This window comes from Acinonyx jubatus, chromosome D2 (assembly GCF_027475565.1).
Source record: "Acinonyx jubatus isolate Ajub_Pintada_27869175 chromosome D2, VMU_Ajub_asm_v1.0, whole genome shotgun sequence".
NCBI lineage: Eukaryota > Metazoa > Chordata > Mammalia > Carnivora > Felidae > Acinonyx > Acinonyx jubatus.
Genome location: NC_069393.1, coordinates 814,961 through 940,471, shown reverse-complemented (window position 1 = coordinate 940,471; position 125,511 = coordinate 814,961). Strand labels below are relative to the sequence as shown.

The 125,511-nt window shown below is 44.8% G+C and overlaps 2 protein-coding genes and 1 long non-coding RNA gene across 11 annotated transcripts; 1 reads left to right on the top strand and 2 right to left on the bottom strand.

Moving 5' to 3' along the window:
* Window positions 1-27,342: 27,342 nt before the first annotated feature.
* LOC128312604 (uncharacterized) lies at window positions 27,343-37,333 on the bottom strand. The gene is made up of 3 exons (XR_008292091.1): window positions 37,162-37,333; window positions 36,882-37,008; window positions 27,343-34,566 (listed from the first exon to the last, which is right to left on the bottom strand). It is a non-coding gene; the product is annotated as an uncharacterized LOC128312604 (long non-coding RNA).
* Window positions 37,334-60,438: 23,105 nt separating this feature from the next.
* URB2 (URB2 ribosome biogenesis homolog) lies at window positions 60,439-88,703 on the bottom strand. 4 transcript variants are annotated; one of them, XM_027047004.2, is made up of 11 exons: window positions 88,476-88,703; window positions 87,751-87,820; window positions 86,600-86,744; window positions 84,448-84,624; window positions 79,963-83,284; window positions 75,576-75,736; window positions 73,607-73,717; window positions 71,873-72,115; window positions 68,402-68,489; window positions 64,887-65,026; window positions 60,439-60,896 (listed from the first exon to the last, which is right to left on the bottom strand). In XM_027047004.2, exons 3-11 carry the CDS (start codon window positions 86,723-86,725, stop codon window positions 60,699-60,701), a joined length of 4,566 nt encoding a protein of 1,521 aa, XP_026902805.1. In that variant the 5' UTR covers window positions 86,726-86,744; window positions 87,751-87,820; window positions 88,476-88,703; the 3' UTR covers window positions 60,439-60,698. The 4 variants fall into 4 exon arrangements, 3 of the variants coding, with proteins under 3 accessions (XP_026902805.1, XP_026902806.1, XP_053063832.1); XM_027047005.2 differs by lacking the exon at window positions 87,751-87,820; XM_053207857.1 differs by lacking the exon at window positions 88,476-88,703 and having other exon boundaries at window positions 87,751-87,859.
* TAF5L (TATA-box binding protein associated factor 5 like) lies at window positions 88,657-121,281 on the top strand. Of its 6 annotated transcripts, none has more exons than XM_053207858.1 (5): window positions 88,657-88,909; window positions 98,527-98,782; window positions 102,896-103,000; window positions 111,022-111,746; window positions 119,196-121,281. In XM_053207858.1, exons 2-5 carry the CDS (start codon window positions 98,641-98,643, stop codon window positions 119,991-119,993), a joined length of 1,770 nt encoding a protein of 589 aa, XP_053063833.1. In that variant the 5' UTR covers window positions 88,657-88,909; window positions 98,527-98,640; the 3' UTR covers window positions 119,994-121,281. The 6 variants fall into 6 exon arrangements, with proteins under 6 accessions (XP_053063833.1, XP_026902808.1, XP_026902810.1 ...); XM_027047007.2 differs by having other exon boundaries at window positions 88,658-88,909; window positions 98,638-98,782; XM_027047008.2 differs by lacking the exon at window positions 88,657-88,909 and adding an exon at window positions 89,099-89,219 and having other exon boundaries at window positions 98,638-98,782.
* The last annotated feature ends 4,230 nt before the right edge of the window (window positions 121,282-125,511 follow it).

Genomic DNA, 125,511 nt, shown 5'->3' with positions numbered 1-125,511 from the left:
GGGAGGAGAGCCGCAGGGGCCTGTGGAGGTAGCCTGCCGCCTGGAAGTTACAGCCACGAAGAGATATCTGAGCCTGTCTAGAGCATCAGGGCCACAGCAGGGAATCAGGCACAACACCAAACTGTAGGCTCTAGGAGGACAGACATCCTCTCTGCCTGTCATCATTTTATCACTAGCCCCTGACGCCTAATAGACATTCAATGGGTATTTGTTGAATGAATGGGTGGATGAATCCATCAACTATACAGTGACATTGCTTTCAAACTACATCATAATGTATGATATCAGAATGTATCTGCAGGTATCAGAATCCCTGGAGGGCTTGTCAAAACACAGATTGCTGGGCCCAGAGCTTCTGATCCCATAGAATGGGGATGGGGCCTGAGAATTCACATTTTTTACCAGTTCCCAGGTTATGCTGATGCTGCTGTTCTGGGACCACAGGCTGAGAACCACTGATTTAGAAGAAACAATTACCATAATTGAAAGCCCAGATCCCTGCTCACATTTCTATGTAAATGTGTTAACTCTTAGCTTATTTTTAAAAACCTAGGGGCGCCTGGGTGGCCCAGGTGGTTACGCATCTGACTCTTGGCTTTGGCTCAGATCATGATCTCACAGTTAGTGGGTTCAAGCCCTGCATCAGGCTCTGTGCTGACGGCATGGAGCCTGCTTGGGATTCTGTCTTCCTCTCTCTCTGCCCCTCCTCTGCTTGCTCTCTCTCTCTCTCCCTCTCAAAAACAAATAAATAAACATTAAAAAAAATTTTTTTAAAGCCTAGGCTGAGAAGCCCAAAACACGATTGAGATTGAATTTCTTGCTACCCTGGGTAGGGCTTGCTGAAAGTCAAATTTAATTAGATTTGAGAAAAAGAAGGGGCACCTGGGTCGCTCATGATCTCGCCATTCCTGAGTTTGAGCCTCACGTCAGGCTCTGTGCTGACAGCTCAGAGCCTAGAGCCTATTTCAGATTCTGTGTCTCCCTGTCCCTCTGCCCCTCCCCTGCTCGCGCTCTGTCTGTCTCTCTCTCTCTCTCTAAAATAAATATTAAAAGAAAAAGAAATATGGCTTTTCTTGTGTGTGATTGCTAAAATTTTACTCAGTAGGGTGCCTGGGTGGGTCAGTCTGTTAAGCGTCCGACCTTGGCTCAGATCATGATCTCACGGTCTGTGGGCTCGAGCCCCACGTAAGGCTCTGTGCTAGTAGCTCAGAGCCTAGAGCCTGCTTCAGATTCTGTGTCTCCCCTTCTCTCTCTGCCCCTCCCCACTTGTGCTCTGTCTCTGTCTCTCAAAAATAAAATAAACATTAAAAAATTTTTTAATTTTACTCAATAAAACAGGTGAAGAAACCAGTTCATGACGCAAGCTAATCCTCAGTGAGACCTGTATAGGCAAATAGAGAAGCGGATTGAATTTTTGAACATGCTGCTCACGAGCTGTGTGACTTTGGTGAAATATCCAACCTCTCTGGATTTCAAATACTGAACCTATCAAGCAGAGATGATTGTAGCAAACTCATGGGCTTATCATAAAGATCACATGAGACAGAGTAAGTTAAATATAGGAGAAACTCTCTTACCCAATTTCTCCTTAAACAACTTGCTGGTTTAACCATCTTTCCTCCTGATCCAAGCCCGTTGGTCAAGGCCAGCAGCAGGCTCACAGCCACCTGCCCTTCCTGTCCTTCCCTGAACTTCTGTTCCCACCATTGGAGTGAAAGACATTCCAAAGTCAGGTGCATCGACTCTCAAACCTTCATACTCTATGTAACTCAACTAAAAATACTTAAATCCTTGAAATATGCATGCAAAAAGAACAAAATAACTTGAATGCTTTGGAAAGTCTCCATAAAGGCAAGTTGTTAAAATAAATTACTATCAGATTACGTGCAAATGAGATGTCTTGTAGAAGAGTAGGCAGGAATAGTAAAAGTCTAGAAAGATTGTGTTCGACTGCTCCCAACATACTTTTCAGTCTTTGCTCCACTTTAAAGAATCCTAACCTGGAAACCTTAGGTAACAGATCGCAGATGTGGTTTATGGAAGAATAATGATCTGGAATGCGGTCAAGTACCGTCCTCAAAGAAGGGATCTCGGCCATAAATCAATAGGTTGGCAAAGAATTGTACAGAGTTATGCTTTAAGTTAAAGTAGAAGTTTAAGGTTGAGTACAACACGTTGTATGATTCCCTGCTTCCACTGACTTTTTAACAGACCAAAATACCCGTCCTAGTCACATCGGATTAGCAGTGCTCAGGGCGCTTGGCACTCATTAAATGTTCCTTCTCCTGCCACCACCTTGAAAGGTTGCACTGGTTTCACACCCAAATGCCATCCCTGTTTTTTAACATTTCATCAGTAGATACACACTACCGAAGTGCTTCGTGTTGCACCAAACCAGCTATTTGCAGAGAGCGTTTGCGGCCCAGGACATTTCTGTTTTACACGTTCCAGAAACCTTACCCCCAGCACTCAGCAGAATCCGGGGAAGGTGAGGGGCAGAGAGAGCTCATGAATAGTCATGCAACTTTTCAGAAAAATAACAACACCTCGCCTTTCCAGGGCACTCTAATGAGGATGAGCCCTTCGGAGATGTAGGTTAATCTCCCGGCACCCCTCCGAGCTGGGTCAGTGTTATTCCTGCCACTTAGAACGTCAGGGGGTAGAATGCTGGCAGGTTAACTGACTTGCTAAGTCAGCACTACAGGTTAATAGGAGGGATAGAGTGGGACCTCGGGCTGCGCAGGTTGTCAGCTGTCTGCCCTTGGCCTCTGGGTCTTTGGTTTGGTTCCTTTCCCAAAAGCTTACATGTGTTTTCTGACCTCAGTAACACCTTTATGTAAAATGTGTGTGTGTGTGTGTGTGTGCGCGCGCGCGTGCGCGCGTATGTGCGTCTGCATATATGTATGTGTGTGTCCTCCTTCAGAAGCGAGCCTGGAAAGGAAACAGCGTGGGCTGTTTCTTCCTGCTTCATTTTCTGCCTGCAGTCCCTCGGCTGACCTGACCGGAAGGAGCTCAGCCCTCCCCCAGCCTTTCTGCATTCACTGATAACTTGCTTCTGAGAGAAAGAAGCAGAAGCCAGGGCCACTGCGAGCACCTTCCCAGGCCACCCGCAGCAATGAGAAAAGCCTGGAGAAACAGCCTAATCCAGGCGAAGGACTACAGCCTACAGACAAACTCCCCAGAAGGTCCCGGCTATCTTGCCCTCGGCAATCCCCGGAGAACAGTCAGGCCCACTTATACTTTTTTTTAAAAATATAATTTATCGTCAAATTGGCTTCCATACAACACCCAGTGCTCATCCCAACAAGTGCCCTCGTCCATGCCCATCACCCACTTTCCCCTCTCCCCCCTCCTCCCCGCCATCAACCTTCAGTGTTTTCTCTGTATTTGAGAGTCTCTTATGGTTTGCCTCCCTCTCTCTCTGTAACTTTTTTTTCCTCCTTCCCTTCCCCCGTGGTCTTCTGTTGAGTTTCTTAAGATCCACATATGAGTGAAAACATACGGCATCTGTCTTTCTCTGCCTGACTTATTTCACTTAGCATAACACCCTCCGGTTCCATCCACGTTGCTACAAATGGCCGGATTTCATTCTTTCTCATTGTCAAGTAGTATTCCATTGTATATATAAACCTATACTTCAAACATCCTATTGTATGAACATAGGATTCCTTGGTGCCTATCAACGTCCCTACCCACTCTTCCCAGGCCACCGTTCTGACAGCTTAGAGAGGCTGGTTGTAACCTGTGACAGTGGCATGTAAGTTATTGGCATGGTATAAGGGCTTTTTTTTGCAGGAAGTTATGCAAACATCAGCTCAGCCTGAGGAGTAACAGGTTGGTCACAGACAGGGTATATAATCAGGGAAGACTGATAAGATCCTACTGTGTCTTCCACAGCCAATCCTGTGAGCCTCCGGGAACAACATTCATTCACCTACAAACGTCTATCGAGCAACTACGGTGCCCTGGGCACCAGTGTATCTTCTGCCACTCAGGAAGAAACCTTATTCGCCAGAAGAAGTAGGAAAGAAGGGGACAGGAATAGACTAATAAAAAAGTTGAGGAGGGGTGCCTGGGTGGCTCAGTTGGTTGAGCGTCCAACTCTTGGTTTCAGCTCAGCTCATGATCTCACGGTTCATGAGTTCAAGCCCCGCAAGGGACTCCATGGTGACCACACAGGGTCTGCTTGGGATTCTCTCTCTCCCTCTCTCTCTCAAAACAAATAAATAAACTTAAAAAAAAAAGGAAGAAAAAAATTAAAAACAAAATGAGGAGGAGATTGAAGGTGACACATGACCTCAGCAGTCTCTGTGGCTGCCTAGCACCGACCGGCCATCACTCAGGCTGGGAAGTCACTGGGTGCCATCCCGGGGCTCTACCCACTGTCCAGTGCAACCTCTCCCCTGCTCCTGGATTTCCTGCTTCCAAACTTTAGAGGTCCTCCAAGGGTGATAGCCTTGCCCCACAAGGACGGCAGGGCTCTGTGTCATACAGAACCAGCAGGAACTTAACAAAATCCCTCATTTTAGTATAGGTCGAGTGGGAAATTGGGAAGGAACTTCAACTACTTTGTTTCTCAATGAAGTCTGATTTTCTAGGCCACACATGGGCCCAGAAACCCATCAGGTGATCATTCTCCACTTGTAGCTTGAGATGGATTTCAAGGAAGTCATATCACTATCAGCAAAAAGACCAGAGGAAAGGGAGCCCTTGTGCACTGTCGGTGGGAATGCAAACCAGAGCAGCTACTGCGGAGGTGCCTCAAAAAATTACAAATAGAACTACCATATGATCCAGGAATTCCTCTTCTGGGTATTTATCCAAAGGAAACGAAACGACCACCTTGAAGAGATAGCTACGCCCCCGTGCACTACAGTGCTATTCGTAACAGCTAAGACCTGCAAACAACCTAAGTGGATAAAGAAAATGTGATTATATATTATGATTATATATATATGATTTTTTTATAAAAACATGGTTTTGTATATGTATATACACATATATATGTATACACATAGGTAGGCACACACACAACCATCATAAAGAATGCAATTCTTGGGGCGCCTGGGTGGCTCAGTCGGTTAAGCGTCCGACTTCAGCTCAGGTCACGATCTCACGGTCTGTGAGTTCGAGCCCTGCGTCAGGCTCTGGGCTGACAGCTCAGAGCCTAGAGCCTGCTTCCGATTCTCTGTCTCCCTCTCTCTCTGCCCCTCCCCCGTTCATGCTCTGTCTCTCTCTGTCCCAAAAATAAATAAACGTTAAAAAAAAAAAAAATTAAAAAAAAAAAGAATGCAATTCTGCCACTTGCAACAACATGGACGGACCTTGAGGGCATTAGGCTAAGTGAAATACATCAGACCAAGAAACGCAGATACTATATGATCCCACTCATATGTGGAATCTAAAAAAAGCTGAACTCACAGAAGCAGAGAGTAGCCTGGGGCTTGCCGGGGACTAGGGGCTGGGGGGGAAAGGGGAGAGTCTGGCCAAGGGCACAGACTTCCACTTTGAAGATAAATAGCCCTGGAGAGCTAATGTATGGCCTGGTGACCACATTAACAATGCTAGATTGTATATCTGAATAGATCTTAAGTGTTCCCACCCCCCCACAACACACACACACACAAAGGTCGTTATGTGAGATGGCTAAAAAAAAAAAATAAATAAGAATAACCATTAGAATCTCTGCTTTACTACATTAACCAGAACCATTTTCTAAACTCTGCTCTACACAGAAAGCTAGCAGTCGGTGAGGTGGTAAATAAACACCCACACTGATCCTGTCTTGTTCACTTAGAGGAGGCAACCGCCCTGTGATGGAGGCCATGGGTCCCCAGGTGCCCCCTCAGCACCCAGGCTGCAGGAGGCTGGCCACGAGCCCCACCTGAGGTCCTCTTTGAGAACTGCCCCTTCTTGAAGACAGTGCCAAGGCACCCAGGTTACACTCTCCCCCTTGGGGACAGCCTCGTTGTGTGGGAGTCCAAGGGCCCAGTCCCCTGGCCTCAACGGAGGACAATTCAGAGGACCGCCCCAGCTGCAGAGTCCCGGTGAGACGTACGAGGCCTTTGGTAGGATTCCGTCACTGTCCAGCTTGCTCCTCTGTTTCCCTTCCTCCCCTCACTGGGGCTGTTCCCCCGGCACGCACCGCCCCCCCCCGTTACCCTCCTCTCGACCCCCCACGTGCTGTCTCCACCTCCCAGTCTGTCTCTCGGCAAAGGACCTTAGACAGCTACCCACCCACACCCACACCCAGCCCTGCCTTAAAGCAAAACTTGGTTCAAACATTTTAGAGTGACAGACAACAGGCACCCTTCAGCCCACAGCTTTCAATGAAAGGATGACTAACCACTTTCTATGTTCAGGTTTGGGTGTGTGTGTGTGTGTGTGTGTGTGTGTGTTTTAATCCATTCCAGAAGAACCAGAACAAACTGGGTGATGTCCTATATGTAATTGACTATGGGATTAGGTCAGCTTGGCTAATTAAGACTCACTCACTGCCATCTCCTGAGATGAAAGCTACCGTGGGGCTGGCATAGAAAACAATTAGCCCCTGCTAGAGTTCAAACAGCTTCTGTGTGCCCAGAAAGCCCACGTTCCCTTCTGGAGCCCTTAATTAGTGAGTCGACTGCTTTCCCCCATCCCTTAGTCTTGTCATAACTTCTTTCACTGGTGGCCTCAATTGTCATTCTGCGCAATTCCCCAACTGACAGCACAAATGCAAATTTGGGGAGAATATCACAGGAAGAGGGCACACTGTGCCCGGGGACGTGAACATCTGTTTCTGTGGAGATGCTCCTTTTGCTCGGGAGCATATCACAGCCTAGCTAATGCGAGGAGCTGTGGTCTTGAAAGACACCAGCAAGAAACCCAGAGGCACTGAAAATCCTCACTAATATAAATGAGTGTGGCTCCCATTCGGCAGGGGTAGGAAAACAGTGTGTTTTTAAATGAGAAGGACTGAAGCACTGTGGGTAAAATGAGAGGCCTCCCCTCACAGGTAGGGATGTGTACCACTCAGATCCTGGTGATGAATGCTAGAGGCTTGTAATTACCCGCCCCAGCAGTTCTTTTGAATTGACCTGGTTATTTGCAATAACCAGGTCAATAGCCAGGTTACACTGGCTGTCGCTTTCATTTGCACTATTGCCAAAAGAGATGCACGGTTTTCTAAGGGTGCCTTTTTTTCCTCTGTGCCTGGGGTCGTGATGTGAGGTTTCTTCAAAGCTGTAATGGAGAACAAAGAGAGAAGTTGGAAGGCTAGTTCAGCTGGAGATTTCTAGGGAGTCTGCAGACATCAGATCAGTCTCGAGGGGAACTAAGTCACGCCAGCCAAGGCCGTGGGAGACCGAGCTGTGAAGCAGACACCTGATGGACAGCTAGGGAGTGAGAGTGAGGTGGGAGGAAGGAGAGACACATGTGTATGGACTGGAGCATTCAGAGGAAGCTGACACGTCCTCACCGAGCAAGTTATCTGGAATAGTAATTGGGAGATTAAGCAGAGAATCAGAGCAAAGGGAGTTTTGTAGGTTATTTTATCCAGTCTAGGGAAGGCTGTGAAGAACGATCTCAATGCTCCCCTAGAGGTGACTGTTGTAACTATAATTTTAATCTCTTCTAAGTTCAGAGTCCCTTTCTCTCCCCTAGTAGACAGAGCTAAACACAAATGCTTTGCTTCTGAGCTCTTCTTTTTTTTTTTTTTATGCTCCATATAAACTACCACCCTAGAGTTGGCATTTACCATAAAAATGTTGCAATTACTAAGATGACTATTTATCATCTACAGTTGACCTTTGAATAACATGGATTTTGAACTGCATGGGTCCACTTATACATAGATTGTTTTCTCAATGACTATAGGGTAGTACTGTAAACATATTTTCTCTTCCTTATGACTTTCTCAATAACCTTTTCTTTTCTCTAGCTTACTTTATAATAAGAATATAATATGTAATATATGTAACATACAAAATAAGTGTTAATCAACTGTTTATGTTATCAGTAAGTTCTCCAGTCAACAGTAGGCTCTTAGTAGTTACGTTTTGGGGGAGTCAAAAGTTACATACGGATTTTCAACGGCACAGAGGATTGGTGCCTTGAACCCCTGCATTGTTCAAGGATCAGCTGGAATAACTAATACACTGACTTTGAATGGTGACAATATCTGTCCTTGTTCTTCAGTTATAAGAGTTTACCTGTGTGACGTCTCTCCATGAAACCAAACACACCCAGATTCTTTTTCTAAATTGTACCATTGGGACCCACGTGGTAGTCTTTAAAATTAGAGAGTACTATTAAAATTATCAGAACGCAAGAAGGGACAGCATAGCAAAAAAGGAGGGTGGAGGAAGGAAGAATGGACAGATCAGTGGATATATGGTTGAGGAAGTGAGCCAAGACTTACACTCGCATGTAAAAGGAGTTTGAAAGACAGAATGAAGAGTGAAGAGTGAGGAAATCCTTGGGGTGGCCAACCTGGTAGCTGTAATTACTAAGCCCAACACCCCTTACCCCCGAATTCCATCTATTATCACAGTAGATTCCCACACGTTTCTTAGAATGGAGTTTAGACCCATGCACACTTTTGCCCCAAATCCCTATCGTATTTCCTATACTAGAGAACTAGGCTGTGAAAACCCCTGTAGCCTCCCTAGATTAAGAGCCAATTACTGGTTCCACATTTCCTTTCTCCAAGGAAGAGTCCTTGTTTCCACATGGCTTTCTAAGATGATGGGAAAAGAGGAAGCACTTCTGGACTGGCAAAGTTAAGGACTTCCAAAATCCTGCCCCTTTATAAAACAACTAGAAGAGTGTCAAAGCAACAATAACAACAACAAAACAAAACAAACAAACCCACACGGATCAATGATTTAAACCTCTGAAAAATAACTACAGACTTGAAACAATCCAATGACTATTTATTCAAGGAAAACACCTGAATATTAGGAGGAAGAATAAGCTTCGTAGCACTTTAACTTATCCTACTTCCACTATCAACTTCTGAGATCCACAATAATGTCCTTGAACACCAACAGCCTAACAATACAGTAGCTGTGATAAATCAGCAGCCTAACAGTCACTGGAGGGGGCAGAGTGGAATTGGAGCGCTGTCAAAGCCCTATCCCCAGAGAATTATCACTATGTAAAGAGACTGATGGCTCAAAAGCCCCATTCTCAGGATTTGTCTTTACTTGACCTGACTCAGAGCTCACTCAGTGCAGGCAGCTTTATTCCCAGGATATTCGTCAAAAACCATGAGCAGCAACTGTTTAATATCTTAGCTGCCTGAGTCAGCATTGCCAGTTGGAACTGACAGTAGGCTGACCAAAACACTTGAAAGGAAAAACGGGAGAATGAAATATTTGTAAGGGGCACTGAAAATTTCTAATATAAGACTGGGAATCTAGAAGGCCACACACATATGCAGGGTTATATGCATGCCCAGGAAATATTGGGAGTGCCCTAATTGCTTCCTTCTGGCTAATTTCAGGCTTAGCACAAGCAAGAAGTGAAGACTAAGGAAGAGTTGTAAACTGCTTCATAGTACCATTGATGGCATACCTCAACACACACACACACACAGCCACACGGCAAAGTCTGGGAGTCATATTAGATCAAAGCTTTTAAAGAAATCTCTGTCCAATCATTAGCTGACCACTAAGCTAACCAAACACAGACCTCAATGGTTTCACATAACAAAGAATACAGATTTGACAGATTTAGTCTAGAAAAATCAATAAACAAATAGCAATAACAACAAACGGAAACAATAAACCCTGGGAAATAGAAAGAATATTATTTCCGGAGTTACCACATTATATTATTTAATGTCCAGTTTCAAAGAAAAAAAATTATAAGACATGTAGAGAAACAGGAGAGTATGGCTTGTATACAGTTAAAATAAACAATATCTATAAATTTGGACTTACTAGAAAAAGCTTAAATATCGGACTTACTAGAAAAAGATCTTAGATGGGATATTATTAATATGTTCAAAGAACAAAAGGAAACTATGCCTTAGAATTTTTAAAAATCATGAGAATACTGTCTCACCAAATAGAGATTATTTATAACCAGATAGAAATTGTTGTTTAAAGGACCGAAAAGTTCTTGAGTTGCAATGTTCAAAAATTGAAATGAAAATTCACTAGAGAGGTTCAACAGAAGATTTGACCTGGCCGAATAAAGAATCAGTGAACTTGAAGTCAGGCCGATCGAGATCATCTAGTCTGTGGATGAGAAAGATAAAAGAATGAAGAAAAATGAATACAGCCTGTTAGACGTCATCAAGCATACTAACATACACATGAGAGAGAAGAGAGAAAAAGAAGAGAAAGAATATTGGAAGAAATAATGGCTAAATACTCACACTTGATTAAAACAACTAATTGGCATATCTAAAATCTCATACTCCAAGTAAGAAATATCAAGAGTTTCACACTGAGACACACTACAGTCAAACTGTGAAAAGACAAGATAAAGAGAGAATCTTAAAAGCAGCAAGAGAACCAAGCAACTCATCACATACAAGGGATCTCCAATAAGATTAACACCTGAATTCTCACCAGGAAACATGGAAGCCAGAAGATAGTAGGATGACATATTGAAAGTGCTGACATAAAAAAGACAATGAAGAATTTCACATCCAGAAAAACTACCCTTTGAAAAACAAAGAAGAAATTCGGCTATTTCCAGAAAAACAAAAACTGGGAGAATTCATCACTAGCAGACTGGCCCTGTAAAAAACTCTAACGGAGATTCTTCAGGATAAAATGAAAGATGCTAGACAATAACTTAAATTCACATGAAAAAATAAAGAGCACTAATAATAATAACTACCCAGGTAAATATGATAATATGAATGTATTTTGTTTGTAACTGTTTTCTTCTCCTATCTGATTTAAAAGGCAGCAGCACAAAGCAGCAATAATAAAACCGTATTGATGGGCTAACAATGAATAAGGACGTAATTTGTATTACAATAACAGTACAAAGGAATGGGGGACACAGACCTATACTGGAACAAAGTTTTTGTATATTATTGTAATTGAGCAAATTTTAATCTGAACCATATTGTTTCAACTTAAGATGTTAATTGTAATCCCCAGGACACCACGAAAAAATAACTAAAAAATAGAAAGAAAGAATAGAAAGAAATAGAAATAACATATTAGAAAATACCTAACTAAAAAGAGGGCAGTAATGAAGGAATATAAAAACAAAAAATACATAAGACATACCAAAAAATATAAAAACAAAAAATACATAAGACATACCAAAAACAAATAACAAAATAGGAGATGTCAATTCTACCTCATCAGTAATTATATTAAAAGCAAATGGACTAAGCACTTCAATCAAAAACAGAGATGATTGTCAGCATGGTTTAACAAGAAGCCAAAACTATGGTCCAACTATATATGCTGTGTGCAAAAGATACACCTTAGATGTAAGACACAATACATTGAAAGGTTGAAACTAAATAGATGGAAAAAGATATACCATACAACTAGTACCCAAAAGAGCACCAGAATGGCTATACAGACGAAATAGTATAAGGCAAAAATTGTTACTAGAAGCAAAGAAGGACATTTTATAACCCTAAGAGGAGCAATGCATCAGGAAAACATAACAATTATGAACTCATATGTACCTAACAAGGAAGCCCAAAATACATAAAGGAAAACTGACAGAACCGGAAGGAGAAATAAACAATTCAACAATAATAGTTGAAGACTTTAATACACTACACGCAGCAATGGGTAGAATAACTTCTAGCAAAAAGTCAACAAAGAAATAGAGGATTAGAGCTACTTCTTCCCTGGTTGGAAGACATTCTAAGTATACCTTATCACCCATGTCTTATGAGAGGGAAGAGAAAAGAGTGGTCCAAAGCAAAAAGGGGATCTGGAGCATCAAAAGGGACATAGTCCCAAAAGAGTACCTTCCTTTGAAGGAACAAAAGCTTTTACCCTTTTTGTTTCTCCTGGAAAAGTCTCTCTACCCCCAGAAATGTACTCAGTTGCTGGTCCTTGATGCATATCAATACTTTTCATTATGGGGAGGAGAAAGCTGGGTTAGAAGTGAGGATCTTGACTTCCTCTTAAAAACTAGAGAGTACCCTGTCCTCATCTTTCTACACAAGATTGGCTAACTATTATTTAGAGAGATTGGGGCACAAAAGAATGATAACAGCCTCCCAGAACTTGTGCAAATGTTAGGCAGAATCATTTACCTAGACAGACAGGAAATACCTGGAAATGGTCATCAGCCTACCAACTTTAATTTAGAACCTTAGTCTGATATACACGTTGGAAAAATATATGAAAGAAGGGAGGGTATGCAAAATGTAATTAGACACCAATAGAAGAAAAAACTTAATTTAAAATTAATTTAAATTATAATAAATATTTTATTTTTATTAATACAAATGAAATAATTTTCCCTCATTTGAAGAGGATTATTTTTCTCTACCCATAAATACCTGAACAAAAGTTACTGCTTTTTTCTCTCCTCAAATATTGCAAACATTTTGCTATGTCACTGGGCAAGGAATGATGGATTGATTTAAGTTCAACACTCCACTGGGGAATGCATTACTGCATAAATTAAAGCTGAGCTTCTGTTACCTTGTAATTTATTGACCAATTCCTTCAATCAAGTCCACTTAAGGGCTTTAATAGATTTCCAATGTAGTTTAATGGCTTTTTGTGCTGCCCTCCTCAAATAGTACTTTTTAGCATTCTTTAAACACCTTTATAATCTTTAATTAGTCAATCTTCATAATATCCAATGAAGTTATGTGAGATTTGTTCCATTTTTACAGAAGACTCAGGAGTGATTCCTGTATAAGAAGAGTGCACATCAAAATCATCAAGGTCACTTGTTAAAAGAGAAGATTTGTGGACTCTACCCCCCAAAAACCTTTTTGTCAATAGGTCTGATGGAGACTTACAACCCTGTACTTTAACCAGTCCTGATGAGGATAGCAGAGAAGCACATCTTGGGAAACAATATCTTAATCCACAAATGTCTAGACAGAGAAATCTTTAGTTTTAAAAAATATAGCAGACTATCTACCTTGACTTCCAAGTAATCTTGCTTTCATGTTACATTGTAAAATATCTTCAGGGCTGGATAATGCATAAGACAACTTTTAAACACAATAAATCTAGAGGCAAATTAAGTGACACCTCAAGAAAGTGACAACTGAAGGGGTAGGTGAGGAATTAGGGCCAACTTTCACCTTGAAAGCATTTGATAGACCAGTGAATTTTAGTGTCAGTTTTTATGCTCTGAAAGGACCACAAAACACAAGAGAAAAAGACCAGGGCCTGCCCAGGTGGTAAATTTATTAGGAGACGTCCCCAGTATGCTGGGATCCCAAAGGGCTATAGTCTCAATGCAAGGGTAAATCAGAAGTAAATCTGTCCTCATTCATAGCAGACTATAAAGAAAACTGCTAACTCACATTGGCTGTTGATGAACAAGAGGGAAGAACTACCCTAAGATTTATACCTTCATAATACTTCTCACATAGATGCAGCTCCAATCCATACTACCTGTACAGTTTGAAAAACCTCAAAGTAAACATTTTTAAAAACCAGGTCCTGGGGTCAATCCAACAAGAGGGTATAACACTTCTAAGTAGTTATACAACGAATATACAAAGCAAATATTAACAGACCTAGGCAAAGAAAGAAATAGGAATACAATAATAGTAGGGGACTTAATACCCCACTTTCAACAATGGGTAAATGTGACAGAAAATCAACAAAAAACATGGGCCTTAAAATACTTCATTTAACATATGACTTAACAGACACAGGCATAACATACCATCCAAAATCAACAGAATACACATTTTTCTCAAGCACACACGGAGCATTCTCCAGGACAAAACGAGCCTTAATAAATTTAAGAAGATTAAAATCATATCAAGTCTCTTTTCTAATCTCAATGGTGTGAAACTAGAAATCAACTACAAGAAGAAAAAATGGGAAACTGTGCAGATATGTAGAGATTAGACACCATGCTACTGAACAAACAATGAGCCAAAGAAAAATTCAAAAGAGAGACAAGAAAAAATACCTTGAGACTAATGAAAATGGAAACACAACTAAAACTTATTGGATGCAAGTCCAGGACCAGATAGATTCACAGGTGAAGTCTACCAAACATTTAAAGAAAATTAGTATCCATTATCCTCAAACTATTTCAAAAAATAGAAGGGGAAGGAAAGCTTCCAAATACATTCCATGAGGCCAGAATTACCCTGATACCAAAACCAAAGATACCACACACACACACACACACACACACACAGGTTAAAAAGAAGAAAGCTATAGACCAATATCCCCAATGAACACAGATGCAAATATCGTCAACAAAATATCAGTAAACCACCTTCAACAATACATTAAAAGGACCATTCACCTGATCAAGTGGGACTGACTCTGGATGCAAAGATGATTCAATAACCGCAAATCAATCAATGTAATAACATCACATTAACAAAACAAAGGATAAAAAATAATTTTGTCTCAGTAGATGCAGAAAAAAGCATTTGACAAAATTCAAGATTCATTCATGATCAAAACTTTCAATAAAGTGAGTTTAGAGAGTATATGCCTCAACCCAATAAAGGCCACATATAAAAAAAAAAAAAAACTCACAGCTAACATCATAGTCAATGGTAAGGAGCTGAAAGCTTTTCCTGTAAGATCAGGAACAAGACAAGAATGTCCACTCTCATCACTTTTATTCAACATAGAACGGGAAGTCCTAGCTACAGAATCAAACACACACATACATGCAAAGGGAAAGAAAGAAAGAAAAGACATCCAAATTGGTAAACACAATTTGCAGATGACATGATACTGTATATAGAAAACCCTAAGGACTCCCACCAAAAAAACTATTAGAACTGATAAATGAATTCAGTGAAATTTCAGGATACAAAATTAACATACAGAAATCATTTGCTTTTCTATAGACTAATAATGAAGTAGCAGAAAGAGAAATTCAGAAAACAATTTGATTTATAATTGCACCCAAAAGAGTAAGATACCTAGAAGTAAACTTAACTAAGAACGTGAAAGGCCTGTACTCTGAAAACTGTAAAACACAGATAAAAAAAACTTGAAGACAACACAAATGGAAAGCTATTCCATGCTCATGGATTGGAAAAACCAATATTGTTAAATGTCCATATTACTCAAAGCAGTCTACAGAGTCAATACAAATCCCAATCAAAATACCAATAGCATTTTTCACAGAACTAGAACGAATAATCCTAAAATTTATATGAGAGAACAAAAGGCCCAAATAGCCAAAGCAATATGAGGAAAGAAGAACAAATGGTGATATCATACTCCAAATTTCAAAACATACTACAAAGCTAAAGTCATCAAATTACTATAGTAATTATAACCACTATTTACCATAGTAAATATAACCACAAAAACAGACCTAGAGATCAATGGAACAGAATAGAGAGCTCAGAAATAGGCCCATACATATATGGTCAATTAATCTATAACAAAGGAGGCAAGAATATACAATGGAGAAAAGACAGTCTCTTCAATAAATGGTGCTAAGAAAATTGGACAGCTACATGCAAAAACATGAAACTAGACCACTTTCTTACACCACACACAAAAATGAAATGGATTAAACACCTCTGGGGTGCCTGGGTGGCCCAGTCGGTTAAGTGTCCAACTCTTGATTTCAGCTCAGGTTTCGTGAGATCAAGCTCCGCATTGGGCTCCATGCGGGGTGTGAAGCCTGCCTGAAATTCTCTCTCTCCCTCTGCCCCTCCCTTGTTAGCTCATGTGTGTGCGTGCACATGCTTGCCCGCTCTCTGTCTCTCAAAAATAAATACATAGAGAAATAAGTAAAATAAAATATAAAATAAAATAAAATAAAATAAAATAAAATAAAATAGATTAAACAACCAGCATGTGAGACCTGAAACCATAAAACTCCTAGAAGAAAACAAAGATAGTCATTTCTTTGACATCAGCTATGGCAACATTTTTCTAGATATGTCTCCTAAGACAAGAGAAACAAAAGCATAATCAAACTGTTGGGATGACACCAAAATAAAAAGATTTTACACAGTGAAGGAACTATCAACAAAACAAAAAGGCAACCCACTGAATGGATAAAGGAACTTGCAAATGGTATAGCCAATAAGCGGTTAATAGCCATATAAAAAACTTACACAACTCGGGCGCCTGGTTGGCTCCATCGATTAAGTGTCCAACTTCGCTCAGGTCACGGTCTCATGATTTGTGGGTTCAAGCCCCGCGTCGGGCTCTGTGCTGACATCTCAGAGCCTGGAGCCTGCTTCGGATTCTGTGTCTCCCTGTCTCTCTGTCCCTCCCCTGCTTACTCTCTGTCTCTCAAAGGTGAATAAATGTTAAAAAAAAAATTAACAAAAAAAACTTACACAACTCAACACCAAAAAACACAAATAATCTGAATAAAAATGAGCACATCATCTGAACAGACATTTTCCCAAAGAAGACATGCAGATGGCAAACAGATACAAGATCCTCAACATCACTAATCATCAGGGAATTGCAAATTAAAAGGCACAATGAGATATCACTTTACACTTGTCAGAATGGCTGGAATCAAAAAGACAAGAAATAGGGGTCCCTCAGTGGCTCAGTCGGTCAAGTGTCTGACTCCTGATTTTCCTTCAGGTCATAATCCCAGGGTCATGGGATTGAGCCCATCATTGGGCTCTGAGCTGAGAGTGGAACCCCCCCCCCTCCCTTGCTCTCTCTAAAATTAAAAAAAAAATTTTTTTTTAAGACAAGAAATGACAAATGTTGGCAAGGATATTGAAAACAGGAATCTTCATGTGCTTCTGGTAGGAACGTAAATTGGTGCAGCCACTCTGGAAAACAGTGTGGAGGTTCCTCAAAAAGTTAAAAATAGAAATACCATATGATTGAGTAATTCCACTACGGGGGTATTTACCCAAAGAAAACAAAAACATTAATTCAAAAAGATATATGCACCCTATGTTTATTGCAGCAGTATTTACAATAGCCAAGATATGAAAGCAACCCAAGTATGCATCAACAAATGAATGGGTAAAGAAAATGTGGTGGAAAATGGATAAAGAAAATACACACACACACACACACACACACACACACACACACACACACACACAGTGGAGTATTACTTAGCCATAGAAAAGGTGAGATGTTGCCATTTGCAACAACATGGATGGACCTAAGGGATATTATGCTAAGTAAGTCAGAAAAAGATAAATACTATGTGATTTTACTTATATGTGGAATCTACAAAACCAAAATAAGAAAATAAATAAACAAAAAACAGAAGCAGACCCATAAATAAAGAGAAATAAACTGATGGTTACCAGAGGGGAGGGGAATGGGAAAAATGGATGAAAGGGAGTAGGAGATATAGGATTTTAGTTATGGAATGAATAAGTCATGAGAATGAAAGGCACAGCATGGGGAATATAATCAATGGTATTTTAATAGCATTGTATGGTAACAGACAGTAGCCACACTTGTGAACATAGCATAACATACAGAGTTTTTGAATCACTATGTTGTACACCTGAAACTAATGTAACATTGTGTATCAACTATACTTCAAAATTTAAAAAAAATAAAACTTAAGGGATGGATGCAGCAAGAGCAGTTTTAAGAGGAAAGTTCATAGTAATAAATGCCTACACCAAGAACAATCTCAAATGAAGAACCTAATTTTAGACCTCAAGAAACTACTAAAATATCAGAGTAGTAATAAATAAAAGACTTAAAAAGACAACAGAAAAGATCAATGAAGCTAAGAGCTGGGTGTTTTTTTTTATTTCAAATTATTTTATTTTATTTTCAAACCCAATATTTTTTTATTTTTTATTTATTCTTTAAATTTATTGTCAAGTTAGCTAACATACAGTGTATACAGTGTGCTCTTGGTTTTGGAGGTAGATTCCTATGATTCATTGCTTACATACAATACCCAGTGAAAAGCTGGTTTTTTAAAAGATAAACAAAATTGACAAACTTTTAGCTTGACTCACGAAGAAAAAAAAAAAGAGGATTCAAATAAATAAAATAAAGAGTGCATATATCTTTTTGAATTAATGTTTTTGTTTTCTTTGGGTAAATACCCCAGTAGTGGAATTACTCAATCATATGGTATTTCTATTTTTAATTTTTTGAGGAACCTCCACACTGTTTTCCAGAGTGGCTGCACCAATTTACGTTCTTACCAGAAGCACATGAAGATTCCTGTTTTCAATATCCTTGCCAACATTTGTTATTTCTTGTCCTAAAAAAATTTTTTTTTAATTTTAGAGAGAGCAAGGCAGGGGGGGTTCCACTCTCAGCTCAGAGCACAACGATGGGCTCAATCCCATGACCCTGGGATTATGGCCTGAAGGAAAATCAGGAGTCAGACACTTGACCGACTGAGCCACCGAGGGACCCCTATTTCTTGTCTTTTTGATTCCAGCCATTCTGACAAGTGTAAAGTGATATCTCATTGTGCTTTTTAATTTGCATTTCCCTGATGATTAGTGATGTTGAGCATCTTGTATCGGTTTGCCATCTGCATGTCTTCTTTGGAAAAATGAATCACAATACTTAGAATACTAGCAGGGGTTGGAGAAAAGCATAGAATCCCTTTCTGCAGAGATAAAAGAAGCAAAATCCAGTCAGGACAAAATTAAAAATGCTATAACCGACATGCAATCTCAAATGGATGCCACGGAGGCAAGGATGGACAAAGCAAAGCAGTAAATCAGCAATATAGAAGACAAAATTATGGAGAATAATGAAGCAGAAAAAAAAGAAGGAAACTAAGGCAAAAGAACATGATACGAGAATTAGAGAACTCAGTGACTTATGTAAAAGGAACAACATCTCAATCATAGGAGTCCCAGAAGATGAAGAGAGAGAAAAAGGAGCAGAAGGTTTATGTGTGCAAATTACAGCAGAAAACTTTCCTAATCTGAGGAAAGACATAGACATCAAAGTCCAAAAAGCACAGAGAACTCCCATTAGATTCAACAACAACAAAAAAGACTATCAACAAGGCATATCATAGTCAAATTCACAAAATACACAGACAAGGAAAGAATTGTGAAAGCGGCAAGGGAACAAAAGTCCTTAACCTATAAGAGAAGACAGATCAGGTTTGCTGCAGAACTATCCACAGAAACTTGGCAGACCAGAAAAGAGTGGCAGAATGTATTCAACATGCTGAATAGTAAAAATATGCAAGCAAGAATTCTTTATCCAGCAAGGCTGTCATTCAAAATATAAGGAAAGATAAAGAGTTTCCCAAACAAAAACTAAAGGAGTTTGTGACCACTAAACCAGCCCTGCAAGAAATCTTAATGGGGACTCTCTGAGGGTAGAAAAGATGAAACAAAACAAAAAAGACCAAAAGCAACAAAGACTAGAAAGGACCAGAGGACACCACCAGGAACTCCAAACTCTATAGGCAACACAATGGTAATAAATTCATATCTGTCAGTACTCACAGAACTCATGTTCCAATCAAAAGACATAGGGTATCAGAATGGATAAGAAAACAAGATCCATCTATATGCTGTTTACAAGAGACCCATTTTAGACCTAAAGACATCTTCAGATTGAAAGTAAGGGGATGGAGAACCATCTATCATGCTAATGGGCACCAAAAGAAAGCTGGAGTAGCTATACTTATATCAGACAAACTAGATTTTAAAATAAAGACTGTAACAAGAGATGAAGAAGGGCATTACATCATAATTATGGGGTCTATCCACCAAGAAGAGCTAAGTTATAAATATTTATGCCCCCAACATAAAACACCCAAATATATAAATCCATTCATCACAAACATAACAGAAACTCATTGATAATAATACCATAATAGTAAGGACTTCAACACCCTACTTACAGCAATGGACAGATCATATAAGCAGAAAATCAACAAGGAAACAGTGGCTTTGAATGACACACTGGACCGGATGGATTTAACAGATATATTCAGAACATTTCATCCTAAAGTAGCAGAACGCACATTCTTCTTGAGGACACATGGAAAATTCTCCGGAATAGATACATAGTGGAACACAAATTAGCCCTCAACAAGTGCAAAAAGATCGAGATCATACCATACATATTTTCAGACCACAATACTTTGAAACTCAAAATCAATCTCAAGAAAAAAATGGGAAAAACCATGAATATTTGGAGATTAAAGAACATCCTACTAAATGAATGTTAACCAAGAATGAATGAATGGGTTAACCAAGAAATTAAGGAAGAAATCAAAAAGTATATGGAAGCCAATGAAAATGATAATGATAATACTGTATTATATATTTGGAAGTTGCTAAGAGCATAGATCTTAAAAGTTCTTATCATAAGAAAAAGAATTTATAACTGTGTGTGGTGATAGATGTTAGCTAAATTAGACGTACCGTTGTGATCATTTTGCAATATACACAAATATAAAATTATTATCTTGTATACTTAAATCAAGTAATATAATGTTAATGTCAAGTAGTGATAATGTAATAACAAATAATATAATGTTATATGTCAATTATATCTTTAAAAAAACAGGTTCTGAGTTAATAGTGCCCCAGGCAACTGACATATACAAACCTTTCCTGGAGAAAACAACTTTCAATGGAGGACCCAAAGAATTTCCACAGGTACAATCTCAACAATCAAGAGCTCACAAAGAAAAATATCATTTAATACCCAGGAAACAAGTCTCCATGAGTTAGAGCCAGAAAAAAAACAACAAAACAACAGAATCAGACCCACCAAGAATTCTAAAATTGGAATTATTAAACATATAAAAGCATATATGTAAAATATTTAAAGAATAAAAATTGTATAGGACCGAGGTTTGGAAAATTAAAAAATACAAGAATTGAAATGTGAAGAATTACGTTGGGTTTAACTGCAGATGAGACATATGAAGAGAGATTTATAGAATGAAAAATAAATCTGAAGGAATTACACAGAATGAGGTGTGAAGAACAAGAACAAGAAAATCTGAAAGATCAAAAGAAAAGATAGTAAAGTCTAACAAATGTCTAGTTGGGATTTCAAAAGAAGAAATAAAGAAACAGAGTCAGAGATAGTATTTAAAGTGAGAGTAGATCAAAATTCTCTAAAACTCATAGGATAAAAAGCTTCATATTCAAGAATCTCAAAGAATCCCAAGGAGAATAAATCGAAAGACACCTCGGGGGTACCTGGGTGGCTCAGTCAGTATAGAGACTGACTCTTGATTTTATCTCAGGTCATGACCTCAGGGTTACGGGATTAAGCCCTATGTCAGGCTCTGTACTTAGCGTAGAGCCTGTTTTAAGATTCTCTCCCTCTGCCCCTCCCTCCTGATCACACTGGTTCTAAAACATTAATGAATTAATTTAATTTTAAAAGATACATCATAGTCAAGTTGCAAAACACCACAGACCAACAGCAAGCAACCTTCTCCTGAATAGGGTTAGTTAGTAACAATTTTAGTTTTTCGGGTGAGAGGTGGTGTGTGGGCTAGTTTGCTGACTCCTGACACAGGCAAAAATAAATTAAACACAACTAGAGAGGAAAGACAGATTACCTATAAAGAAATGACATTTAGTTTGGTATCTGACTTCTCAATAGCAAAAATTAAGACAGTAGAACCAGGTCCTCAACATGTTAACAGAAAAAAACACCAACCTAAAATTCTATCAGTCAAAATAATTTTCATAGATGGAAAGAAGAAAAAAAAGCTATTTCAGTCCAAATAACTTTCATAGATGGAAAGAAGTAAAAAGTCATCTATTAAAAGTAAAAACAGTGGGAATTGCCAGGGCGGCTCAGTAGGTTAAGCATTCGACTCTGGTTCAGATTGTGATCTCACCGTTCATGTGCTGAGAGCTCAGAGACTGGAACCTGCTTCGGCTTCTGTGTCTCCCTCTCTCTCTGCCCCTCCTCCACTCGTACTCTCTCTCTCCTTCAAAAAGAAATAAACATTAAAAAAAAATTTTTTTTAAACAAACAAACAAAAACCAAAACTGTGGGCGTCTGGGTAGCTCCGTTGGTTGAGTGTCTTACTCTTGATTTCAGCTCAGGTCATGATCCCAGGGCTGTGGGATCAAGTCCTGCATCCAGCTCCACACTCAGCCCAGAGTTTAAGATTCTCTCTTGTGCTTAATATTCTCTCTTGAAAAAAAAAAAAAAAAAAGAAAGAAAAAGAAAAGAAAGAAAATTAGTAAACAAAGAAATGCTTCAAAAAAATATCCTCTCTCTCTCTCCCTCTCTCTCTCTCTCCCCCTGCCCTCTCCTCTGTTTGTACTCTCTCTGTAAAATAAATTTTTTTAGAAATGAAAGAAAAACAAAAACTGAAATTAGCTGCAAACATACTCTTACTTAAGAAACAAATTCCAAAGGATATATTTCAACCACCAGGAAAGTGATCCCAGATGAAAGGTCTTAAAAGAAAGAAAGAAAGAAAGAAAGAAAGAAAGAAAGAAAGAAAGAAAGAAAGAAAGAAAGAAAGAAAGAAAGAAAGAAAGAAATCATGAGAATTAAACTATAAGAAAATGATTGGAAATATGACAAAATTTGTCTTATGGCCCAGAATATAATCTATCTTAATGAAATTTGTTTGGGCTATTGAAAAGAATATGAATATGTACTGTGCTCTTCTGGGTGGAGTATTCAATAATTGTCAAGTGGGTCAAATCTTTGGTCATTGTATTATCTATTGCTGCATGACAAATTACCCTAAAAGAATTAACATTTATTATTTCACAAAGTTTCTAAAGGAATCTAGAAGTGGCTTAGCTAGGCAGTTCTGGCTCAGTGTCTCTCATGGAGTTGTCTTTCAAGCTGTTGCCCAGAGCTTCAGTCTCTGAAGACTTGCCTGGACCTAAGGATCCATTCCCAAGCTCTATCACATGACTATTGGCAGGAGGCCATAGTCCCTTAGTTCCAGGCCCTCCATAGTGCTGTTCACATGATGGCTTCCCCCACAGTGAACAATCCAAGAAAGAACATAAGCGTGCAGGGTAGAAAATATAGTCTTAAATACAGAGAACAAATTGAAGATTGTTGGGGGAGGGGAGAAAGTGGGGGAGAGGGGGAAATGGGTGATGGGCATTGAGGAGGGCACTTGTATTGAGGAGGGTATTGTATGTAACTGATGAATCATGGGAATCTACTCCCAAAGTCAAGAGCACAATGTATACACTGTATGTTAACTAATTCAACAATAAATTATGGAAAGAAAGAGAAAGAAAGAATGAAAGAAAGAAAGAAAGAAAGAGAGATTGAGAGAGAAAGAAAGAAAGAAAGAAAGAAAGAAAGAAAGAAAGAAAGAAAGAAAGAAAACACAGTCTTTAGCAACCTAATCTTAAAAGTGACATGCCATCATCTCTGCTATATGATATAGGGCTCTCAGATCAATACTCGTATGATGTGAAGGGGACCACACATAGGTATGAATACCAGAAGGTGGGACCAGACCCTGCAACTGAGTTGTTCCAGTTTCTATATCCTTACTGATTTTGTTTGGTCTGCTTGTTCTACCGATTACTGAAAGAAGAATGTTGACATTTCCAACTATAATTACGATTATGTCTCTTTCTCCTTTTGGTTCTATCATTTTTTGCTTTATGTATTTTGGAGCTGTGTTTTTAAGTGCATACACATTTGGGATTGTTACATCTTCTTAAGCTACTGTACCCTTTATCATTATAGGAAGTCCTTCCTTATCACTGGGTTAGAAATTGACTTTGTCTGATACTAATATAACCAGCCTTGATTTCTTTTATTTACTCTTCTCATCCATTTACTTTGATCCTATATATGTCTTGACATTTACAATGGGGTCTCCCACATTCCCTGGCTTGTGATCCCCCTCCTCCATTTTCAAAGCAATGGTGGGCAGAGCCTTTCTTGTGCTGCCATTTCGCCACTTCTCTGCAGCCAGAAAAGCTTCTCCACTTTTGAGGACTCATGTAATTATATTTGGCCCACCTGGATAATCCAGAATAAATCCCATCTCAAGGCCCTTAAATTTGAGGACCTTCATCTCTCCAAAGAGCTTTTTGTGTGACTGATACTCCTACCTTCTGATCTAAGGTATGGGCAAAAGGTTGTGCAGCCACACCCTCAGTTTACCTGCAGTATTCAACAATGTCAGCTTTATGAAGAAGGCCTTTAAAAAGTTATAATTTTGCAGGTTATCTGGAATTTTCTCCTCAAGGTAAGAGCAGTATCCTTTTGCAGCTTTCTACATTTTAATTAATGGTGGAAACTCTACTTAATATTTAATAATAAAAAAAAAAACCTTTTTTAAAGAAATAGGAAAAAAAATGAAACTATTGAGTGTGGGGTGGGCCAGGGTAGGTGGTAATCACATAACTGAGAAGTTGGCTACAAGACATACAAATACATTTTTTTTAAAAAAAAGATAAGACTCTGGTAGTTTACTTTTGATTCATTTTTTTTTTAAAGCTCAATACAAAGATACGATTCCTGGTTGAACCATCACAAAGACTGGCATATTTGGAGGAGGGGCCAAGATGGCGGAACAGTATGGAAGTTTTCTTGCGTCTCTCATCCCTGAAATGCAGCCAGACGAACACGAAACCATCCTGCACACCTAGAAAACTGATTGGAGGATTAACACAACAATCCGCACAACCTGAACCACAGAATTCAGCAGGCACCCAGCGTGGAGAGGTGAACTGGGGGAGAGAGAAGCCGCGGAGGGCAGGGAGCTGTTTTTGCTTGCAGAGAGAGGACAGAGATGCGGGGGTGGCGGGGCAGGGGGGCGGAGTTCGGGAAAAGAACCCCCCAATAAAAGCAGTTGGAAAGCAAGTGAAAAACTGGAAACAGCTACAGTCGACGCCACAGTCCCTCAGAAGTGAGGGGTTGGAGAGAGGAGCAAACATGGCAGAGAAGTAGGGGGACCCGAAGTTCTCTCCTCTCTCAAACAAAGCAGTGTTGAGTCCAAAGGTCTTTGAACTCCAAGAATCCAGGAGGCAAAGAAATAGAGTCACTTCCAGGGACTCATTGGGACAACCTGATGGGCCATATGTAGGACTTCAGGGAATAGACAGCAGTATCTGGCTGAGTATCGACTAGAATGGCATTGACGCTGAAGAACCAGACAGCCCCTCCTCCAGACCAGCGCTGTTGGATTGCCTGATTTAATTCTCCGACAATTCTTATTATATAGATATATTCTTCCATCCTTCTTATCGCTTCCCTCCTCTAATCTTGTTATTCTGGTTGTTGGTTTGTTTGAGCGGACACATATTTAATCCATTCTGTTGATACATGTTCTACACCTCCTTCTTTATTTTCCTTTCTCTCTCTCTCTCTGGATTAAGCCTAATAGTTTCTCTGTCTGGTCAATTTTTATTTTTTCCCCACCCCTGTCATTTCTCTCTTTGTATGGGGTAAGGTCTCTGCCATCACCTTCGCCTCGACCCTGTTGTTTACTTGTAGCTGGTGTTTCTGGTTTTTTTGTTTTGGGGGATTTTTTTTTTGTTTCTGTGTGTGTTTACATGTTTTTGTTTTCTATTTGTATTTTGTTTGTTTTCCTTTCTGGGGCTACTTCAATGAACAAATCAAAGTACACCTGGTAGAGGGTCCAAAACATCACTAAGAGTAGGGAGATAAAGTACCCAAAGTCACAACAACAGTGAGCAAGTAACATTCTTCAAAAAAACAAAACAAAACAAAACAAAACCTCCTGAAGGGCCAGGCCCTGTACAATGTATGACCCTCTTTAATATAGTAATGCTATTAGGTGAGGGCACATAACAAGCTTTTAAAACACATAAGGGACAGAAAACTAGCCAAAATGACAAATCAGAAGAATTCTCCTCAAAAGAAATTCCAGGAAGAAATGACGGCTAAAGAATTGATCCAAACAGATATAAACAATATAACTGAACAAGAATTTAGAATAATCATCATAAGATAAATCACTCGGCTTGAAAAAAGCACAGGAGACAGCAGAGAATCTATTGCTGCAGAATTCAAGGAACTAAAAAATAGTCATGATGAATTAAAAAATGCTATAAATGAGGTACAAAATAAATTGGAGGCAGCAATAGGGAGGATTGAAGAGGCAGAGGGGAGATTAAGTGAAATAGAAAATAAAATTATGGAAAAAGATGAAACTGGAAAAAAGAGAAAAAAATTCTGGACCATGGGTGGAGAATTAGAGAACTAAGTGACTCAGTGAAGCAGAACAATATCCGTATCATAGGAGTTCCAGAAGAAGAGAGAAAAGGGCCAGAGGTGTACTTGAACAAATCATAACTGAGAACTTCCCCAATCTGGGGAAGGAAACAGACATGGAACTCAGGAGGCACAAAGAACTTCCTTCAGATGTAACAGGAATTTATCTTCTGCATGACATATCATAGTGAAACTGACAAAATACAAAGATAAAGAGAATTCTGAAAGCAGCTAGGGACAAACAGGCCTTAACCTACAAGGGTAGACACATAAGGGTGGTAACAGACCTAACTACTGAAACTTGGCAGGCCAGAAAGGAATGGCAGGAAATCTTCAATGTGATGAACAGAAAAAATATGCAGCCGAGAATCCTTTATCCAGCAAGCCTGTCATTCAGAATTGACAGAGAGATAAAGGTTTTCCCAAACAAACAAAAACTGAAGGAATTCATTACCACTAAACCAGCCCTACAAGAGATCCTAAGGGGGATCCTGTGAGACAAAACACCACAGACATCACTGCAAGCATGAAACCTACAGATAACATAAGGACTCTAAACCCATATCTTTCAATAATAACACTGGATGTATATGGACTAAATGCTCCAATCAAGACATAGGGTATCAGAATGGATAAAAAAACCAAGACCCATCTATTTACTGTCTACAAGAGACCCATTTTAGACCTGAGGGTACCTTCAGATTGAAAATGAGGGGATGGAGAACTATCTATCATGCTACTGGAAGTCAAAAGAAAGCTGGAGTAGCCATACTTATATCAGACAAGCTAGATTTTAAACTAAAGGCTGTAACAAGAGATGAAGAAGGGCATTATATAATATTTACAGGGTCTATCCATCGAGAAGGGCTAACTATTATAGATGATTATGCACCGAATTAGAAAGCACCCAAATATATAAAACAATTAATCACAAACATAACCAATCTTATTGGTAAGAATACAGTAATTACAGGGGACTTTAATACTCCACTTACAACAATGAATAGATCATCTAGGCAGAAAATCAATAAAGAAATAATGGCCCTGAATGACACACTGGATCAGATGGACTTGACAGATATATTTAGAACTTTTCATCCTAAAGCAGCAGAATGCACATTCTTCTCGAGTGCACATAGAACATTCTCCAAGACAGATCACATACTGTGTCACAAAACAGCCCTCAATAAACATAAAACAATTGAGATCATACCATGCACATTTTCAGATCACAATGCTATGAAACTTGAAATCAACTGCAGGAAAACGTTTGGAAAACCTCCAAACGCATGGAGGTTAAAGAATATCCTACTAAAGAATGAATGAGTCAATCAGGCAATTAAAGAAGAAATCTAGAAATATATGGAAACAAATGAAAATGAAAACACAACAATCCAAACCCTTTGGGATGCAGCAAAGGCAGTCCTAAGAGGAAAATACACTGCAATCCAGGCCTATCTCAAGAAGCAAGAAAAATCCCAAAGACAAAATCTTACAGCACACCTAAAGGAACTAGAAGCAGAACAGCAAAGAAACCCCAAGGCCAGCAGAAGAGAAATAATAAAGATCGGAGCAGAAATAAACAATGCAGAATCCAAAACAACAAACAAAGAACAAAAAACAGTAGTACAAATCAATGAAACTAAGAGCTGGTTTTCTGAAAAAATAAACAAAATTGATAAACCCCTAGCCAGACTTCTCAAAAAGAGAGAGGATCCAAATAGATAAAACCACGAATGAAAATGGATTTATCACAACCAATCCCTCAGAAATACAGGAAATTATCAGAGAATACTATGAAAAATTATATGCCAAGAAACCAGACAACCTGGAAGAAATGGACAAATTCCTAGACACCCACACACTACCAAAACTCAAACGGGAAGAAATAGAAAATTTGAACAGACCCATAACTGGTGAAGAAACTGAATCAGTTAACAAAAATCTCTGAACAAGTAAGAGTCCTGGGCCAGATAGCTTCCCGGGGGAATTCTACCAGACATTTAAAGCAGAGATAATACCTATCCTTCTCAAGTTGTTCCAAAAAATAGAAAGGGAAGGATAACTTCTGGACTTATTCTATGAAGCCAGCATTACCTTGATTCCCAAACCAGACAGAGACCCCACAAAAAATAAGAACTACAGACCAATATAATATCCCTGAGGAACACAGATGTAAAAATTCTCAACAAGATACTAGCAAATCGAATTCAACAGCATATAAAAAGAACTATTCACCACGATCAAGTGGGATTCATTCCTGGGCTGCAGGGCTGGTTCAATGTTTGCAAATTAATCAATGTGATTCATCGCATTAATAAAAGAAAGGATAAGAACCATATGATCCTATCAATAGATACAGAAGAAGCATTTGACAAAATACAGCATCCTTTCTTAATAAAAACCCTCAAGAATGTCGGGATAGAAGGAACATACTTAAACATCATAAAAGCCATATATGGAAAGCCCACAGCTGATAGCATCCTCAATGGAGAAAAACTGAGAGCTTTCCCCCTGAGATCAGGAACACGACAGGGATGTCCACTCTCACCGTTGTTGTCTAACATAGTGTTGGAAGTCCTAGCATCAACAATCAGACAACAGAATGAAATAAAAGGCATCAAAATAGGCAAAGAACAAGTCAAACTTTCAGTTTTCACAGACGACATGATACTCTACATGGAAAACCTGAAAGACTCCACCAACAGTCTGCTAGAACTGATACATGAATTAAGCAAAGTCGCAGGGTACAAAAATCAATGTACATAAATCAGTTGCATTTTTATACACCAGTAATGAAGCAACAGAAAGAGAAATAATGATGCTGATCCCATTTACAATGGTAACAAGGACCAAAAAATACCTAGGAATAAACCTAACCAAGGATGCAAAAGATCTATATGCTGAAAACTATAGGAAGCTTATGAAGGAAACTGAAGAAGACACAAAGAAATGGAAAAACAGCCCATGCTCATGGATTGGAAGAATAAATATTGTTAAAATGTCAATACTACTCAAAGCAATCTACACATTCAATGCAATCCCAATCAAAATTGCACTAGCATTGTTCGCGAAGCTAGGAAAAGGAATCCTAAAATTTGTATGGAATCACAGAAGACCCCAAATAACCAAAGCAATATTGAAGAAGAAAACCATAGCGGGAGGCATCACAATCCCAGACTTTAGCCTCTACTACAAAGCTGTCATCATCAAGACAGTATGGTGTTGGCACAAAAACAGACACATAGACCAATAGAATAGAATAGAGAATCCAGAGTCAGACCCACAAAACATGGCCAACTCATCTTTAACAAAGCAGGAAAGAGTATCCAGTGGAAAAGACAGTCTCTTTAACAAACGGTGCTGGGAGAACTGGACAGCAACATGCAGAAGAATGAAACTAGACCACTTTCTTACACCATACACAAAAATAACTCAAAATGGACGGAAGACCTAAATGTGAGACAGGAAACCATCGAAACCCTAGAGGAGAAAGCAGGCAACAACCTCTTTGACCTCAGCTGCAGCAATTTCTTACTGGACACATCTCCAAAGGCAAGGGAGTGAAAAGCAAAAATGAACTACTGGGACCTCATCAAGATAAAAAGCTTCTGTACTGCAAAGGAAACAATCAAAAAACCTAAAGGTAACTGATGGAATGGGAAACAATATTTGCACATGACATATCAGAGGAAGGGTTAGTATCCAAAATCTATAAAGAACTTACCAAACTCAACATCTGAAAAACAAATAATCCAGTGACAAAATGGGCAAAAGACATGAATAGACACTTATCCAAAGAAGACATCCAGATGGCCAACAGACACATGAAAAGATGCTCAACGTCACTCCTCATCAGGGAAATACAAATCAAAACCACACTGAGATAGCACCTCACACCAGTCAGAGTGGCTAAAATGAACAAATCAGGAAACTGTAGATGCTGGCAAGGATGTGGAGAAATGGGAACCCTCTGGCACTCTTTGTGGGAACGCAAACTGGTGCAGCTGCTCTGGAAAACAGTGCGGAGGCTCCTCAAAAAATTAAAAATAGAACTACCCTACGACTCAGCAATTGCACTACTAGGTATTTATCCAAGGGATACAGGTGTGCTGTTTCGAAGGGGCACATGCACCCCAATGTGTATAGCAGCACTTTCAGCAATAGTCAAATTATGGAAAGAGCCTAAATGTCCATCAACTGGTGAGTGGGTAAAGACGTGGTTTATATATACGATGGAATACTACTTGGCAATGAGAAAGAATGAAATCATGCCATTTGCAGCAGTGCGGATAGAACTGGAAGGTGTTATGCTGAATGAAATAAGTCAGTCAGAGAAAGACAGATATCCTATGTTTTCATTCATTTGTGGATCTTGAGAAACTTAACAGAAGGCCATGGAGGAAGGGAAGGGGAAAAAAATAGTTACAAACAGAGAGGGAGGGAGGCACACCACAAGAGACTCTTAAATACAGAGAACAAACTGAGGGTGAATGGGGGGGGTGGGGGAGAGAGAAAATGGGTGATGGGCATGGAGGAGGGCACTTGTTGGGATGAGCACTGGGTGTTGTATGGAAGCCAATTTGACAATAAATTCCATTTTTAAAATAAATAAAAATAAAATAATAAATAAGTTTTGTTTTTAGAAAAATTAACAAAAACAAACAAAAAAAAATTTTTTAGGAAAAAAAAAAAAAAGACTGGCATATTCGATTCCATCTGGTAAACAAGATAAATGGTCCCTGGAGGGGCCTTAGCGCCACTTACCCTCATTTACCAGAATTAGCACAATACAAGCATGGATGCACATACAACACATCCTTCTTCCTGCCCCGTTATGGACACCACCTGCACCTCAAGGGTGGGGACAAGGTGACTCCAGCATTTACAAAAAAGGACAATACATGTTGACAGCTAGCAAAATCTATCCTAAAGTCTAGGAACCAGAGACGATACCTTCCCTCAATCCTCTTTTTTGTCCCTAAAAGGAGACAAAGCATCACATCCTAATCCATTACCAAAAGGGGCAGGTATTCGTTTCTGTCACAGAAATAGAGTTCGAAGGAACCCCAAATGTACTTCCTTGCCCCAAGCAAAGTCAACATAAATTGGTTTGTGGAATACCTAGCAAGACTGGAAGATGTGTTTTCTATACATATAAAAATAGCAAATTTGTTCCTCCTTTGGGCTGCGTCTCTGTGCAAAAAGAACTATTTGTTTTTATGGCATCCTTTTTCTGCTATTTTTCCACATTTTTAATGGAAATAACTAAGATGTAGGTAAACTGTAATCAGTTATTACATGACCTCAAGTCATTGCTACGCGGCGGGGACTTTTTTTCTTTTAAAACTTCCAAGACCCTGCTGGGTCAAGGCAAGGAACAAAGAAACAACATCAAAAATTAAAGAGGGAGTTTAATCTCTGCCAAGCATACTCCTACAAGTCACAATCAGGGGCCCCAGCTGGCCTGAAACCAGTAAGTGGTTCTCGCTCATTGGTATGGAAATTTCTGATTTCCTCAGCATTTCTGCTCCTGGGGAAGCCATCTAGCACGGGGCTCTCAGAAGTCCCAGGGGACACAGGGTCTTGTGCAGCATGTGTTTACAAAGTTGAGGCCAGCCAAGGACGAGGGTGTTTGAGGTCACCTGGGTCCGTGCACAGCATAACTTGGAGGATGTGTCTTCGGTCCCATGGTCGTGCCTGGTTAAGTCTGGGCTTGTGTGGAGTCTCAGAGGAGGAAAAACTTTCAAAGGAGGAAGAAGATACAAAACAAGAACACCTCCTCCCTGGTGCCCCCATGATAGGCTTGCCAGCTAGTGCCCAGAGTGTGTTGGTTGAGCTGTTCAACTCCCTACAATAAATGTGTGGTCCAATGCTGTGAAAAGGACATAGCCCATGCAGATGAGGGAAAGTGGGATGCCAGCACTGCCTGCTCCATGCCAGGCATGGTGCCCATGACTAGATGTGTATGAACTCTAAATCCAACACTATCTAATAAAACTCACACTGTATCCCTATTGGACCAATGCAGAAACCAGCTCCCAGAGGGGAAGTCACTTGTACAGGTAATACAGCTAGTAAGCGGCGAAACAAAGATTCAGCCCCATGAAAGCCCTCCCAACTGCCTCTCTCCTGAAGAAGTACATTTCCACTCTCACCTCCCCGAAGCAGCTCTATCCCACCAGGAGAAAAGCTGCATATAATCCTGTATCGGCCTCCCTGGGCCGGTCAGGTTGTGCCTGGGGTATTTTTTGGGGTCTCCAATGACGCGGTCTTCGTCTGTCCTATTTGAGGCACTCTGTCAAAGCTAGTGTTTCTTCAGAAAATGTCAAATGCTAGCTTTGTCCCGACGCTCAGTTAGGAAATGAAGTTGAAACGCTTGGACCCAAGATCGCTCTGCTTTTAGTGAGAGAGCCCTTCCTGAGACCCAAGGCTCCCGAGTTCTCCAATGAAGCTCCTGAGGGAGCCTCCCACAGCCAGAAGCCTCAAGCTTCGGGCTGCCTTCTGCAGGATGTCAGATGTCAATACCAGATTGAGTAAGAAAAAACTTTCCCTTCGAACTGGAGCTGTTGCGTGAAGTCTCAGCTTGGAAGGTCTTTGCCGTAGTAGAGCTGCCTAAGAGCCTTGAGGACAGCCAACACCTGCTAAACCAGAATTCTGCATTCCTTCCTTGGTAGAAGGCAATGGGTGCCTTAGGCACCCACCTCCACAGCAAGGACTAAAAATCAGGTGGCGACTTGAGGAATGCCCCTCCCAGCTTCGCCTACCTGAATCCTATCCTTTCTTCAAGACCTGGGTCAAAGTTTGCCCCTTCCTGATGTCTTTCTTGACTAGCTAGACCTTTTCAGTGATTCCTCCGACCTCCAGCTACATGGCTTGGGGCAAAGCCTCACTTTTGTTTCCTCGTGTCTAGACTGTCAATACCAATGGTACCCCCCAAATCGGCCTTTTGGGAGGGCTAAAGGACATAATTCATGGGAGTGACCTGCACAGAGCAGTGTTCGATTCGCCTCCCTTGCACGTATCATTGTTTGCTATTGTATATTCATGTGTGTGGTTGTTTGACTAATACTGTCTTTTCCATTAAAAGACGTGCGTGGTGAAGCCAGAAGCTCTGCTTTGGTCATCTCTGTACGTGACGAGTCCCAGCACACTATCAAGCCCATCACAGATAATTGGTAAATATTTGGTGAAGATGTGAATGTATGAGTGAATAGAAGAAGGCACTTCATAAATGTTTGCTGGATTATAAGAGCACGATGCCCCTGGAAATGTTGCTAATGTTACTTCTTGACTTAGGTGATGGCTGTATCCATAAGGCAATACCCGTGTTTCAAAATGTAGGTTTTATTATTATTCAGATGGGCAAGTCCAGAAGATCAGGAGATACCTTCTACTGAAAAGATACTTTGTTACGGTCCCCAAGAGGAAGGGACTGGCCACGGGGAAGGGGAGCACACGGTTGACCTTTGAGCACACTGTGCACAGGGCTTTCTGTGATGGAAATCAACCCAGTGAACTTTACCAGATAAGGGAGGAGAGCACCTACAAAGTTTCCAGGAAACATGACTCCTGACCTGAGTTTTGAAGGATGCATAGGAGTTCTTCGGGCACGGGGCTCGTTAGGGTGAAAGTGACCCATGCAGAGAAAACACATGCACAGAGTGGAAATGCAGGGCAGGCATAGGCCTGGAAGACCCCAGTGTGTCTATGAGATATAAGAGATGATACTAGGGAGGTGGAAGGGGCCAGGCTGTTCTCTAACAGACTCTAGAAGAGTCCAGAGTTCATTTTCAGTGGTCAAATTCCATTATTTAGTATACGCTGGCCATTTGAAATAGCCAAATTCCAAACACAAACACGTGAGATTACTTCCCATCACTTGTCCTTTCAGGTGCCCGCGGTCAAATCTTAAAACCAAAAGGCTTGCCTTTGGCTTTGATGGAAACACCCAAAGCGCTCTGTCTCTGTAGGACCAGACGTTCGTCACACCCAACTGTCTCTCCCAAGAGAGACACTGCTCACCAAGAAGCAGGATTCTGCTGGGGACAAAGGGAGGCAGGGGGTGAAGGCTGCCCTGACCCCTTCCCACCGCACATCAACCCTGGCATAACCGCACCACCTCACCATCTGGCAGGGCCACTCCAACAGCTGCAGGCTATTAGTCCTGATGACATCTCTGTCCTCCTGGTTCTCATCAGTGTGACTGGCAAAGGGGAAGACGGGCATGTTTCTGTGCTCAGCGCGGCACTCTGGCTCTTGCTGCCTCTTCCTTCAGCTCTGACTTCAGCCTCCACCTGCCTCCCAGAATTCTGCCCTCAAAGGAGACAGAACCCCAGAACAGGTTCTCCTCCCTGGCCTCCTACCAGCGCCCAAGGACCTTCTGATTCAGAGGGACTCGGTAAGCAGAGCCCCTCTGGGTCCTTAAAGCACCACCGTGATTTGAAGCACAGCCAGAACTAAGATCTACGTTTCCCCCAGTCTCTGTATCATCCTCCAGCCATCCTGCCAGTGTGGGTCTTTGACAGGACAAATGGGAAAGAAGTTGGCCCTTTCCGGCTCCCTCCAGCTAAATACAGTTCCTCACCTATCTGAGGATAACACACGCTGCGCTTTTTCAAAGAGCTTTCATATACTTGTCTCATTTCACCTTGTGCATCAAAACCCCACGCTGCGGGTAAAGCCACCGGTGCTACAAGTCAGGAGCCAGTTAAAGGCGGATTTGGAACTGGGCATCTGGTGTCCCCGGCTCCTGGCCTGGTACATTTCATAGACCACCGCATAGCCACGTGTCGACTCTTGGTACGGCTGTGCTTTGAATTAATGACTATCTCTTTGTGCGGAAGGCAATCCAATGGCTAATCCAGAGCTTATGTGGAACTGCCCGTAAGTGGCATCGACCAGAGTCTCATCAACCACAGAGACTTCTCCGTGTCTGCGGGAAAAGTCAGGGTCACCGCCTCCAAGCCCCGGTCAGGGTTAAATGCCTTCACACCAGCTAGGAAAAGGAATTCACTGAGGGCTGACAGAATCTCCCTCACTCTGAGGGAAAACATCAGCCACTGGGCCTGGGGAGAAACCGATGTGCACTGGACGGAATCGGGAGCAATTTTCACGGAGGGATCAGAAGCCCACAGAAGCTAAGGCAAGCAAAGGGTTCACTGTTTAAGATACAGAGAAACCTGGGGGCACCTGGGTGGCTCAGTCGGTTAAGCTCTGACTTCGGCTCAGGTCATGATCTTGTGGTCCAGTCCGTGAGTTCAAGTCCCACATCGGGCTCTGGGCTGACAGCTCAGAGCCTGGAGCCTGCTCCGGATTCTGTGTCTCCCTCTCTCTCTGCCCCTCCCCCACTCGGTCTTGCGCACTCTCTCTATCTCAAAGGTAAATAAGTATTAAAAAAAAATTTTTTTTTTTTAAGATACAGAGAAACTTAAGAGAACCCAGCTTGACCAAAGAAGTACAGCTGGGCCTCAAGGAAAACAGAAGAATGAACAGCAACATCTCTCTCTCTCTCTCTCCTCCTCCTCCTCCTCCCCCTCCTCCCCCCACCCTGTCATCTTTCATCTCAGCCTCTCTCTGTATGCCTGGTCACTAACCTTCTCTACATACTGGTTTCTCTGGTTGCTCAGGGCTCCTACTCCATTATCCTTTCATCCTGTCTATTGCTTTGTCTGACCTGCCTCAGCATGAAGCTTTGGCTCTATCTGTACTTGACCCTACAGCTACCAAATAAATCCTGTAGTTGGGCATGTCCCAACTCAAGAGCTGGGAGAAAGGATCCAGGGGTTCCGCTAGGCTGGCAAGGCCCACCCCCAATCCACTCATCTGATTCCCGGGGCACTGAGTCCCATGGGATGCCACCAAGACCCCCCCCCCCCTTCAGGAGAGACCGATTTCTTAGGACTGAGCCTAGACAGGCATGCCCACGGGTCTATCTCAGAAAGGCAAGGCCTCATTTCTAGAGGCCACCAAGCTAAAGTCTGCCAAGCAGTGTTGGAACATGGGTCACAACAATAGCGAGTAATCCGTTAAAGACCAGAACACGGAGCCTATTAGATGACATCCTCACTAAGGAAGTGGTTGTCTAGGACAGTGATTATGTAATCGCTTTTAATAAATGAAATTCTGCGAGTAGAGCAAAATGCCACAAAACTTACTAGGAAAAAAAAAAAAAAAAGCCCCACCAGATTCAATGAGAAGACAGGTCTGCTTTAGGTGAAACTCTAAAACTTGGATGAGCACGAAACATCCTGAACCGGGACTCAGGCGACCCGAGTTTTCGTTCAGGCTGTGTTATGAACCTTCCATCTGGCAGTCCCTCCTTCTCTGTCTTGCTAACTCCTAACTGATTTTATTTTCAAGACTCAACCCCAGAAAGTCCCTGCTCTGTGCTCCCATGGGGCCCTCCACATAACCCCATGACGGAAACTTCACATTGTCCTTAAATGGTTGGCTCACCATCTGTCTCTCTCACCAGAAGTAAGTTCCTTTAGCACACAACTGCTATTTGTATCCCCGGTTATATCCCAGTGTTTTCCTGACATGCAGCAGGCAGTCAATAAATGTTTTTCAACTGAACTGATTTTACAACATGCTTATCTGTGCCTCAAACAAAGGCACGCATACTGCTACCTGGATGAAACCGTTGAGACCTCTTGGGACAGGCGGAGGGTCACCGCTGGATGGACATCGCAGAGGTGGTGAGACAGTGCGTATTCTAGAGCACAGCCAGCCCTTCCTGGGACGTGGAGGTCTCCGCCTGTAATATTAGGAAGAAATCGCATATTCCTAAGCTCGAAATCAATGCAGTTCTTTCCAAGGCACATTTTATTACAAAAGGAAAGCCTGCATGTAAAAACAAATAGCAGAGTAATGTCAGAAAAATGACAGATAGGAAGCCCCAAGCTCTCACCCCTTCCACAGAAACATTAAAAAACAAGCAGAAACTGTCAGAATACATTTTATAAGAACTCTGGAAAACAGTCAAAAGTTTACAGCAACCAAGTGAAAGCTGGATCAAGAAAAAGGCACTTCAAAATTCCACAAATCTTTTCTGGCTATTTTGGAGGCCCTTCCCCCATCCCTTCCCCCTTGACTGTAGTCTTAAAGTGGCAACAGCCTTAAAGTGGCCCCAGTCTTAAAGCAGCAACGGTCTTAGTGACACGAGCTTACAGATGCAGCACCCTGATTTCCCAGGGTGGGACAATTTTTCTGGTTCTGGGAGGGAGAAGAACACACTTTATTTGCAAATTCTTGTGTAGGTCACATATATGTGAGCCACATGTGTCTTCTTTTTTTTTTTAATTTTTTTTTAATGTTTATTTCTGAGACAGAGAGAGACAGAGCATGAGTGGGGGAGGGAGAGAGACACACACACAGAATCAGAAGCAGGCTCCAGGCTCCGAGCTGTCAGCACAGAGCCTGATGTGGGGCTCAAACCCACGAACCATGAGATCATGAACTGAGCTGAAGTCAGACACTCAACTGCTCAACCGACTGAGCCACCCAGGTGCCCCCGCTTTTTTTTTTTTTTTTTAATGTTTATTTATTTCTGAGACAGAGAGAGACAGAGCATGAGTGGGGGGCCACATGTCTCTTCTAACCTGTCTGAAGATTACCTGAAGGGCTGATACAAAGTGCTTCTCTCTGCTTGCCTAACTCAGAAATCAGACCAAAAGAGCTCAACAACATGACAAGCTGAATTAACAACCTTCAGATACCTGGAAAAAAAGATTATAGCCCAACATACAATAGACAACATAAGGCAAAGCTGTAGAGAGTTCTTCTAGGAAATTAGGACATTTAAAGCAACCAAGCATCTATACAGGCACACGGATTCCTAAAGCAAGATGCAATCTCAGAAAAACCTGAGAAGATTCTAAGCTTTCACCTTGAACTGATCTTTAGGCACGGTGCAGGCCTGACTAAAAGAGGAGAACCCAGGCACAGAACCAGTTTGCAGAGTCAGAGAGCTCCTGGCTTTTAAAGAATTCTCCGTCAAACCATCAGCTGAATGCAAGCGAAGAAACAGAGACTTTGGTCACCACATGAACACGAAACAGTCTTTGAAATAATACTTCGAGAATGTCACTAATCAAATAGACTTCTACAGCCTTCAACAACTGAAAAAGCCAGCAAATCCTTGGGAAGGGGAAGAATTTGGTTTCCAAAATCACCGCGTAATAACAGCCAAGTGTACAATTTTCAGTGAAAAATCATAAGGGCATGCAAAGAAACATGAAAGTATGGCTCAGCCAAGGTAATAAAATTAATTGAAACAGTCACTGAGGAAGGCCAGAAAACAGATTTACTAGACAAGCATTTTTTTAATGGTCTAAAAGATCAAACCACCAAAGGAAAACATGGACAAAGAATGAAAGAAAATCAGGAATACAATGTATACACAGAATGACAACATCAATAAGGATATATAAATTTTTTTTTATGTTTATTTTTGAGAGAGAGAGAGAGAGAGAGAGAGACAGAGTACGAGCAGGGGAGGGGCAGAGAGAAAGAGAGACTAAGAATCTGAAGCAGGCTCCAGGCTCTGAGCGGTCAGCACAGAGCCTGACGCGGGGCTCGAACCCATGAACTGTGAGATCATGCCCTGAGCCCAAGTCGGACACTTAACCGACTGAGCCCCCCAGGCGCCCCAGGAGATATAAACTATTTTTAAAAACTGAAATTTTAGAGCTGAAAAGGACATTAAACTGAAATGGAAAATTAAATAGAGGGCTCAAAAGCAGATTTGAGCAGACAGAAGAAAGAATCAGCAAACTTGAAAATAGGATAATTGAAATGATCGAGTCTGAGAAGCAGAAAGAAAAAAGAATGAAGAAAAGTGAATAAAGCCTAAAAAAACCTTAGGCCTTACACTATCAAGTAGAGCAACATACACGTTATGGGAGTCCCAGGGGGTGAAGAGAGAGAAAGAAATAACAATATTTGAAGAAACAGTTGTTGAAAACTTCCCAAATTGGGGCGCCTGGGTGGCTCAGTCGGTTGGGCGGCCGACTTCAGCTCAGGTCACGATCTCGCGGTCCGTGAGTTCGAGCCCCACGTCGGGCTCTGGGCTGATGGCTCAGAGCCTGGAGCCTGCTTCTGATTCTGTGTCTCCCTCTCTCTCTGACCCTCCCCTGTTCATGCTCTGTCTCTCTCTGTCTCAAAAATAAATAAACGTTAAAAAAAATTTTTTTTAAAAAAGAAAACTTCCCAAATTCAAGAAAGTCAAACGTTAGTAGGATAAACCCCAAAGAGAATATTAAAAGAAAAGAGAAGTGACTCTCTCTCGATTTAGCCCATAATCACACTAGAGAGTAATTCAAAGCCATTAGAAAAAATAAAAAGCATCGATAAAGGTAACTACAGAGATAAATATGAGAGACCAATAAATATAAAACCCAGTATTATTGTACTTTTGGTATGGTTTTTAAATTCTCTTTTTCCTACATGCTTTAATAAGCAAATCTATTAAACAATAGTTATCATTCTATGTTAATGGGCATAACAAATGCAAAAAGATGTAATTTGTGACTTTCGCGATATAAAAGGGGAGAGACAGGTGCCTAGGAGCAGGGTATTTGTACATTATTGAAAATAAGTTGGCAGTATTAAAATTAGGTTGTTAAACGTTTAAGCTATTAATAATAATCCCCATTAATCCAGCGATATCCTGATAACAGAGCCAGATAAAGATATCACAAGAGAAAACTACAGACCAACAAGCTTTACGAATAGTATGCAAAATCCTCAAAATACTAGCAAACCAAATTTAGCAGCATATTTTTTAATGTTTATTTATTTATTTTGAGAGAGAGAGAGAAAGTGAGCAGGGAAGGGCCAGAGAAAGAGAGGGAAAGAGAGAGAGGGAATACCAAGCAGGCTCCACAGTCAGTACAGAGCCCAACACAGGGCTCGAACTCACATTCAAAAATGGGCAAAACCCTTGAACAGACATTTCTCCAAAGAACATATACAAATGGATGATAAATACCTAAAAGGTATTCAACATCATATTCATTAGGAAACTGCAAGTCAAAACCACATTACAACGTCTATTATTAAATTTTACAAGTACAATTAGTGTTGACAAAGCTGTGGAGAAAGCGGAACCCTCTTGCACTTCTGATGGGAATGTAACACGATGCAGCTGCTGTGGGACACAGGTTGGCAGTACTTCAAACAGTTAAACATAGGCTTGCCATGTGGCCCGGCAACTCAGCTCATAGGTATGTACTCAAAGAATCAAAAGCAAGTGTTCCAACAGATGCTTCTCCTCCAATATTCACAGCAGCAATATTTACGACAGCCAAAAGTTGGAAACAACCTAAGTGTCCATCAACAGATAAATGGACAGACAAAATGTGATATACACATGCAATGGAATATTATTCAGCCTTAATGAAAAAAGAAAAGAAGAAAGTTCTCAGCCATGCTACAACATGGTTGTACCTTGAAGACATTTTGCTGAGTGAATGAAATCAGACACAAAAGGACAAATACTAAATGATTCCACTTATAGGAGGTAACTAGAGAGGTCAAATTCATAGATATAAGTATAAAAGTGATCACCAGGGGCTTCCGGGAGGGAGTAAAAAGGAGTCATCACCTGATGGGTATAGAATGTGAACTGGGGATGTTGAAAAGGTTTTGGAAGTAGATAGTGATGATAGTTATACAACCCAGTGAATGTACTCAATGTCCCTTATTTACACACCTAAAAATGGTTAAGATGGTAAATTTTATGTTATGTGTATTTTATCACAATATTTAAAAATTAAAATAGTATTAAAGGATCACCCCAGGTGGAAGAGTGGAGGTTGGTGCTTCTTCTCAGGACTATTCAGGGCACAAAAAAGGCATCTGTGAGAGCAGCCTGCTGACTCAGTCTGCAATCAGGGAGCTCTGCGCTTACGTTGCACCCCACGTTTCGGCTGTTGTCAGTAATGTTGCCATGAACATTGGTATACAAATATTTGAGGCCTGTCTTCAGTTCTCTTGGGTATATACCTTCCACGCTTGAAGTCAAGTGGGGTGTGTGTTAGGATCTTTCGGGTTATAGCACTCACCAAAACTAACTTAAGACACGTCCATTAATGCCTCAACTATACCCTTACTAAGGGACAATAATTGGCCTACATTAGCTGCCTTCCTCTGGTCCAATAACCTGTAACCAGGGAGACAGGATCATATAGCAGAGAGCTACAAAGAGCCCCCCATTGGCTATTGTGTGTATTTGAGGGCAAAACAGACAAACCAAGAGGTATCCACAGTGGTGGGTGGGAGGCACCAGAATATAATTAATAACACAATGTACTAAAGGTTGGTGGGAGCACAGAGCTACAGGGCTGTATCAGAGGGACTCTAGGATCTACATAGTAGGGACAGAAAGGAAGACGCCATATTGAAACAGCAGCTACATACAAGGTTGAACTATATTTTTGTTTGTTTTTTATTTTCCAAAGCCAAAACCAAGAAGGACAATTCTAGCAAGGTGGAGATGGGAAACAACAGGACCTGAGGTGGGTCAGAGGGACTTGGAAGGTTTCAATTCACATAGCTAGTAACAGGCAGATTGAACACGAAGACCAAATGTATCCAATCCAAAAGCCTACCCTCTTCCCTTTACTTGTCACTGTAATTCTTTGGGTAGAAAAATATTTTGCTAGTCTGAGCAGTGTGACAAAGAAAAGCTCATGTAGTTACGATTTTGTTTGTTTGCTGATATATTGCCTTGTTTTTATTAAGTTTCTGAGAGGCACATAACAATACATTGTTTTCAAAAATAACTAATCAAACATTGACCATGTAGCAAGTATGTGCTAAAGCTTTTACCTATACTGTTATATTTGATCTGCAGTAACCTTTTACAGTAGGAAGTATTACTATCTCCATTTTTTAGATGCAAAAAAACTGGGATTTGAAAAGTCTTTAAGTAATTGCACAATGTGATACAGCTAATAATTCAAGTAAGCTAGAATTCAAGTCAACTATGAGCCCACAAGCTCTCAACTGTTATGCTAAATAGTTGAGAAGTCAAGGTTAAGGGAAACCATGATTAAGAAATTACATCCTGATGGGGTGCCTGGGTGGCTCAGTCAGTTGAGCGTCCGGCTTCAGCTCAGGTCATGATGTCACAGTTTGTGGGTTCGAGCCCCGCATCGGGCTCTGTGCTGACGGCTCAGAGCCTGGAGCCTGCTTCGAATTCTGTGTCTCCCTCTCTCTCTGCTCCTCCCCCACTCATGCTCTCTCTCTCTCTCTCTCTCCTTAAAAAATAAAAACACTAAAAAAAAATTAAAAAAAAAAAAGAAATTACATCCTGATTATCCCCTAGAATTATATTCCATAGTGTCCTGATTAGAAGCCAGGAATAAGTCAAAGATATTAAAGATTCCTAGTAGACAAATAAAAAAGGGAAGAATACTAGTTTTAAGAGTCACAATATCCTTAAGCTAAATTTAGGATAGCCCCAATTTTTCTGACACTGGGAGAATTTTACCCATGAGTCATCAAAAAGAGAACACAGTGTGATATCACAGATAATGTCCTGGCGACATCTTTACAGTTAAGACTATGATGAGTTTTAGAACTCATACACTTGCAACTCACACACTTAATTGTAGTCAGCATAAAACCAAAGAACATGTGAGTTTAGGAAGTTTTTTATAAGGCCAAACTAATGGGGTCCAGTTCACAGCTCCCTGAAGAATTAGTTAGAACCAGTGTGGGTGGGTGTGTGTGTGTGTGTGTGTGTGTGTACATGGGTTCCTCCAGGGACTCCTCCACACATATTTGAATAAGAATTATACAGAGAGTGCTAGTTGGGATTTCTGAGATGAATCTGGAGTGGAGTCTATGTTGCTAATTAAAAGCAGAGCCCCAGAGAGGGATGTGGGCTAAAATTATGGCACTAAGACGCATTTACCTGGATGGACGGTCACCCTACCTACATGGAATAATTTGGGTTTGATCAATAGCATCTCATACAAAATGTTAAAAAGCAAAATTCTATGGAAATTATTTTAAGAACGATATGTGAAGTGCAAATTTACATGCCAATGCTACTTTGTGTTCCCTCGAGCGTTTTGAAAATAAACACGGTGATTCTTACTGTTTAAACGGCAAGTAGGAGAAAACATTTTAATAATCTAATAAACAACCACCAGTTCCTACCATCAGAACACAGACAGAAGTTAGTAAGGCAGCTCCCCGTTGACGCCATTTTCATCACTCGATACAAATCTGTTGTTTGAAAGATTGTCCTCTCTTCTTTAAAGTGGAAATAAAGTGCCTTATAAATGAAGTTTTCATTAGGTATTGAAAGAAAGCCATGACAATTTTATAAAGAGCTTCGAATGAGGTGAAATTGGTAAGCAAGGAGTATTGGTGGCACATACATCAAAATACATGAAGACGTCGAATAAAATATTACTTGGAATGTCAGCCAGGTTAAAATAGAGAACGAAATATTCAGATGTGTCTATTTAAGCTAGGAATAGGATGGACAGTCAACACGCCTACTGCTACAAAGAATTCAATTTGGCTCATTAAAAAGTATCCCTGGACTGCAGCATAAAAGCTGAACTGTTGAGTCCATTTGAGAATCATCTGTGGTAGTTCTTGCTCGTGACAAGATTTTCATGAGACAGTTTGAAATTAATGGTGGCTCAATCCAAGGACTCGGCCAAAAAGGAATGTTTTGCGTGTACATCTTAATTAGAGAAGAAACCAGGATGATACAATTAGAGAAAATTGGTTCTTTATAGAACGAATTAGAGATACCAGAGAAAGGGGAAATGGGGACCTATCCCAACGTTTTAGAAACCATTTTTAGTGCCGTGATAGAAAATGGTACATCAACCCACTGCCTCGCAGCAAGATAAGCTCCATGAGGGCAGACTGGTCTGTTTGTACTCCCAGCACCCACAACAAACAGCATGGCACCTAAATGCTGCTCAAGAGGTATCTATCTGTTAAGAGAATGAATGCTTTTGAGCGAGTGAATGAATGTCATTTAGATGCAGAAGTAAATGCCTGCCAAACCTTGGGAATAAGGTTACCCTCTGGGAATTAAACTAATAATAAGATACACTAAAGATCGGGGGCCCCTGGGTGGCTCAGTCAGTTGAGCCTCCCACTGCGGCTCAGGTCATGATCTCGCGATTCGTGAGTTCAAGCCCCACATCAGGTTCTCTGCTTGCTGTCAGGGCAGACTCCACTTCAGACCCTCTGTCCCTCTCTCTCTGCCCCTCCCCTGCTTGCGCGCTCCCAAAAACAAGTAAAACAATTTTTTTTAAAAAGATATACTGAAAGTCCATAGCTATCTGTAAAAAAATCCAAAAGATTGCCTATATAGGGGAGGAGGGGATTTGGGACTTCTAGGTATAATTAAGCTATGTGGGATAGTATCAGGAGTCATGACATAAACATGACTTCAACTCAGAAAATAGAAGACTAATTTTTTATATGCTGCTGGGGAAAAAAAAAACTATAGAACTGAATGGGATCTGGGAAATAACAGATCAGAGATGAAGAATTTTTAATTTTTCTGTTGAATCACTGTATTGTACACCTGAAACTAATACCTTAATTATATTGGAATTAAAAAACAATACAATAAAGAAAAATAAGTAAACAACCACGTTTTACAAGTATATTTGATGACAAAACAGTCACCATCTAATGGTAAATAAAATTTGAGATTACAGATGGGATTTGCTTGATTAAATTAAATCAAACCTACACATACCTTGAAGGAAAAAAAAATCTCAAATTATGAAAGTGATAATGTCTAAATACTAAAAAAAAAAGGGGGGGGGTAGCACCTGGGTGGCTCAGTTGATTAAGAGTCCGACTTCAGCTCAGGCCATGATCTCGGAGTTCACGAGTTCGAACCCCGCACCAGGTTCTGCGCTGACAGCTCAGAGCCTGGAACCTGCTTCAGATTTGTGTCTCCCTCTCTCTCTGCCCCTCCCCTGCTCGCATTCTGTCTCTCTCTCAGAAATAAACATTAAAAAATTTTTTTTAATAATAATTTTAATTTTTCTGAATCCCTTCCTAGCCAGAAAGTAGGCTCCATGACGAAAGAGATTATTTTTCTGTTGAGATGGATGGGTCTGCGGGTAGGTAGACCAAGGGAGAGACCGTCCTTTCACTCACTTCTTCACGCGTGGACGAATTTGTCCCTGTTAATCCAGCCATGATCCGGGAGAAAGAGTTAGTGACTCTGTCCAACAGAGGACTTCTCACGTGCATCTAGACCACACTGTGGCTCTGCTCCACGGAGCTGCTCCAGGAACAGTCAGGGTGCTAGTCGGGTTAGACGAAGCTACGCTGCGGGGAAACAACCTGGAAATCTCAGTGGCCGAAAAACTACACGTTTTCCTGGTTCTTTCCCCCTGCTCATGGCGCACCTGCCACGGGCCTGACTGTTCTCTAGGGAAGCTACTCAGGCAGTTGTACGAGGATACAGATTGAATTCATGTTTTGGCCAAGCACCAGGCCAAGGCAAGGCCCAAGTGGGTACCCGTAATCTGGCTACAGTAGAAGTTAAAATATTGCTGTTTGTGAAGGATCGTTTGCAATTTGCAGATCACATCCCCCCCTCTCGTGTTTGACACGATTCTGAGCGAAGCACAAGGCACGGAGCGGCAGCCACCACATCCGGGTAGACGAGCAGAGCTTTGGTGGACCCGTGAGCTCCATCAGACGAGTAGGCCACAGCAGGGGCAGGGGGGTGGACGGGGGGAGGTGGGATAAACGCAGTAAGAGCTTGGGGGCTTCCTTAATAGATCGAATCTGGTAGTCACTGTCGGTGGCTCGCATCCGTGGTCAACCTGTCTCAGGTTTGGTGATCAGGACGTTATGAGCGAGACCCGAGAACCTGGCGAATGCCGGGTTCACGGGTACGGCGGGGTTTCCGGAACTGCTAAGTGAGCGCATGTTACCAGGACCTAGGGATCCTGTTATTGGCCTGCCCCATATAGCTTGCCACGCGGCACCCCCTTAGCGTTTCTATCACAGGCATGTCTCACGACAACAGGCTCGCCTGACAATATGCGGTCTCGTGGCCTTCATGTGCCTGTTCACACCAGAGTGACTGCCTGAGGACTAAAAGGTGCGGCCATGTCCATACAGCTATGCATTTCAGACAGAAGGTGCTACTGAGGTCACCAGGAATCACAGAAACTCTTAGGGCAGATACGCACAGAAATCCCCAAGTGCCTTTTCCCTAGCACTCAAAAATAAGATCACCAGTATTTGGGTGTTTTTTTTTTTTTTTATGTTTATTTATTTTTGAGAGGTTGGGGAAAGGCAGAGAACGAGAATCTAAAACAGGCTTTGCACCGTCGGCACAGAGGCCGATGCGGGGCTCGAGCTCACGAACCTTGAGATCATGACCTGAGCTGCAAGCACGAGTCGGGCGCTTAACCGACTGAGCCGCTCAGTCGCCCCGAGACCACCACTATTCCCGATTTAACATCTCTGATTTGTAATTCATGTTTCAGGGGAGAAAAGGGGAACAGATCTCCTGCCAATAGCTACAATGGAAATAAAATAATGAAACTTTACAAAAAACAACAAGTCAGAAATACATGGTAAATATAATCAAAGGTACACCGTGCCCTGCCTATCAGTTTTCTTTCTTAAGTGATCTTTTCATGTTTGGTGGAGATTACAGACATAGCTATTCTCACAAATGTGTGATTTGGATGGTGAAAAGCCCAGAGGTGGGATAAAATTCATCTCTATCAGTTGGTGTTTAGATCTTTCTAAAATGAAATAGAGCAGAAACAATTTCAAAGCTCCCAGAAAGTGAGTTGTTTCGAAGAAGTAGCAAATAAAAATCGAACACTTGCAAAACCTTCAGGGAAACATTTGTAGCATCATAAGCTCCCAGCCACCTCGGAGGATAGTTTGATTCCAGTAGGATTGTGTCCACTTCAGGAAACCAAAGAGGCTTTCTTTTTCTGTATTAAAATATCCTTCATTGGGGCGCCTGGGTCCCTCAGTCGGTTAAGCATCCAAGTTCGGCCCAGGTCATGATCTCGCCGTTCATGAGTTCGAGCCCCGGGTCAGGCTCTGTGCTGACAGCTCGGAGCCTGGAGCCTGCTTCGGATTCTGCGTCTCTCTCTCTCTCTCTCCGCCCCTCCCCACTCGTACTGTCATTCTCAAAAATAAACATTAAAAAAAAAATTAAAAATAAATAAATAATAAAATATCCTTCATTGCTTAGAGCAAGGGATATAAACTAAAGTCTAATGACTCAAGGGCAAAGACCACAAAAAGAACAATGGTTAAGAAGGTCAAGACTTTTTAGGGTCACCTGGGGGACTCAGTCGGTAAAGCATCCGACTTCGGCTCAGGTCAGGATCTCACAGTTCGTGAACCTGGAGCCTGCTTCAGATTCTGTGTCTCCCTCTCTCTCTGCCCCTCTCCTGCTCACATTCTGTCTCTCTGTCTCTCAGAAATGAAGAAACGTTAAAAACAAAATAAGAAAAAAGTCAAGACTTTTCTTAAATTTTACTATGTATTTGATTCTTGCTGGTGCTCTTATAAACCCCGACTTCTATCAAGAGTGGCTTCGGTCTCCACAATGAAAGCCCACCAAACCCCACCTCCGTGTAACGTGACCTCTCAACATAAATGTCCTTCTCCTCTGTCACTCTGTCCCAAGGGAAGGGGATGAGCTTGTCTGATCACCCAGAGTTTCCCAATCCTTGACATCGTCAAACATCAGCATCCCCATTTCCAATGGAAATCTCAAGAACCAGATCTAATAATAAGCCCCTATTAGATACTTGAATTGTCTTCATCAAAATACAGTGTCTAGTCCTTGCTTATCTTTAATAACAATAGCTTGTAAAAATGCCCCTTATGACTTACCTGGCGATGAGACTGGGGAGATGTTGGGTCGTTTTTGTTGTAGGATCTAATCCAGATCAAGGATTGCTTTTTCTATCTCAGCAGTCTAAAACAACCCCCTTGTCTTTTTCTTTCTCTCATGACACAGACTTTCTGAAGAGTTTTAGAGAATGCCCCCAAGACACACGTCTCCGTTCCCTGACCTGAAAGTCAGGTCTAGACCAACGCTGTCCACTAGAAACATGATGCATGCCATGTATGTAATTAAAAAATTTTAGTAGCCATAGTTTAAAAACTTTAAAACAGGTGAAGTTAATTTTTATGTTATTTTACTCACTGTATCTAAAATCTTATCATTTCAACACTTGATCAGTATTTTAAAAGTTACTCATGATGGGGCGCCTGGGTGGCTCAGTCAGTTAAGCATCCGACTTCGGCTCAGGTCATGATCTCGCGGTCCGTGAGTTCGAGCCCTGCATTGGGCTCTGTGCTGATGGCTCAGAGCCTGGAGCCTGTTTCGGATTCTGTGTCTCCCTCTCTCTCTCTGACCCTCCCCCGTTCATGCTCTGTCTCTCTCTGTCTCAAAAATAAATAAACATTAAAAAAAACTTTTAAAAAAAGTTACTCATGAAATATTTTACATTCTTTCTTCATAATAAGTCTTCTAAACGTGGAACATATTTTATGCGTAGAACACATCTCAGTGGGTACTTGTCACAGCTCGAGTGCTCAGGAGCACACACGGCTAGCTGATGGCTACCATATTGGAGAGGAGGTCTAGAAGCCTGATTACAGGCGAAAATTCTGGTGGCAGTATCTCTTGCGTGATGGTATGTAAGCAGACCATCGCTAATGATACTATGCTTTTTGTTAACGTGGCTGGATCGCTCTATGATAGAGACACCTTCCTCCTTCTTTGTACTAAGTAATCCCTGAGGTGCTACTTTGGTTTCATACAAATATTCCTCTTGGGATGACTGGAAAATCTGAATATAGACTGGACGTTAGATGTTTTCAGGAATGGAACATCATGAGGTCGGCAACTTATTTTCACGCTGTCTTAGCAAAACTTTTATGTAGGTGTATGCACAGCTATAGACAAGTTGGTATGTTTAAAAAGAGATAAAGCAGTCATGTCAAATGTTTACAATTTTTAAAAATCTAGGTACAGAGTATATGGGTATCTATTGTGCTATATTTCCAATCTTTCTATAATTTTGAAATTCTTTACGCTAAAAGCTGAGGGCAACATTTTTGAGTAAATAATAGTGCCTATTTTTTTCCAGGTTCTGTACAAACAAGTGCTAAAAGTCTTTCACACATTATCACATTTAATCCCTGAACCAACCAATCGAGGTAGGTGCTCTTATTACCCCACTTTTCCTGACAGAGAAAACAAGGAACAGAGAAGTTAGGTGATTTGCAGTACGTCACACAGAGCGTCGAATGGAAATGCCACGACTGAATCAAGTGACTTGGAATCTCAGTTCTGAATCACAAAGGCATACTGTGTCCTCAGCATTCAAAAGAAGGAATTCTAGTTCAGGAAAGTCCTTTTTCTAGGTCTTTCCAAGCTCAATCTTTCTCCTAAAGACCCAGAAGCAGCGGGATGTGAACTCAGAGAAACTATAATCTCGATTCGGGATCCTGACGGCAAGGTCATGGGAGTGAGAGTGTGGACCTACTCCTGGGACCAGACCTCCTGGGTCTTCTCACTTATAGAACAAGCCCCTGGTCAGTCTGATGACTCCAGTAACTACCATGATTTTCTCCAGGTACCCACAGGCAAAGGGCCAGCACCAGTCCATTTCAAATACTACTGGCAAGGTTGGGTTTCCACACACGCCTCTTTCCTTGGTTACAGAATAACTAGGATGGTAACTCTAAGCTACTATTTACTGAACGCTTGCTACGTGCCAGACCCTGTTCCGACTGCTCTTCGCGCAGGCCCTGACCAAACTCTCCCCACAACTCTGTGAGGCACATTCTAGAAGGAATATGAGGCACAACAGTTGTGGGTACTAAGTACAGCTTGGATAACATAATCCCAGAGCACATAGTACCTACCACTGCGTGGCAAGGTGGGAGGTGGCCTCCCCGGGGCTTGTCCCACTGGAACGGACGTGAGGGCAGGCCTTGCCTTGGAGGCAGCCACTGTGCCACACTGCCCTCCGGGGAAGGGAGGGGAAGCCTGGCAGGGGAGAGCATTCACACCCAGTGAACCCCTTCCGAGTGCCGGTGTTGGGTGAAGCCCTTGAAAATCCACTATCCTGTTTAAGGTCCATGACCATTCCAGGGGTTAGATAATAACTATCTCCATTGCACAGATGAGAAAACAGAACTCGGGAAATTAAGTCACTTCCCCAGAGCCTCACAATTAAGAAAGGCTCCCTGCCATATAGCAAAAGTTATTAAAAAAAAAAAAAAAAAGTTTGCTAAATGAAAGCACACGTAGTTTCATAAGTTAAAAAATAAAAATACACAGACTGTCGTACGTGCCATGAGCTAGATGTCACCGTTTGTCAAAAGGAAAACCGTGACCCAGAGCCTGCGGGTCCCCCGTCACACCACAGGCTGCCCTGACCCTGGCCGTGCTGGGGGTGCCTGGCTGAAGCAGGGAGTGAGCTGAGGGAAGCACCTGGAAAAAGAAATGAACCTAGGGCCAAGTCCTCACATCGGAGCATGAGAAATCCAGGGCAAAACCAGCTGCCAAGCGTCGGGAACAAAACTCAGGGGCAGGTGAACAGGAAAGGGGGCCCCACGAGCAGGGACTGCTCCAGAGGGGGTATCTGAGCTGTACTTCAAGGTTGGGTCACAGGGTCAAGTGGCATGGGTGGACCCCTGGTCACTTTGGAAAAGCATGTGAGCAGAACTCCCCCCGGAGCTAAGGGAATAAGGTACCTGCTCTGGGTGGACACAGGATCCTGGTACGAGGCTCTGCAAACAGAGGTCGGGTCAGAGTCCAGCCCTGACCTGCTCCCTCAGCCAGGAGATTCTGGGCAACGTGCAAACTGAACAACTGTATACACCGGCCCAGAAATTTGTCAGGTTAGACAGAGATTCTGGATCAGACCTGTCTCGGTCCCACCGCAGAGCTCTGGGTAGATTTCCAACGCTGGGAATTTTGAATTCTTGCAGACACAGCCCAGCCTCCCATCCCACTGCCTCCCCCAATGGATGTCTCCTCCTCATCCCCTGCTTGATGCCCAAACAATGCAGGTGCCGTCCTATTAGCTCTCTCTCTCCTCTGCTTCCCAGTCAGTGCCCCTCAGCCCCTCTCCCTGAGTCCAGACATAAGACCATACACGTTCTCTCAGTCTGCTTTCTGGGGAGCCCAGGCAAGAGAATAAATGAAAGCCACAGAGCCACTCCTCAAAAAAGAACGTGGCCTTGAAGAGAAAGTAGAAAGGGTTACCTGGGTGGCTCATTCAGTTAGGCATCCAAGTCTTGATTTCGGCTCAGGTCAGGATCTCACGGTTCGTGGGTTCGAGCCCCGTGTTGGGCTCTGCGCTGACAGTACAGAGCCCGCTTGGGATTCTCTCTCTCTCTCTCTCTCTCTCTCTCTCTCTCTCTGGCCCTCCCCTGCTCTCTCTCTCTCTCAAAATAAATAAACAAACTTTAAGAAATAAAATAAAGAGAAAGCTAAAGGTTACGCATTCCACGTAGAAGCACATTTTCTTTTTCTTACCCTTGGACACACCAGGACATCCAGGACCTCTGACTCCAGGAAAACTCAAGTTGGTCATGAAGAAGAGAGCTCAACCTAGCACACAGCAGCCTCAAAACATCCACCGGAAGCTAAAACCCAAGGAGAACGAAGCACCTGTCAAAAATTCCCAAAGAACCGGTTTTCGAGGTGGGAGAGTGTCTCCCTCCCCCACTGCTCCAGCTCTTGACCAGCAGCCCAGTCTCAGCTTATCTAGTCTTTCCCCCAAATGCCCTCTGTATTTTAGCAAGAAGGGTCCAAATGTTTCAGGAAGATAAAAAGTTCTTAACAAAACCTTCCACGGTCCAGAAGCCCACGGGCAGGAAGAGCGACTCACCCAGATCGCTGCAGGCATCTGTCCCTGGAAGGCAGCCAACTGAATCATCTCACTTGCCCCTACCCCCCAACCCCACCCCTGCACAAGGAAGGAAAAGGCCACCGGGGCTCAGGGGGGGATTTCTGTGAGTCACCTCCAGCCCGGGTATCCTGAAAGAAGCGTCCGCCCTTCTGGAGACTTTGAAAGGAACCCTTGCAGGTCTCCGTCCTCTCCTCTAGGGAGCAAAGGCCACATGCCTGCATCTGCAATGGATATGCATTTAAGGGGCTGGAGAAAACCATTAGCAATTGCGGAACGCACAGCTAATGCAAGTCTTTGGACACGCCTGCTAACCATTTTGACAAGCTGCCCGCTGAGAACCGAGAGTGCCATCCAAATGCCACCTAGGGAATCCTAAGAGGCAAGGAGGCCGTTAGGTCTGTGCGGTGCCCCCGCTCCATGTGAAGGCACGGGGGACAGGGGAATGGCTGCTTTCAATGCACTCCGGCTGGCTCTCTTCGGGGCTCTCATTGCAAAGGGAGCCACCGGTCCCCGCATGTCCAGCACCGCACGCCCGCGCGAGCAGCAGGACGCGTTGCCAGGAGCTTCCTCAGAATATCAAATCTGGTGGAACCGTCTTCCACCTGCTCTCAAATCTGAGTGACGGCCGAAACGAGATGCTGGCAAACAGGTTCCAAAAACCTCAGCCTCTGGGGCTTAAAGCGGCCCTCTTGACACGTGCTGGATCAGGGACGATGCATCTGGGAAATTGTGACGACCGGGAAACTAAAACACAAGAACCGAACACCATGCTAGCGTCGCATTCCCCAGATTTTGCTAAAATGTAAGCCGCGGGCGGTACGTGGAATGAGGACCCAGCTGGGAAGGTTCCCTGCAGTAAACAGCGGCCTCTGCAGATCCAGGCCACGACGCTGCACCCGGGGGAAGGAAAACCTTATTGGCCGCTTCACTTGTTCTTTCAAATATTCTACAGAGACGCGTTCGCTGACATTTAGGAGGCTGGAGGGTGGAGCACGGGTTTTCGAACTGCTCTGCTCAAAGCCCGGCGTTCCCAGGGGGCTCCCTGTAACGAGCATGAATTGAACACCTACTACGTACCAGGCACTGTTCTGGGTGCTGAGACACAGCCAATGAATGGCACAAACATCCCCGTTCGTGTGGCTCTTTTGATGGGAGAGAGGGCACCAGATGAATTTAATAGGTAAAAGACACCGTAAATTGGAAAGCAACAGCGATAATAATTAGCAGTAGTAGTAATAATAGGAAGAAGTCACCAAGCAGGGAAAGGGGATAGGATGGTCAAAGGAGGGAGGCTGGGACTTCCGTTGGGTTTCTAGGGAAGGCTTCACAGAGAAAGAGGCTTTCAAGTAAAGCTCTGAAAGAGAGACCCTGCTAGTCCAGCCGAGCTAGGGAGGAAGGACACGGGAAGGCAGAGCGGGAGATGTTCGGGGCCACGGGGGCAGAGGTGGTAAGGGAGGGGAGGGGAGGGGAGGCAGATCAGAGACAGAGGACAAGGGAGGGAAGAGAGCGAGCTCTGCCAGGTGGCCCAGTGCTTCAAACTATGGCAGCCCTATTTTCATCTGTTCAAAAATACTCATGTTCTACATCCATTTTTGTTTGGGGAAAATCATTCACTGCTAAAGAGAGCAGGGGCCAGGGGGTAGGGTTGAAAACAACCCCCCTGTGGTACAAAAAGGCTGGGTTCAATTCTCAGGCCGGTCACTCGTGACCTGAGTTTTCTGGAGCTCTCACTTCTCATTGTGCGTGCACCCGGCAGAGGGAGACTCGAAGAGCAACTGGAGTAGGGTTTGGAACCTACCAGAGCCCAGTGGAGGGTTTCCCTGTCCCTACTCTGGTTTGGGCTGTGCTTGAGGGAAGTGCGGACACTGGGACCCGCCTTTGGGGAACGCACCAGCCAGTGGGCAAGGTGCAATGGCGCACACGAAAACATGGTGGGAGGCAGCATCGGGCCGTGGCCTAGCTAGAGTTTTCATCTCCAGAAGCCATTATTTTCACCTACAGGGATCAGGAGAGGGCAACCCGGGCATGAGGCCTGCGAGCAAAGGGCGTCATTGTAACACAGGATATGAATCAGGGAGGACACTGCGGGTGGCGGGGACAGAACACATGAGGTTCAGGTTTAACAAGCAGGATGTGTGTGAGGGATGGCAGAGAGACCACTTTGGGGAAGGTCTTTCCTTGACAGCTGGGAAGGCTGTGGAGGGACTGCAGTCTGACCACAGAGAGCCCCCAGTGCTGGGATAAAGGGGATGTTTTTAGAAAAGAAAGCGTCCTTGAAGGTTTTTAAGCAAGACAGAGCGATTTAGAAAAATACATGGGATTGATGAGCGGAGGCAGGAAGACAAAGGAGGACAGACAGGGGCCGGTACATCAACACAGATGCAGGGAACGACCGCTCAAGCCAGAAGAGTTAGACAAGAATCTGGAAACGGAGCGGGACAAATCCACTCTCTCCTCTCAGGCAGTCAACTCAAGAAGCAAGACAGGGTAATTCAGTGTAGACATTAGGCGATTTGAGAGGGTCTTGCACAGAGGCAAGTGGTGACGTCAGAGGAACGGAAGGGATTGGGGCGGGAGGAGAAGGTTGAGAGAGAATTGCCAAGGTCTGATCCTGGATCCTGGGCGAGGGAGACACCAGCATTTCAGGGTGGGACTGAGAAAAAGGAGCCAGTGAAGGTAAGAAAGCATTGGAGATATGCAAGTCCCTAGAGACAGAAGAGTAGGAGAAGCCAATGGCGGGCCCAACAAACCAAAGGGACCTCGAGACGAACAAGGTCAAAGATCAACCCAACAGCCCTGATGCTGGGTAGTTAAAATTGACCCCAGGCCTTCAGAGGGCAGTTTCAATGGGGAGGATTATCAAGATCAAGGGCGGCAAGGTATGAATAACAAATGTAGGCTATTCCTTGTTCTTGGCTGGCAGTCAAGGGAAGGGACTGCCAGCGATTTGGAAGGATAACAGGAATAATCAAATTTTTTAGATCAAGGATGTTCTGTGTCTGTAAACAGAAAGTGACAGACATCCAAGAGGCAGAAAGGATATGGTTAGAAGATTGGAAAAGAGACTGTTTGGCTCATTTCCTCTGTGACAAACAGCTCAAAGAGGACTTAGAAAGAATACCAGCACAGTGAGCCCACAGAACACCGGGCACGGAATGCTGTGGGCATCCACGTTCACGCACGCAAGGCCCATCACCCCAGTCTTCAAAGTGGCCACGGTTGGGAAACGTGAGCATGGCCGTGTCCTCCAGCAGGACACCAGTACATCCCTGCTCATTTATTGGTGTGGCTTCCCTCAGGACTCTTCCTCTGGGGGTGTATCGCCAGTGGGGCATCTGGCCAGGCATTCCCGGGAGGATCTTCCATGGTCCTATTTTTCTGAATGTGTCTCTCACCCCACCCACACACCAGGTGAGCCTGGTCCCACTGCGTGTGGTGTGGCTGGTGCTGAGTCACATCCCTCAGGCCCCCTTTGTAATGAAAACCCTGCCTCATCACATCGGTTGTGTCTGTTACAGAGCCTGTTCCAAACCTCCTTCTCTCATCTGTAATATTTATGTTACACAATCAACCGGAACTTTGTACTAAAACCATTACAATAATCCAATCACCACTAAATCATAACATCTCACAGATGCTTCTCCCTCTGATTAAAAACAAGGAGGGGGGCGCAGGGCGTCTGGGTGGCTCAGTCAGTTGAGCATCCGACTTTGGCTCAGGTCATGATCTCTCAGTCCTCGAGTTTGGGCCCCACATCGGGCTCTATGCTAATAGCTTAAAGCCTGGAGCCTGCTTCAGATTTTCTCTCTCTCTCTGTCTCTGCCTCTCCTCCACTCATGCTCTCTCTCTCTCTCTCTCTTAAAAAGAAATAAACATTAAAAAAAATGCTTTCCTCTAAAAAAAAAAAAAACTTTTCCTTCAAACAGGTGGATGCAGCTGAGGAGAGAGATTTTATGGCGAATCATCACCAGGATTCTATTACCTTCTCTGGCCACAGAGCTTGCCCCCTTGGAGTGGAGGAAGCAGTGGGATAACCAGGGGCATCTCGGGAGCTTGACAAAGTCACAACAGCCAAAGGAGGGAGCCGCCAGATGCAGGAATGGGAATACGGGCATGGTGACACAGTGGCCACAGGGAAGAAGCTGGGTGGGGGGACAACAGGGCAGACAGGCTGAGACCAGGTGGTACAGAGGGAGAGGAGACACTGGTCCTTGGAGTGAGGGGAGCCTTGGGAAGACAGATGCTGAAGGAGAGCAGAAGCGGAGGCCCCCGGAAATGTGAGGGCCAGAGTGTCGGAAGGGTGTTCCGTGTGGGTGCTGGGGCTACAGAGGAAGCCAGGAGGAAACAAGAGGGGAAACTGGGTGCAGTGGAAAGGGCTGGAAGCTGCAGGCATAGCCACGGTCAGCTGGCCAGAGAGCCCGGGGACAGATGCTGCTGAGGGCTAATGCAGAACGTGTCTGCAACAACCCTGGGAACAAGACATTCCTGCGGCCCCCTGGCCCAGGGGAACACACGTCACACTCATGAAGAGTGACAATAATCACCTACAGGCTGAGCAGGAGAGAAGAGCCGTTAAAGGAATAGAGAAGCTTGAGCCCCTCAGAAAGGGAAGAGGAACGAACAAAAGAAAGTAAGAGTGTTGAGAAGACAGAAGACACAACGGGGAACAACGACTCAAACTCTGACTCAGCTGCTGCCTTGGCGGTGGATCTTACGAGACTCAAAGCACAGGGATGTGAGCTCATCAGACGCGAGAGACAGGGCTGTAGCCTGGCACCTCGGCAATAGGTCAGTCACCTCTGTGAACTGTTTGGAAGACTCACCCCAGATCCCTTCCAGGTACACACACACCCTCCTTGACGTGTCTTTTCTTCTTAAGCCTTCACACCCTTCCACGGCATCGGGCAGTTTCTGCAAAGGAGCAGCAGGGAGGGTGGGGCAAGCAAGGAGGGGAGATGATGTGGAAGGTCCACATTTCAGGAAGCCGGAGAGGAAGACAGGCTGTGAAGACCTACCCACTGTGGGGCCTGGGTAGTGGTCAAGGTCAAGGCTGGGAATGGGGCCGCTGGCGGTCTGTGTCTCCCTTTGGGCCGCTTGAGGTGCTACCGTTCACGGCGGCTCCTGCGAAGTCACCTCCCAGGCAGAGCCCCCCACATCAAGCCTTCTCCCTTCCAACTCCCCCCACATCTGCCCCTCCCCTCGGGGGCCTTGTCTCTGCCCAAACATCTGACAAGAGAATTCAGAGCAGGCCTCCTTAAAGGCCCCTGCCCTTCAACTGGTTGGCCCCTCATCTCAGGCAGGTATCAGCTGAAACGTCACCTCCAGGATGGCCTCCTCCTGCCAGCCCCTGCGCTTCTTTCCTTTGCTTCCCATCCCTGTGACCACCCCCTGGAAGGATCACGGTTACGTGACTGCTGGCTCTGTGTCGACGTTTTACAGCAGTCCCCGAGCGATGACGGTGAGGAAGGGGGACAGCGTTTCTCAGGAACAGGCATCCTGTCGAGGCAGCATGTTGGAACTGTGCGGGAAGGCCGCAGGGTTCAGCCTTCTTTTCCTCATTCCCCTTCCTGCAAGGCAGTGAGCGCTTCATATACAGGCGTCTCCAGGCTTGGTTCAAAGCAGCGCACGGCCTGGAGTTGCGGCCCGCAGTGCCACCGTGAGGACGCCGGAGGAACTGCTCCGCCTTGGCCCGCACTCCGCGAACATTCCCAGCGTAGGAGAAAAACAATTACTGCTCATCTCTGGCCTCTGTGAACAGCTGGCAGAAAAAAATAATAGGTACAACTTCGTGAGGGAATTCTGAATCCAGCGACCCTCCTATCTGGGCACGTGACCAAAACGGTAAAAGCAAGAACATGGTTTTAATTCCAGCTTCATTTACAGCCTGTGTCCTTGAAAGGTCACCTGCTTGCGCCAACGCATCAGCTCCAGGTGTGAACAAGAAATCACGTCACCGGGGCACCTGGGTGGCTCAGTCGGCTAAGCGGCCGACTTCGGCTCAGGTCATGAGCTCGCAGTCCGTGAGTTCGAGCCCCGCGTCGGCTCTGTGCTGACGGCTCAGAGCCTGGAGCCTGTTTCCGATTCTGTGTCTCCCTCTCTCTCTGACCCTCCCCCGTTCATGCTCTGTCTCTCTCTGTCTCAAAAATAAATAAACGTTAAAAAAAAAAATTAAGAGAAGAAACAGCAAACAACCTTTAAAAAAAAAAAAAGAAAGAACGTCACCAACCTCTCTTAGAGTTAGAGGTTCCTGCAGGGAATTGGGCACGGAAACAAAATTTCATCAATAGAGAGCATTAAGCAAAAAGATGCCAAGCCACCTGAATCCACTTCTGGATACCAGAGCTTAGAAGCCTCTACACACACTGTCTAGACAGAGGGAAGGAAGTGGATAAAGCATGCAGCATACAAAGCAGAATCATCTCCCCAACTCAGTCAGCCAACGCAAGAAACAAAAAATCAAATCTGGGGCAGGAAAAGTGAGCTGTTTCTCACAGGTAGCCCCAAAACTCCACTTTATGATGTCTGTTCCAATCCTATGTGCTAGAAAAAGTAGGATAAAAGAAGCCTTTTGTTTAGGGATGACCTTCAAATAATTTAAGCCTGTATTTCAGGAGAATTCCAATAGAAATTCCACAAAGATAGTAAGAAAAAAAAAAAGCAAATATCCCAATTGAGAAACAGGCTAATATTACATAAGAAACATAACTACATAAACGTGGTCTATATACAAAATAAAAACGGTAAATATGAAAAATGTATAAGCTCTTGGTAGCTAAAGAAATTGAAGAGAAAATAACGTACCTCTATCAAGGAAGCATAAAACCAAGAAAATCAATTACATTAAACTTGATTCACTAGTAAGAAAATAAATTAGTACACTTTCTGGAAGGCAGTTTGGTAATATTTATATAAATCTTTAAAAGTGAATAGGATTCAAAAAAAATTTTTTTTAATGTCTATTTGTTTTTGAGAGACAGAGCATGAGTGGGGTAGGGGCAGAGAGACAGGGAGACACAGAATCTGAAGCAGGCTTCAGGCTCCAAGCTGTCAGCACAGAGCCCAACGCAGGGCTGGAGCCTACGAACCAAAAGATCATGACCTGAGCTAAGTCGAACACTTAATCGACTGAGCCACCCAGGTGCCCATGAATAGGAATTTTTTTTTTTTTTTTTTTTTTTTTATGGGGCACCTGGGTGTCTCAGTTGGTTAAGCATCCGACTTCAGCTCAGGTCATGATTTTAGGGTTCGTGAGTTCAAGCCCTGCATCGGGCTCTCTGTCAGCGCAGAACCTGCTTTGGATCCTCTGTCTTCCTTCTCTCTCTGCCCCTCCCCTGCTCATTCTTTCTCTCAAAAATAAACAAACATTAAAAAAAATTTTTTTTAAACTAAATAAAACAAAGCAAAAACAAAAACTGGATAGGACGTTTTGACCAACAATACAACTATGGGAGATCATCTTACGGAAGTAACGACAGAAGGAAAGAGTCAGCTGCAAGCACCATCTGTAAAAGGAAGTCTAGAAAGATCCTGACGTCTAACCAGGGAAGATTTATTAAGTTAAACAATAGTATCTACTCAACGGACTACTATGTAGCCATGAAAAAGTGTGTCAAATGTCTTCATAGACCCAAAGATGTTACTGCAATAGGGAAAAAGCGAGGTAACTAAAACAAAACAAAATTGTATTTAAGATCCAATTTGGCAACTATATATTTACTTACACGACCATCTAGATAGACGCACAGGGATGAAAATAAGGTACTCACGATGACACATACTGTCTGTGTAGCCGATACTAGGAGTGTTCTAAATTTTTTTCTTTTTCTTTTCTGAGGTAGCCACAATAAAATATATTGCTTAAGTACCTTAAGAAGACGATTAAGAGTATTTCTTAGACTGAACAGAAAAAGAAAATTCTAGAAGAAACTTCAGAGAGCGGAAGCAGGAAGAGCAGGCAGAAGAAGGAGTCCTGGAGAGGTCCATGCACGTGACACAGGCTGACCACCCCCACTCGGGGCAGGCACCTCCACTAACGCCGGGTCTCGAAGCTCTGACATTTCCCGGCTCCATCAGAAGGTACACTCCGAGGGAAGGTAGATCAAGGGACAGTTCAAAAATACTTCCCAAGTTACCCGAAGAACATAAAAGGCGATGATATTTACCTGGGACTTAATTACACAGCCATGTACCTACATAGTGTCCAGTGGGGAGAACAGACATCAACCCCCTAGACGACAGAGACAAGAACCACATTTGGAACATCCACAATGACCATTTTTTATTAAATTCGCCTTATTCCAGGGTCAATTATCAGGATTCCACAGCAATACATACTGCATAAAAAGACACGTTAAAAAAATATCAGTTTGCAAAACATGGCTGTAGAGTGTGTATTACACAAACCCACATTATCTCAACATTACAAATTAGGACGTCTGAAGTCTTTCATTCTCCAACTCTTTCAGAGCAGAGGGCCAAAGCCGCCGCACAGGAACACTGGCAGCACTTCTGGAACACAGCTTCAGGCGGCGTATCTTCTCTCGCCTTCGTGTTTCGCCTTGTGGTACTTCGCATAATCGTTGTACAGCTCCTTAAAGATGTCTCTCACTCCCGGCTGCAGTGAGACCCGCAGGAACTGGACGTCTGGCTCAATGCAGAGGTCCAGGATCAGGTAAATGCCCTCCTGCAGGAGATCTTTCACCGCCGGATACAAGGTGACCTGGAAAAGGAGGACACGCCCCTCCGTCAGAGCAAACACACAGAGAACAAGCCCTCGGACAGCCCTACCCTAGCAGCAATTTCCACTTCGGCCCCCAACGTGGGGGCAACATTTTGCACATAAGTATTCGTATCTTAAAAAAAGTTTGTATTTTAGGGAAATAAAAGCCAACTCAAGTGACAAAAACCTGGAATAAAACATCACAGAATCACAGAGGTAGCTTTGCTATTCAGTAAATGATGCCTACCTACGTATCTACCGGGGCATATAAAAACTGGAATCCTTAAATTTAAAACCTTGTAAGAGCCACATGCACATTGTGCCACATTCTTCAACCTGACCAATCACACTGGAAGCGACGCTAACGATGGGATAACGGCCGCGATGTTCACTACGTGACTGACTCTCACTCCCACCCCCGGCACACACAGCAGGGCAGCCGGGGGGCGAGGGGTAGGGGGCAGGCTCCAAAGCGCTGCAAACAGATCAGTGATAGGCCGAAGTCAGTAATTAGACCACATCATATCCAAATAAATCAGATGTGATTTATGATTACACCTAATGCATCTTTTTATTTCTACCAACAATAGCTCAATGGGACCTAAATTTCTAACATCCCCAGAATGGCCAGATCGGTCCTTGAGCCTAGAAAGGCCTTTCTTCCCTGAACTTCTGGGTTAACTAAAATCTGGGGCACAGCAGGAAGGCTGGGCAGTCGGCTCCACCTTGGCTACGTCGGATGTTGCACACAAACCCTCAGATCAGAGATCCAGACTAATGTCTAGACAAACAGGCCAAGGGACCAGGCTCTACTCGCGTCTGCCACACCCACTCAGGTTTCAGCTGAACCTGGTGCTCAACCGTCTGAATACCCCAGGAGCTGTAACCAAAACGAACAGGAAGGTTCTGGCAGACAGGTCTGGGATTTGGCAGATCCTTTAGAAATGTCTTGATGGCCTAAGAGAGTTAAACCGCAAACACGTCGCTTCTGGTGAGGATACACCGCATTAACTGGAAGTCTGAGTCACCAAAGCCACCGCTGGGACGCAATCTCTGGGGCGCCTGGGTGGCTCAGTCAATTAAAAGTGTCCGACTTTGGCTCAGGTCACAGTCTCACGATCTGTGGGTTCAAGCCCCGCATCAGGCTCTGTGCTGACAGCTCAGAGCCTGGAGCCTGCTTCAGATGCTCCCTCCCTCTCTGTCCTTCCCCCACTCGCACTCTCTCTCTCTCAAAAAGGAATAAACATTAAAAAAAATTTAATAAAAAAAAATTTAAAGATGCAATTTGTTTCTGTCACTAAGATGGTGACAAAAGTTACGGTCATTTTCACACGATAGCTCAAAAACTTTCTGACAGATGATCGTCTTAAGTCTTACTGTTTACAGATGATAAGAACATTCAAGGACCGGGGCACCTGGGTGGCTCAGTCGGTTAAGCGTCCAACTTCAGCTCAGGTCATGATCTCAGCGTTCCTGGGTTTGAGCCCCACATCAGGCTCTGTACTGACAGCTCGGAGCCTGGAGCCTGCTTTGGATTCCGTGTCTCCTTCTCTCTGCCCCTCCCCTGCTTGCACCCTCAAAACTAAATAAACATTAAAAAAAACCAAAAAACCACTCAAGGACCGAAGGTGGAGCTGTGATTTTACTGGAAGGTATTAGGGAACGAAGGAAAAAACAAAACGAAACAAACAGAAATCAAGTCCTGAATCGTACCAGCTGGGTGTGGACCCCTGTAAGTTCACCGCTCACTTATTCATCTACTCCTCAGTCACTAAACAAATAATTCTATCTCCAAAGGCAAAGAAAGTGAAATAACTGTCCCAGTGGCAGAACTGAGACCTGAACTCCAGCAGTCAGAGGCCAGGTCCTGTGAGTTCCACCGCCTCCTCGCATGGGGACTCAATAGTCAAAGGACAGCATGGGGCACACAGCTCTGCTGGGTCACAGGAAGGCCAGCAGCATCCAGCCGACACAACCACCTCGCATCTTTGTGTTTCAAACAGCTTATTTATAAAACAAGGGGGGGAAAGTCAGTTTCTACTCCACCAGGATCACGGACCTATGAATGCACAGGTCTCTAAATCGCATAAAAGGACCTTATGCAGGATGGGCAGTACAAGCTATTTACTCTAGGCTATCAAAATAGACAGCTGTAAATTTGATCTATGGATAAAAGAGAAAAGTGGCCGTGATTTCCCTGGCACATCCCCACTGTGACACATTACTGCACGGAGGGTACAAGATCTGTAGGAACCACTGCGTGTCCTCACGGACACGCCCTCACCAGGTCACCTGCCCTAACCACTGTCAGGTCTTCACCCATACCCTCTCCTCATTTAGCTGTACCTGCTATCTAGCATTTAATTAAGCTTACCAATGTCTTTCTGGTCTGCAAAAGATTTACAGTGCTCAGTAGAAGCCTCTGATACATATGGAATATTTTCTTCATTACTTGAGTTAAAAACTAAATGAAAGATAAGACGTAGACTCTTGCCAATGAATTCTAGGATGCTACAGCCTTAGAGAATTCCCAAGGCCATGGACTTTCCAGATTAAAAATAAAAAAATAACTGATAAGCATAAATTAGACATGAGTAATGAGGCCAGGAAATCAGAGACTTCTCATAAAGTAAATCTCAGAATAATAATTAGTGACTTAAGGGTTCAAATCATCACCTCCCTTCTTGGCCCTTAGTTACACGATATTACTAGCTCTCATTTTATTCTTCACTGAAACAGAAAATAATGCCAGCTTTTCTTTCTGCAAAAGCTTACATATTAATGACGTGGGTATTTGGGAAATATGAAGATTCTATAAAAATGCTAAGTAATTCCAAGGAAACCAAACCCGAAGCCCATCTCTCACTCAGAGGCTGACTTGAAGGGGTCTTCCCAGGTTGTCACCGCTCCTTCCCTGCCTGGGGGGGACCCTGTGCACACCCACGGGGCCGGTCTGCACCCTGCAGGGTCTGCCTCACCCACACCCCATCTCCAACCCAAGTGCCCACCCACATGACAAGCATCTCCACTTACCGAGAGTAAGGCTAGTGTGTTTGAAAATTATTTTTATAATCAGACTCGCCCTGAAAAGGGGTCGGGATGAGAACGGATACACCAGATTTTCTGAGAAAGCTCATTCAACCCCATCTCCCTCGAGAAATCTCTAACGTGACAAGTTTACCAATGGTTTTAGGTTACTCTTACAAGACTTACAAAGGGGCGGTATTCTATAGAAAGCAATACAAACAATACAGACGTACATCTACACCTGCAAAAGTAGACAGATATACACGCAAACACACTGGACTTCAAGCCTCTGACGTTCCATTTAAATACAGTTAGATACGAAGTCCTGTAGTGAACTTTACCACGTGGGTCACACAGGGCCTCGTGGAATTTTGAAAATAACACACTGACGTTCCAAAGTGAGATCACTGCTGAACAATGAATGAACCACCCACAATATTGAGTCACAAAGTCAGATGAAGTAGGACAAAAGTATTTCTGTTTGACGTAGTTGAACGCATCTGCCGCTGTCTCTACCCTGAGTGTCCGAGAGCAGCTGATTCACATGCACGATGCACCCCAAGAGAACGCCTACTGCTGGGGGTCCCGAGACCCCTCTTCCTGATCACCATTAAGCCTGACCCTATGCGAGCTCCTGTTCTCACACCTGGAAGGCATTTCACCTTGCTTACGCCACAGACTAACCAAAACAGGCCCCGCGGCTTGTGTGGAAGCGAGAGGGGAGAAGTGGCGTCCCTGGGCGCCTTCTGTGTACCAGACACGCCAGCCCTCTGACCGTCACCTCACTCGGTGGTCCCGGGCACCCTGCAGGGGTGCTGCTGCGCCAGGAACACAGGCAGGTCAGCCCGCTACCACGGATGGTTTGGGACCGTCAGGCCAAAACATCACTTGCCGCTGCGGTTGAGGAGCCCTTCTACAAAGGACTACGAATGAAAGCACCGGGTAAGAGTGAGCTCGGTTTACCTTCTGCACCTCCATGACATACTGGGCCACCATAAAGGGGGAGAACACCGTGAACTCTTCGGCCCGCGACGCGATGTGGCTGTACATCCTTGCCACCAGGCGGGCACACTCTAGGACCACCGACAGGCCATCTGTGCTTCCTGTGGGAAGGAAAGTGTTTCCAAACCGGATTAGTCCAAACCACGGGCGTTTTGACCCTTCTAATGTTAAACATTTAACACAGCTGAAAATTATTCAAGTCTTGCCTTTTTTCCAAGACTCTTTAATTGGCTTATTTTGCAGACAGAATGAGGGAGACAATATATCCAAATATTTATATTATAAAGGAAAGAACACATAACATAGTCAAGAGTATGTGGGTTTGTTTTTTAAGAAGCGTAGAACAATCAAGATTTTTTGAATGAAATCTGACTGCTATTGTATTTAAAAAGGAGATGGGGGTCTATAAGTAAAGTATAAATTGAAAAATTATCTTTAAAAAACACTGTTTTGACATCATACGATTTTAAAGATCAGATGGCTTAATTATGCCTTTGCCTGCTTATGTTTCAGAAATTGTGTAGGCAGATAGATATAAGACTCAGCTATCATTACTGGAGATCTTCCTATCATCCCTGATTTACTTTCGATTTCCTAGTTCTTTCCACCCTATGGTGCCAGGACCCCCAGGCCTTAACAAACTACTCTCAAGCGTTCTAACAGCCTACCATGTCCCCAAGGCCCTGGTCACACCCGCTCCCCCAGGCCTTCACAATAGAGCCAGGTGGGGAACCCCAACACATGCCAGAACACCTTCCCCAACTTCATTCAACAAGAAATATACCCATTTTTATAAAACTCTAGAAGCCGCGAACAAATCTACAGCGACAAACAGATCAGTGGTTGGTAGGGGCAGAGGCCAGAGCAGGAATAGTCTACAAGAGGACTGTTCTGGGGACGATGCAAATACTCTGTATTTTGATTGTGTTTACCTATCAAAACTCATTCAGGACACCTGGGTGGCTTAGTCGGTTCAGTGTCTGACTCTGGATTTTGGCTCAGGTCATGATCTCACAGTTTGTGGGATCGAGCCCCATGTCAAGCCCACTTGGGATGCTCTCTCTCCCCCTCTCTGCCCCTGCTCCACTTGTGTGCACTCTCTCTCTCTCAAAACAAAAACTCATTCATTTGTATACTTTAAACAGATGCAGCTTGTTACACATATTTTACGACTCAATGAACTTGAGTTTTAGAATGCACAATGCCTTTTTTAAAACCTTGTTTATATGTACAAACATCTTGAGTTTTTTCTAGATACAATGTAGCTTTATGAAATTATGTAAATTTCTTCAAGTTTGAGAGAGAGAGAGAGAGAGTGCATGAGGGCGTGCACGCATACACGCATAGTGGGGGCAGGAGGGGCAGAGAGGGGGAATCTCAAGCAGGCTCCACGCTGTCAGCACAGAGCCCAGTGCGGGGCTTGATCCCATGGCTGTGAGATCATGACCTGAGCCGAAATCAAGAGTTGGACCCTTAACCGACTGAACCGCACAGGTACCCCCAAGTTATGTAAATTTCTAACATTCACTGGACACTTCAACACAAACGTACTTTAATGAAGCACTTGAATATCTACTACGTACCGTTTCTTCCCTGTTTTCCCATGGCTCAGTACACATCCAGTTCACGTGAATACCTGGCGTGAATCATTTCGGCCACAGATTTCACGCGTGGTTATCGCAAAGAGTGCATCGGATGCCAACAAGAACAGAGTACGTAGTTAAAATTCTACTTGGCTAATCTGTGAGCACATCCGAGAACCGGGTCTTGGGAGATGGGAGGTCACTGAGCCGCACCAGCACAGACATGGCAGAGCCACGCGCATGACCATGTCCCACGCCCCTCAGAACATAGGACAAAGGACACATTTTCAACCACACGCGGGGCACGCCCGAGGCAGTGTGTGCCCAGGGCTCTGCTCCCCCAGTGCTCAGCCGGGGGTGGAACAGGGCCTTCCCGACACTGCCATTTCCCATCTCCTGTGCAGGCAGATGTCACTAGTAAAACAGGGGTTCTTCCTGCTGTGCTCAATCATGACTTAGGGGGCCCTGACACAGCGCCGCAGTTAGCCACCACCAACGGACCAAGGCTAGCACGGGAGACGAAACCTGTTTCCCAATCCTGCTCCTAAACACTCTCACAGTATCACACTGACCCCAACATTACGTGGCTCCGCACCAGGCTGGGAGAAAGCACACCACCTTGTTATGCCACCGACTTATCTCAAAACCAGGCAGAATAACCTCGGGAATCACATGCCAGCAGACCTCTTCTCTCTTCTCCACAGTTACTGAAATCTACGAGTCTGAACCCACGAACCCATTCAAGTGACTCACACTGGAGGGGGAGGAGCTGAGTACCACTCATTTGTTCCTAGTCCGTCTACAACTGCGGCCCCAGGGTCTTCCCTGACACCCTGAGTTAGAGAGCCCTCTTTTGTGGTTCCAGAGCATTCCCCCAGGTACCCACTCCTTGTGCTTAGCAGCACCTCGAACGCGAGGAGGCTGTTCCACGCTATGCAAATGTGAAATAGCGCAATACAGACTGCCTCAATTTATATGCAAACTTTTAACTAATGAGAATCTCCCCCAAATTAGAAAGTTGGCAAGAACCAACAGCCTTCAAGGCTGACGACAAGCTGTACACGTCACTTGTGCTGTCACCGTGTGGCAGCTCGCTTCAGCGGCGGACAAGCACAGCCCTGCCACGACAACCTGAAACGGTGACCTGCCCGACCTCATCCCTCTAATGAAATGGAGCAGCTCTGTAAATGCCTGTTCTTTTGCAGCTTCCCCATCAAACTGGGGACTCCTCCAGGCCAAGAATGGGATTGCACTCACTTTACATCCCCCTGGCCGCAAACACTTCTTGAATTAGATCCTTTTCTTTTTCCCAGAAAAAGAACTATTTCAATGAAATCACAAATGCGCTCACTGCTTTGGACACGAAAGGAAGGAAGGAAGGAAGGAAGGAAGGAAGGAAGGAAGGAAGGAAGGGAGGGAGGGAAAAAGAAAGAAAGAAAGAAAGAAAGAAAGAAAGAAAGAAAGAAAGAAAGAAAGAAAGAAAGAAAGAAAGAAAAGTGACAGCTTGAAATTTTAAAACACTATTTGAGGTCTTCATCTAGTGATCTGAATGTTTCTTATTTACACTCAGCTGGGTGAGGGGCACCTGGGGGGCTCAGTCAACAGTTAAGTGTCCGACTTCGGCTCAGGTCATGACCTCATGGTTCGTGAGTTCAAGACCCGCACTGGGCTCTGTGCCGACAGTTCAGAGCCTGGAGCCAGCTTTGGATTCCGTGTCTCCCTCTCTCCCTGCCCCTCCCCGACTCACACTCTGTCTCTCTCAAAGACAAGACATTTAAAAAAAAGTTTTAACTCAACCTGGTGGTTTTACTTTCAATAACGTAGGAAACCAGAGACACCACAAAATAAACACATTTGAAATCATGTATCTGATACTGTTACTTTGACATTTACCTTGGTCTTTTTGCCTCCCTTCGTGCATAACTGAAAACACCAATCTATTAAAACAGTTCAAGAAAGAAGGGATGGCTTTCAGCATTACCTGGAATAATAGACAAAAGAATATAAACACATGTAAGTAACTGTTTATTTCAAGTTCTACTTTAAAGGTGCTCATATTTATTTCCTTTTTTGTTTGTTTCTTGAGACAGAGCACACAACTGAGTGAGGGAACAGGAAGAAGGGACAGAGGGAGGGAGAGAGGGAGGGAGAGAGAGAGGGAGAGAGAGAGGGAGAGAGAGAGGCAGGGAGAGAGGCAGGGAGAGAGAGAGGGAGAGAGAGAGAGGGAGAGAGAGAGAGGCAGGGAGAGAGAGAGGCAGGGAGAGAGGCAGGGAGAGAGAGAGGCAGGGAGAGAGAGAGGCAGGGAGAGAGAGAGGCAGAGAGAGAGAGAGGGAGAGAGAGAGAGGGAGAGAGAGAGAGGGAGAGAGAGAGAGGGAGGGAGAGAGAGGCAGGGAGAGAGAGAGGCAGGGAGAGAGGGAAGGAGAGAGGGAGGGAAGGAGAGAGGGAGGGAGGGAGGGAGGGAGGGAGAGAGAGAGGGAGGGAGGGAGAGAGAGGGAGGGAGGGAGAGAGAGGGAGGGAGGGGGAGAGTGTGCAGAGCCCAAAGCAGGGCTCGAGCTCACCCAAAGTAGGCCTGGCACTCGTGAACCGTGAGATCATGACCTGAGCCGAAGTAGGATGCTTAGCCAACTGTGCCACTCAGGTGCCCCTGATTTATCTCCTTACCCATGTCTATCAGGATGCTCAAAAGAGTGTGGCTACCTCTTTTGCTTGCTTTCGGGGGAAATTGCTCACCCACCTTACTTGACTCTTTAGCATTTGTTTTAATGGTTTGGGATAGGGCTTCTGTGCCTCAAAACTTTAGGAGTCTAATGGGGTGATCACCGTTTAGAATTTGCTCAATCTGTGTCTGTTATCATAAACTGTTACTAATGCATTCTGGAAATGGGTAAAATAAATAACAGAAGAAACAAAAGAAACAACATATTCAAATATAACTGTACTAGAAGGAGATGGCATAAAGCAAATCCATTTAAAATAAGGATCAAAACTTCTCATTTTTTAGTGATGAAGAGGTCTGGCTAGAAAGTTATCTTGAAAAATGATCCAAAATTTTTAATTTTTTTTTCTTTTTTTTGAGGGTAGGGGGTAGAGGGCAGAGAGAATCTTAAGCAGGCACAGAGCCAGCTCAGGCCTCGATCTCACAACCATGAGATCATGATGAGCTGAAATCAAGAGTTGGATGCCGTGGATGGAACTAGAGGGTATTATGCTAAGCAAAATGAGTCAAGTCAGAGAAAGATAAATGCCATACGACTTCACTCAAATGAGGACTTTAAGACACAGAACAGATGAACACAAGGGAAGAGAAGCAAAAATAATGTAAAAACAGGGAGGGGGACAAAACAGAGGAGACTCATAAATATGAAGAACAAACTGAGGGTTACTGGAGGGGTTGTGGGAGGAGGGATGGGCTAAATGGGTAAGGGGCACTAAGGAATCTACTCCTGAAATCATTGTTGCACTATATGCTAACTAATGTGGATGTAAATTTTTAAAAAAATTAAATTAAAAAAAAAAAAAAGAGTTGGATGCTTAACCAACTGAGCTACCCAGGAGCCCCTATATTCAACCACTTGTAGATCGTGATCAAAACAACACACTATCCCATAAAGCAACCATACGCTGCATGAGACTACTTAAACGGAGTAAAATAAAAATTCATTTCCTAGTCATACAGCTCCTAGGCCACATTTCAAATGGTCAGGACATGCGTGGCCCGTGAGTGCTGTGAACAATGCAGATAGAGACCATGCCCCACAGTGCTTCAAAGATCTACGGGACATCACTGCTCTTTTCTCAGAATTCTTAGAATGAGCAAGAGTGAATCAAGTGTTGGGATTTTTTTTCTTTGGTATTAATTTATCCAACCAAATTCTTGACAGCATAACATCCCGTTCTTTACATCAAATTACTGACCTCACAGCACGCTCAGAAAGAACTCGTTTTTGCACAAGTATTCCAGAGCTTCATCAAATTTCTCAAGGACCCCTCATAATCCTCTATCATACTGATTAAAAGCACATGGAGCCAGAGCCAGACTGAGTTCACACCCTGGCTTAATATGGCACCAGCTGCTGACCAGTCTGCTGGGCACTCTGGCTGAGGTGGCCTCATGCTATCCCCTTGAGATTCACCTACACAGACTCTAGCCTGGTGCTTTTCTCAACTCAACCATGCACACGGCCGACAGCGTGGTCACGCACCATGTGGGCCCGTCCCCCACCCTAACCCAAAGGCAGTGAGTGAGAGCTACTATTATTGGTCACATCACTCTTGATTGCGACACACCGTTATCCCTGTCAATTTTCTCCTTTCATTAAATGGTCTAATTCCGCTACGTGATCATTTGTTAATGGTTCCGCGGGAGGTTCCCACAGCTTTCTAATATTGCTTTTCATCAACTGCATGGAATCCTACATCTTTTGCGAGATCAGCAATTCCAGCTTATAACTGATTTGTACTATGTGCATGTCATACGGTCACATAAAAAAAAAATCTAACCATCAGCAGAGAGATCTAAAACAAAATGCTCACAAGACAGCCAGGAACAAAGGCAATTGTTCAGTGGGGAAGGGCTGGAGTAAGGCCCAACGTCACGAGTGCTTAGTCTACCAGAGAACTTTTTCTAAAAAACTACATTGCTGTCAGGTCTCTAACTCGAGGACCTGAAAACACTTAAAAATATTTGCCTGTGTCTGTGTCTATGTGTACGCAGCTTATCTGTAAGTTCCCACACATCCCATGTATCAGCACTGGTGCACTGGGAAAAACACAGGCCAAAGAATCAATAATCCTGTAGCTAAGATTTAGACTCAGCTGGGTGGCTTTGGCCAAATCCCTCAGCAGCTCCCAGCCTCAGTTCCTTTACCAATAGAATGAACTCCCACCTACTTTACACGCTTGCTGTAAGGGTGAAGTGAGACACAGAGCAAATGTTCAGTACAGGTCGGCTGAACTGGAATCTTTTCTATGGGACATTTAGTTTAATTTCAAAGGTGGTATACTATAAAACTGGAACTCCGGATGCCTCACTCCCTACACCCATCTGAGTCACAAACCTGTAAAGACACCTAAGCAAGTGAGTGACATTTAGATATGCGACCTGCAAAAAGAGAATCGTTCGTAACGAGCTTCCTTAAATAGCTAGTACACAAACGCCGTTCCAAGCGTCAGACCCAACAAAGATGAAACTCAAACAGCCTGGTGTGAAGATCCAACATTTTTGTGCCTGAGAAACCACTGTGTCCCTGGAAAGTACCGGAACCCAGAAGTTTGCTTAGCAGGTCACCGTTTTTATCGTCCTCCCGCAGGAGGGCTCTCTCTTGCTGCTTTTCTGCCGCCTGGCACCCTGCCCCACCTCCTCACCTTCGGGTGACACTGCAGGATGGAAAAGAGCACGTTGTGCGTCCTCAGGAAGATGCTCCCATACTCAGGGGGCTTCAGGTGGTCCAAGGGCACGGTGAGCAGGATGCCGAAGGCCAGGCTGACGTGGTGCGGGTTGCCGATGGTCCCCTCCCCCCGCCGCAGCAAGGCTGCGAGCACGTCCAAAATGGACTCCACCACCGCCAGGGGCACAGTCTGCTCCCGACAAGCCTCTCGGTTTTGCAGCTACAGAAAAAGATGGAAGAAAGGAGAGAAAATGAAGGTGATTCTCTACAGAGAAAATACAAGTGAAGTAGACGGAGGTAAGAACTAACGCGACAGCGTTAGTGGTCAGAGGCACCCTTCTGAGGAGACCAGGAGCCCAGCGTTCCATCTCCAACGGCGACCCACGCTGGGACTCTTTGTTGAACTCATCGACCACAAAGAGAAGTAATTCCTTATAAGGACTCACTCCTCCAATTTGTCAGAACAAGGAAACTTCATACCAGATACACCTAATAATATTTTCCCAAAAAGGTCAATAGTTCTACGTATCTATATAAAGTTTCTTTGTTATGTGTCTTAAAAATCAGCTCCAGATGTTTGATAATTGTTCTAGAGAATAAAGAGAATGGACTCAAAATGATGAGGGGCAACTCAAGGTCTGACCTATGTAAGCTGGGAGAGCTCACCAGTGACCCTCTTCCTCACGCTGCCATGTGTCACCAGCAGCCCTGCTGGGGCCTCTCACAGCGCCCATCTGTCTGGGGACACCGGCTGTGCTGACTTCACGCCATTAGATTTACAAGCGTGCATATTAATGCAGCCCTACTGTGCACAGCACCGACACTGACCGCGCACCGCACAAGCCCCTCTTCCCTCCAGCCGTCACTCTCCCTCCTGGTCCCCACTACACGCACTGGGGAAAGATGAGGGTCACCCACCAAATGCAGATTCCCAGGAAAACGAAGAAGCAACAGACCAGAACCCAGAGCATTAAGTCCACTCCTTAGATCCTTCTGCGCTGAGAATGTGCTAACCCAAGCCAATTCTCTCAGGTAGCACAAGAGACTTACAGCGGGTGATGATGTTGAAACAGATACGGCTCTTTTGAACCCCAGTGCAAGGATACTGACTGGAGACTCTAGAGGGCAGAAACACTGGGACAGTCCCAATCGAGATGAGGGTTTTGTGCTGGTCAAACAGAAAGTCATGGGACTGCCCCACGTGTCCACCAGGTGCCAAAATCTAACAATCGGGTGCGACTGTGACAATAATCTATCTGCAACACTACTATCCCATTCTATAAAGCCACTTTCCTCTCACTGTATCACACACTGTAAATGTACACACACCCCTCAAATGAATGAATGCACTAAACTGACCCCAGAATTTGTGGGGACAAAAGAAAGCCCCAGAATTCCTTCTCATCTCATCTACTTTAAACAGGCTTCCACAGGAGCCCCATCTGATCGCCGCGTGCCTTCCTGTGCCGCCCGCCGAATGCCGCCCGAGGCTCCCCGACACGCCTGCACACCGCCGCTGCACCCCATCTGCAGGGGCCACACGACAGGGCGGCCGGCACGGGCACGGACAGAAAAGCGCTCTGCCGGCAGCCGTCTTCAGGACGCGGCGCCCAGAAACACACTCTGCAGAAAGCCAGAGATGGCAGAAGCTAAAATGCGGCCTACAGGAACAGGGGTGAAGAGTCGGAGGGCACGACCCAGGAGGACTCACGGTCAGAGCCGTGACTATCTGGGGGCTCGCACACCAGAACAGACTCGCTTTCTCTCCACCGAGTGGGCAGCTCAGGAGCAACTTGATCAGGGTGATGGCTGACAAAGTGGCCTGAGGGGGAAAAAAACACAAAGTTAGCAGAAACGGCCAGCTCTCTCCTAACAAGTGTATCTTGGGAAGAAGCCGGGTCACGGGCGTTGAAGAGATACAGCAGGGCCTGTTAGCACCCCGGTGTCACGGGCATGGACCAGACCTGGTTTAAGGCTAAATCCTGAGGGGGAGGCCCTTTCCACCCTCAAGCAATCAGGAAATAAAGAAGATGAGCCCACCTGTGGCAAAGTAGAGGCCTTTGCAGTAGCATCTCACTAAACCAAGCAAAGGCACCAAGAGAGTAAAATAAACAAGGCCACAGATCGGTGCAGCAACCTAATTACACAGACCTCGTCTCGTCCAGATGGTGTGGAAAGAGGCAGCGAGCCGTAAGTCACCTGTACAAGAATCGTATGTGCTCCTGGGGAAAAGGAGGAGCCAGGGGAAAACACGGACACAGTGAAACCATTAGATTACTGGTGATGGTTTTAAACCAGGAGAAGGAACTCTGTGGGAAAGGAACTCACTTTAGCGAGTGCCTATGTCAACAAACGTCTGACCCTAGGCTGGCATTTTACACCATCGATTTCAGCCTCATGCCAGCCCTTCCTCCCCTAACCCCGCGGCCCCACAAACCCACACAATTCTGGCCTCTGCCCTTTGCTCTCCCTCTCCCTCTCTCAAGCCCTGACCAGCCACGCCCCTACACACTGCCTCACCCCGAGGTAGCCCCGCCCCCTGCCCCCGCTCATCTTCTCGATTTCCTGATTGCTTGAGGATGGAAAGGGCCTCACCCTCTCTCCCACCCACCTGTACCCACCAAGGGCCTGCACACTGGTGCCTCCCTCGCTGTCCACCTTCTCACACCCACACAACCTCTGCCCTGCTGCGCACACAACACCCTCCTCCCTGTCTCCATAGCAACGTCCCCCCCAGCCAAATCCTCTCTGCCCCTGAATGCTCAGCCTCCAGTCTTGCCTCCTCTGTAAACCAGCCTCTGACTGAGACTGACCCTTCTCAACGCTGGGGCCCAATCATGCTGCACATGCACATGATGGAAACTTCCAGAGGGGCAAGTGCCACAGCCACATAGCAGTGGCCCTGGTCCAGCCTGGGCCTCTTGCTCACGCACGAGACACGTGAGCTCTCCCGCTGCCCCTCTGTGGCCTCAATTACCCTCTCCAGTTCTTTTCCCATCCAAATCAAAACCGAAGCCAGTGTGCTGATTACAACCACAAGTCAAGAAGCCACTCATGAGGCAGAGAAAGCTCAGAACCAGAAGGCATGGGCTGCACGGCTGGCTCTGTGGCATTCTTCCTCCTGTGCGAGCAGGGACAGCTGACCAGTCCAGTGCACACGGCTGCTTGGCAGAAATTCCAGCACGTAAGCTCCATGCAGAGGCTCTCCAAAATATGTGATGCCAAATGCAAATGCAGGGCTCCATTAGCAACCACCAAATACACGAAGTGCAAAGGACTGCAGGGCAGCTTGCCGATCAGAGCGATTCTCAAACGGGATCGGGCCCATGTGACCGAATCAGTTTTTAAACAGTATGACGGGAGATGTCTTAAGCAAAGAATGAGCAGAATTTAGCTTTTTTATATGCCAAAATTACGAGGATGCTACGTTTAATATTTCATATGATAGCACACAGAGTTGTACTTTGAAAAAGTTCCCCTTTGAAAAATAAGGCCCCTTACACTAAAGCCCCAGGTCTCTCCGCAGGCCACGGTTCCCTCCATAAACCCCCTGGCCCAGTCTCTACCAGGCAGATTTTGCGTGTTCATTTCCAGGGGTGATACCACAACTCGAATAAGTTTTCCCCTTCCAGCGGATTATCATTTATGCCCCTGCCATACAAGGGAGAACGGGTACCCACCTGCACATCTCCCTTCCACACGTTACTGACGTCTAATCCTTGGAGAACATACCGCATCACCATCCTCAAGTCCTCTGTCGTCCCAACTTCTAACATTTGGGTCAACAAGGCTCCCAAATGAGGCTCCAAATCCTGAATTACCTGACCCGAAACTGCAGGATCTGTGCAGAAAAGAAACCCAAACAAACCCAAACGGCTAAGATGTGACAGGAAAGGGGCACGTGAAATACACCAGAGTAACCACATGATGGAACAGAGTCCCAGCCGGTGAAAGTCACCATTTGAGGGGTGTGGAAATACTCGTGGGGCGTGTGGCACGGTGTGACAGCGCTCTCCCGCACACGGCTGACCTGTGCAGAGCACACACGGCGCGGGGGGGAGAGGACAACAGCGGTTAGCAGTGCTTCAGGCCGGACTCTGCACGCAGGTGACTGCTGCTTTCTCTACATGCTTTTCGACATTCCTTGCACGGGCAAACCTCAGAGATACGACAGGATTGGCTCCAGATCACCGCCAGGAAGCAAGGGTCACAATCAAGTGGATCAAATGAATTTTCTGGTTTCGCGGCACAGATAAAAATTACGTTTCCCCTATGCTGTCGTCTATCTGGTGGACAACAGCATTACGTCCAAAATGCGATGCACATACCTTCATTTAAAAATACTTGTTCCGTGAGGCACCCGGGTGGCTCAGTCGCTTAGGCGTCTCACTTGGGCCCAGGTCATGATCTCACGGTTCATGGGTTTGAGCCCCGCGTCGGGCTCTGTGCTGACAGCTCAGAGCCTGGAGCCTGTTTCAGATTCTGTGTCACCCTCTCTCTGCCCCTCCCCCACTTGCACTCTATGTCTCTCTCTCTCTCTCTCTCTCTCTCTCTCTCTCAAAATTAAATACGCATAAAAAATATATTAAAATAAATAGATAAAAATATTTTTGGGGCACCTGGGTGGCTCAGTTGGTTGAGCATCTGGCTTCAGCTCAGGTCATGATCTCAGGGTTCCTGAGTTTGAGCCCCGTGTCGGGCTCTGTGCTAACAGCTCTGAGTCTGGAGCCTGCTTCGGATTCTGTGTTTCCCTCTCTCTCTCTCTGCCCATCCCCCACTCATGTTTTGTCTCTCTGTCTCTCAAAAAATAAATAAATGTTAAAAAAAATTTTTAAAAATACTTTTTTGCTAAAAAATGCTAACCACCATCTGAGCTTTCAGTGAGTCATAATCACTGATCACAGATCATCATAACAAATGTAACAACAAAATAAGTTTGAAATATTGCAAGATTTACCAAAATGTGACAGTCATGAAGTGAGCAAATGCTGTTGGAAAAACGGTGCCAACAGACTTGCTCAAGCAAGGTTGCCACAAACCTGCACACTATGAAAAATGGGAGTATCTGTGAAGTTCAATTAAGAAAACCGCAATGAGGGAGGGCGCCCGGGTGGCTCAGTAGGTTGTGCGTCCAACTTCAGCTCAGGTCATGATCTTGCAGCTCCTGAGTTCAAGCCCCACATTGGGCTCTGTGCTGGCAGCTTAGAGCCTGTAGCCTGCTTCAGTTTGTCTCTCTTTCTCTCTGTCCCTCCACCGCTTATGATCTCTCTCTCTCTCAATATGAATAAACATTAAAAAAATTTTTTTTTTTTAAGAAAAGAAAAGTGCAATGACAGGGGGCGCCTGGGGGGCTTAGTCGGTTAAGCATCCGACTTCGGCTCAGGTCATGATCCCTCCATCTGTGAGTTCGAGCCCTGCATCAGGATCTGTGCTGCTGAGAGCTCAGAGCCCGGAGCTTGCTTCAGCTTCTGTGTCTCCCTCTCTCTCTCTGCACCTCCCCCACTCATACACTGTGTGTGTGTGTGTGTGTCTCTCTCTCTCTCTCTCTCAAAAATAAATAAATGTTAAAAAAAAAAAAAAGAAAAGAAAAGTGCCATGAAACAAGGTGTTCCCATATTCTTTTACAAAATCAGTAGGGACACAGGAGCGGCATGGCACTTTTAGAGACATGAAAAGAACTCCAAACTTCCGGGTCTGCCTGTCGCAATCATCAGGCTGCCTCCCACTTAACGTGGGAAGGCCTTCTGATGTCACCAGGGCGGACTGGTTCCCCAGGTCAGGGCATTCAAGGCCCTCTATAGTCTGAACCCAGCCTACCTTCCCAGCCACATTTCGGCTCACAGACTATTCCACATTGCCAGAATACCTTCCCAGTCTTCGCTCACTACATAAGCATCAGGGGTGGAGGGGACCACAGGCTTTGATGGATAAAGACCTCAGCCCCAGCGTCCAACAAGGTGTAAGATCCTGGACCCCTGAGCTCTCCGAACCTCCATTCCCTCACCAGTGAAATGGGCAGAACCGCACCAACTCCTGTGGTTGGCAAATGGAGGAAAGAGCAGCGCGGGGCATCTGCCGTGCGGAGGGCTCGGCATCAGCTCCCCCACCGTCTCCGCCTACCCCACCTACTCTTCGAAGGCCACTGCTTTTTGACGGTTTGCCCGCACACGCTCTAACCCACGGTCCCCAGGTCCGGGGTCCCGGAGAGCGCTGCACCGTTGTGCAATCTGTGTGAACACCTGCTTACTTGATTACACAGGTCAAAATCAACACTTCAGGGGCACGGGGGTGGCGCAGTCGGTTAATCGTTCGATTTTTGGTTTCAATTCCAGTCATGATCTCACGGTTCGTGAAATCGAGCCCCGCAGAGGGCCCTGCGCCGACCGGTGGAGAGTCTGCTTGGGATTCTCTCTCTGCCCCTCGCTTGTGCGCACCCGCATTCTCTCTCTCTCAAAACAAATAAACTTAAAAAAAAAAAAAAAATCAACACCGCATTCATCTCCAGAGTAGGATGTGGTTCCACGTGTGTATGGAGCATTTGTAAAAGCGACGGTTTCTCGTAACTGAATTGAGGCAGCCCTCAGTAGGCACTCCTTCCAGACCTCTCACTCCAGTCCCTCTTCCAGACAAAGTCTAGCAGCTCAAGGAGAGGAGGCCCGGACCCAACAGCAACGCCTGAGCCTGTGGTCTGAGGGACAGTGGGGCAGGCGGCCTCGGTCCTCCGATTGCCACAACAGAGGCTCTGTCCCTGGGCTTCCAACCCTCAAGTCCAGGGACACACAGTCAGGACCTCGAGTCCCCCTCAGGTCGAGAGGGTTGGAGGGAAAGAGACACACACGATATTCTGTGTAACAAAGGGGAAGAGGGGCCACCCGCTGCCATTTCTTGGATCACTCATTTAGGACACTGTAACCAGTGTTCGTCAAAGACTAAAATTCTAGCCTCCCCTAAGGTGAACACCGTTCCCTGAAAGAATCGCTGAGAGAATAAGATAGAACATGTGACACCAAAGCCTTTTCAGTCAATCCACAATCAAGGCAGGGACAGAGAGGCTATTGAAAGGGAGACAACGGCAGTGTTATTCTGGCCTCACACTCCGGTTCTGGCACTGGTCCGGGCGGCTCCGCTTCCTACAAGGTCCTACTAAACGCTTTTGTGTCTGATCACGCCTGCAGCCCCAGCTGTGGCTCCCTCCCGCCTGTCGCAGCTTTTCCTCCGGGACACAGAAGTCGGCATGCCTTCTGGGGGCTACGCCCGGCCGACACGCTCCCCAGTCTCACCTCTAAGGACTACCCTAACTAACCCCGACCCTCGGTAACAAAACCAAAAGAAAAGCAACCCACGCCAACCTGAAACAGAGATGACCTCGGGGACAGCAGCTATCAAATGCTTCTGCACACAGCCATTACGAGGTCTGTGGTCTTGACTGGCTGGCCCAGGAGGATGACATCAAACTAAAAGACCGTGAAGACAGCTAAGCTCCCGCCCAATTAGCACCCGCAGCCCGATGACGGCCAGGCATCACACTGAGACCCAGGGGTGGAAGTTCACTGAACTGCCTCGAGGAATTTTAGGAGGTTCCCTATAAATTATTTGCGGTCTTTTCTTTGACTTGGCTTAACGTCGCCTTCAGTTACTGAAGATAGCAGTGGAGATTGGACACAGGAAAGCCTACCAAGAAGAATGAAATTTATATGTTAACCATCGGGGCCAGGACAGATAAAAGGTAAAAAAGATAAAGAGTAACAGATTTCAAAACTATAAACCAGAACAATCCCCCAAATAAGTAAAAAACTAAGATGTCAAACAACATACCTAGAAGGCCGCAATCTGTGTAGAAACCAGAACCGTGAGCTTTCTACGGACAGAGAATGCAGACACTGGACAGGAGTTCCTGGGAGCGGGGCAGTGGGGGGATTTTCTCACTGCCCACAGCATGTACCTTCCACAGTGAACAGCTGCTCCACGGCAGTGTGGGGGGGAAAGGGGCACTCACCTTGCCGGTGGCTTACCAGCTTTTACCAAAAGCTCTATGGTACAGAATTAGCTCAAGAGAAAATACCTTACCTGCCAGAACTTTCGTCACAGAATGAAACACGGAGGCAAAAACAGAATCCTTCTTGGGATGGAGTTCTGGGGCCAAAAAGAACAGAGTTAAAAACCGCATGGCCGCCTGGAAAGACTGCTGGTCTCCTGCAAGGGCCGCCAACCCTGACAGCAGTTGAGAGTAAACGTTCTGGTAGAAGGTGGCATGGGAGGTCAGCATCTCGCCAGTCATTTGGGAACCCTGGGCCCCGTGCCTGGAGCGCTGGCCCACATCCGCCTCCAAGAGTGTGCTGACCGACGAGACGAAGGTGGAGGGAAGGCGCTGGCCCCGGGCCCCGCGTGCCCAGCACAGTTGCAACACGGCTCCTGTCTGGACAATGGCCTTCTGCAGCAGCTCAGGCAGTGCTTCTGAGGCCTCATGGTGCTGCCTCCGCTCTTTGACCAACGGCCCCAGGACTTGGCACAACTTGGTTAGAGACACCAGAAGGAGCTGCTGGCCCAGAGGATTCTGGTTTTCCACCTGCTCGCCTGACGGTGCTTCGGTGGACAGTTTGCAGAGGAATGCAATGATTTTCCCAAAATTGAGCACCAGGCTGAGCTTCATCTGGATAAGCATCTGCAGTAGCTGTTCCAAGAATGCCCCTGTCAGTTGGAGGAATTCCAACCAGGAGGGGTTATCCGCAGCAACAGAAAATCTACTACTGGCTCTGAACGAGGAGGTCAGCATGATCTCGAAAATCTCACTAGCGTACATGGTCTTGAGGACTGAGCGGGCACCTTTCCCTCTCTGCAGGTGGTCAAGAAGCCGGTAGCAAGTCTTCAAAAACCTGAGGGTCAGTGAGGAAGGGCAGGAGCTCCCCAGCCTGGTGACGGCCACGGACAGTAACAGAAGAAAGTAATGCACGTGATAGGGAGTCGAGAGGCTGTCCAGTTGCAGAGCAGAAATAACTTCCAACAATCCCAGGATGCTCTCTAATTGTTCTCCCTCCAGCTGAATGGGGAAGCCACTCTTGACCAAGGACAGTAAGTTTTGGGCAGTTTCTCCTTTCGGTTCTACACCTTCGGGTCCAACGTTTGCAAATCTGTTTTCCCAAAGGGCCACACCCATGTGCTCCTTTTCAAAGAGCCAGGGCAGCTGCTGACTGAGAAGACTCGGGTCACCCTGGGCCCCAGAACACAGGATGCCCGCACAGCCTTCGGACAGGCGCATTAAGAAAGCAGAATGGAGGGGCTGCATTTCCGGAAAGAGAGGGCTGTGAAGGACGGCACTGGATATTCTTTCAAGTGTGAGGTCTGCCTCTTCTTCTGCTGAGACCTCCTGGGCTTTGCTCGTCGGTAAAGTTCTCAGCAGCACACTGGCCAGGGATCGCACATCATCCGGGCAAAGATAGGATATTAGAATTGTGAGATTCGACACGATCAAGTGCCAGTGTGCTACAGGGTACGTGAGAGCACTCACTGTCCCCACCTGGCCATCCCAGGAGGCGGTCGTCCTCCGATTCAAGCTTTCTCTGCCAGACCCAAGAATGTAGGCAGCATCACGCCTCAGAGTGCAGAGAGCTTCCTCAGACCGGAAACCAGTTTGCATTAAAGTCCTTTTCATTTTCTGCAGGTAGAGCTGTTCTAAGCAATACCTGCTGAGAGAGTCAAACCGAACCACAAACTTTTCTATCTTCTTCCAGTGGTGCGTTTCTACCCCGGGGAGCAACGAGGGGAGGTTTGCGGTCTCCACAGCAATGTCCGTAAGAGCCCCGGACACAGAGCAATACTGGCTGCAGTTCATGCTGAGCATGGTGTCAACCTGGGCCCAAGTGTAAGAGAGCAGGAGTGCAGAGTCACTGACCTTCTGCAGCCAGAGCTCAAGCTCCGGGCCCGGGGGGTCCAGGAGAAGGTCCAGCAGGGGCTTCACGAGCTCCCGGAGCATCCTCTCCATGGTGCGCTGCATCCGCCTGATGACGGGCAGAGGCGTGCTGCCGTCCAGGCTCCTCATGTTGAACATGATGCAGTGCAGCAGTGAGCTCAGGGACAGCGACTTCAAGGCCATGTCGGCATCGCCCCGCAAATAAGGCAAGACCAAAGACTGGAACTTCTCCAGCACGAGCGACCACGTGTCCAAGATCTGACTCGGAGGCAACTCCAGGAGGCACTCGCAGAGCACCCGGGAGGGGCCCGCGGCCAGCACAGGCTGTCTCAGGGCCTCGGCGGCCGGGCGGCAGATCACCCCCAAAACCTCCTCAAACAGCCGTGGCACTTGTCGGAGCTTCGTGTAAGTCTGGAAAAGGGTGTGAAGAAGCGCCTCCTGTGCTTTTTTCGTTCGAGAGTCTGTCACTTCTGCATCAATCCAAGCTGAAGCCAACAGGTCGTCGAGGTCCGGCTCCAAAACCAGATGGTTCAGAGACGTCAAAGCCTTGAGGCAGCGGAACCAGGCCGGCACGGACGCTTGTGAATGGTTTATCAGCAGCTCAGCCAAACGGCGGTAAAAGCGGAACTGAGCCTCTCCATGCCGGATCCTGTCGGCGGCGATGTTGTAGATACCGCTGTGGGCCACCGAGGTCAGCAGCTGTTCCACGACCAGCAGTTCTGAGGTCCAATCCGATGCGGCCAGGGCGGCCAGGTGTTCCTCCTGCAGCTGTGCGATCCTCAAGCAGCCGAACAGCCTGGGGAGCACCTGGAAGCAGAGAAGCTGATTCCCCTCCCTGAAGTAAGAGTCCAGAAAGAGCTTATACAGCAAGGCCACTGAGTTGGCTACAACGGCAGCATGCAGTGACGGTTCACAGTAGCCCGTCTCCACCAGCCTGGCAATCACAGTGTCCGTAGGAGCAAGAACATTCTTCAGGGCCCCTATCTTCGCGTCACCTTGCTGCTGGTCCAAGAGCTCCTCTTTGTAGGACGAGAGCAACTCGGGCTGAAAGGCCCCACCTCGAAGCACGGCCTCAATCTGACTCTTCACATCCCGGCTCAGCGCCTGCCGCAGCTGGCCCTGGCCGGCCTGTGTCCACGGGCCCCCCGAGAGTAAGTGCCTCAGGACCAGGCAGGGCTGGAGCAAGTGCCCAGTCACCTCGCCAAAGGCACGTCGTGGGTTGACTTGCTGCTGCTGGACCAACAGGTAGTGACCAAGCGCCAGGTGAATGACTTCGAATAACTGGGAGACCTTGGCTCCTTCTGGCTGCCTACAGGCCAACCAGCACAGCTGGCTTAGCAACGCCACTAACAGCTCCTGTCTAGCCGTGTAGATGATGGCGAGGGCGGGTGTCGAGAGGATGCCCTGGCAACAGCTCAGCACGGCACACATGCTTCTTTGGGATTCCAAAGGAGAGAAGTCAGCTATCCTCTCGTTTATGATCTGAGCGTTAAAAAAGCAAGAAAACTCATTACTACACCCACCCACACACAAGAAGAATACAACTGAATCGGTGAACTCACTCTTTGTCCTTATCTTGAGGAGGAGGACATCCCCAGATCACCGTATCTAAATCAACTTGACATTCGCTTACTGCGCCAAAGGAACGGCAGAGAACCTGTTTTAAGTCCTTCACACAGCCATTTCCGACCAATATAAATTCAGAAAAGGGATCAGTGCCTTTGTAATTCTGCTGTCCCTTCTAAAGAGCTTGTTTTTCATAAGACTTGAACTCCAAAGATTACCTTCCCTTATATCCTAAGCCTGAAATTCAGCTTAGAAGTTATACGTGGATGGACAGTGGCTTTGGGCTATGATCCTATGGTCCGAAATACGTTTTTACAATTAAACTTTATATTAAAAAAAAAAAAAAAAAAGCAAAAGGTACTCTTAAAAGAGAAAAGCAGAGGGGTGCCTGGCTCAGTTGGTTAAGCATCCGACTTCGGCTCAGGTCATAATCTCACGGTTTTTGAGTTCAAGGCCCGCGTCGGGCTCTTTGCTGACAGCTCGGAGCCTGGAGCCTGCTTCAGATTCTGTGTCTCCCTCTCTTTCTGCCCCTCCCGTGCTCGCACTCACTCTCTCTCTCTCTCAAAAATAAACATAAAAAAAAACTTAAAAAAAAAAAAAGGTATCAGGGCCCCTGGGTGGTTCAGTGGGTTGAGTGTCTGACTCTTGATTTCGGCTCACGTCACAATCCCAGGGTCGTGGAATCAAGCCCAATGTCAGGTTCTGTGCTGACTGTGGAGCCTGCTTAAGATTCATCCCCCTCCCCCTCCCTCCACCACCATCACTCTCCCCCCATCGCTTGCTCACTCTTTAAAATTAATTAAGAAAAGGTAATCGCCCACCACCCTGAAATAGTTCTAAGCTGCTTCCCTTTAACATTAAATAACACAAAGTGCTCAGCACAGTGCAGAACATACAAAACGCATTCGATGAGTATATTACTAAAATTCTAGTAATATTATTTCCTTCTCGTCTTTCTCTACCTTGATACTTCCTATATCTTGAATAATTAACCCCAAAATAAATGAGCCTACAGCATTAACAGAAATCAAGAGATGCACGTTAACACACACAAGATAACACAGGAAACAGATAATCACCTTGACTAGGGAAATCTGAAGGTTAATTGTCTTTCCATTCTTGAGGAGATTCTGCAGTTTTCTGCTGTGTAGAATATTATCTATATAGATCCAAAGCCTTTCAACAATGTCTTCCTTCAGTTCAAGTTTTTTCTTATAAAATGCAACCAATGACTGTCTTGCCCAATCAAGTAATACCTGAATTTGGAAGAAATAGGCTCTGAAAATATATATTTTCTTACCAAGAAAAAAAGATGCTGAACATTTATAAGGACGTTCCATGTATAACCAAATCCAATTGCCAGAGAAAAAGCTGTCTTTTAAAACCTACCTTTAGTATTGAGGGCACCTTTTGGGATGAGCGCTGGGTGTTGTATGGAAACCAATTTGACAATAAACTTCATATGTTGAAAAAAAAAATAAGAAAAATAAAATAAAACCTACCTTTAGTAATATTATTTTATATATAACAGAATGTCCTAGTAACTTAAGAAGCTTATTATTATAAAATCGATAAAAAGAAAAACTAGGGGCACCTGGGTGGCTCAGTTGGTTGAGCGTCCAACTCTAGATTTCAGCCCAGGTCACGATCCCAGGGTCGGGCTCCGTGCTGAGAAGGGAGCCTGCTTGGGATTCTCCCTCTCTCCCCTTCTGCCCCTCTCCCCTGCTTGCTCACTCTCTCTCAAAAAAAAAAAATAAGTAAATAAATAAACAAATAAAATAATAAAAACAAAAAACTAATTTTGTCTTCATTTGAGGCCAATAAAAAGTTTCAAGTGAGACTCTAAACAATTTCTTCTAACTCTTCTCGAGTTATGCTAAATTTCAAAAGTTAGAAGGACAACAATTGCTCAGAATGGCCGCTCAAAATGAATCACACCCAGAAGCAAAAACAGAGTCAAAAGGCAGAGGTTTGCGTCCTGGCTTTCCCACATTACCTGTAAAACCTCTAGGCCTATTTACCTCATCCAGAAGACGGAGACGGTCTTCTGCGAAATAATGCACGGGTGCTTTATGAAGGGGGGGGGGGGGGGGGATGGTCAGACATGCATAGTTTCCATTACTGTAACACGTTCATCAAAGGGGTGAGGCCTCAGATCATGACAGGAGAAATGTTGTAACAGTATGAACAGTGACAGATGCTAAAAGGGAAAATAGTTCTCAGAGTAAGACTACGGAGACCTTGATCCAACCGCCACTGCTACTTCTGCCTTCGGCTCACCCTGGGTAGCACCTGCCAGGTGACTATCAAGCTGCTAAGATGATTCTCAGGTGCAGCCAAATTTAGAACCCACCGGATGTGAGAGCGCTCTACATCCTGGACCTCATCATCATCTTAATAGATGTAACCCATCTTTGATGCATTTTGTGCTGTCTTCTTTAATACTAGCACATGGGTGTGTGGTAACACAATTTCATGAGTTCAACATCCTGGTGACTCTAGTATATTAACGGGATTTTTTTTGTTTGTTTTTTGCCAAATAAGCTTGAAAAATGTTAACAAGACATGCCTTTCTTGGTTCCTAATCTACTTCTAGAATGGCTTACTACAGATACTAAAGCTTCTCTACTTCCCACCGGGTCAAATTCCAAAGCTGTTTAACAAATCACCAAAAAGCAGTTGCTTATGGAGCATTACCTTGGATTCACAAACAAATGCAGCTACCTACAGACTCGGATCCTAATTTTTGTAACCCAGTTCCCAATTCGTTCACTGATGCATATAGTTGATTTGAAATATGAGAGGCGTTTCTTTTTTTTTTTTTTAATATGAAATTTATTGTCAAACTGGTTTCCATACAACACCCAGTGCTCATCCCAACAGGTGCCCTCCTCAATGCCCATCACCCACTTTCCCCGCCCTCCCACCCCCCCATCAACCCTCAGTTTATTCTCCGTTTTTTAAGAGTCTCTTATGGTTTGGCTCTTTCCCTCTCTAAGAGGAGTTTCTAAACACACACAAAAAAATACTGACTTTGTAACAGAAAATCTCTGTTAATGAAATATTTGACTCATTCATTTTTTTTTATTGATATTACTTTTAACCTCTAACCACGTTTTATTTTCCGACCTTTTTTCTTTTTAAATTTTAATTAAATTTCAACACATAATTTATATAAGTGACTGTTCTTTTTAGTAGTAAACAAAAAGGTAAATTTCACATTAAACTTACTTGCTCTTTATTTGGAAGAACGCACTGGTGGGAAATCCAAGCAAAATGAGCTAGTTTTAGTTTATCTTCCCAAGAAGTTGTCTTGCTTTTGAGCTTAAAGGAAATGCCGGAATAAATAGCAGCCATTGCTACACTTTATCTAAAATTTAAAATGGAAAAAAATATTATATTAAGGCCAAACTCAATAGGCACCAAAAAAGAACATCATGTATCTTATTATCTACATAATACATATTCCTTGAAAAAAAATTTTAATGAACTAAAATACATCAACAGAGTTATTGGGCATAAATCTATACATAAAATGCTTTAGCCCATGAATTTTCTGGGGGAAATTGACAAAAGCAGGCATAAAAAGAATTACACTCACATATGTACCAGTATTCCTGCTGTGATCAAACATCATATCCTCCGATGTGAATGTGCAGGAATACAACCGGGCAAAACCCAAAGTATTCAAATTATTTGTGAAAGGAGATTCACGTGAGGTTTTAGACTGAAAATGTCTGCATAAATCACCTGCAACTTATGTATCATCTATATGACTATCATCTATGTGACAAGCTCCACTAGTTCAGAGAGAGAAATAAGCAATCTTTGGAGAAAATATGTCACCAAGTAGAAAAAAAATATAGTATAAAACCAGTCCCAACAGATGTACTGTTATTTCAGCTGCAACAGTAACTTTCCACTGTAACTTTATTCTGTTTATATACATGTAAGCTTATAGACATGCTCTGCTTCCAAAGACTCGATACAGTTACACAATTGAAACTATAAAAATGAGATATAAGAAAATTATAAAGGAAAGCAAGCATACTGACCAGCTATAATTCCATAAGCCTGAAGTAAATATAGCTTTGAGTTTCCTAAACGTCATTAAAAAAAAAAAAAAAAAGGCGGAAACCTATCACATTAAGTCATATTCATTATACACAAGAAAACAAGTTCCTCAAAAGTGAACCATTTTCCTACTCAGTACTGAAATTAAAATATTGTAAATAAAATCAAAATAGGACAATACCCCCCCCCCCCCCAAAATCGCAGTTTCATGATTCTGACATAGTACCAAAGGGAAAGAATTTGCTATGCCAAGGGCTGGATCACTTGTATTTCTTCAATCTACGGAGCCTGAAATCCTACAGACCTACCTTCAGAATTATACAAGGAATGAGCGACCACCACGGGAAGGACACTACTATCAGCACAGCATCCTTCCCTCTATAAGAGAACAGAAGAGTCAAGTGCTGTCAGTTTTCCCATTTTGTCAAGGGGTCCACACGTGCCCATTCAAAGAAGAACTTACTTGTAACTTCAGTGTGTCAGAAAGCCAACGTACCAGCTACAAAGTACTTAAAAAGTGTTGGCAGAATTGGTTACAAAGACCCTCCCGGAGGCTACCAACTTTCCGCTCCGGGTGCCACCCGGCGGCCTACGCGAGGGGGCGTGAAGACCACCAGGCCGAACGCGAAACCGTGTTAGTACCCACGCAAAGGGAGCTTAAGCGCGGCCACACTCGGAACCCCGCCGCGCATCGTGAAAGCAAGCAACGAGAACCAGAGAGCAGCGAGGAGCGACGTAAGGGGCTGCCGAAGGAGCGAGCCCAGGCGGCTCTCCGCAGCGCTCGCTGTCCGCGGCGCGGGGACGGACCCGGGGCGGAGGACCCTCCCCGCTTAAGGAGCCCACCTCGAGGCCAACCCCGGATAGGGACGGCGGGCCGGGGCGTAGCGCCCGCCCCGCGGGGGAGGCTCACCTCGGGGCCGGCCCTCGGTGAGGGGCACACCTGGAGGACGCCCCCAGGGAAGCTCACCTCCCGCCCCGCCCCGAGCAGGGCGGCGGCGCGGCCGGAGGGCAGTCCCCAGGTTAAGGAGCTCACCTGGCGGCCAGCCCCGCTTAGGGACGGCGGGCCGGGGCGCAGCACGGTGGAGGCGGCCGCAGGTCCGGACTCCCGGACTGGCCCACCACGTGGGACCGGCCCCCGCGCTCCTTCCGCCCGACGCCGGCGGCGCGGCGGGGCGGGGCGGCGCGCACGCCAGGCATCGCCAGCAGAGCGCCGAGGCGCCTCGCCCATTGGTGGAGACGGTTGCGCGTTGGAGGCCCGAGCGGCCCAGCCCGCGGCCCGCTCCGTGTCAGTCAGTCATGGAGCGGCCGCCCATAGCCGCCGCCGCGGGGGCGGCAGGGCGCGGGGCGCGGGGGCCCGGCTGAGCCGGCCGTCGGAGCGAGACCCTGCGGCAGAGACGACGGAGGCGGAAGCAACCCGATCCCGGAGGCGGCGGCGGCGGGAGGAGCCGGAGCCGCCTGGGATGTTCAGTGAGTGCGGGGCGCGCGGGCGGGGAGGGCCGGGGGAGGGGGTCGCGAGCCGAGCGCGCGCGCGGGCGGGCGGGGGCCGGGAGGGAGGGCGCGCGGGCGGCGGCGCGGCGGCGCGCGGCGAGGCCTAGGCGGGGCGCGCGCCCGCAGCTCCCGCCGGCGGGGCGGTGGGGGCGGGGCGGGCGGGCGGGGCCGGCTGTGCGCGGGCGCGGCGGCCGCGCCTCCGCCCTCGGCCTGCGAGTCCCAGGCGGCCGCGGGCGGCGTGGCCTGCAGTCGGCAGCTACACCTGGAGGGCTCCGCGTTCCTGCTCGGGGTGGGTCCCGCCGGGGCGGCTGCCGGGCACCCGCCGGGAAGGGGTCCTGAGCGCTGGGCAGCCGGGGCAGGAGCACAGGTCCGCATCTCCTTTTCATTTAAGGAAAAAGGAAATGCCTTTTGGCCGAACTCCCGATTAAACTTCGCACATGGTGCTTGCGGGTGGCCGGGTGTGAAATCGACCTCTGCGTGTGACAGGGGGGCGATCTCGAGTTAGACTAGTTGCTGCTGGAGGATACCGACCTGCAAGGCTGCCTTTGAGGTTGCTTAACTCATGACAGCAAGAGGTTTGTGCGCTTAGGCGGTCCTCGCGGAGCTCCAGGGCTTTTTGAAAATGTATCAGGGGAGGCGTCGGTCCGAAGTCAGTTGATGGTTAGAAATAGTGGGTGTCATTTTAGACTTAGCGGAAGTGGAGGACTTGAAAGCTTCATGCAGTTACACCATCAGTTGTGAAAGTGTCGTTATACTGCGGATCTCGCAGCTTGTATGGTTCTGGGATCAGAAGGTAAGTCTGCCAATCCCATGCGGCGTTCGTCTTCAATTACCTAAACTCTGACCTTGCAGATTGAAATCTTGGAACGGGGACTCCCGCGAACAAGCAGTTGGGTGCCGTGTCCGGAGGAGCAGTGAGGGTGGAGTTTGTCTGCTCTTAGGTGATACAAGTGCGTGACCTGCCTGAGTTGTGCGGTGGGAGGAGGACACGGCGGCCGTTCCCCATGCTCGCAGCCCTGCTTGAAAGTGAGAGTAGGAAAGGGAGTTTGTGCCACATCTTTAAACTTCCGAGGAACTTCAAGTAGTGGATGGCGCTTGATGACCCTGTAGACCTAAGGTTGAAACCATGTAACCTCTTTGAGCCTTAGCTTCCTCTTCTGTAAAACGACGTGAGGACTGATAACTTAAAAGTAGGTTTCTTAAAGGGTGCCCCCCCCCCAAAAAAAGGAATAAGGAATGTGAAAATGCCTGACATATAGAAAGCACTAAGTAGTAGCTATTGTCATTTCCTTTTGGGGAGAATACCTTTTAGATTCCTTGTGGGCCTAAATTCTTCGTGTAAAATGTGAAGCCTGCTAACTTTGATTTGCTTTGCCAATTACAAATCCTTCTTGCCTCTGAAAATGCAGTGTTAAACTAGGAAGCCAATGGGTGGGCTTGCCTTGAGTGTTTTTTCTTCATCATCAGACAATAAATCAGGTTCTTGTGTCTTGGAATGATTTTGTTGCTCCTGCCTATAAATGTGAGGTTTACATGTGCTTCTGTCCCTGTGAAGCTAGGCGAAGGCCTCACTTAACCGCTCAGTAACTGGTTTGGGGGGTTTTGTTCTTACAAACAAATGTCCTTCGTAACACCTGTGAAGGGCATCCCAGGAGAAAGGGAAGGGGTTCTGGTTTGGATGATTGGTCTTAGCCGGAAGGGAGCCCTAGCGGTCCTCTGTTAAACCAACATCACCCAGTGGATGCTACTGGAAGTCGTTTCCAGCCTCCTTGCGTGTGAGGGGCAGCTTCCCAGGTAGCAGTTGTCCTGACCATTCTCTCAACGAGCAACTGGGAAGCCTTCACTGTTGTCAAGAAGCCTCTGCTTTCATGTGGAACCTTCTCGGGCAGCAGGACATTGTAAAGGGTCAGGGCCCAGACCCTGAAGCCAGGTGACCTGAGTTTCCATCCTGGCACTGTAAAACCCTAGGGTAGTGTCTAACTTCTCTGGGCCTCAGCTTTCCTATCCAAGGAATGTTACCTAGTTTCCGGGGCTGTTGAAGCGTATGGGAGATGATCTGCGTGTGGCCCTTAAAATAGTGTCTTGCCAGTGGCATAGGCTCAATAAGTATTAGGTGTTAGCAGTGGTAATGTAGGAACCAGTGTGGTGAGCAGTGAAACAGGTTGGTCCTGGGTTTGGCAGTGGACCGGGCTGAGCTGAGCTGTGTGGAGGAGTAGGCCTTAACCAGGTCGGAGTGCCAGTGCAGGGGGAGGGGGGGGGGCCTCCCGTCAATGGAGGAGTCTTGGCCAGAGCCCCTGACATGAGCAGGCGGGGTTGGTACCCACCAGTTGGGTAAACAAAGGTGGATCAGAGTAACCTAGAGATGACACGATGGAGATTGATGCTTTTTTTTTTTTTTTTTTTATCCTCCATGCTGGTGGACACAGTAGAAAGGTTTTAAGCTGAGCACAGTTGCCATCAGATTAGCTTTTTAGAAAGATTGTGCCTGCAGTAGCACGGGGTTGGATTAAAAGTAGGGAAGGCCCATCTATCCACTTGTCCTGACAGCTTTTTGTCTGCCTGTGACTCAAAAAAGAAAATGACTGCTTAGCAGACAGGCATTTCTTTCCAAATCTGGAAGCTGAGAGAGCATTCGCAAAAGGCACGAAGAAACCTTTAGATCATCCCAGGCAGCCTTACCTCTTAAAAGTTGTTTTCAATGATATACTGTACATACCTGATTACGAGGCCAGGCTCCCCGCAAACATCTGTCGGTAAAGAGGGTGTCACCACGTGTTCAAGTCTTTCCTATTTATTACAGGGCACTCTTCAGTTACTCTGTTTTTGAACAACAGGATGCTGTTTGGGAAATACATAGTGCACTACAAAACCTCAGTTGCTGCTAATTTGGTATGTTTATACAGTGAATCAGTACAGTCAGTGATGACTGAAAAATGTTCCGCCCTCCTGAATACGTATTGATGGCTTCGGTTGGTTGAGATTTCCAATGAGAGCATCGTGTGTGGATTCAAAAAGCATTCTTTCACAGCTGATTTGGCAAACGTGAAGGTGATGTGCTCTAGAAAACGGAATTCAATCGTTCAGAGGGGCTTAAGTGACCACAGAGACACTGATATGTGGAAGACGAAAGTGAAACAGAATAAAATTGTTTCATGAATTAACCTATTGCCTTTTATAACGTATTTTTAAATACACGTAGGTTAATAAGTTAAAGATTATAAGCAGACATTTGAGTATTTCATCTACAGCCCTCAAAGGTTTTATTTAAATTAATCCTCACAATTTCTTAATTTTCTCATTGCAAAGGTATCATTGTCTTAGGTTTGAGATTAACCTCCTATTTGGACATTTCACAGAAATTGTTGATCTTTTTCTCTAAAACAGATTCCCTTTTCTCATTTTTTAACTTTTAGAAGGTTTAAAGAACATTGTGTACCGGCAGGGTTCAGAAAATATCACGGAGAACTTCCATTCATAATTCTTTGTTGAGCAGTCAAATAAGCTACTCTTCTGGTAAAATGTATTGAAATGTATCTTAGTCACCTTGCAGTGTTTGGTTATAATAAAAGGTAGTTGTGTCTTACTAGCAAAATGCAGCTGACCTTTGAACAACACAGGTTTAACTGTGCGGATCCACTTATATACAGATTTTTTTTCCCATAAAGACAGTACAGTACTATAAATATTTTCCTTATGGTTGTCATCACATTTTCTTTTCTCTGGCTTACTTTATTATGAGAATACAATATGTAATTCTCATACGAAATACGTGCTAATCGACTGTATTTGTTATTGGTAAGGTTTTCAGTCTACAGGATGTTAGCAGTGAAGTTTTGGGAGAGGCAGAAGTTATATGCAAATTTTTGAGTGGGGGCTGGGCAGGGTCAGTTATGTTGTTCAAGGGTCAACTGTACTAACTTTTGGATATTTGGTAATTTAGTAATCAGAAGTGTTTTGCCCAACTTTGTGAATCAGCGTTTTTAGATGCTGATACATGAGTTTCACAAAGTAACGCCATGCTCTAGAACCGTGTTGTCCACTACAGTTAACATTGGCCACGTGTGGTTACTTAAATTTAATTAAAATAAAAGTTCAGCACTAGGCACAGTTTAATTGCTCATTAGCCCTTTGTGACTGGTGGCTACCGTACTGAACAGTGCAGACTTAGAGCACTTTTATTATTGCAGAAAGTCCTGTACCGCTCTAGAATGAAAAATGGACATCATTCCACTTGAGACCCATAAATGTCTTAATGTCATTAAATTGTTCCTGACACATTTCCCCTATTCTCTGAGAGTAAACCATTCTTTTTTTTTTTCCTGTCTACAATAGTGTTTGCGAACAGAGCACGTATGAAAGTTTTCATTCTGAAGTCGTAGTAAATGTAGATACCCATTCTTGTTCCATACTCTTCAGTGTTAGTGAAGTTTTGATAGAAATAGTTCTTCTGTGCTGTAAAACAGTTTTAAAGCAGGAGGCAAATATTTGTGGCTCATAAAAACTCAGAAAAATCACGAACCTACAGTAAACTGTCACGAATTCCAACAAACAGAAGCAAGACAGCACTCACTGTATTCTTCATGTAAGTTTCAAAGATGAGAAAAGCTCCATCCTCTGGGAAGTCTCCCGTCTGTCTGGGCGAGCTAAGGAACGGTGATGACAGGACTGGACAACCTGCACTAGGGCGGAGGGATAGCAGTTTTAAACCTGGGAGTAGCATAATCAGATCTGTCTTCTACTCTCGCTGCATTCTAGAGGGTGGTTTGAGGTAGGGCCAGAGGCGGGGGGGATATTGGAACATTCCAGTTGAGAAGTGATTTGTGCTGTCACATTGCAGTGGACGGGGTAGCAGCAGTGGCTGCGAGAAAGAATTCTATATACAGTGGGAGCTGGTGGCCTGTTAGAAATGAGAGGGAGAAGAAGAATCTCAAGACGATGGCTGGGTTTTTTGCTTCGGTGGTAGACGATGGCATCACCAAGCTGGCTAGGAGCAGTAGGAGAAGGAAGAGGGTTTGAAGGAAGACAGTAAATTTGAGCACGTTGAACTTAGATGTTTGCAGCATCTAGGTAGAGATGTCCTTCAGACTGGAGCTCAGGAAGGTGGTCCGACTAGAGACGGTGTGAGTCTTGTCTAAGTAGAGTCATGATGTAGGGAATGTGAAGAATGAGCAGCAGACCAAGAATGGGGGAGGGGCAGCGACCAAGGGAGAGGGAGCTTCAAGGGAGGAGGCGCGTTCAGCAGCCAAGAGACCTTGTGGGGTAGTGTGGAAAGGGACTGTTTGATTTGGCAAGAGTTGAGGAATCTCAAGTCTTAGTAAATAGCCTGCTGAGGTGGGAAGCAGGGTCAGTTGGTTGGATAAGGAGGCTGGTGCCGTTTTGGAACGGCTGGGTGAGAAGCTATAGGGAAAGAAACTAGTTGGTGAGAAAAAAACATCTGGAACATCGTAGAGGTCCCAGCTGATGTTGGAGAAAAGCAATTCCTAGGGGCATCTGTCCACCAAGTTGTGTGAGTTCTGCTCCCCATCCCCCACCCCAGCCCCAAAGAACCTCCAGGTGCTGCATTGCATCCTGAGCCCTCAGCACTGAGCCTTATCTTCGTGCCGTCTGTTTCTTGGGGCACCATAAGAAAGAGCACAGCTTCTCGTTCAAGTATATTCGTGTCAGTCTGGGAGCGCAGATCGAATATGAAAGGCCATCGTAATGTTAACATTATATGAGGTATTAACTTAAACTGAGTGTACTGCGGCTCACTTGTCATCTGTGCTTTATATTTTCACAAAGGTAATTGAATACACTTTACCATGATGATTAATGCAAAAGCTAGCTTTCTAAATCCTCCTTCGAATGACCTCTTGATAGATACTGCGTCTATAGTACTGCAAGTAAAGAAAAAAGAACTAATATATCTGAGTACCCAGTAGGGACTTTACATGCCATTTAACAAAAAATGCACATTTTTACCTGTTTGAAGCCTAAATGTATAATTGGAATACTTTTGCTTCAGAGCACATTCACACACACCCCTAGCCACCTGCCAGTGGGCTCATTTAGGGAGCTGGTTGGAGAATGGTGGTGGTGAGTTTGCCTGGATTTATTTTGATGTGTTTTGTTTTTTAATTTTTATTTTTGAGACAGAGACAGCATGAGCAGGGGAGGGGCAAAGAGAGGGGGAGACACAGAATCTGAAGTGGGCTCCAGGCTCTGAGCTGTGAGCACAGAGCCCGACGTGGGGCTCGAACTCATGGAGCGTGAGATCATGACCTGAACCGAAGTCAGACGCTCACCCGGCTGAGCCACCCAGGCGCCCCTGCCTGGGTTTATTTTGAACTCACTCAAAGCTGCCACCTTACCCAGGAGGTGCTGTGCAAACAGTAGTCTATTGGCCTTTCATGGAATTGTGAGTCCTTCGCCCACCTAGCCCTTGACTTGGTGGGCTGGGGGTGTCTCTCCTAGCACCCCTCACCAACATGTATGTTTGAACATAAGTAGATGGGGTTAGGTTGCAGTCTGTAACCAATAAGAAATTTACTTGGCTGCAGCCCCATCTTCTTAAGAGTGTGCCTGGGTTCCAGGTGTCTTTGCCTCTCCCTATTTCTGAAGTTAAATATCAAGAGTGTGGCTGTGGTTTTTCCTGGGCTGTTGCTACTTCCAGACAGGAAGATGGTCACGTCTTGATTTTATGTAGCAACTTTGTTAAAGTATTAGTTAAACAGTATGCAACTATTGATATCCGAGAAATAGATACATATTGTGTCAGAATCCCCATTTTAATTTCTAGAAATACAAATATGGCGTGAAAAGAAAGGTATGCAGTCATCTGTTTTTGCCTTTAAAAATTAAGATATTATGTAAAACGGAATGTTGTGGGAAATCTTGAAGTTTTAACAAAGATGTAATTGTATCCAAATTTACTTTGAATTTAAAAGATTGTATAATTCTGGGAATAGCTAAGCAAGTAACTTGAAATTGCAGTGTTCGTCTCATGTCTGAGTCTCTCAAAAGACAGGTCTATTTTAAGGAGTTCTCTCTCTCTCTCTCTCTCTCTCTCTCTCTCTCTCATGTCCATGTACGGGTATTGGTATTACGGAAATCAGTAGGGGGAGGGGAACTGGTTTCTCCACAGAACTCTTCATTATTTATCTATTTCATCTGAAATATGTGTGCATTGGAATCAAATTCAGTTAAGTCGATTGGATCATGTCTCTGGTATTTCTGTTGAGTGCAGTTGTAAAAGAGAGTCAATGCCAGCATTCTTGCTGTTAAGGTCCTTGGCCCTACAGTTGGCTCACCGCCCACCCTCAGGAAAGGTCCCTTGTCATACATAGTGGTTTGGGTTCAGAGAAACTGCCATTTGGGGCAGCTAATTGAGACAGATTCATTAGAATCAATATCTATAAACTAGTTTCTAGCAATTCCCAAATATGGCCATTTTTTTTGCTATTGTTCATTCTCCTATTTGCTCTTCCATACCTTTCATATTTTGTCCCCTCCTCCTCAGATGTGCATAAGCATGGCCCCGCTGTGAGGACATGTGTCATTGGAGGGTCTGTTCTCTCTATTGGTTTTTCTGTGTCTTCCACATGCACGGTTTCTTCCCATTAGAGAGGTGATCTCTTACTCCCACCTTGTTTGGAGCACTAAGGGACACCCATTGATATAAGCATGCATTCCCGTGGTGACAAGAGATGGGCAGTAGGAAATCTGAAAATGTTAGTCTCAGCTAAAACACAAGGAATCGGGCTGCTCTCGAAGAGTTTGGGGACTCTGAGCTCTTGAAGTTAGATTGAAAGCAGCTTTAGCAAGCATCCTGGGGCATGGGGGCATGGCACGGGTTGGGAAATTGGGAGCTGGTTGGATTTGACTAGTCCTGACTTTGGGCCAGACTGGGAAAGGGCAGTATCGTCACAGTCTCTGTGTGCATTTCATTGTTTTTCTCTAAATATAACATCGAATCAGAATCTCCAGGGCTGAAATTATTTACACACACAGTCACAAGAGGTTCTAGGTATGGCCAGGTTAGAGAACCAGAGAGAATCCCTGATACAGTCAAAATGATACAGTAATGCCTATTAGTAATGTCCAAAAAACAATTATCTACCTTCATTGATGGACAGATGAATGCTTAGAGCAGTGTTCCTGGTTGACATTCCTTTGCCCTTCCTTTTTAGCGAGTGATATTGTACTGTCTTTGGTAATCCAAAACTGAAATGCATGGGGCATATAATTTTTCTATAAATGGAGTTAAACATATTTATAGTTTATACATATTTATGATGTCCTAACATTTATATTTTTGTATAGATGTATATGTTTTAGTGCGTGTATCCCCAGCCTTCCCTGTTTGTTCTGTTGTCTGACTTTTCCAGAATTGAAAAGCAGACCTTCAGAGTTTATTTTAAAAGGGCCACCACAAATCAGTTTGGAAAGAAAGAAATATTTTTGCAAATGACTTTAGAACAGTTTGTTGCTACGGTATCTGTGTAAATGTTTGGTTATTCACCACACATTATACACTAGAATTGCAGACAGATAAAATTAGATGCAAATAAAATATTTTGAAATGTTTAAAGGGGAAAAAAAAGGCAGATTTCTGGAACGGGAGGAATTTCAAATCCTAAAAGAGAACGGAGGAAATCACAAAGAAGACCAGTGCATGTCATTGAAACAAAAAAACTCAAACACACCCAAATGAGTTACCAAAAGCGGATCTTCCACAGAAAACATTGGGAGCCCTTGGTTTAGAGAAGATCGCGGTGATAGGGACAGTCCCATGTGTGTGGCTAATGTTACATGCGCTCCATTTTTACGTGACCAAAGGGAACATGCAGAACTCATCGGGGTCATTGGCCACATGGACTACGGTGCCGTGTACTCCTGGCAAAGTAGCATCTGAGACCATGGCACGTCGTGTTACTCGTTATAATCAATTTAGTAGTCAAGGAAAATAGTCCTTTGGAGGGGAACCCTCAAATTGGCATGAATTATCAAAAGTCATTTACCCCTCTTTGGTGCACTTCATTTCCTTTCCTTTCTTGTATGAATTCGTGAGACATTTACCGCGTATACATACTCTCTCACCATGTTGATGCTTTTCTGTGCCCGAGGTTATAAAGAGTAAGAGAGGTCAATAATGTGATTACAACGAAAACACATTACTCAAATCTTGGACGTGGTGCTGCTAGCCTTCTCCTATTTGGAAAAACACAGCCTTCCTTTCCTCCCTATAAATTTCTCACTTCCTCAACATCTATTCATCCAGTTTCTGAATTTCTCAGATCTTCGATTTTGCATTGCCTCCTGCCCGCTTTATTAGCTGGTTCACTGCCAACTAACACCTCTCTCCCCGAGTAGGCGAAATAAAAGACTCTGGGATTGACCTGGTCCCCTGTTAGCAACCCTGATGAAAAGCTCCACCAGAAAGAGTGAAATCATAGTATAAAATGAAGTTTGAGGGGGGGGGGGGATCCATGGGGTGTTATCCTCAGTGACATTCCTGTTGTCCGTAATTGAAGGTGACCTTATGACTATCGAGAAAATGGACAAAATGGAGAGTGCCCCAGGTTAGTAATGAAGGAACTTTGTTTTGTCTCAACTAGGTCACTTGCTTAGCCACGTGGCTAGTCTGTCTCCTTATTTTACCCATGTGATGTCCTCGTTGGGTTGGACAATCTCGCAAATGCCTCAGTGTTCTGTGGTTCCCTCTGAAGGTCATGAAACGAGTGCGCACCGAGCAGATTCAGATGGCAGTGTCCTGCTACCTCAAACGCCGGCAGTATGTGGACTCCGATGGTCCCCTAAAGCAAGGACTGCGGCTGTCACAGACTGCTGAGGAGATGGCAGCCAACCTCACAGGTACCCGCGGGCCCGCTCTGGGGGTGGGCCGGAGTGTCCGTGACAGGTCACACTTCTCCGGAGGCCTCGGTGGGCACCACCAGATGATGGTGCTGGCCTTCAGAGATGCTATCTATCCTTCAAAGCCGCTCCTAGAAGCCTCCTGTCGTAATCCATCCCGCCTCAGAATTCTAAGTGGTTTTGTCTGTATCTGATGTTACGTGCGACCTGTCCTTCTGTGAACTCCTATGCTACAGGACCCGGAGGGCCAGGGTTTCTGTCCCCTTCCTGCACTCATCCCTCTGCTGTAGCCCGGAGCCTGGCCCACGGGAGTCAGGTTTGCTGGGTGAACGAATACTTTGGGACCAGTGGTTGGAAAGATTGGCATCCTAGATATGCTCCTGAAGTTCTAAATTCGGGTGTTGTTTCTTGTTTTGAAATCAGATGCTTTTTCAGGGGGAAAAAAAAAGTGTCTTAAATCTGTCCAGAATAACAAACACTTATTACTTAGCTATGCTGTCAGTTCGGTTTTTATGTAATAGAATTTTCTTCTATTGGATTCGTGTACTGGAGATTTGGGGGGAAAAAACGAATGGCTGCAGTGTTTTTAGGGTGACTGTGCCCTTTAACGGCTGCAGGTGGAGTTCGACATTGCAGTGACTTCTCCAGCATAGCCCTGATTCCTCTTATCTGCTCAGACTGGACTCTTCTCTTTTTTATTCTTGCACTTCGTTCTGCTCTTCTGAGTATCTGCCTCCACCTCCTCCTTCCCTTAATGGTTTCAGCCTCCATACTGGTAGCAGCAGCTTCCTCTGCCTCCCTGTATTACCTCCAAAATCATGAAGCCAGACCCTGCGTGCTCTTAGGGTATGTTGCCATTGCTGTAGAGGAAGAATGATGGGACAGTAAAAACCTGAGGGTGTCCTCAAAGGGGTGGTTCCTGACTCCCCCCTGAGACCGTAGAAGTAGCCCAGTCAGGCATTTGCCTTCCTGTTCCTCAGCATCAAATCCACTCCGTTCTTCCTTTCTTTCAGACTGGGTTACCCTCGACAAGAACGGAGCCAGATGACAGACGTGGAATAAATTACTAAATGCCTTATTATTTCTAGTAGGATGGCCAGTTTATAGCGCCAGAGTAATTCCTTGTAAACTTGCCATCATAGCCCTTGGTGTGCATTAATCATCTCCGGCTGCCCTGTATTCATTAGAACCTGGGAACAGTAATTCTCTGCAGTTGTTGGTAGAAGATAGAAGCAAGAGCTATTACACAGACTTCCAGAACATGACTCTTAGTTGCCTTAGTTAAGACATAATGGCTTCCTAGGAAGGTCTCTGCTGTCCCTGGAAAACCACCAAGAAATGTGAGAAACATGAAATGTGATCATCCTAAGATTTTGTCCGAGGTCTTTCTGTCAGTTGAGCAATCTGAATAATATTATGTCTTCATTCAGCAGACCACCTATTGAATATCTGCTATTGCCAGGTGCTGAAAAGTCCTAGAGATAACTAAGGTTAGGATCCTAGCTCCTAAAGAGCTTAACATTGTAGCCAGGAAATGAGGCAGATAAATCACTGATGATAGGAGGGTATGATGTAGTAAGTTCCACAAAGGGAGAATGCCTCAGGTTCTGTAGGGACAAAGACGATGGTCGTCTCAATTAGCCTAGCAGGTCAAGGATTGCTTCCCAAAGGTCTCGTGGTTGGGGCGCCTGAGCGGCTCAGTTAAGCATCTGACTCTCGATTTCAGCTCAGGTCATGGTCTCACCGTCACGAGATCAAGCCCCGCATCAGGCTCCACACCAGACATGGAGCCTACTTAAGATTCTCTTTCTCCCTCTTCCTCTGCCCCTCCCCCACTCACATATGTGCACTCGCGCGTGCTCTCTCTCTCTCCCTTAAAAATTAATTAATTAAAAAGAAAAAGGTCTCATGGTTCCTAGCATACAGTCAGGGGTTAGTAAATAGAAGGGATGAGCTAGGTTTCAAAAGAACCATTAGGAGCTCACCAGGGGCCAGTGGAAGGAGGGTATCTAAATTCTCAAATGTGAATTATGGAAAGATCACTTTGGTGGCTGTGGTGTTTGGGGAAGGCCCAGAGTAGAACCAGGGAAACCACTTACAAGGCCACAATAATCCAGTGAAAAGTGAGGACGACCTGAGTTAAGGACGCGGTAACAGTGGAGAGGAGAGGAAAGATTTGAGGAACCTATAGGACTTGGTGACTGGTTAACTCAAGTTGGGAGCCTCATGGAGGACAGAAAGGAGTCCCCTTCTTCCATGTGCAGCATAGTCTCCTGCTTTAGGCTGTCGCTCTGAGTTCCAGTGGGGCACACTGACTTCTCATCTGTACCCCCTCCCTGTACATTTTATGTTGTGGCTGCTTCAGACCTGCTGCATTAGATTCCACTCCTACATTATATTCCATCTTCTGAAATCTGTTAATGTTTCATCCAGATTATTAAAGATGGCTCCCGCAGCCCCCAGCCACCTTTCCCCAGTGTCTCCCTCCTCCCACAGAAAGGGTGAGGGAATGTCGTTTTTCTTCTTAGAAAGCATAAATTCATAGCATGGAGACTAAGTGCATGTCTACGTACTGAATATTAAGACTCCAGCCTTCTTGGGGTGCCTGGATGGCTCAGTCGGTTTTAAGCATCCGACTTTGGCTCAGGGCATGATGTCGTGGTTCATGGGTTCGAGCCCCGCATCGGGCTCTGTGCTGACAGCTCAGAGCCTGGAGCCTGCTTCCGATTCTGTGTCCCTCACTCTCTGCCCCTCCCCCACTCATGCTCCGTTTCTCTCTCTCTCAAAAATAAATAAACATTAAAAAAAAAAAAAAAAAAAGAATTTAAGACTCCAGCCTTCTTGCCCACATTCTGCTGCCCAGAATACCAGTAGCCAGTCACATATCCTTCAGGAAGGTGATTACAGATTCTTCCCTGGTGAATCTGACCTGCCCAAGACAGAAGACCTACAAAGACATTGACATTGGGAAATAGCCCATCCAAGTCATGCTGGGTGATAAGCATACGAAGTTTCTGTCAGCTCTGTAGGGCCTCACTTTCAGCCATGAAAGAACCTACCATACCCTCTGTGAAAAGGAGATGTGGAAAGAAACCGTGAGAAGCAATTTGGATGAAGCAGACAGCTGAGAGAAGAAAACTTCAAAAATACCTTCAATGATCGCCTCGAAACAAGAAGAGAATGCTACTTTTAAAAAAACAAAGAACATTCAGAGAACAGCAAGAAATTTGGTAAATTTAACTACAGGGTAGTAAAAATGAAAAATCAGTAGGAAGGCTGAAAGTTGAGGAAACGAGATCTAACCTTGAAATCGTAGGGTTTCCAGGGGTGCATAGCTGGCTCAGTTGGTACAGCATGTGACTCTTGATCTCGGGGTCGTTCGTTTGAGCCCCACATTGGGCCTGGTGCTTACTTAAAAGGAGGGGGGGTGGAAGAAGAAAGAAATAGTAGGGGTCCCAGAAAGGAAACGGAATCACAAAATTTCTCAGAACCAAGAGACATGAGGGGGCACCTGGGTGGCTCAGTCAGTTAAGTGTCTGACTTTGGCTCAGATCATAATCTCACAGTTCAAGCCCCGCATCGGGCTCTCTGCTGTTAGCACAGATCCTGCTTCAGATCCTCTGTCCCTCTCCTCTCTCTGCCCCACCCCTGCTTGCTCTCTTTCTTTCAAAAATAAATAAACATTAAAAAAAAAGAAAAAAGAACCAAGAGACATGAATTTTAATTGAAAGGGCCCACTAAGTGTTCATCACGGTGGTTGAAAATAGACCCACACCAAGGTACCTTCTTGTAGGATGTCAGAACATGGGGTCAGATGCTTTCAGATAGGTCTCTCATGAATTTATGGACCTGTCCTCTCACTCACCTTTCTCTGTGCTTTATACCTTTTCATTCCTCCACTGTCATTTTATTTTGGGTATCAGGAAGGAGAGGAGATACATAGGTGTCATCACTTGGTCATATTTAACCAGAAGTCCCAGCATACTTTGAAAACGTACTGAAATGTCCATTGCTACTGATGCGTACTCAACACCCTCGTCCATCCATCCTGCCACATATTGGATTAATAATTGTGTTTCCCATCCCCCATCTCGTGTATCTTTTCCGCCTTAGTCCAATCCGAATCCGGTTGTGCCAACATCGTGTCCGCAGCCCCTTGCCAGGCAGAGCCCCAGCAATATGAAGTACAGTTTGGACGACTACGGAATTTTCTCACTGGTAAGTACTCAGCACTAGGAACTACTACTTATCAAGAAAGAATCATGCAAATTTCCCTCAGAACCTAGTATATTCCAGGTATGATGTACATAGTAGAGATTCCAAGGTGGTTTCGCACAGCCCTTGTACTCAGTATTACAATCTATTGGAATTCGTAAGAGACTTAAATCGCAAGGTTAAAGTGTGCAAGAACCAGGGCTCCAGATGTTTTGTTCACCGTTTTATCTGTGGCTGTCAGCAGAGTGACTAGAACTTGGGTTGAAACAGCGAAAGCTCAATCAGCCGTGTAGAGAAACATACTTAAATGTAGAGAATTTGAAGTGTACATTGAAATTGCTGTTACTAATATAGCACATCTCAGGATGAGCTTTTCCCCTTATATCCCCAAGTGCAAGGCTGTTGTTCTCATGAATCAGCAAGATAAAAAATTAGAAGTAATTTAGACCATTCATGGGTGGTGTAATGACCACTAGAATGCAAAATCAGTAGATACGAGTTCCAATCAGTTCTGTTAACTCCCTGTATGACTTTTTAAATTAATCACTTAAAAAAAAATGGAGTTGCTTGGCCTCTCTGGGGCTCTGGTTTCCTTGTATTTGGAATAGAAAAGGTGATTCAAGGGGCACCTGGGTGGCTCAGTCGGTTAAGTGTCCGACTTCGACTCAGGTCATGATCTCACAGTTCGTGGGTTCGAGCCCTGCGCCGGGCTCTGTGCTGACAGCTCAGAGCCTGGAGCCTGCTTCGGACTCTGTGTCTCCCTCTCTCTCTGCTCCTCCCCGACTCATGCTCTCGCTCGCTCTCTCTCTCGCTCTCTCAAAAATAAATAAACATTAAAAAAAAATTTTTTTTTTAAGAAAAAGCGATTCAAAGGTATAACCAAGTGTTCTCATCCATCCAGTCCTAAGATGACTGATTATACTTTTAACGTTGGAAAGATTATTGCAGTGAGGGAGACCAGCTTGATTCAGGTTATTAATCAAACTTTCTTGAGTACTTTCTTCATACACGATACCTTGAAGTACAAGAAATACAAAACTCTCTGCCCTCAAAGGATTGAGAGTAACTGACAGATAAAATGGTTAATAGTAAATTGTAGTTAAAACTCTTTGAGATTGTTTTCTTTTTTTTTTATTTGAAAAATCCTCAATACTAATCTTTAATGGTAAAGATGCATCTAATGCAATCAGTTATAAACCAAAATAATACATCTAGTTTTATTTCACTTAGGGTTGTCCTGATTTTACTTGACCTCTAATAGTTTGTATTTTAAAGGAGAGATTCCATATTTCCTGTGTCCTGCGGTTGGGGAAAATGGCCAAAATGTTACAGGGAATAAACGTTACGAAATAAAACCTTAGAGAGGGTTATCTTATCAGCCTCAGAGTTGTTGATTGATGGAATTCAGAAGTGTAGTCTTTTAAATGGTTACAAAAATGAAAAAATCATGAAACTTAAAGGTTTAGTAAAAAGAGTCTATTAAGTTTAAACTGAAAAGAAAGAAATTCCATTAAGATCCTCATATCATATGAATGTTAAATATCTCAGAACAGTGATCAGCTGCTCTCCATCTCCAGTAAGGATTAAAAAAAAAAAAAAAATTGAATTTATAAGAAGGATTTCATTCAGAGGTAAGCAAGAACTTGGAGATGATTTAATCATTGGCATTCGCTTTGGAGGCTTAAAGCAGTGTTTCAAAATTTTTAATTCAGTCTTTAGAAAGACGTTTTACTCTGTTTTTAAAATAGGGCTCTATTTCTCTCTCCACGATAGATTTGTCTCTCTGTGCTATTGGTGGGGAAGCTGGTTTGGAAAGGAATGCCTAACTCTTCTCAGCCTTTCTCTTTGATCCATTCAGCCGATATTTATGTTAAGCAGTGGTATTGCAATAGAGAGTATTGATGTGGAGCCCACTGTCTAATGAGGGAGACAGACAAAAGCATAAAGCCCCAATGTATCATTGCAATAGTGATGCCTTCCCTGTACTCACCCCGTGAGATGACTCTTGTCATAGATATGACTTATTTCCATTATGCATGACACTCATGACTGTAGTGATACTGTATCGATTTTTGTTTACGTTTTTAAATCAATGAAGCATAGATATGATAGGCTCATTGGAATAATTTTATGATACAGAACTGTGGTTACTTCTTGCAATGGAGAATTATTAGTACATTTAATTGCTCACTGATGTGATTTACCCTGGTGTAACGTTTTCTGCTTCAATTTATTTCTTTGGGCTCTTGATGTTATTCTTAAATATTTGCGGGGCGCCTGGGTGGCTCAGTCGGTTGAGTGTCTGACTTTGGCTCAGGTCATCATCTCATAGTTCATGAGTTCGAGCCCCGCGTCAGGCTCTGTGCTGACAGCCAGTTCAGAGCCTGGAGCCTGCTTCAGATTCTGTGTCTCCCTCTCTCTCTGCTCCTCCCCTGCTTACATGCTGTCTCTCTCTCAAAAATAAAGATTAAAAAAATATATATATACCTGCTCAAATTCTTAACATGGAGTAAATGTTAACTCCTTGTATTTGAGGATGCTGGTTTTTTCCTAATATGTGGTATCTTCTTTATTCTCATCTCATAATTTCCTTCAGCCGGAACTTTACATTGCAGTAAATTGTAATCTATTAACCCTCTCCTTTGTCTTGTGTCAAAACTGAGGAAGTTGTCTGTTATTTTACCTATAATTCCTTAATCCACTGGGCACAGGTTATTTGGAGGGGGTGAATATATGTTTTGTCGTGTGTTTTTACAGACTGCTTTTCCTGAGACATTTTTGCATACCCTCAGGCCTCTGAAGAGTAGTCAACCAAGTCAAATGAACAAGTGTTTCCTGAGCACCGAAATAAAATATAAGATATAGTAATTAATCTAAGTAAGAAGAAATCCTAACCACAGAAGTCTGAAACTAAAAGTTTTTAAATAAAGTTCGAATATAGTGGAAGAATTTTCACGAGCCAGTGTGAAATCAGTGTTGAGTTTTGTACGTCTAGGAATCACCTTCTGCCAGAAAGGTGAACGTTGGTTGGGGTAGTCGAGAAGGCCTTCCTGAGTAGGGGGTAGAATTTAAGTTAGCATTTGGAAGGTGGGTTGGATTTCAGTAAACGGTGGAAGAGGAGGAGGAGGAGGATTCGGGGTGTGGGGAGAAGATAGGAACCAGAGGGTAGAGATGGCAATTTTCCCCTCTAGGAGCAGGGAGAAAACGAACTTGGTTGAGAACAGGGCTTTCCGATTGCAGAGAAAGCCAGACACCCTGGAGCCAGGCTGAGGACAGACCTGACCACTGGGCCTGGAAGCGTGAGCCTCTTCCTGTCTCCTGGCGGAGACAACCAACAGGAATGTTAGTCCAAAGGCAGTTGGTGACAGGGTTTGCAAGTGGGATGGCACAGAGGCCAGCCTGAAGTCCGCTATAGTACTTGCTTGCGAAGGGAGGTGAGTAAGGGCCAGAACTCAGCGGAGGTGTGAAAATGGAAAACAGCGTCTGGATCTCATAATTAAATTTCCAAGGTCGACTCTCCAAGGCTCAAGATCAAAGGAGGATGACTCGGGCTCTGTGACAAACTGGGGCCTAAGCTACATTGGGCAGAAATAAGTCAGGTTGTGCCTTGTACATCATGATGATGGTGGCCTCCCACGGTATAGACTGCAGTAGGAAACCGAGGCTAGTATTTAAGAGAAGATACAGACTTGTGATAAAGAACTCAGCATCAGCTTCACGGAGGTGCAAATTCCAGTTTTAGGAGATGATAAATCTCGAAGATAGTAGGAAAATAAGAGCCCGTCAGGCTGGAGCACCCGGAGTGTTTTTTTCCTCCGTAAGTTATCTGTGGGCGAGAGATTGTGGGAGCTCACCTACTGCTGTGAGCCCTTTTCTTCAGGAGGCACAGTAGGAAGAGCAGAGGCTTTGGAACCATTCGGTCCAGGTGTGAATCTGGGGCCGGCCGTGACCCTTAGACACAATGACGGATGTCAGGTGCCTGGGTCACAGGAAACACACACTCCGTGTTCAGTCCTGAAAGTGAAATGAGCATTTGAGGAACACGAGGGAGAAGCGGAGCCCAGGAGGGAGGGAGGTGAGAAGTCAAGCTGGGCAGTGTGGTGTTTCAGAGTAGAGGCCGGGGTGCCACATAGTGGGGTCAGACCACACAGAGACAGGCAGGAGGACACGGACTGACAAGCTCGGTTTTCACTTAACCTCGGGTCCTTTTCGCTGCTGATTTCTGCAAACTCCATGAAAAGCTTCCTCTTCTTTCCCACCAGAGGAGTGTGGCTCCAAGTAGGCATTTGTTAACATAGCCGGCGGGTAGATGGATGGGAGGAAAGAAAATCACGCTTTTCGGAGGATATGCTCCTTTTGAAATTAGAAAAAATCTATTTTAAGTGGGTCCCCTTTGAGCAGAATCCAAAGTGCGTGTTATGATTGCAAGGAAACAAGATTGATCGTGTGGGTCTCACCTTGTTCCACATAATGAGTATGTTGATCAAAATGTTATTTTATACCTGACCGGTTCTCTTCAGACAAGAGAGGACAGCTAAGCAATTTTGAAACTGAGCTGAAACAGCAGTGAATTTCAGTCAGTTTTGAAGCAGTGCAGCCCTGTTTCTTGCTGGCTAGGTTCTTTCTATAAACTTATTAAACTAAAATGCTTCTCATTTTGAAAAGGAAGCCTGAAACTAAGATTTTAAGGAATTGCAAACAATTCTTCATCCCCATCGTATATTGGAAGTCCAATAGATAAGGATTGAGCTGTTTTGGTTTTGGTTTTTTCATTAGTATTTTGGGGAAAAAATTTTTTCCAGAGCTCTTCTAAAGAACTACAGCATTTAGGGGCACCTGGGTGGCTTAGTTGGTTAAGTGTCTGGCTTCGGCTCAGGTCATGATCCACAGTTTGTATGTTCGAGCCCCGCGTCGGGCTCTGTGCTGACAGCTCAGAGCCTGGAGCCTGCTTTGGATTCTGTGTCTCCTGCGCTCTCTGCCCCTCTCCCGCTCGCGCTCGCTTGCTCTCTCGAAAGTAAATAGACCTACAAGAATTAAAAAAAAATTACAGCTTCTAAAGAAAAAATTTTTGGGAGCTCTTCTAAAGAATTACAGCATTTACAAAAGAAGCATTTAAAGAATTGGGGTGCCTGGGTGGCTCAGTCGGTTAGGCATCCGACTTCAGCTCAGGTCATGATATCACAGTTCGTGAGTTCAGGGCCCCACGCCGAGCTCTGTGCTGACAGCTCAGAGCCTGGAGCCTGCTTCGGATTGTGTGTGTGTGTGTCTCTCTCTCTCTCTGCTCCTCCCCCTCTCCTGCTCTGTCTCTTTCAGTGTCTCAAAAATGAGTAAACATTAAAAAAAAAAAAAAAAAGAATTAAAGACCAAAGTCTGTATCTGGGCCCTCCATAGAAACACAACTGATAGGGTATATGTGCAGAGAGATACGTTTCAAGGAGTCAGTGCATGCAGTTCTGGAGGCTAGTAAGTCCAAAATCCACAGAACCGGCAGGCAGGCTGGATACCCTGGGAAGCGTTGCAGTTCAAATAGAAAGAATTCCCTCTTCCGGGGAGAGCAGTCTTTGTTCTTATAAGGCCTTCAATTGATTGGACGAGGCTCACCCACATTATGGAGGATAATCTGCTTTACTCAAAGTCTACTGACTTAAACGTTAGTCGCATCTACAAAACAAAATACCTTCACAGAACCATCCAGAATAATGTTTAACTAAGTATCTGGGCATTATGACGGAGCCAAGTTGACACGAAATTCACCACCACAAGTCCACCCCCTGTCAACTTGGCACCCGTACCCATCTCCTGAAAGCGTACTTACTCTCCAAATAAAGATTATTAACAAGGTCATTATTCCACCTATCATGATACAGCTCTCCTGAGGACAATGAAGAATGCACTAATCCTTCCCCCAGAAGAAAAAACAAAGTCCTTAGGTGATTTTACTCTTTTCCTTGATATCCTGAAACTTAAATACTATGGCATAAAGTTAACGATACTTAAATACTCTGATACAAAATCAGAGTAACTTGTGTACATAAGGGACTAAGAGAGGAAAGAAAACAAAGATATTTGCCTATAGGTAGATATACACACGCACACATATTCACAACAAAATAGGGAGGGTTACATAAATAATCTTCATTTCTGTAACTGGTCACATATTTCGTTCTTGGTGGGTAACTACCTTCTTCTACCCGTTCTGTATTTTCTTTCCCTTCGGCGAACCCCTCAGCTGGTCCTGGGTCTTTACCGGATGGGATGATCCATACCTTCATTTCTGAAGAGCCTTGGGCCATTACTGGACCTGCCTCGATTAGAGTTTTGTAGTTTTCCGTCACCCTTAACCAAGGGACAGAATGAGACCAAGAGATGCCCTAAGGGATCTCCTGTAGTCCAGACATACCCTTCCTTTCCTCCACTGCGGAGTGACCGTCCAGCGTCCCCTTGGTAGTCAGGATCAGTCGGCCCAGCCAGCACTGCAACTCCCTTCTTTGCCTGCTGGAGACAGGAGGAGCCCAGAGCGGCCTGGTGACAGTCGCAATTTCAGTTCATTTTCTAAACATGACTTGCAGTAGGGACGCCTTTATTCTAAACTGTACGTATTGTACAATTAATTCACCTGCGATAAAGTGAAGTAGGGTGTTGGGTAGAGATACCATGCTGGTATCATTTATCATCAAATTAGGGAGGCAAGATTCTCCGATGTTCCTGATTTTGAGCCATGAATGGATTCTTTTTCACGAAGGGGAAAAAAAGAGGCTGGCAGAAGCAGCAAATGCTGACTTAAAGCATTTGGGTACTTGTTTGTTGATGTGCAAACATTACACTAGATATAAAACCCTTATGGCTGCCGTATTTCCGAATGAAACCGAAACTCACAAATCAAGTGCAAGCAAAACCACAAAAGCATTAAAGTTCACATTAACAGCAAGTGAATATATCGGATGGATTTTGCCGGAACTAACTTGCCGCTCCAGGTGGAGTTGGGGACGGTGCTGCTGGCTGTGACACAGGCTAGTCTGCACTCGGCTTCCCGGAGGCCCTTGCACCCCTCATAAGGTCCTGCCACCCCCACTGGCCTCTGGCTGAACGACCTTTGTGCCTTCATGGCTCACTCTGCCCTCACTTAACGTAGGTGTCAGATACACCTCAGGGCTTTTCTCGTTCGCCTGTGACATTTAAAGCCGGACACTTTTTTGAACATCCTTTGTCACGTAGCTTCCTGACGTTAAAGTCTCAAATTAGTAAATGGTTTAGCCTTAATGACATGAAAATGTCTCATCTGTAAATTATCACTGTAAAAGAGAAGTTTTATTTTGTAGTCAACATAATCAGAATGATTACACTGGCAGATATGGGACAACAAGGGATGGGTGTTGTCATCTTAGTGTTGGGGCGTGCCAGCCTGGGTAGGGAGACACGGTAATGAACTCACAAAAATAAGTACTCCCTGATAACACTTTAGGTGACGGCTGCCAGAAGTAATCACAAAATTAAATCGAGCACTAAGATCGTATGTCACTACTTGCTTAATGGCCATCCAGACCATTCTGAATACACTTGTGTTCGGGTTTTTTTGTTTTTTGTTTTTTTAATCATCATCGAGTTAAAAAGTGTCTGTGAAGAACTCACAGTCTCCCAAGAATATATCTAAGGACCCTCAGAGGTCCGCGCTCCCCAGTTTGAGAAACAGATATTGAAGGGAAAGTACTGAACCTCGAAGACCTGGGCACAAGCCCCTGAAGTGTCGTGAGGACTTAGGCAAGTCACTTAATCTCTCTGGGCATCAACGTCCCGATTTGTGGCCGACTTCAGACCCAGTTTTGCTGGACTTCAGAGTCCCTGCTCTTCCTTCTTCAGTCAGAAGGCTTTGAATTTGCACAATTCCACGTTGGGCTTCTGTTTCAATCGATAGTCCTGACCAGAAAGGGTTCTGGGATGGTGGGCTCCCCAGGAGAGTCCCATTATTCCTTGAAATTATACTGATTATAAAGCCCTCGTTTTTTGTTTTTTGTTTTTCATTGTAGATTCTGATTCCCAGCATAGCCACGAAGTGATGCCTCTCCTCTATCCTCTCTTTGTCTACCTCCATCTCAACCTGGTCCAGAACAGTCCTAAGAGCACAGTGGAAAGTTTTTACAGCCGCTTCCATGGGATGTTTCTGCAGAACGCTAGCCAGAAGGATGTCATTGAGCAGCTACAGACCACTCAAACCATCCAGGACATCCTGTCTAACTTCAAGCTTCGAGCATTCCTAGATAACAAGTACGTGGTCCGTCTCCAGGAAGACAGCTACAACTACCTGATCCGCTACCTCCAAAGCGACAACAACACCGCCCTGTGCAAAGTCCTCACCTTGCATATCCATCTTGACGTGCAGCCTGCCAAGAGAACGGATTACCAGCTCTACGCCAGCGGCGGCTCCTCCCGGAGCGAGGGCAACGGCTTAGAGCCCGCCGACATGCCCGCCCCTATCCTGCAGAACGAGGCTGCCCTGGAGGTCTTGCAGGAGAGCATTAAGCGCGTCAAGGACGGCCCTCCCTCCCTCACCACCATCTGTTTCTATGCCTTCTATAACACAGAGCAGCTGCTGAACACTGCGGAAATCTCCCCAGACAGCAAGCTGCTTGCTGCGGGGTTTGACAACTCCTGTATAAAACTGTGGAGTTTACGATCCAGGAAGTTAAAGTCAGAACCCCATCAAGTAGACGTGTCCCGCATCCACTTGGCTTGTGACATTCTGGAGGAGGAGGTATGAGTATCAGTTTTCTTGCCTACACCTGCCTTACTAATTTGCTTAGAGTTCTTACCACACATGACAGATCTTATGGAGAATGGACTTCGTTATTCCCTTCACCGTATAGCCGCAGCCAGACTAATGCCCATGTAACCTGTAGCCATTGAATTCCTGCTCATGCCTAACCTTGGAAGACATGAAAACTATTCTTAACAACATTAACTGAACATCATTAATGATCGATCAGTGTTTGTTACTGTCTGGATGTGGATAACATTGCTAAGCCTAATTAAAGACCTTTAGCTAATATTGAGATTTACAGTAAGTGTGGGTGTGGGTGTGGGTGTGTGTGGTGGTGACAGCGGTGGCAGCCAGGGTGTACGTTTGTGCAAACATAAACATTTAGAAGTAGGATTGCTGGGGCAGAGGGTCTGCACTTTAAATTACGATAAATATTCTCATTTTCTGGTCACATCAACAGTAAATGAGAACTCTGGTCTCCCTTCACCCTCACCAACACTGGGTGTTACTGGCCTTCCTGAGGCCAGTGCACGTCCTCTGGCTTCATGTCCCCCGGGGCGTTCCCAAACCCCATTTTGAAAAGTACACAGGAAGTGTAGTTGACATGTCACCCATCAGTCGGGGTAATGATCTTGTTCGGTTTGTTTAGGGATGGTTACCGAAAAGGCAGGCCGAGTGGCCCGAGTTTCAAGTCCCTGAGAGTTACTGTCTTAGAAAACATGTGGGCAAAGAGAGAAATTTAATAGAGTTCGCCTTCCCTGAAAGTAGCCCCACAACAGCTGGGGGCAAGAATATGTTCGTCACCACTGAAATTCAGGGAGCTGTGGCTCAAGTTAGTTTCGATGGAAAATTCTTTGCATGGGGTTGAAAAATTAAGGAGTTTAGAAAAGTTCAACTTAATTTCCATAGGTGATAAGCATATCAAGAATATTGGATGCACAAAATAAGCCCTTTTTTCCAATTCTTGTTTTCTTAGTCAACTTCCAGTTAGTATGATCTTTGAATTTTTGTTTCTTGTGACTGAGATGATACAGAGGAGTTTGTGGTGATGAGTAAAAGGTTTAAATTCCAATACACACCCTTTGATTTCTAGAATCTTACAGGACCCTCCAAACTATCTTTTTAACGTTATTTATTTATTTTGAGAGAGAGAGTACGAGTGAGGGAGAGTCAGAGAGAGAGAGAGGAAGAATCCCAAGCAGGCTCTACACTGTCAGAGCAGAGCCCAGTGCGGGGCTCGATCCCCCAACCATGAGATCATGACCTGAACTGAAACCAAGAGTCAGACACTCAACCAACTGAGCCGCCAAGGCACCCCCGAGATATTTTTTATTGCCCATGTATTTGAATTTTTAGATTTCTTTTCCTAGGAGACAATTCTAGCCTGTTGAGCGTTCTTCACATACAACTGAAGGATGCTGCCTTCATTGAGTTACAGCCTTCTGTAAATACAAGGAGAGAAATTATTCCTGCTGACCTTATCAGCTTGATGATATTGTTTGGAGATTATTCTAGGCATTACAAGTTAACATAAAGGAAGATAGCAAAGAGAAAGATAAATACGAAGAAGGAAAGAACATTAGGTTCAAAAAATGTTGTAAGATTCTACCTTGGCTACCACTGAGAATTAGCTTTGTGACCTATTCTGTAGAGATTTGCAGGCTTTGGAAGGCATGCGTTTGAAGACCCAGAAGCGAAGAATAACATGATGAATTCCAGGAAGTGATAGAAATTAAATGTAGCTACCGTTGGGAGTGGTAAGACAGGAAGCAGTATGGCGCCACAGGCTGCGGGAGGGATTATGGTGGCCTGGGCAAGGGGAGTGGCTGTAGGAAGGGAGCACAGTGGACAGGTTAGATGAGAGCTCCAGCACTGGATTCAGTGGAGGGGCTGGAGGGAAAGGAAGAGTCGAGGAGGACATCTGTGTCTCAGACTTGACCACCTGGGTGGATGGTGGGACATGCTACTCAACTCAGGAGAAGTGATGTCAGGGGAGCGCTTGTTTTGTTTAGGTATCTTCCTGATTTATTCGCCATTATCCACATGGAAAGTACCATAGATTCTGCTACAGTATGAAGGTACTGCTTTCCTTGTGAACAACCTTTCTTTTACCTTTAGAACTAAGGTTGAGATCGTCCCATTAGGTTGTGAGGGGTTTCCTGTTTGGGATTTCTACCCCCCCCCCCACCCACCCATTTTGTCATAGCAGTTTAGGGAAGTTTTTGTTGTTATGGTGGGGAGGGGGGTTGTTTTTGGGTTTTTGGTTTCTAACAAGGAACATTTTGGGGGAAAGCAAGGTATAAATCAGTTCTGATAGTTTTTAATGTTTCTTCAATGAGAACTTGGACTTCCTTGTAGAATTTACAACTAAAATAGAAACTCTTAAAAAAATTTTTTAATGTTTATTTTTGAGAGAGTGAGAGAGAGAGAGAGAGAGAGAGAGAGAGACAGAGTGCAAGTGGGGGAGGGGCAGAGAGAGAGAGAGAGAGAGAGATGGGGGGGGGGGGGGAGACATGGGATACGAAGCAGGCTCCAAGCTCTGAGCTGTCAGCCCAGAGCCCGACATGGGGCTCAAACTCACGAACCACAAGATCATGACCTGAGCCGAAGTCAGATGCTTACCCGACTGAGCCACCCAGGCACCCCTAAAATAGAAACTCTTTTTTTTTTCTCACATTGATTTATTTTTGAGAGACAGAGTGAGACAGTGCACGAGTGGGGGAGGGGCAGAGAGAGAAGGAGATACAGAATCTGAAGCAGGCGCCAGGCTCTGAGCTGTCAGCCTAGAGCCTGGCGCGGGGCTCGAAGCCGCAAACTGTGAGATCATGACCTGAGCTGAAGAAAGGACCCTCAACTGACTGAGCCACCCGGGTGCCCCTAAAATAGAAACTCTGGATGCAAAGATCACAAACTCACATGCTTGTAGAAGCCAAGCAGGTGAAAGTAAATGGTAAAGCTACCTGGATCAGAGAGCCGGTAGGAAGTACGAAAGGACACGAAAACCCAATCAAAACTCCACTTTGCAACCTCTGCCTTAATCGCTGTGAAGCAACAGCCGTTGCACAAATTAGTGGGCAAAATGTCTTAGTAGTAGGTATTTAAAATATTGATCAGACCCAGCAATTGCATTTCCAGATATATGCCCAAGAGAATTGAAAAGACATGTCCACACAAAAATTTGTACATGTGCAAAAAAAAAATTTGTACATGTGCAAAAAATTGTACATGTTCATAATACCATTATTCACAATTGCCCCAAAGTGTGAACAGCCCAAATGTCAATCAGCAGATTAATAGATACACAAAATGTGGTATATCTGTGTGATGGAATACTGTTCGGCCATAAAAAGTTATAAAGATACATATGAGACCTGCTGTAATGTAGATGAGCCTTGTAAATAAACATTTTGCTAAGTAAAAGAAACCAGCCACAAAGGACCACATACTATAGGATGTCATTGTAGGAAATATCCAGAATAGGCATATCCGTAGAAACAAAGTAGACTGTTTCCCCAGGCCAGAGGCTGGGGACAGGGAACTGGGCAGCGATTGCTAATGGGGAAAGGGGTTCTTTTTTGAGGTGATGAAAATGTTCTGTACTAGGTAAGTGGTCATAGTTGCACAATTCTGTGAGTATACTAAAAGCCATCGAGTTATGCTGTAAAAAAAAATTTTTTTTTTAATGCTTATTTTTTGAGACAGAGACAGAGCGTTAGCAGGGGAGGGACAGGGAGAGAGGGAGACGCAGAATCCAAAGTGGGCTCCGGGCTCTGAGCCGTCAGCACAGAGCCCAACGTGGGGCTCAAACCCTTGAACCACAAGATGACGACCTGAGCTGAAATGGGACACTTCACCAACTGAGCCACCCAGGTGGCCCGAGTTACACTTTTTAAAGAGAGTGAATTTTAGAGTATGTGAATTCTGTCTCCGTTTTAAAAAATCAGAAAACAAAAGCTCCAGTGAGGGCATAAAATGTTCTCTATTAAGTCAAGTAAAACTGGATTTACGGCACTGCCCCGATACCTTCAACTTGGAAGATATTCTGGATTAACCTCTGAAAAGCTGTTAACCGGCACGGCAGTGCCCTTCTTCCCAAAGGTAGCAGCGCCCCCCCCCCAACCCCCGCCTCCTGTCTGAGACCCTGCATCCTCTAAGTTAGCAATGAGGTCCAGCGTCTACCCTTGTTGATTGGTAACTATGTCTTTTTAATATTGGAGCAACATAGCCAAACCACAGATACCAGATCAAGGATTTTCTCTGTGTTTCAGGTATGTGTACACGATCACCCTCATCCCTGCCAGCCTCCCACCCTCCTAGCAGCCCTGCACTACAGCGTCAGTCCACGCACTGTCTAGCGAGCCTTGCCCCCGTCCAGCAGTCTTTCAGTCTGAAAAGGAAAGCAGTCAGTGTTGTGAATGACACTCAGTTCTGTGATTTGTGTATACAACGGTCGTTTAGGTCTTTGCCGGCCGGTAAGAGTGTAACGTGAGCCTTGTTTGTACTTTTCATTTTTCTAGTAGCCACATGAAAAAAAGTAAAAGGGAAGAGTCAAATTACTAATGTATCTTATTTAATCCAGTGTGGCTAAAGCATTATCACTTCAACATGTAAGCAATATTAAAAAAATTATTACCGAAATCTGTTATATTCTCCTTTTTTGTCCTAAGTCTTGGAAATCTGGTGTGTTTTACGCTTACAGCAACGTGTTCAGCTCCACGAGCCGAGAGCCGCCTTCTCTCGCTTCCAAGTCTTAACCAACTCCCAAGCCCGCCATATTTAATGTCTTCCAGTTCCATTGGCACCTGATGACGGGAGAACAGCCCAAGGCCAAATCTCAGACCCCAAAGAGTACCCTTGAGCTAAGAAAGCCTGGAGTGTGAGCTGAGGCACATCGAACCTCCTAGTCCAGGAGCAGACATCCGTAAGAAGTCCGAGATTTGTAGGGCCTCCATGACCTAAAGCAGGGTTTAGCAAACTATGGCACAGGGGTACGAAACACAATATTCGAAGACCTTTTTATGCTTCCTTTTCTTATTTTTAAATTTCTTACGCGTGTTTTATAATGCACACGGTGTCATCCAGTATTACACGAATACACTTGACAAATTAAAAATTCCTGTTTGGGACCAATGCGCATTTGCTGTCGGTTCAGCCGATTGTAGGGAGTTTGGGGTTTTGTCCTGTTGGCACGAAAGGAAGGAGAGGGAGAATTGGGCTGGGCATGTGTGAATCAGCTGCTTGTTCAGAGTTTCAGCTTGACTATGCCGAGGCTCTTGTGGGACTGGGTTGAGCCACAGAAGAAAATGTGGCTGGGTTATTTTAAGCTGTGGTCCTGGCGTAGGGCTGATAGTGATAGCCAGCAGGAATGCTCTGGTTTCCCCATCTCTTGGTCTATACAGTCAACCAGGCACTTTTCCGTGTGCTCAGGACAGTCGTCAAGACCCCTGGAAGTGCCAGCTTGATTTTAGGGTCCCCACCTAGGAGGCGAAGACCCAATTCCCTAACTTCTTGCTCCAAATGAAGACCACTTAAGCCTCAGAGATGGTAACGTGCCCTGTGGATTACCTTCAAAGGGTCTCTGTGTAATTCATCCGGGGTCGTTTTTTGCTCCCACAGTTTTTATATAAACTTTCTGGTGTACAGCAATGAGTCATTCTTGAAATTTTAAAGTGTTGTTGTAACCTCTTTTGAAAGGAAAATTACTAATATTCTTGGTAACGCTCGGTAGAACGTTGGGCTCCCGAATGCTTATGTATTTTTAATGTTGAATGTCTGGAATAGCCATTTTGAATATTCATGGACGTCAGTATTTATTTTCTCTTACCTTTTCCTCAAATATGTACACATTGAAGGCATTTGTCTTATTTTGATTTTCATCGTGTTCAAATGGAAATGAGAAAGATGCCCTTTTCCTGTACCAGAACCTAAGGCTCGTAGACCTTTTTATTTCTAAGGCAGCAAAGCCAGTTGGTTCAAAAATCTTCTAACTCCCCGTTCACCTGGGGTTTAATTAAAACCCGTGTTAATTTATGAATTCCTGGACCGAGAGCTGTAGTGCTAAGTAAGGTGCTTGTCTACGAGAGAATGAAGGGAACCGGGATTTTGAACAGAGATAGCGTCCTTGGGGGGAAGAGGGTGAGGAAGGGGACTTCCCTCAGTACTATGAGCGGCTATCTTCTTTTCTGTCCCCACACACAGGAATTTATTTCCAAGAATCCCATGAGTCTCTTGGCTTTGTTTAAAGCTATTCTAAACCCATGCTTTGTTTGGGAAAATGTTTGAGACCCTCCAGAAAGTCTCAGTTTAACATTTCATCTTAGGGGGGCGCCTGGGTGGCTCAGTCAGTTAAGCATCTGACTTCAGCTCAGGTCATGATCTCCTGGTTCGTGAGTTCAAGCCCCACGTCGGGCTCTGTGCGGACAGCTCAGCTCAGAGCCTGGAGCCTGCTTCAGATTCTGTGTATCCCTCTCTCTCTGCCCATCTCTCCTCTCTCTCTTTCTGTCTCTCTCTTTCTCTCAAAAATAAATGCACATCAAAAAAAAAAAAATCCCATCTAGGGACACCTGGGTGGCTCAATTAGTTGAGCATCTGACTCTTGATTTCAGCTCAGGTCATGATCCCAGGGTCGTGGGATCCAGCCCCGAGTTGGGCTCCGTGCTCAGCATGGATTTCTCTCTCTCTCTCTTTCAAAAAAAAAAAAAAAAAAGAAGAAGAAGAAGAAGAAGAAGAACAAAAAAACCCTTCATCTTTATTTCTTTTTGGACACCAGCAGTTTATGCCTGGTCGCAAGGTGTGAGCGTCATTTATTGGTAACTGCACCTTTCTGGTTTACTATTCGTTCTGATGTGTCTAGGCTTTATTGTGACAGCCCCTACGGTGGTTTTGTATTAATTTCGAATCAAGACCACGTCTGCCTTCGTCATTGACCCCAGTCATGGCCAGGAATTTTCTTAGTAGGGTAGAAACAGGGAGCGATGTGGTTTATAAAGCAGCTAAAACTGACCGATGAAGACCTGCCCACAGAAGAAAAGAACCTAAGAACGTAATGCGAATTCAGAAGTAAATCTTTCCAAATGATGCCCATCCGAATTAACAGTGGAAATTACCATTGACTTGTCTTTTGATCAGCTTTTGAAATCTCTTCTCCCCAGCCTAACGGAAAGGTCCACAGTATTATAATAATAGCCTCGCATCTGTATACTTTTAATATAGTCTTAGCTGCAGGACGAATGTCAGGAAGCCAATTTGTAAGTTGTAGGAGACTTTTTATGCAGTTATGCAGTCATGCGATGTTTTCCTGGGCTCACCCTTAAGCGCGAGGCCGCTGACACTGGGCAGATGCTCTGTTTTTGCTGGACTCTTTGGTTTTCATGGCAGACCACTAAACATTTTTTTTCTTGTGTGTCTCTTTGCCATCCCCCCCCCCACCCCCACTGTTCCCAGGATGATGAGGATGATAATGCGGGCACAGAGATGAAGATACTACGGGGACACTGTGGACCAGTATACAGCACAAGGTTCCTCGCAGACAGCTCAGGGTTGCTCTCTTGTTCTGAAGACATGTCCATTAGGTACTGGGACCTCGGGAGTTTCACCAACACTGTGTTATACCAAGGACATGCCTACCCTGTGTGGGACCTGGACATTAGCCCATATAGCCTGTACTTTGCCAGCGGGTCCCATGACCGCACCGCGAGGCTGTGGTCATTTGATCGGACGTACCCGCTGAGGATATATGCCGGGCACCTGGCAGATGTGGACTGTGTCAAATTCCACCCTAATTCGAACTACTTAGCCACAGGCTCGACCGACAAGACTGTCCGGCTGTGGAGTGCCCAACAGGGGAACTCAGTGAGGCTCTTCACCGGCCACCGCGGCCCCGTGCTGTCTCTCGCCTTTTCTCCCAACGGTAAGTACTTGGCATCGGCCGGCGAGGACCAGCGGCTGAAGCTGTGGGACTTGGCCTCTGGGACCCTTTATAAAGAACTGAGGGGCCATACGGACAACATCACCAGCCTCACCTTCAGTCCGGACAGTAGTCTGATCGCCTCTGCATCCATGGACAACTCGGTGCGCGTCTGGGACATTAGGAACACGTACTGCAGCGCCCCTGCTGACGGCTCCTCTGGCGAACTAGTGGGCGTGTACACCGGGCAGATGAGCAATGTACTGAGCGTGCAGTTCATGGCCTGCAACCTTCTTCTAGTGACTGGAATCACACAAGAAAATCAGGAACATTAATTTCTTTCTTCCTTTTTTTTTTTTTTTTTTTTTAATCTTTGTTGTAACGGACTGGGGCAGTAGTGGAAAGGCTCCAGGTTGCAAGTCTTAGGACGAATTGAGATTGAATCACTGACTGACTGTGAAAGACTCCCCGCTGCCCCCCCCCCCCCCCCCGCTCCCGTGCAGACGTCCCGAGTGCGTCACCCCTTCCCTCCCTCCGTCCCCCCGAGGGTCGAAGGACTGGGGGCGGGAGAGGTGCTGTCATTGGACATGAGATGGAGAATCAAGAGGCTCTGGAGGTTGGATTGCCAGTTCTTACAAAGATCCCCCCGCGTCCTCGCCCGGGCACCTTCCGGTGTGTGTCTCGCTTTCCCCGCGTGTAAACCCGAGATGCTGCTTCCCTTGCCACCGCCACCGCCGGGTGCTGCTGCGTTGGGCCCGAGGATGGCCGCAGGGCGCGCTCAGGACAGTGCCCCAGGGTCACGTGTTCTCGGTCGCCTGGGTGGAAGGGGGCTTTACTGGGGTAGGAATGAGGGGGTGGGAACTAGGAACGGGGCGGGGATAATCCTGGCAAAAAGTCTTTCCTTTCCCGTGATTACAGAGAACCAGGATTTTTTTTTATTATTATAATTATAATTATTATTATTATTGAGAAGAGGAAACCTAGCACTGGCAGAGGGGCTTTCTCTGCTCTCATCTTTCAGGTTTTACTCCTGGCACTGGCTGTGATACTTGGAATCTTGAGGTTCAGGGAATTCAGAGAATTTGGTAGCACAGTGTTTTGGGAGAAAGGGAAAATTTCTGGGGTGACGGACTGATCACTCCGGCTGACATGTTTCTCGAAGCGGGCGGTGGGGGGTTGGGGGGGTGGGGGGTGCGTGTGAGCAAGTCCTGGGCTCTGGCGGTGATGGTGGGAGAGAGTCTCCTCGTGGCTGCCCTTCTGTGAACCGTTCTCTCCCCCCGAAAGGACAGATTGCGGCAAAGAGATGAAAATAAATCGAAGCGATAAGGCAAAAGATAGAATTAGAAAATGTTAAATTTCCAAACGCCCACCTCTTCAGAGGCGTGGCTCTCTCAGCATCCTTTTCTCCTGCGATCGGTTGCTCCCACCTGCGCTGCAACAGCAGTTTAATGAACAGTTTGCGGAACAAATCGTTGAGTACGCCCGCACGCATAGCCAACTGTGCTTTGAGGATAAAGCAAGTTCGAATTCGTGGAAAAAGGATTAAATATTTCTGTTTTCTGAAAAGAGTTATTTTGTATTTTGTTTTCTATTAAAATGTATTTAGTTTCAAAAAAAAAAAAAGTGTCGTATCTCATTGAAACTGTGAGGACAGATGGGCGTGCGGCCTGTCCCGGGGTGGCGCGCAGCCCGCCTCTCCCGGGGATGGCAGCCAGGGATGTAGGCCAGGCCAGCCCTGGTGCAGGTGTACTCTTCTCTGCCCCTGTGTCCTTTGCAGCTTACTGTGAATCGTGATTCCTCTTCCCATTCACAGGAATTATTGGTCGCACTTAAGACTGATCAAATTTCTGGGGCTCCTGGGTGGCTCAGTCGGTTAAGCGTCCAACATCAGCTCAGGTCATGATCTCGTGGTCTGTGAGTTTGAGCCCCGCGTCGGGCTCTGTGCTGATGGCTCAGAGCCTGGAGCCTGCTTCACGTTCTGTGTCTCCCTCTCTATCTACCCCTCCTCCACTCACACTCTGTCTCTGTCTCTCCAAAAAAAAAAAAAAAAAAAAAGACTGATCAAATTTCTGGGGCACCCGGGTGGCTCAGTCAGTTAAGCGTCCGACATCAGCTCAGGTCATGATCTCGTGGTTTGTGAGTTTGAGCCCCGCGTCGGGCTCTGTGCTGATGGCTCAGAGCCTGGAGCCTGCTTCACGTTCTGTGTCTCCCTCTCTGTCTACCCCTCCTCCACTCACACTCTGTCTCTCTCTGTCTCTCCAAAAAAAAAAAAAGACTGATCAAATTTCTAAGGGGCATAAGAGCTGTGTTGTTTCATTAATTCAAACCATTTATTGAACAATTCTGGATAAAGGTCTTGTGCAAAAATTTAAATGATGCAAGAATTTTTTAAATGTACTGGTGAAACATCAAAAGCTCTCAGGAAACCAAATAGGAAGATTCTAGCATTATGTGTGAAAATTCTGTTTTTACTTGAGCCTAAGATGCTAATAATAATAGGAAATGTTTCTTAATCATAAAAATCTGTATATTTGAGATACCATAAGAAGGATCCTATGGTAACTTAGCCAGCGTCACCTTCCACATCGTCTGTGGAAGAGCCTAGATAGAATTCAGATGTGTTCTTATCTGTAAGAAGTGAACTCTCAAGTTAGATTGTATGCTATATTGCTAGAAGCAATAATCCCTAAATTGAGCTGAATCATTCTCCAGAAGTGAAAATACCACTGATCAGGGATGATTTGGAAACGGTTTGTGTTTGTTTTTGAATGCAATATTTCTTTGATTAAACACAAAAAATGTATTAGGTTGGTCAGTCTTAAAATTACCGATCATGTATATGCTTTGTAATTTCAGTTGAAGCTCTTAATGATCCGTATGTTTGGCCTCTTTTTGCTGTTTTGAACTAACTTTAATGTGGAGTAATTTAACTTAATAGAACCCTCCTCACAACGTCCCCCAGATTCTTAGAAATATCACATGTGTGATTATGGCCACGAGGGTGCATATGAACATCGTTCTACTCTTAACGTTGCTCTCCTGCGTTGTTTTATTGTCTCTTCAGAGCAGTTTTGTTCGGCAGACAGGACTGGTGATATCACCACTTGGTACATGAAATATCTAAAGCCCAGAGAAGCTATATTATCTACACCCAACAGGGAATGATCACATGTCTTGGATGTTTTACAGAGAGGAGCTCTATTTAGTATCCTCAAGTTCTAGCTGGAGGATATAGCCTTGAAGATAGAAAAACCTTAAAAAAAAAAAAAACCTTCAGGAAGGAAATATGCATATTAAATATATATGTATGTATATGCAGTGCTTACTATCTCTCAGAAATCATTCTATGATCTCCATAACGACTCTGGGAGCTAAGTGCCATTTTTATCCACATTTTACGTTGGGGATTTTGAGGCCCTGTTGGATTAAGTCACTTGCCAGAGAGTCACGCAGCTAGTAACCAGAATTTGAACCTGGGCAGTCTGGCTCCAAAGTGCATGTTCTTCCCCAGACTCTTGTCTTCCTTCGTTCCCAGGTAAAGAGTGACCTGAGGTTACTAGTAATTAAATATTCTTGCCAATAGTTGTTAGACTCATACTTCCCTTTGCCAGAGAAATCAGCAGCGAGCAGATCAAACTGACACTAACTACAAACAAACAATATGTACAAGTTTCTAAAAGAAACTTGAGAATCTTCAATTATTTTGAGCCATGATGATAAATCTCTGTAATGTGCATCAGGTAGGGGAAAAAACAGCTTGAGATTTCTTACACTGAGAGGCTCAGAAAACCTGACTGTAATTTCAATTTAGCAGTAGACAGGCCAAAAGAAAGAGAAAGTTAAGATAAAGGAAAGTAATAAATTGAGATGAAACGGGAAACAATTTGAAGTTTATGTGTGTGTGTGTGTGTGTGTGTGTGTGTGTGTGTGTGTGTATCCTTAGCTTCTAAGTATAGCTGTGATTAGCTTTTCACTTGTTTTTATTCAGATATTAAAAATGTCGTGGATGTATTAAAAAATCCATTGAGTATGTAGGCTTCTAAGTTTGCTATTGCCCAGATATTTAAGTATATGGATTAAAAGATTAGTCTGTGGGCGCCTGGGTGGCTCAGTTGGTTGAGTATCTGGCTCTTGATCTCGGCTCAGGTCAAGATCTCATGGTTCATGGGATGGAGCCTTGAGTCACATTCCATGTTGACAGCAGAGAGCCTGCTTGGGATTCTCTTTCCCCCTCTCTGCTCCTCCCCTGCTCATGTGCGTGTTTTCTCTCTCATAATAAATAAACGTTAAAAAAAAAAAAAAAAGATTAGTCTATACTTCAACTTGTCTTTCGGTTGCATGTTTTAGAAAAGTGTCCCTTATATCTATGCCCGGCCCACAGCAAGGATTCATGTTATCGAGCCCCACATGGCAGCCAATTAATTCTGAAACTGCTTTATGGTAAACAGAAAATCTTCACTATAGAATTTGAGGAATGCAAATGTTCCTTGTCAGTTTGGCCCATCGAAGGACAACTTAAGATACTTTCCCATGATTGGCTGAAATTTCTATATGAAAGATTTTTATGTTAAATGTGTGAATGTCTGTTATGATCAGATAATGTGTTAGTGGGCAAAAATGCAGCAGTACGCAAACTGATATAGACCCTGACTTGAGTTCATAGTTTAAAGGGGGAAGCGAATATTGATCATACAATACCATAAATAAATACATAATTTCAAGCGGTAGGGAGTGCTATACTGGGTGCAATGAAAGAATATGCCCCAGGAATCGAATTTACACTAAGCATTCAAGGAAGGCTCCCTGAAGAAGTAACAATGAAGCTGAGACCTGGAGGGGAAGCAGGAGTTAGCCAGGCAGAGCTCAGGAAAGAATGGTCCAGACCCCCAACTGGGGAAGGACCTGGTACGCTCAAAGAAGTCCACTGGAGCTGAGGCAAGGTGAGTAAGGAGCACAACGGCTCGACATGAGTTCGGATAATTGGCAGGGTTTTGGGGCACTGTTGGGAGTTTGGCTTTTATCCCAGGTGGGATGGAAACCATTGAACGGTGTACCTCAGCCAAGTGACGAAGTCCAAGTTGCACCTTAACGTCACTGCCAGCAAGAGGACATAGACACATTTGCAGTGGACTTGCACTGCAGCATCAGGATAACTAAGCAACATTTACTGGACCTGTCTGTACCGAGCACTGCAGGGCAGCTGAATGATGGAAGCCAGCGACCGTGTGCCAGGCAGCCCTACGTGGCGTGACCTGTGGGGCAATGAACCGAAAGCAGCCTCTAACCAACAGCCTGTGAGGACCCAAATCCTGCCAACTACCACACAAATGAGCTCCGATGCAGATGCTGTCCCGTTCGAGCCTTCAGATAAGACTGCAGCCTCCTGATCGACCTTGCGACAGAGACATCCAGGTAAGTCTGCCTGGTTTCCCAATTCACAGAAACCGTGAGATATTAAGCCACTAAGGTTTGGGGAGATTACTTCTGTAGAGTTGATAACTAACCTATCAGTCCCACTCCATAGCCCGTTCTTTTAACTGCTACGCTGTAGAAAATGAGATCATTACTGATTAAAAAAAAATCACTGGCAGGTGTAAGGAGCACGGATTGAGGGTATGAGAGTGAGCGAGGAGGCCAGTTAAGATCATTGCAGATGTCCAGGGGTGAGATGGGGTGGCATGGGCTAGAGTAGCTACGGGGGAAATGGGGAAACATGGACAAATCGAGTGAATGTTACAGAGGTGGATTGACTAGACTTTATTGGGTTGTATGGGGGGAAGAGACAGAAATAGATGACCCACACGTTTCTGGCACGAGCAGTTGGGTGGGTAGAGTTGCCATTTATTGTGATGA

Bases quoted from the DNA above. Each gene is read 5' to 3' on its own strand.
- URB2 (XM_027047004.2), bottom strand. From the start codon at position 86,725: ATGGCTGCTATTTATTCCGGCATTTCCTTTAAGCTCAAAAGCAAGACA. The intron at 72,116-73,606 runs GTGAGTCCTCCT...CTTTTTCTGTAG, and splicing joins AGATAGTCACGGCTCTGACC to CTGCAAAACCGAGAGGCTTG. The intron at 65,027-68,401 runs GTAAATGTCAAA...TCCTTCCCACAG, and splicing joins AGGGAGGCAAAAAGACCAAG to GAAGCACAGATGGCCTGTCG.
- TAF5L (XM_053207858.1), top strand. From the start codon at position 98,641: ATGAAACGAGTGCGCACCGAGCAGATTCAGATGGCAGTGTCCTGCTAC. The intron at 98,783-102,895 runs GTACCCGCGGGC...TTTCCGCCTTAG, and splicing joins GATGGCAGCCAACCTCACAG to TCCAATCCGAATCCGGTTGT. The intron at 103,001-111,021 runs GTAAGTACTCAG...TTTTCATTGTAG, and splicing joins ACTACGGAATTTTCTCACTG to ATTCTGATTCCCAGCATAGC.